Source organism: Chiloscyllium plagiosum, unplaced genomic scaffold (genome assembly GCF_037043375.1).
Source record: "Chiloscyllium plagiosum isolate Xiang-an unplaced genomic scaffold, Cpla_swu_hap1 HiC_scaffold_7, whole genome shotgun sequence".
NCBI classification, from domain to species: Eukaryota; Metazoa; Chordata; class Chondrichthyes; order Orectolobiformes; family Hemiscylliidae; genus Chiloscyllium; species Chiloscyllium plagiosum.
The window spans coordinates 79,426,969-79,548,881 of NW_028270145.1; the positions used below are offsets into that span (position 1 = coordinate 79,426,969).

The 121,913-nt window shown below is 39.9% G+C and overlaps 2 protein-coding genes across 7 annotated transcripts; one reads left to right on the forward strand and one right to left on the reverse strand.

The window, feature by feature from the left end:
- Positions 1-636: 636 nt before the first annotated feature.
- ccnt2a (cyclin T2a) lies at positions 637-41,856 on the forward strand. Of its 5 annotated transcripts, XM_087989201.1 has the most exons (11): positions 665-1,558; positions 5,663-5,744; positions 15,172-15,300; positions 15,615-15,675; positions 23,172-23,234; positions 25,294-25,339; positions 26,677-26,840; positions 27,978-28,048; positions 28,136-29,291; positions 33,654-33,716; positions 35,839-41,856. In XM_087989201.1, exons 1-10 carry the CDS (start codon positions 1,404-1,406, stop codon positions 33,680-33,682), a joined length of 1,956 nt encoding a protein of 651 aa, XP_087845327.1. In that variant the 5' UTR covers positions 665-1,403; the 3' UTR covers positions 33,683-33,716; positions 35,839-41,856. The 5 variants fall into 5 exon arrangements, 4 of the variants coding, with proteins under 4 accessions (XP_087845327.1, XP_043549987.1, XP_043549985.1 ...); XM_043694052.2 differs by lacking the exons at positions 33,654-33,716; positions 35,839-41,856 and adding an exon at positions 29,414-30,877 and having other exon boundaries at positions 669-1,558; XM_043694050.2 differs by lacking the exons at positions 33,654-33,716; positions 35,839-41,856 and having other exon boundaries at positions 669-1,558; positions 28,136-30,877.
- On the reverse strand, positions 39,110-111,219 carry map3k19 (mitogen-activated protein kinase kinase kinase 19). Of its 2 annotated transcripts, none has more exons than XM_043694039.2 (13): positions 111,004-111,219; positions 105,930-106,116; positions 85,590-85,750; positions 84,621-84,709; positions 82,530-82,594; positions 72,908-73,037; positions 68,771-68,855; positions 60,001-60,269; positions 57,915-57,967; positions 54,280-57,000; positions 53,980-54,132; positions 42,751-43,448; positions 39,110-39,246 (listed from the first exon to the last, which is right to left on the reverse strand). In XM_043694039.2, the coding sequence occupies exons 2-13, from the start codon at positions 106,110-106,112 to the stop codon at positions 39,153-39,155; spliced, it is 4,701 nt and encodes a 1,566-aa protein (XP_043549974.2). In that variant the 5' UTR covers positions 106,113-106,116; positions 111,004-111,219; the 3' UTR covers positions 39,110-39,152. The 2 variants fall into 2 exon arrangements, with proteins under 2 accessions (XP_043549974.2, XP_087845324.1); XM_087989198.1 differs by having other exon boundaries at positions 110,996-111,219.
- Between the last annotated feature and the right edge of the window lie 10,694 nt (positions 111,220-121,913).

The window sequence follows — 121,913 nt, forward strand, 5'->3', positions numbered from 1 at the left end:
CTGTTCATTTATCCATCCAGATGCCTTTTAAATGTTGTATTTGTACCAGCCTTCCTCTGGAGCTCATTTCAAACAAGCACCAACTGCGTGAAAAGGTTGCCCCTTACGTCTCTAATATAGCTTTCCCCTCTCACCCTAAACCTATGCTCTCAAGTCCTGGACTCACCCACCCCAGGAAATGTCCTTGTCTAATTATCGTCTCCATGCCCCTCATGATTTTATAAACCTCCAGAAGGTCACCCCTCAGCCTCTGACGCTCCAGGGAAAACAGCCCCAGCCTAATCAGCCTCTTCCTATAGTTCAAACTCTCCAACCCTGGCAACATCTGTGTAAATCTTTTCTGAACCCTTTCATGTTTTACAACATCCTTCCTATAGGAGAGAGACCAAATTTCACACAATATTTCAAAAGTGGCTTAACCTGCGCAGCTGCAACATCTCTCAACTCGTATACTCAATGCGCTGATCAATAAAGAAAAGCATACCAAACGCCTTCTTCACTATCCTATCTACCAGAAACTCTACTTTCAAGGAACTGTGAACCTGCACTCCAAGGTGCCTTTGTTCAGAAACACTCCCCAGTACCTTACTATTAGGTGTATAAGTTCTGCCCTGATTTACCTTTCCAAAATGCAGCCCCTTATCTAAATTAAACCTCATCTGCCACTCCTCGACCCATTGGCCCACCTGATCAAGATCCCGAGGTAACCATCTTCGTTGCCCACTATACCAATGCCTTATGAATTTATTTTAGTCACTTTTTTTTTAAATTCTCCAATCCTATACATTTTTCAATATTTAATCGAAACTTTGTCCCACTCTTCACCTTGATAGGAACGTGCTGGCTCTGCACTTTCACTATCTCCTTTTTGAGATACTCCCCTCTGTTCTGATGTAGATTTCCGACAGGCCATTGCGCCCCGTCCACTTTCATCAAGAAGGTAATCGATAATCGATCTGCACATTTTCTCTGTCTGTCTCCAGAAATACTACCGAACCTCCTGTGTTTTTCCAGCTTTTCCTGTTATTTTAGATTCTGGGAATGTGCAGTTTTGGAACCGTTAATTGTCTCTCTCTGCCTTTTTCAGACCAAAATGATCACCTCACATTTTGAAGTAATTTGTATCCACTTTGAATTATCATACAGATCGTGTGTTTGTTGTTGCTTGAAGACAACGAGACGAAGAGAATAACATTACTGGTGCCCTAAAGCTCGATTTTACTGCAGGTTCCCCTAGACACCTTCCGGACTACAGATCCCAACATGCATTGCAGCCCAGTCTTCCGGCGAGGTAAGAATCGGGTTGGTGCCCTCATTTCCGGTAATTGTCTGCGCGCATGTTTGTGGGCCACAGTGCGCATGCGAGCTGCGCGACGCTGGGAGTTGGTCGCGGTGTCGGGTAAATGGCAGCTTCAGCCGCATCGTCGAAATGGTATTTCACTCGGGAGCAGCTGGAGAACACGCCATCCCGGCGGTGCGGGATCGACACCGACAAGGAGCTCTCGTACCGGCAACAGGCCGCCAATTTAGTCCAGGACATGGGCCAGCGGCTCAATGTGTATCCTTGCCGTCGGGGAGATGAAACGATCTCTAGAAATGTCGGCGATAAGGGTTAGGGAGCGGGAGGCCTAGCTACCGGGCCTGACATGGCGGCGCCTGAGCGGTCCCCTGTTCCGCAGGGAAGGTGGGGTGGAGGAACGGGTTGTGGGGGCGGGGAAGGTGACCGAATGGAAGCAGAATTGTCGGTGTTTAAAGTGTCGGCGGTGCTGAGTTGGTGGCCGACAGCGGGTTCGGGGCCCGGACTCCGGCCGATGCCGGAGCGCTTCATTTTCGCAGGCGCCGTTTTGGCGGCACCTCGTTTCCTTGCGGTTTCCCGCTGAGGTTGCCGATGTTTCTGGGTCACTTACGAGACCAGGGCGATCTTATCCCCAACTTAGGGGTGATCCGTTTCTCGCCCATCTTCACCTCACTAGATGGAAAAGGGTGTAGAGCGGCCCGGATCCTGGATGGAACTGGAGTTGCAACAGGGCACAAAAGACAACATGGCTGCCGGCAGCAGACCGGCAATCGTGCTAATGGCGCCACGCTTTGAAGTCATACAATCTAACAGATAAGAACAAACCTAAGCGTCAGCGTTTAGTCTTATGTTTGTAGGCTCGTGATTATGCAAAATATAAATTCGTGATTCATTCGTGAGGATTATCATATATCTGGGCGAGGGAGGGAAGTAATTGATTTTTTTCCCCCGGACATTTAGTTGTGTCAATGTTGTCAATTAGTTCAGATATCATTGGTCATAGTTTATCCTTCTCTGGACTACAGTTGCTGACTTTTCTAATTTTGTATTTTGGAGCGTAAATATTAAAAAGGCCTTTGTGCTTGTGACTTTTATTTCTAAATGAATTAGGAAAGTATTTAAGGGTAATAGGAAAATGTATTTCTAATCATGCCATGCCATCTTACTCTTGTGACAATATGGATGCGCGTTTCCTTTTTTAAAGGTGTGCAGCCAGAAATTTGTTGAGATGATTTCGCGTTAAAGTGACGTGCCCTGTACCAAGGAAATACGATGCATTTAATCTTTTGTTTCTGTTAGTGAAGGAATTCACGCTGCCATTACCTATATAGTTTATGACAAATGTGGTTCTTATATGTTAATATGTCAATTTTATAATATATAATTAAGCAATCAGTGGGCAAGTAGAAGTGACTGGCTAATTCTGTGTCTTTGTTCAAAGTACACACTTTATAGGAAATCTCCTAAGTATAAATATATAATTATGCTCATTACTAATAGTGATGAAGTTATGAGCAGTGTGAACAGGTTAGCAGGCACTGGAATCACAACATAGTTCCAAGTAAATGTTTGAATAAGAGAAGATTTTGTTCAGATGTCCCTTTCAGAACTGTGATTTGAATATCTTTTGGGCCAGCTTGCGCATTTGCCAAAATTGGTCACTTGAATCGATTTCTGTTCCTACCTTTTTTAATTGCGTCTTATGGGAACAATTGAAGATATACACATTCTGAGGGTCTCCTGCATCATACATTCTTGGTACATGTCTACATTTTTAAAAACTTGATGTATTTCAATGCTATTATGACTAAGATAAATGAACAGTGACATACAGTTCTGGCTACTTTTTGTTTGCTTTCTCTTGCTCCTTGGAAAAATCAGTTAATTCCAAAGACCAAGGTTCTTTTATACTAAAGTCTTAAATAATATGCATGCTTTAATGGATATTGTCAACTAGCTGGGCAACTGTAGGGAATCTAATCAAAGATTTTTTTTTTGAAAAGATTGCATGTTCCATGTCCTACTTGGTTTCCACAGGAGTTTAATTTAATGCTACTGAACTAACCTGAATTGACTGGGACTTTTTTCCCTAGAAATGTCAGAGGCTGAAGGGTGACCTTATAGAGGTTTACAAACTCAAGAGGGGCATGGATAGAATGAAGAGCCAAGGTGTCTTCCTAAGATAGCGAGGTCCAAAACCAGATGGCATAGATTTAAGGTGAGAGGGTAAACATCTTAAAGAAAAAGGCCGGAGGTTTAAAAGTTTTCTGGATTGGTCAATGAATAGCAAAGGTTGAGAGGGACATGGGCCAAATAGTGGCAAATGAGGCTTTGTCAGATTGGGATGTCTGGTTGGTGCAGAAGAGTTGGGTGTTTGTTCTGTGCTGCTGTTGTGCTTGAAGAATTCTGGTCGAGAGTGTGATGTTAGAAAAGCACAGCAGGTCGGGCAACATCCAAGGAGCAGTAGAATTGATGTTTCTGGCAAGAGTCCTTCATCAGTTATGGGGCTTGTGAGGTGGCGGGGGAGGAGAGATAGTTGAGTCCGATAAGTAGATGGAGGTGGGGGTAATAGTGATAGGTCGGAGAGGAGGGTGGAGCACATAAGAAGGGAGATGGGCAGGTCATGAGTGGTGCCGAGTTGGAAGGTTGGAACTGGGATAAGGTGGGGAGTGGGGAAATGAGGAAACTAGTGAAGTCCATATTGATGTCATGTGGTTGGAAGGTCCCAAGACAGAAGATGAGGCGTTGGGTGGTTAGGGTGTGGCAATGGAGGAGGCCCAGGACCTGCATGTCCTTAGCGCAGTGGGAGGGGGAGTTGAAAGGTTCGGCCACGAGACGTAGGGGTTGTTTGGTGCAGAGATGTTCTCTGAAGCGCTCTGGAAGTAGGTGTCCTGTCTCCCCAGTGTAGAGAAGATGCATTGAGAGCAACGGATACAGTAAATGACGTGTGGAAGTGCAGGTAAAACTCTGGATGTGGAAGGCTCCTTTGATGCCTTGGAGGTGTGGGTGCAGAATTTGCAATTCCTGTAGTGGTGGTGCCGGGAGGGGAGGGTGGGATGATTTTGGGGGGGAGGGGCGGGGAGAGAGAGAAAGAGCTGTGGAGAAATGGTCTTTATGGAACACAGATAAGGGTGGGGAGGGAAATATGTGGTGGTGGGGTCCCTTTGTAGATGGCAGAAATGGCGGAGGTCAATGCAATATATTCCGTTTTGTAGGTGCCAATTTCTGCTACAAACAGCCCCAACCAGAGATATACTTCCCTCCCTAACCCTTTTCTGTAAAGACCATTCCCTCTGCGACTGCATTGTTAGGTCCACACTTCACCCATTTCCCCGCACTCCCCTCCTGACAGCCTCCCCGGCCCCTCCCAAAAATCACCCCCATACAAAGCTTCAAAGGAGTCTTCCACATCAATCTGTTTTACCTGCACTTCCACATATGTCATTTACTGTATCTGTTGCTCCCAATTGTGGTGGTCTCTACATTGGGGGGAGAGCACGCCTACTTGCAGAGCGTTTGAGAGAACATCTACGGGGCACCTGCACCAACCAACCAACCCCACTGCCCTGTGGCTGAACACTTCAAGTCCTCCTCCATACTACATCATAACCACCCGAGGCCAGGAGGAAGAACACCTCATTTTCCGCTTTGGGACCCTCCAACCCCCCCCACTTCAATAGTTACCCTTGCCCACCCCCACCTTATTTCCAGTTCCAACTTTACACCGTCCTCATTGACCTGTCCATCTTCCTTCCCACCTATCTGCTCCACCCTCCTCTCCGACCTATCACCATTTTCCCACTTCCATCTACCTGTCGCACACTTGGCTACTTTTCCCCTAGCCTCACCACCCCACCTTCCCCCACCCCAATTTATCGCTACCTTCTCGGCTCTCAAGTCTTATTTCTGATTAAGGGCTCTTCCCAAAGCATCGATTCTCCTCCTCGGGTGCTGCCTGATCTGTGCATTTCCAGCACCGCGCACTCAACTCATCTCCAGCATCTGCGGTCCTCACTTTCTCCTAGAATCATCCTGGCGCAGGGGATACCTTGGTTGATGTATTGCATCAATTACCTGAATAAAAGTTTTCAGTGTTAGTGTAGAATGGAAATTAAGGCCTCTTAGTTAAGTTTGTTTTCAAATATTTCTGCACCTATTGTAAACACTATATTCTCTCATAAGCAACAGTATAAATTCAAGTTTGTGTTCCTTTCCATTGCTTTATATCTCAGGTGAATTTTTAAAACTGTTCTAAACCTTTTGTTTTCCACTGAATTCTATTTTATCAATGTCTCATTTTGGTCACAGCTTAAGCAATGTTTCCTTGATGTCTTTAGGGTGCACTTTCCTTGACAGATGTTTTAGCTCTCAATTGACCATCAACACTGCAATTGTTTATATGCACAGATTTTATATGCAACATTCTTTCACAAGGTTTCATAGAAATGTAAGTGTTTTTGTTTTTTACTGAGCAGAATTTAGTAGCACTGTTGGTTAATTGATTTTTGCACCTCATATTGAAAGATCCTGTGAAGATGTGGGGAATATTTGATTCATTGCTGTTTTAATTGTTAGTGAAAGTTTGTAACTTGTCACTTTACTGTATTTACGCCAGATAATATTTTAATGTGGTTCTAGTATGATTCTGTAGAGTTTTAATGCAATGGTTTTGTCATAAATTAATTTGTAAGCCAAAAGCTGAGCTTTTCTCTCTGACCCAATTTTAATGTTTAATGTGAGTTGGGTTTGGTGAAAGCCAGTGGTTTTATCTACAGATATTCTGAAGATGCATATGTATGTACTGGATCCTCATCGTTGCTTAACAAGACTGTCCTCCCAAAATATCTGCTTAATATTCACTATTACTGGCTCAGCTTGAGCTTGTGACCCTAACACAGATCATGACCCACAGTCTGGGAACTACTGACATCAATTGCTTGCTCTATAAAAAAATCGTAATGAACACCTGTGCGAGTACGAAGTATGCCTTGGCAGTGTTGGAAGTGAGGTAAAACATTTTCCATGTTTTTGCAAATAATGAAAGAATATTCTAAGATCAACGGAATTAGAAATCACTTCCTTACGAAATTAGGATCAGTATGCAAGTGCACATTTAAAATTATCAATTTGTACCTACTGCACAATGCATCTACAAGCAAGTTCCTTTTGCACATTGATGCTATGAAATATCCACTTATGTATTTTTTATTCTTTTTATATAGTTTCTGGTCACGTTTGTGCTGGCGTCTAGTTGATAATCGTAATGCTATAAGTTTGTGCATTCTGGGTGCTGCTAGGTATACAATCTGTGTTTAACCCAATTTTGTATATATGAGTTACTTGTATTTATGTTGCAATCTGGCCTCTGGCTGAAAACCAGAGGCCAGATTGAACACTGAGCAACCAGGAGAAAATTGGAATAGGCAGGCAAGATTTAAAATCATTAGGGTAATGCAACGCTGCAAATTTGTATTTCACAAAAATGTCATTTTTAAATTTTGTTTACAGGAAGTTAATGTCTGGGCCTTTTTTTCAGTCTGTATATGAGGGAAGTTATCTTTGAAGCACAGAGACATTTCAACATGACAGTGTTACACATGTGCAATTATATTGTTGCCAGTCTTGAAGTTCAACAGAAGTTGAATCTTTGATCATATGACCATCCCAACCCATTAGCCATAAGGGATCCTGCCTGAATCAGTGCTATTTGTATCTCTTCAATTACCTTGTTTTATGCACAGAGAAAAGTTAATCTTGTTTCTATCTGCGTCATAAGTCTTCAAAAGTTTAAGTGCACTTTTGTGCTCAATACATCCAGCTGATCCATCTTTGGATGTTCAGGATTGATTGGTCAAATTTGACCAGTTTGATGTCTGTAATCAAGACGTATAATCTTTGTGGATCCAACCTAGGATTATTCTAATATTTGTCTGCATCCTTGAGTGCAGGCTGTTGTAAACTTGGCAACAAGATATGGCAAGTATCAGATTTGCTGGAAGGAAATCCATTGGATCAATATGATTTTCCTTCTTTCTTTATGAAGAGGTGACACTGAATTCCAGTTCACTGAAGAAGTTTGCCATCAGCAAGAAAGAATGTGTTCAATGCAGCCCGCAGTTTTAACTTTGTCTCATTCTTAAGACTTAGTTGGTGGGAATTAGACTATACCCACTACCTGCAATTCCTGCCACCAACTTACTCAGCCTGTGAGCTGTACTGTTTCTGTGGTGCTGTCTGGCATAAAAGCAACGGTTAATATATTAGCATTGACATCAGCTGATAAGACATTGCCATAAATTGCATAGCAATTGTTTGGCTTGGCTTTATGTTAGCAATACAAATGGATCATGTCAAAATGTCCTTTTTAATGTGGCAAAACTTGAGGTACCTCATCCTTATGTACTGATTCCTTATCACAGTCTGGTTACCTGTAATGCATTTATTTGATCCAATTCCAGAGTAGTCTGTCAAAGGAGAGAATCTCTCATGGCTTTTGTGAATTGATCTTACTGCATTACACGTGTTCCGCCTACTGTACTTTTTTGAGAGAAGTTGAGGAATGCACAGGCCTGACCAACAGTCCAGAATTCCACTACCCAGTGAGCAATTCTTTTATTCATCTGTCCTGGATTTCTATGCTTCGGTCTATCTTCTAATTAAGTGGTATATAAATCATCCTTGCAAGGAAACTTGTCACTTTCTTGGTGAGAGTTGAAAGTGCTGCACAATTTGTAGTAGAACTTGAATTGTTCGAGGAACATCTTAAATGAGATTGATATCTTAAACTTCAGCACCTCTCAAGGTTTGAAGCGATACATTTCTCAACAGTCTTATGAAAGTCTGGTCCTGGAGTTAAGCAAATATTTTTCGTTGATGAGAAACAGTGTTGGAGCTCTTTTATATATTGGTGCTGATTCATTCTGTGATATAGATGTTGCAAAGGTAGATTCCTGAAGTAGGTTCATTTTGAAGAAAGGTTAAATATTTGTTGCAGTATATTACTTAAAAAGTGAGCTTTTGCGAGGTGAAAGAGCACAAATCTATGCCCAACCACATTCTTCTTGTCTCGCAGTTAGATTTGCCCTCCAATCTTCTTTAGCATTATTGTCCTGTGAACAACGTATTAGCAATAGTCTGGATAGGTGATACCACCTAATGAGATATGCAAACAAGCAGGATGTCACTTATTCCTGACTTTTGTCTCGATACTGTGCAGATTTGGCATTTGTGTCACAACTTCAGTCCTTTCTGCTCAACAGCTTGCAGGCGTGCAGAATATCGCTGTGGATTCTCTGAAGATGGACAGTTCGGCTGCAGCGACAGAAAACCAGGAGACAGCTCAGCTTTTTGACAGGTGGGGTTTTCCAGCAAGGGATGTTATTGACTGCATTTTGGATTAGAAGCTTGCTGTTGTTTTACAGGTGTGGATGCTCTAGGGTTAGAATTTGATGGCACACCACGTTTGCTCCTAACCATGCACCCTAAGATCAATTGTCTTTGGAAAAGGCAGTCTTAAAATCCCACACTGGTCAATAGATCCATGGATGTGGGTGATCGCTTGATCAGCAAAGTGATCAATTTTGCAGTTTTCTTCGTGTTTCATACTTGATGGTTTTGGTCTTGAGAAGACAAGCTGTTCTGTCAGTGGTGGTTACCACTTGACCTTTGAACATTTCTTCAAATGTGCAGTGCCAAATCAAAATGGTTCATGCATTAAAGGTTTCAAAGCATTATTATAAGGTTTGGATTCTAGCTGTTGTTAAAATTTTTCAAATCTAGTACCGATATTAGGAAATTTCCTTTTGCAAACACTTGGCGAACAATATGCACATGAATTTCCATTCTCTCTTTGCTCAATAGTGTTTAAAATAAATTTGAGGTTTACTTTTTCACCTTGGTCTGCAATCGATAAGTGACTTAGTTCAGTATGCAACCCTTGGTGTTAATGTTTGGGGTGTAGAATGGCTTTCTTACTAAGCTATCCCTGCTCACTGCCAAATTCTGATTCAGAGAATTTGCATTTAGTAGTGTGCTGTCACTTCCTTAGGATATCTCAATGCTTCACTGTTGATATCCAATCAAATGTGACCGCTAATGGGTGCAAAGTCCTACCATCAGCAAATCAGTTCAGCGAATATCTTAATTTTTCTTTGTCGTGCTTCAATGAGCACTTTGGACAAGACCATTCTGCTTTGTAATAGCAGGATCTTTGCATTAGTTGGTATTCATGAATTAAACTACACCTAGAGGAGGTTGATGAGGCCTTGGTGTAACATCACGTCTGCAGGCTTGGGCAAAGCTTTCATATATTCATCTCGTGTTGGAATTTCTACTTTTTTGACTTCCACATTTTTTTCAATCTGAAAATAATTTAGGTACCTCATATATCACTTAATCATTTGAAATGTAATGTAAAGAAAGCTAATATGAACAGAGGTTGTTACCTCAATGTTTTTCTTCCTCTGTGAATAAAATGTTATATGCTATTTTGTAAGAATTGTATAGCTCTACATTATGAATGCAAAAAAGCAGAATTCGAAAGCTAGATTACTGCTTTTGCAGTGTGAAAGTGATTTTGAGATTGCAGTGTCATTTATACTTTGGGGCTATATCAGTTTATTGCAAGTTGTAATTGATGATTTAGCGATAGATTTTGAAGCCATTAGGCACATTTCTTCAGAGAAAAGTAGAACCTGACCATATTTGAATATGCAAGCATTGGCTGTAATGTTCCATGAGGATATATATACTGCTTGTGTAATTTAGCAACCAGCTTAAGAAAGGGCAAATCCGGATTTCAGTATTCTAATTTTTAGCTATCATGGTGTTTGTTAGTAGCAAAAGGAGGTTAATGCTAAAAGGCTTGCCACTAACAGAGGGCTAGCTATCCCAAAGTGTTGGCGCAATAACAGTAAAAGGGTGGTAAAGGGAGAAGTCGGGCCTTTATTGATCAGGGGGAGGATTTGAGTGGTGGCAGGGTTATGGCTGAGGTGTAAAGTGAATATTTTGCATTTACAAAGCAAGGAGATGCTATTCAGGTCGTTGTAAGAGAAATGGAATCTCGGTAAGTAGAATGTTTAAAATTGATGACGTGATATTGGATAGGCTGCAGGAAATCAAACAGGACCAGGTGTGCTGAAATCAGAGGAAGTGAGTGAAAATTACAGAGACACCAACAATTTTTTCAAACTTCCTAAGACTCTTGACAGTGTCAGAAGACTGGGAAGTTATAAACCTAACCCTCTTGTTCAAAAAGTGGTTGCAAACAGAGATGTTCTTAATCAACTGGTTCAGACATGTTATGAAAACCTCTTGACTAGGTGAGACTTGGACACTACCACTACCAGTGTGACATAAGAGCCCTTGATTGTATGGATAAGCCCAGCAATTGCAGACCAGTCAGTTTAACTTCAGAGAAGTGAAACTGTTTGGACAGTTATTCAGGATAGAATTAAGAGCCACGTGGCAGAATGTGGGCAAATGAGGAAAAGCGAGCATGAGTTTCTAAAGGGAAATCTTGTTGAATTTGGTGGGTTTATCTTTGAAAGGTGACAGTTAGATGGTAGTGTTTTTGTTGTGTATGTGGGTTTCAAAAATGCATTTAGTGCAATGCCGCAAATCTTGGAAAGTTTAGCATGTAGAATAGCTGGGACAGTAGCAACATGAGTGCAGAAATGGCTGGCAAAGGTTGGTTCATAGGTATTCCTCTGGCTAGGGGAACATTTTCAATGGGATTTCCCAGCAACCATGTTTGTTCCTTATAATATAACAATCTATATTTTGGTGCATAAGGAATAATTTCCAAATCTTCTTTTTAAAAGAAAAATTGGTTGCACTGTAAATTGAAGACTGTAAAACTAAGTTTGCAGATGACTCCAAAATTGGAGGTGTAGTGGACAGCGAAGAGGGTTACCTCATTGCAACAGGATCTGGACCAAATGGGCTGAGAAGTGGCTGATGGAATTTAATTCAGATAAATGTGAGGTGCTGCATTTTGGGGTTGCAAATCTTCGCAGGACTTAGACACTTAATGGTAAGGTCCTAGGGAGTGTTGCTGAACAAAGAGACCTTGGAGTGCAGGTTCATAGCTCCTTGAAAGTGGAGTCGCAGGTAGATAGGATAATGAAGAAGGTGTTTGGTATGCTTTCCTTTATTGTCAGATTATTGAGTACAGGAGTTGGAAGGTCATGTTGCAGCTGTACAGGACATTGGTTAGGCCACTGTTGGAATATTGCATACAATTCTGGTCTCCTTCCTCTTGGAAAGATGTTGTGAAACTTGAAAAGATTTACAAGGATGTTGCCAGGATTGGAGGATCTGAGCTACAGGGAGAGGCTGAACAGGCTGGGCTGTTTTCCCTGGAGCGTCGGAGGCTGAGGGGTGACCTTATAGAGGTTTACAAAATTGAGAGGCATGGATAGATTAGATTACCTACAGTGTGGAAACAGGCCCTTCGGCCCAACAAGTCCACACCAACCCGCCGAAGTGCAACCCACCCATACCCCTACACTTACCCCTTCACCTAACACTACGGGCAATCTAGCATGGCCAATTCACCTGATTGCACATCTTTGGACTGTGGGAGGAAACCGGAGCACCCGGAGGAAACCCACGCAGACACGGGAAGAATGTGCAAACTCCACACAGTCAGTCGCCTGAGGCGAGATTTGAACCCAGGTCTCTGGTGCTGTGAGGCAGCAGTGCTAACCACTGTGCCACCGTGCTACCCAAAGGATAAATAACAAAGTCTTTCCCCTGGGGTCAGGGAGTCCAGAACTAGAGGGCATAGGTTTTCTGTGAGAGAGGAAAGATATAAAAGAGACCTGTGGGGCAACCTTTTCACGCAGAGGGTGGTATGCATATGGAATAAGCTGCCAGAGGATGTGGTGGAGGCTGGTACAATTGCAACATTTAAGAGGCATTTGAATGGGTATATGAATTGGAAGGGTTTGGAGGAGGGATATGGGCCGGGTGCTGGCATGTGGGACCAGATTGGGTTGGGATACCTGGTCGGCATGGACAGGTTGGACCAAAGGGTCTGTTTCCATGCTGTACATCTGACTCTATAGAACTACTCTTTTGCATTGAAATTTTTCTGACACATTTGGCCACTCCAACAGCTTATCAATGCAGGGAAGTTGGAGATGTTCAATTTGGGTTGAATGGGCACGTAGAGACAGTATAAATGGGCACTATCCTAAAACTTGTACCGGAGCAGAGTTTTTAGGTGTTTGCATAAATTAATAAAGGCTGCAGAACAGGTAGAGCGATCAGTCAATAAAGTATCCCAGACTTTTTATTAAAACAGACTTGGAGTGCTGTATCAACAAACCTTTGTTGAACCTGTATTAATCCTTAGTTAAATTTCAGCTTGAGGGTTGTGAACAATTCTGAGCACCAAACTTCATGAAAGCTGTGTACACGCTGGAGAGAATGCAGAAGAGATTTACTGGAATGCCTCCAGGGATGTTGATAAACTTCAGTTATGAGGATAGATTGTTTTACTTGGAGCGGGGAACGTTAAGATGGCGTTTGGTCAAGGTTTTCACAATCGCGAGGGGGGAATGGAGGACTGAGTTGATAGAGAGAAACTTCACTCAGTTACTGATTTGAGAACTGGGGTAATTTACAAAAGAAACAAATGTGATGAGAGTAAACTTTGCATACTAAGTAATTAGTGTTTAGAATGTGCTGCCTATGTTGAAGAGAGGTTCAGTTGATGTTAAGATAGTCTTAGCCTTAGATGCTCCCCTCCTGAACAAAATTTATTGTGAAAAGGCACAGAAATGACACTTAGTCAATGCCTGTTCAGCGAGGCAGTGCAGGGGCAGTGGGCTGAACAAGTCTGTTGATTGCACAAACCTGTAATCCAGACCAGGGGCTTTAATCTAAAAAGCAAAGAACTGTGGATAATGAGAATATGAAATAAAAGCAAATTGCTGGAGAGATTCAGCAACTCTGTCAGCATCCATGGAGAGAAAGCAGAGTCGGTATTTCAGATCCAGTGATCCTTCTGTGCAATGTTTGTTTTTTGGCTCTTATGATTTTAGGCGATTGGATCAACGTTTTATAGGGGAGAGAGTTCAGATAAATCTGCTTATAAAGTAATGAAGGGTGTAGTTTTCTGTTTCCAGGATAGAATAACTTATGAAGCTCATTTGAGGTCTCTTCCATTGGCACCTTTTGAAAGATCAGTTTACTTTTACAGCTTTGCTGAAAGCAAGCTAGGTCTTCAGCCCCTAGTCTACTTGATTGATTTTTTTTAATCTGTCGAAGTGGAGTGAATGAAAATATTAATTTGAAAATAAAGTATTCCTTCTCCTGTGCTGAAGTTCAACCTCCTTTAAAACCTCTGTTTATTTGTTGCTTTGTCTGAACTGAGATGAGAGGAAAAAGTAACTGCCTTTGGAATGATTTTAGAGCTAAGTGTACAGGTAAGTGCTCTGTCTGTTATGCATGTACAAATATTGATCTTGTCTTCAGAAACCATTTGGGTTGGAGTGAGATTTATTTATTTACATGCATACAGCATGTTTCATTAACTATATTTTATGTCATATAGTAAGGGGTGACTTCTGGGTCCACATTAGTATCAGTGCAAAGGCTGCATCAGTCTTGAGTTTTAAGTAATATTATCTACAAATGTGCAGAAATTGAATCTTTCCATCTTTGCCTGTTTAATAGTGTTAAAAATTTATACTAAAAGACAATGTGGCTTTTTTTTTTAAAACACTACATTGCTACATATTGGAAGATGAGCTTTAAAACGACATTAAGTGAAAACAAGTTGAGACAATGTTTTTGATTTAAGACTAGTGACATTTCAAACATTTTTGATCAAAGTGCACAATGGTTTAAGTAACTAAAACTATCAGAGTGAGCCATTCAGCCCCTTGAGCCTGGAATGCCATTCACTGTGATCATGTTGATCTGTGGCCGAACTCCATATAACTGACTTTCGCTTAGTATCGTTGCTTAAACAAAAGAATTGTCCAATTTTAACAATTACCCACTGATTCAGCATCCACTGCTGTTTGTGGAAGAGATTCCAAAGTTCTACCACCCTTCAAGCTTAGAAGTGTTTCCTCTCTCCTGAATGGTCTAGCCCTAATTGTCAGACTATGCCCCCTATTTCTAGATTCCCCAGCTAGTGAAATAGTTTATCCCCAGTCCCTTTCTCTTAGTATCCTGTAGACTTTGATCAGATCACCCTTAACCTTCTAAAGTTTGGAGAAACCAGGTCTGATTTATATAATCTCTCTCCTCAAACTGAAGTGTAAGTGTCATTGTTATAAGCCTACTCTCACACCTTCCAAGGCCAATATATCCCTCCTAACATGTAGTGCCCAGATTTCCCCTCATGCTCCCAGAAGGTCTAACCAAGGTTTTGTATAACTGCAGCATAATTTATGTCCTAAAACTCTTGTCCTCTGGATATAAAGGCCAGCATTCCATTAATTGCCTTGGCAATTTTTGCACCTGTTTGTGACGTTTTGAAGATCTATGCATCTGAACCCCCAGGTCTCTTTGGACACTCACTGATTTAACGTCATATCATCTAGAAAGTAGCCTGATCTATTCTGTTTTGGTCCAAAATGGATAACTTCTCACTTGCATACATTGAACTTTATCTGCCATAGTTTTGCCCATTCATTTAGTTTATCAATATCCCTTTGTGATTTTGAGCTATTATCTATACTGTCCATAACATCTGTCATCAGCAAATTTGGATATATAACTTTCTATGCAATTATCCAAATCATTAAGTAATATGAATAATTGAAGTCCTAATACAGACATTAATTGAAGCAAAATTTTGTCTTTTTGCTCGGTAGTAATTTTTTAAAGCATTCACATTTGTAAATTCTTAACAGGTTATTTCCCCTGCTGCTTTGTTCTTGGCTGCAAAGGTAGAGGAACAGCCACGTAAACTTGAGCATGTCATAAAGGTGGTGCATGCCTGCTTGAATCCTCAAGAACAGCCACTAGATGTTAAGAGTGATGTAAGTTACAAATGATATGACAGTGATATTTAAGGTATGAATGCAAAGTTTAAATTTGTATTTTTAAATTATAAAAATACCTTTCATCTGCAAAGTTTTGTCTTAATCAATATAATTGCCTTTGCATCGAGTGCAGCTACAGGTTCTAAATCTGCTAAATTACAAATGTGGTCGAGCATTGTAACTTCGCAAAATATGTATTTCTTTACTAACTACTTGTAGAAAAGCGCTGCTCTTAAGTGATGAAGGAATGAGCTTGTCTGCTTTTGACTCTTCTGTCCATTGATCTCTAATCTATGTTCTTTAAACTGCAGGCGTACCTTCAACAGGCCCAAGATCTGGTCATACTTGAAAGTATTATTCTGCAAACCTTGGGTAAGTTGGAATAAATGTTTGGATTACAATGACTTGCTCTGCTTTAAAGGGCAAAGCATTTAACTTCACAGGTGCGAGAACCATATTGACGAGTCTTGTTAATGCTTTACATCATGCACCAACATTTTGATCTGTTTATATTTTAGCAATTTTTTAAAACTAGAGAACAATAATGTTAAGTTAGGCTTCATTCAATAATGATTTCTACGCTGCAAATTTTTTTGCCCTTAACGTTTTGATAACGGTTGAGCTCTGTGGCTTTTGGCCAGCCTTCCTCACCCTGGAGTGGTCAGTTGCTTTCTTGAAACAGCGTTTGAGGTAGTGGTGTTGCCATTATGGTGTTAGAATTCAAGAAATTGGGCAGGGAGGATGAAAGAATTATTGTATGTGAGAGCTGATGCCGTAATCCTAAAGCTATCAAACTTATCATAAACGGCCAAGGGGCTTAGTGCTATCGAATTATTTGATTTATAATGTACATATTACGCTATCAGCACAGCAGTAATTTTTTTGTGATATTGTTGGATTCAATTTTAACAAATTGCCTTAATTGCGTTTTTGGCTAACGTTTTAGGCCAGAATGGTTATGAAGCCCCAGAAATTTCTTAAGTGTGTACAAGACAATTTTCTGTTTCAGTATGTGGATGTACCTACTAGAGAAGGTACAAAACTTGACCTACTCTTGGGAGATAAGGCAGGACAGGTGACTGGGGTGTCAGTGGGGGAGCACTTTGGGGCCAGTGACCATAATTCTATTCGTTTTTAAATAGTGATGGAAAAGGATAAACCAGATCTAAAAGTTGAAGTTCTAAATTGTAGAAAGGCCAATTTTGATAGTATTAAGCAAGAACTTTCAAAAGCTGATTGGAGGCAGATGTTCGCAGGTAAAGGGACGACTGGAAAATGGGAAGCCTTCAGAAATGCGATAACGAGAATCCAGAGAAAGTATATTCCTGTCAGGATGAAAGGGAAGGCTGGTAGGTATAGGGAATGCTGGATGACTAAAGAAATTGAGGGTTTGGTTAAGAAAAAGAAGGAAGCATATGTCAAGTACAGACAGGATAGATCGAGTGAATCCTTAGAAAGAAAGTAGGAGTATACTTAAGGAGGAAATCAGGAAGGCAAAATGAGGACATGAGATAGCTTTGGCAAATAGAATTAAGGAGAATCCAAAGAGGTTTTACAAATATATTAAGGACAAAAGGGTAACTAGGGAGAGAATAGGGCCCCTCAAAGATCAGCAAGGCCATCTTTGTATGGAGCCACAGTAAATGGGGGAGATATTAAATGAAAATTTTGCATCAGTATTTACTGTGGAATAGGATATGGAAGATATAGACTGTAGGGAAATAGATGGTGACATCTTGCAAAATGTCCAGATTACAGAGGAGGAAGTGCTAGATGTCTTGATAAGGTGGATAAATCCCCAAGACCTGATCAGGTGTACCTGAGAAATCTGTGGGAAGCTAGAGAAGTGATTGCTGGGCCTCTTGCTGAGATATTTGTATCATCGATAGTCGCAGGTGAGGTGCCGGAAGACTGGAGGTTGGCAAATGTGGTACCACTGTTTAAGAAGGGTTGTTTAAGAAGACAAGCCAGGGAACTATAGACCGGTGAGCCTGACCTCGGTGGTGGGCAATTTGTTGGAGGGAATCCTGAGGGACAGGATGTACATGTATTTAGAAAGGCAAGGGCTGATTAGTGATAGTCAACGTGGCTTTGTGCGTAGGAAATCATGTCTCTCAAACTTGATTGAGTTTTATTTTGAAGAAGTAACAAAAGATTAATGAGGTCAGAGCAGTAGATGTGATATATATGGACTTCAGTAAGGCTTTCGACAAGGTTCCCCATGGGAGACTGGTTAGCAAGGTTAGATCTGATGGAATACAGGGAGAACCAGCCATTTGGATACAGAACTGGCTCAAAGGTCGAAGACAGAGGGTGGTGATGGCGGAAATGACGAAGGAACCGCCATCTCCAAACAGACCCCACCACCAAGGATATATTTCCCTCCCCTCCCCATCAGTGGTCCGGAAAGACCACTCCCTCCGTGACTCCCTCGTCAGATCCACACCCCCCCACCAACCCTACCTCCATTCCCGACACCTTCCCCTGCAACCGCAAGAAATGCAAAACTTGCACCCTCACTTCCCTCCAAGGCCCCAAGGGATCCTTCCATATCTGTCACAAATACATCTGCACCTCCACACACATCATTTACTGCATCCGCTGCACCCGATGTGGCCTCCTATACATTGGGGAGTCAGGCCGCCTACTTGCAGAACGTTTCAGAGAACACCTCTGGGACACCCGCACCAACCAACCCAACCACCCCGTGGATGAACACTTTAACTCCCCCTCCCACTCTGCCAAGGACATGCAGGCCCTTGGCCACCTACTTTGCCAGACCGTGGCAACACGACGCCTGGAGGAAGAGCGCTTCCTCTTCCGCTTAGGAACCCTCCAATCACAAGAGATGAATGCAGATTTCTCCAGCTTTCTCATTTCCCTCCTCTCTTTCCCCCCCCGCCACCCGCCATCTTTTCTCAGTTCCAACCCTCAGACTCGGCACCGCCTTCTTGACCTGCAATCTTCTTCCTGACCTCCGGCCTATCACCCTCACCTTAACCTCCTTCCACCTATCGCATTCCCTCCTCCCTACCTTTTTATCTTGGCCTGCTTGACACACCCTCCTCATTCCTGAAGAAGGGCTTATGCCTGAAAAATCGATTCTTCTGCTCCTTTGATGCTGCCTGACCTGCTGCGCTTTTCCAGCAACACATTTTTCAGCTCTGATCTCCAGCATCTGCAGTCCTCACTTTCTCCTGGGTATATGAATAGGAAGGGTTTGGAGGGATATGGGCCGGGCGCTGGCAGGTGGTAGTAGATTGGGTTGGGATATCTGGTCGGCATGGACGGGTTGGACCAAAGTGTCTGTTTCCATGCTGTACATCTCTATGACTCTAAATGATTATTTGCAGGGATACTGTTATGGCACACAAACTTCAGCTACTTCTACCTTGGGACAGGAGGAGTGAATGACAGGGATAAATGTGAAGTTAATTGTTCTCTTATTAGTGATTTATGTGATATTACATAACAGTGGATGACACAATTTACTGTTCTGCATTTATGAAGACTTAAAATTCAGATGCTAGTAATTTTGTTGCAAGTTAGAAATTATCATAAATCAGCATTATGAAAAGGGAAAATAGCCTGACTTTAAGACCTTCAATGACTTTTGCCTATTTTTCCTTCCAATGTTCGTATATGGTGATTACGTCTATTAGTCCTGAAGTGTGGAATAAATTCAAACCACCAGAGGATGGTTAAAAAATATAATGAGAGAAAAAAAAAGTGTAAACTAACAAAATCTAAAAACTGACAATAGGAATGTCTTTAGACACCTTTTAAAAAGGAAGGGAGATGTCAAAATAAACCAATGTCACTTAGAAAATTAATCTGGGGAGACCGTTTTGGAGAACAAGCACATGGCATTAAGTACTCTAGTAGTAGTATTAGACAAACTAATGGGCCGAAAAGCAGATAAGTACCCTGATGGCTTGCATTGTAGGATCCCAAAAGAGGTACATGCAATGATTATAATTTTCCAAAACATTTTTCTTTCTGGAAAAGTACCAAAGATTAGAAAGCTGCTAATAATACATCCCTATTCAAAAAGGGAGGCCAAAAGTGGGTAACTACACGCTGGTTAGCCTAACATGAATTGTTGGAAAAGTATTGAAATCAATTAAGAAAATGGTATCGATATTTTTGGAAAATCGTAATTTGACCAAACAGAGTCAGCATGGCTTCATGAAAGGGGGATAGTGTCTGATTAATCTGAGATTTTTTTGAAGATGCCTGTGTTATATTTGTACTTCCAGAAAGTGTTTGATAAGGTATATTTATCAAATCATATTTATAAATGGGAAAGCCTGCTATCATGTTTACTTCATAAAATTACTCATTTGTGTGATAGAACATTATTTTTTGGTTTGATGGCAGCATCTTGTTGGTAGTAAACACCATTCGGGTTGCTACAGAAAGCTGGGAGTGTGAAACATCTAGCTGCACCTATTGCTTAAATCGTTGGGATAATTTGAGGTATACTGAGCACTTTTTCCAGGACTAAATCTGACAGTTGTGGAGTTTTTGTTGGATTTGTGTGATAGTGAATATCTGATTTGAGTAGACGTTATCTTGCAAGATGACTTTGTGCCCTGTTTCAGCAACAAACATGCACGGTGCACTGATGGCTCAGACCCTATTTACAGAGCAAATATAATAGACATGGGCCTATAAAAACCTCAACATGAATTATGCTGACAAAAGTATGTTTGCAATAGACAGTAGTATTCCCTCAAATTTTCCTGCCAGTTGCTGATGCCCTTGCAACAGCAGCACTGTCTGGAACTAGAAGTCAGTGCTGCAATAGACGTGCTGCAATCTGTTGCCAAATGTACAGTATCATAGTGGCTGGACACGCATAGCATAGAGGAAACTGGAAGCCAGCAGACACCTTTCCTATTCATGTACCTATCCAAATGAAATTTAAATATTGTAACTGTACCTACATCTGCCACTTCTAGTTCATTCCACATACGAAATGCCCTCTGTGGAAGAAGTTGCCCCTCAGGTCCCTTTTTTAAATCTTTCTCCTCTCTCCTTAAGCATCCGTTCCTGAGTTCATAGGTTCAGTCAATATTGGCACATGCAGTGGTTGCAAGTCTGCATATTAATATAGTGCTGCTGATGTCCATGCCTCCTCTTAAGTGGTGATCAAGCTATCAATGTCACATGGGCATGGCATTGCTTTTGCTATGCATGTCCTGTACGGTCCTCACAAATGCAAAGGAGCTCTTCGCTGAGTGGAAATGCTGCTCAAAACTAGCAATTCCCCTAACCACTTAACCAGTTCTAGAATAATTCCTGATAAGGGGATATCATTCATGTCTCTTGGGCAATGTGGACACAATAAGCCATGACAATGAGGCCTATCATCTGGTAGTCTGCTCCTCAATCTCCAAGCACTTTTTTAACTTGCTTTCAATTAGAAATGCCAGCTCATGCTGAGCAGGAATTAGACAGCTGTTCAAGGATTGTCAGCTAGGCTTTTGACCTTGTTTATTTCAGAGCCACATAGCAGTTATCACCCCTCTCCCAGTGTTGATCTTACTCATTATTGGTGTTCTTGTAAGTTGTGCTGATGAGTGCAAGACCAAAAGCTTTGATAATATTTTCAGTAATGACTGTACTACCAAATGATAAGTACTTAATAATACAGATTTTCTACTGTAATTGCTATTCATAATGTTGTTTTGTGGATCATTCAGTTTTAAATCTTGCAAGCACTACCCTACTTTCAGGGGAGTGATTCTGCAATCATAAATTCTGAATTCAAAGCCATAAAGATCCTTTGGAGTGACTGGTGCCTGCATTGTTTTTATTTTATTTTACAACTTTAAATTTCACAGGACTGAAAGTAATGTACTGGACTTGCAAATGAGGTTCATCATTTATTTTTCTCTGCGAGATAGTGAGAACTACAGATGCTAGAAATCAGACCACACGTTTTGACTTTTATTTTTCTCTGCACTTAAAAATTGACTCTTTTTTGATGGGGGAACCTGTGCTGACATTGGTCACCAGCCAGTAATGTTCCAGGTCACTGAGTCAGAGCTTCAAGGTGTGTGGTTTTTTTTTTTGCTTGGGCCATGGTTTGTCTTGTTCTTCTCAAACGTTGGTTTCTAATATTGATAGCTACATAGTGATCAGGACCAGAACTTTGAATTTTTGTTCCCTTATCTAAACAAGATCATGTAAAGTTGAATTATATAGCGAGTAAATAAGTCTTAACCCAGTTCCTCTAAAGCATTTTTGAATCAGCTAGAATTGGAAGATACAATGCCTGTACTTGCATAACCATAAAAGTCTTGTTCTGTGCAAAATTTACAATGCCTCTAATGCTGATAGGAAAGCATACTATATGTAAAACTGCATCTTGTGCAAATCAGTATCTGTTTCTCTCAGAACTTCCACATAACTTTATTTTAAGGCTGTCTGCGTTTCCAGCACCGTACCCTTGAGTTGCACAATCTTAAATTACTTCCTGGTAGAGCGAGGCAGATCTTTATAGTTTTGGTTGATTTCTTGATCTAAGGTTCAGATGCTCAGAAGAGTAACTGCAGTATCTGATGTTTTGCTAGTGCCGGTCTGAGGGCCTTCTGTGTGTTATCTGGCTCGGAGGTGGTTGTAGTACACTTGGCCTTTAAACAGACCCCTTATCGCAAATCCTTGGAGTTGGGCTTCCCCGACAGTTGTCAGCAAAGGGCAAAGACTGCTTGCCACTTTGAATATTTTACTGCATCAATATTGTCTCCATTTTAGTACATGACTGTCCTGTTACACACCCCGTAGCAAATGTGTTGTGATCTCTAGATCTTTTTCTCTCCACATAACTTAAGTTTCAGCCTTTCGAAGAACCTTTTTTTCTGAGCATGTTATGTATTCAACTACTGTTTGTTTTATTAGTCATAGAATCATACAACATGGAAACAGACCCTTCTTCCCAACTTATCCATGACACCAGGTTTCCTAAACTGAACAAACCCCATTTGCCTACATTTAGCCTCTACCCACTTAACCTTTTTTCTATCCATGTATCTGCCCAAATCTCTCTTTAAATGTTATAATTGTATTCACCTCTACTCCTTCCTGGTAGCTCGTTTCATAATATGTGTCACCCTCTGTGGAAAATATTGCCCAATAGGTCCCACTTAATTCTTTCTCCTCTTACATTAAACCTATGCCCTGAGGAAAGGACTTGGGGCTTTTCACCTTATTTGTGTCCCTCATGATTTTATAAATGTCTGAAGTCACTCCTCATTGTTCATGCAGACTGCAAAAAGTTTTCAGTCTTCAGTGTACTATGGTGCGTACTATGATGTAATTTTTTTCAATAATTGGATGTAGGCATTCCTGAAGAAGGGGTTATGCCCGAAACGTCGATTCTCCTGCTCCTCGGATGCTGCCTGGCCTGCTGTTTTTCCAGCATCACGTTTTTCAACTCTGGTCTCCAGCATCTGCAGTCCTCACTTTCCCCTGTCGGCATCACTTGCAAAACTAGCGTTTTATTGTCCTTCAGTATGTCAAAGTGGGTTGCCATGAACTGCTGAAATGAAGCAGGCACAGATTGTGGGGCTGTCATGATTTGAGGTTGGGTTGACTTTCGGGGTTTAATATTCAGTAACTTTGAGAATGAACTGGTATGTTATTGCAAGCCCCAGACAGTCCTGTTTGTGCACAGTTGTTGATCTGCAAAAGCATGTGTATGCAGTACATTATTTATCAAGTTGGATCATATTCCCACAATTTGTACTGATTTATTCAGTTTTGAAGAAGATGCAATCAGCATTTTCCTAAAAGTATATAAATTCCTATTTTATTCTTTTTGGAAATGAATTGAGCTTAAATGAACTGATTTAATTTTGCAGGTTTTGAGATTACTATAGAACACCCTCATACTGATGTGGTGAAATGCACCCAGTTAGTGAGAGGTAAGTCTCATTTAATGGTAAATATACATTGGGTACAACTGATGTTTTGAGTAATTATTTAAATTGGGAAGAGTTTAAACTAACTTGGCTGGGGTTTGGAAACCAAGATATATATTAAAGTTGATTAGCTGGGCTTACAAAATGCTTAAGGATACAGCTGACTAATTTTTTTAAGTAGTAAGATAATAGTTGAAGTTAGAATAAGGGGAAAAGAAAGTCCAAACTATTCTCAACGTGCACGTATGTAGGAAATAAAGCTGAGGAGTTAGATGTAGAATGCAGTATGGATTTACGATGTAAGTGATTAACTGGCTTAAGGATAAGATTCTGCATTAAATATTCTTAGGTGCAAATTGTTCAGGACAGATACAAAGTTGAAGAGGGTTAGCAGTGTTGCCTAAAGAGAGCACTAGAGCTGAAAGAGAATGTTTCGGAGAGTTCAAGGATGGAGACCATTTGATTAGAGCTGTGGATCAAAAAGGAAAGAATTGCTCGATAAAGTCTACAGATCGCTAACTAGTGGAAAGAATGTGGAGGAAAAAGTTCTGTAATGAATTTCCAAAACCTAAAGAATTTTAGGGAGCGTGGCTTCCAGCTATATGCCCACTCAGTCTTGCCTGGACTCTGGTGTCAGAAGACTGGAGAGTTGCCCCATTTATGGCTTTGTTCAAAGCAGGTTGTAAAGTTAATCCTGGCAATTGCAGACAAGTTAGTTTTACTTCACAGAGAAATTTTCAGAAAGTTATTCAGGATAGAATCATTAGTCACATAGAAAAAGGTGAGTTGATTAGGAAAAGTCAGCATGGATTTCTAAAAGGGACGTAATGTTTGATTAACTTATTGAAGACTAAGATTTTGAAGAGCTTTGAAAGGGTTGATGAGGGTAATGCTTATGATGTGGAACACAAGGGTTTCCAGTAATAATTGGATACAGTGCCTCCCAACAGACATGAGAAAAACTAAGTCGTGGTATCAGTGGCAATATGAATATAAAATTGGTTGAGTGGTAGAAATCTGGGAGTAATGATCAGTGGATATTTTTCTGGCTGGAGGAATGTTTGTAGTGGAATTCCCAGGGGTTTGTTTTGGGACTGTTGTTTTCCTTGGCATATAATAATCTGGATCTTGGCATGCAAGGGACAATTTCCAAATTTGCAGATTACACTAAACGTGTATATGCCAAGAGGATAGTGTGGAATTCCAAAAGGACATTGAACCCCCCAACCTGCCACCTATCTCTCAGTCTATTAAGATCTCGCTGCAGAGAAGTGAGGTGGTGTGCTTTTATCAGAAGACCACAGAGCCAAAATAAGGAAATAGGTGTATTTGTGCACAGATAATTGAAGATGGCAGGCCATGTGGAGCAGTTAATAGTTTTTAGCATTTTCAGCCTTATTAATAGGGACATTGAGCAAGGAGGTGATGTTGAACTTTTACAAGACATTTGACAGACCTCATCTGGAGTATTACTTACAGTTGTGGGCACCATGTTACAGGATAGATGTGAATGTGTTGAGAAGTCATTTATTAGGATGGCTCCACATGAGAATCTTTAGCTATGAGGATAGATTGAAGAAGTAGGGATTGTTCTCCCTCGAGAGATGGCTGCGAAAATATCTGACAGATTGTCAAAATCATGAACAGGGTTAGACAGTAGATAGGGTGAAGCTGTTTCTGCTTGTATAAGAATCCCAGAGTAAGAGGGCATAAGGTGGTGTGTGTAAACAAAGCAAGGTACTGAGAGAAAACCTTTTCGCACAGTGAGTTAGGGTATCAAATTGGGTACTGTGGAGGCATTCAAAGGAGCTTGGTTTTTTTTTTGAATGGTAATGGTGTGCAGGTATATGAGGGAAAAGCAAGAGATTGGCAACAGGTGAAGAAGCCAGACTAAATAATATGACATAACTGGCATGATGAGCCAAATCGCTGCCATCTATATCATAATTGGTTTTAACATTGTGACGTACACAGAACAATGGTTATTTTGAGCTTAAGTACATGCTGATGTCCACAGTCTTTAGTTTTTCTTTCAGCTAATTCTGTTTTATTTTTGTTACAGCAAGCAAGGATTTGGCACAGACATCCTATTTCATGGCTACCAACAGGTTGTTATCCTGACCCTCTTTGTTGCACTGTTTCAGGCACACTATTGCTTCCCTTACTGCAGGGCCCCCTAACAAGTGTCTCAAACCCTTGTTGCAACAGAGAAATGTCCTTTCATCTACTGTGATGGTATCTCTCTGTTTGCAGTGCGGTGTACTGTACAAGGGTATTTTGGGCACTAAGGGGTTAAATGCACAATGAGAAGTGTAGTGGTGCTCTCTGGTTACATTAATTCGATTCTGAGTGCATAACTCTAAAAATTGGTAGCCTGAATAGCAACTAAAGATTACAAAGAGATATACTTAACCTAGAATTCACAAGCATCATGGTAAGTATGAAAGCATTTAACATTTTTACACTTCTCGTTGAATTGCAAAATTTGTTTTCCAAAATTAATTGATTTCTAACAATATTTTGATATTTTCAGATTAAAACATTGCAGCACATTTTAAGAACTGCAAGTTGTTGGGTTGTACTTCCAGTTACAATGGAAATTCAATGGCCCCCTAAAATAACTGGAGATACCAAATGTGGGTAATAAAAATGCTGATGTAGGAGGTTCTGTCATTGCCAAAACATTCAAGTATCCTTTTAGTCCATAAGTGCTCAATACATTTTATCTAATTTGGTATTTGTAGCAGGTTACTACTAGCTTATTTGAAATGGTTTTTGATAACAAGCATCAATGTTAATGTGTAGCTACTTAGATGGTTAACAATTTGTGCAAACCGATGTTGCATAAAATATGGTTTGAAATGGGGAAGAATATAGAAATTAGAACAGGCCATATATTGTTTGTAGGTCCATATTTTGTGCATACCCACATTTAAATGTATAAACAACCAGTGTACGTTGGCCTAATAGAACTTGAATGTCAGTCGGATTACTGCCTGAAATTTCAAAATTATTTGTCTGAGAACTTTCCTTACCAGATAGCTTTTTCAAACTTCAGTGGGAGTGAATTGTTAAGTTTTTGGACCAATGTAAATTATCCCCACTGTTAAATGTTGCAAGACTTATAAAGAATGGCCAATTAGTAAACATTTTGCAAAAGGTCTGCGTTTGAGACTACCTAGTAAGGAGCAAGAAAATAATTTTTCATTAAGCCAATGTACAGTGGTGCATATACTACTTCCATTGGGCATTTATGACAATTCATCTGTGCTTTATCTGGAGTGAACCCATTTTCAGCTTTATGCTGGAAGTGTGACCCACCTTCTGCAGATATTGATAACTGTCTTTTCACTCCACAATTAAAAAGCTTCCTTTTTTTTTGTCTCTTGTATTCTTCCCTCCCCCCACTCCATGATTCACCGATCATCAATATTCTCCACTGCAGTTTGCATCTGACAACATTTTGCTTGCAGTACAAACCTACCGTGATAGCGTGTGTGTGTATACATCTGGCTTGCAAGTGGTCCAACTGGGAAATACCTGTATCCACAGATGGAAAACATTGGTGGGAATATGTGGATCCATCTGTTACTCTGGAATTACTTGATGGTTAGTTGTAAGTTTGTAGATAACTAGTGTTGTGATTTTTGTTTTGTAACACTGTACTAATATGGTATATAAATTTAATATTTATAGAGCTGTACAGCAAAATAATCTTATGAGCTCAGTGTGCTGAGTAATCAGCCCTCAATAATGCACAGTATGCACGTGTCCCCTTTCACCCTGAACAGTGGTCGGACTAGTCTGTATCCTGTAATTTATCGAAGTGGTTTAGGGAAAAGACCCAAAGTGACAGATTCTGTGCTCTGCCTAGAAGCTTATCTCCTGAAGTTTTGTTTCATTTTAGAGAACATAGAGTATATTGTGTGCCAAACCATTCTGAGGATCTACATTTATTTAAATTATGCATTGTACTGCCTTTTTTTTTTGTTTAGATTAGATTACTTAGTGTGGAAACAGGCCCTTCGGTCCAACAAGTCCACACCGACCTGCCGAAGCGCAACCCACCCAGACCCATTCCCCTATATTTACCCCTTCACCTAACACTACGGGCAATTTAGCATGGCCAATTCGCCTAACCTGCACATTTTTAGACTGTGGGAGGAAACCGGAGCACCCTGAGGAAACCCACGCAGACACGGGGAGAATGTGCAAATTCCACACAGTCGCCTGAGGCGGGAATTGAACCCGGGTCTCTAGCGCTGTGAGGCAGCAGTGCTAACCACTGAGTCACCATGCCGCCCATACCACCACTTAAACTCAGGATGATATTCAAAAAGCATCCTCATCAATTTTTTCCCAAAATTGTATTGTTTTGTGAATATGTGCAATCTTAATTGAATGTCTCTTGCTAGATATTCTGCCATGATTTGATAGTTAATCAATTTCAAGTAGATGAATTTGACATGCTCTTCAAAATTAGTTTTCCAAAACGTAGCATGATGTAATGTCATAATTCCCCTTTTAAAACATGCATTTTCAATAAAAGACAGGAGTATATCTAATTCATCTTCCTGTTGCATAAGATCAAATTATTTTGCTGGAAGCTCTTAGAATTACAAACATAACTCAAAACTTCCAGTGCTTCTGACTGTTGCAAAAAAAAAGATTTTTGTCTGTGAATATACAAATTATTGTCAGTACCATGCTTTTATGGTCTAACCTTGTTTTGGGTTTTATTTGCAGAGTTAACACATGAATTTCTGCAAATACTGGAGAAAACGCCAAGCAGATTGAAGAGGATACGAAACTGGCGGGTAAAGCTTCTAGTTTACAATGTTGAATTAATTTTTTTTCATTTTAACTTTTTTAAAGTATTAACTTCATTTTTGTTTTCTTTAAAGGCTAATCAGGCTGCAAAGAAACCAAAAATAGATGGTCAGATAGCTGATAATGTTCTTCCTGGTTCATCTGGGCCCCATGAATCTACATGTTCTGTTGGTGGTGATCCTGCTTCAAGTGCAAATTTTCCTAAATCAAATTCCACAACAGCTCTACCTGCATCATTGAACTCTGGTGGTATTTCAGTGCCAGCACATGTCCCTGAGATGATGGCTACCACTTCATTCAGTTCTACCTCCCAACAAGAGTGGCCTCAGCATCCGCACCAGAACATGGAGCAAGTTCATTCTCATAAACAAGATCTGTCAGTACCTGTCAACAAAAATGATATGATCTCCATTCAGCAGTCAACATCTGGACAGTTAGCTCAAAGCCATCATCGATCTGAAAAAGTTTCAGGGCACTCATCTAGTAAACATGAACATCTTAAATCTGGTAATGGTAAACATCATGGATTCCCCCTTCCAACTGTACCAGCTCCTCAAAAATTAGCTTTGGACAGATACAGGGAAAAATTTGCTGCAGAACTTGCAGTACAGAAACGCAAATTAGAAACACTGGAGTCTGATGTGAAAGAACAATATGCTTCTGCTGCTCAAGCCCTGGTTGAACAACAGAAAAAACGTGCACCGGTGCAGCAGCAAATTCAGCATAATAGTAATGCTGTGACTTCACCAATTAAGATGAAAATCCCTATTTCATCAGAAAAATCAGAAAGACATGCAGCTGATAAAAAGGAGAAGGGTTTGCTTAAATTGAGGATACCTATCCCACCAACAGAAAAGGCTTCTAAGGATGAGCTAAAAATGAAAATTAAAGTTCCCTCATCTGAAAGACACAGCTCCTCAGATGAGGGCAGTGGTAAGAGCAAGCACACAAGTCCACGTGCAAACAAGGATCATAAGGAAAAACGGAAGGACCATTCTTCTCATCATCACCACCATAGCAGCCACAAGCATTCGCATAGCAGCAGCAGCAGCAGTAGTGGGAGTAGTAGACACGGTATTGATGCATCGAAAGGAGGAGCTTTGCGGAGTCCTGTGGGTCTGAGCGGTGATGGCAGCTCCACTGGCTCCAGCTCTTCACGCAAGAGGGCGCACACCAGTGATACCTCTCACAACCACCATCCCAAAATGAGCAAAACCTCCAAGACTGCAGGTACTTCATCTAGCTCTTCTTCCTCTTCCTCTTCTTCTTCCTCCTCTGTGAAGCAGTATATATACCCTTACAACTTAATTCTTAACCTTCCCTCCTCCCCTCCTCCCACTGTCACATACCAGGTGGGCTATGGACAACTCAGCACCCTCATGAAACTGGATAGGAAACCTACAGAGGCCAACGGTCACAACGCCAATCCAGAATACAATGCAAACAGTCAGCACATGGACTACAAAGATACTTACGATATGCTGGAGTCACTCTTAAGTGCTCAAGGAGTGAACATGTAGCCGTAATTCGCAGCCTGTGTTTAAAGTTGGAATTCTTCTCCCTCTTAATTCAGCTGTGACAAAAGTCATTGCTGCCACTGCTTCCATTAGATCTGAGCACTGCTTCCCCATTCTCCACTTTGAAAAGGAGATTAGCGTAAGCATAATCAGAGGTGAATGTTGAAAGGGTTGTGCTCTACATAGTATTATTACAAAACTGTAACTTCTAGCATGAAATGTGCATATTTAATTTTGCCGATATTTCAGCAATTGAAAATTAAAGACGGCAGACTGCTGCTTGTGAAGGTTTAATGCCTAATACATTGTGCACACTGATAATGTGGCAGTTTGTTGGTTTTGCAATCTGTCAAAGCCCATGTTCATATTGCCACATCTTTCAAAGGAGTGCAATTTTTTTCAAATTTAATTTTTGTCCTTCTATTGTATGGTGATTTTTGCATGTTTCTAGGACAAAAGGGATGTAAAATGGACATTAGAGACAACTGTATTAGTTTACCAGAAAGTGGAGAAAAATGTACATACATTTTTGTATGTTTAGATGTACTATGAATACTCAGGTTTGGAGCTGCTTGTAAGTATAAAAAGTTTAAAAAAAAAAGAGAGGTTTACATATGACTGAATTTGCTATAAAGTGCATTTAACAATTTTCATGGCTTGTTGAAGTAATTTACCCAGGCAATGTGCTGTTTCTTGATTACATTGGGTTATTAATGTAACATTTAAAAAATTGTCAAGGCTCATGTAGGAGAGAAGTTGAGTCATAAGTATGATGGCTGTATTTTTTTAGGTTAGCTCTTTAAGTATTACTTTAAATACATCTTAATCTACAGGGATCAAAGTGTCAATCAGCCTCTTAACTTTCCAGCTTCTGTATGCTTGGATTATAAAGTAAAAGGAACAATTTACTGTTAATGATGTGATTTTTTTTTTCAGGCATATATATATATATAGGTTTGCAGTCAACTACACAAGTAAGGATATCTTAAAAAGGTATTATCTGACCTTTTATGACTTATGGAAACACCAAAGTAGTACTGTTGAAAATGATAGAACGCAGCTTAATTATTGTACCAACTATTTTGTATGTGGAGGATAATGCAAGAAAAACTTACAAGATGATTGAGTGTTGTTTCAGAACTGAACTGTTTTGGGTCTTAAGTAATCGAGACTGGAGCATTGTTCATGCCATTATAGTAATGTAAAAACAAATTGCTGTCAGTGGTCAGATATTACCTTCTTAACATTGAAAATTTCTTAGTTGAATTCATCAATAAATGTGATAGTTATTCACGTTGCTTTGTGTTGTCTTTCTTTGTTCTGTTGTGAATAATGCTACATTATTCAAATAATAAAACTATAAGCTTTGAAGTGTTTGATCCTAATGCAATGCTGAATGAAATATTACTTTAACATTGCTGTTTAGCTATACATTTTCTAATTTCATACTACCAAAACTTCTATTACCTCTAAGCAAAGACAGTTCTTTGAATTCTCTCTAAACCAAAAGTTCAGGGAGGTATCTAGTACTATTGTTCTTGTAGTTGGAATTAAACAAGTTGTTTGGCTTGTGCATGCCTTCTGTTTTTGCAAGGGGTAATTACAAGCTTACCATGGAAATTTTGTAGGATTCTATGGTACATTGCTTCACAGTGTGAATGGATCCTGTGCCACAGTGTAATTATCCTTGTCTGAAGTAAATATTTAGGATTGTAATTTAGAGCATCCAGCTTTTCTGTCACTTCAAATTTTGATTACTTTGTACTGATCTTTGTTAATTGACCTGTAAATAGATTTTGATCCTGGAAACCCATCTTCCCCCTTCAGCTTCAATGTATAGTTTTGATAATGTAATGTCAGCTGTTAACTGAATATTTTACAGATTTGTTAGTGATCTTAACTGTTACTTCTAAACACTTCATGTTTATAGAATCACACCTGTACCTTTTCAATATCATGATCAAAGTGAGGAAACCTGACTTGAGTGTCTGTTCTCATCATAGTTTGCTGAGAGTCTGGCTCCCCTGCCCATGGGAAAATGTGTGATACTCAAGTGAACTAAATAAGCCAACAGTATTTATGATGAATGTAATGTGTGAGATGGTAGAGAAATATCTGCGGCATCAGTGAATCGACGTTACAAGGATCTCGCGGTTTGTCTGCAGGCATGCCATAATGAAATGCAACCCTTCAGTGTTTTTTCTAGTTGCAAGCACGTCAACATGGTGCAACATCTAACAATTGCTTCCTCGTTGATTACTTTAACAGCAAGTGCCTATTGTGAACCAACCACCTTGTATACGGTGGAATTCTTTGTATTAGTAATGAGCTGAAAACTGAAAGAACTGCGAATGCTGTAAATCCAAAACGAAAACAGTTGCTGGAAAAACTCAGCAAGTCTAGCAGCATCTGTGAAGAGAAATCAAAGTTAATGTTCCTCAAAGATCACTGGACCAGAAATGTTGACTTTGATTTATCTTCACAGACCTGCTGAGCATTTACAGCAACTTATGTTTTCGTAAAAGTTTCAACTGTTGTGGCAGAAAGAAGAACAAGTTGAACCACAGCCCTCAGACTTGGCATTAGAACTTGCTGAAGACCAGGGCAATGTAGCAGTATCAGCATAAGCATTAATATTTATAAGGTGTCCACAAAAGTTATTGTCCAGCTCAAGAAAGCTCACTTAAATTTCTTAACTGTAAGATGCACCCTACATCTAGAGAATTTTAGAGCAAAATGTGTACTTTTAAAATAAGTCACGATTTTTATCCAGACTTCTCAAACCATATTTGAACATGTTTATTACTTTCAATTTGTTTTTTCCTTTCTCTCCTGTCAACCCTAGAGTTTATTCCTTAGTATGTTTTGAGCTTTTTGTATTTTTGAATAGTTATGGGCTTCAATCCAGATAACGTGCACGAAAGCTACCTTCACACCAGTATACTGTATCAAAATAAATTTAAGGTGTTTAATTTTCTTACTGACATTGTTCCTAATATTGGCGTTGAGTAGAGCTTCCCAATGTTCAAACTTGTCTTTGCAAATTCTTAATTGATTTGGAAGCAACTCACTTTCAACATTGGTACATTAATATTCATTTATCTTTCACATTAAAACATACTGCCTAATCAAGAGTGCTTGTGTTTATACCTACAACAGTTAATCATTCACTTGTGCGATTATGTATTTACTGTGTCCCTTTGTAGGCATGTTAATTTATTTGAGATTCAGTTAGGTAAGACATTTGCTTATGGTACCCTATATTTAGTTACTTGCTGTAGGTTCCATTCACATTTGGTTTAATTTCCCTTTTCATTTACTCCCTAACTCCATTTTCTGTTCTGCATTTGATTTTTGTTTACCGACGTTTGCTCCTGCAATCAATGCAAACAGTTATTGGTTCATAGTGCCATTATAGGTTTGTGCTGGTGAAAGGCTTCATAGTTTCCTCCAAAGACAATCTAAAGTGACAGAGGATTTGTAGTTACTTCGCCAGTTGAGATTATCTATGAATTTGCAGATTTATATTCTCAAGTAGTCTGAAACACTAATAGTGGCTGCTTGTATCCCAGTAAATACAAAGTTGTATTTCGCTGTTGATATATTTTCATGTATTAGTTCAGTGTTACTGCTTTGCAATTCCTATTGAGTGCCTAAAATTAGCTAACTGTCAATTCTAGAACGCTGGTGATTTTCATGCTATTTGTGTGCTTTTGCATTGGGTACCTCAAAGGCATTCCATGTATACATAAAATAAACTGCATCTCAACAGCAAAGAATGACTTGTCTCTTACTGACCTGGAATGCTTGTTATTTACAGATTATTTTATCCTGAATTTCAGAACATGTACTGAAATCTACTCAATTTTTAAAAAAAAATCTATAATCAAGAAACTGGTCAAAACAATTGAAAGTAATAATTTAATCTTCAGTTTCTTGATTGCAGTCAAGTTTTTTTTTAAAACTGTCTTAATGAGTTGCATTCTCAGGTGAGATGTTTCTGGTCCATCATTAGGCTTAGCTAGATATGTTTTAATTATGGTTCAACAATTGACCAATTTTCATCTCGATGCAGCTGGTAACCTGATACAGTATGCAGTCTGATTCCACCTTCGCTTAAAAGATAAACTATGAATAGGTGAGTCTTAGTTATTTTCTTACTAATTTGCTGCATGGATGACAATATGTCAAAGCACTTCAGAGTATTTGTTACAAGGTTTTTGTAACCTTAATTTTGACATGTCAATCTGTCCCAGTATTAATCATCATTGAGCCACAAAGTATGGGGGTGATGTTGGATCAGGGTATATAATTTTTTGCACAGGAATAGTAGGTGAATTTTAGGTTTTTTTAGATCCATTAAATTGATATTTTTACTGCTTTTGTTTTAAGCATTTAGAATTCTAAGTCCAAACTTAACACACTTGAGGTTTCCAAGTGTAAAACCAGTAGTGCCTTTTCCTGGAAATATGCCTCCCATTTGCCAATGATGGTTTGACCCTATAGAGAGAAACTGGGATTTATTAGATATTGCATAGATGTTTGTGATCTTCAAAATGTCTGCAAATTATTTAAGGACGTAGAAAAAAGTACAGCAGTCCAGTTTTAATCCATAATGCTGATAAATAGTTCTTGCTGCACTTAAACCTTCAGAACCATTCAACATGCCTTATATCTACTCCTAAATTGACACAGAAATGCTGATGGAAGCTAACAACAAATTAAGTGGATTTTGTCATCTAAAATCTCTCAACGTTAAAAGACTTAGTGACAAACTTAGATCAAATGTAAGTCAAATCATAAATTTCAGTGAGCTGGTATTCATTCAACATGCAAATCAGAAAATTGTCAAAAATCAACCATGCTTGCAACCTTGCAGTTTCCTTGTTTTCCATCCTTCTATTAAAGATACTTGGTATATACCTGGGTCATATTTAACAAGGAACAGTATCATATGCCTACATTATTTATAGGACACATCAGTGCCAGTTCTGGATGCCACAAAGTGTGTACATGTGTAAAGCAATCGCATGAATATTGTAGAATGCTTTTCACCGTGCCATTTCTTGCACTTGAAAAATCTGATTTTACTGAAGCAGTTCTCAAACCTTTTTTATTTGAACCTCCTTGAGTACCGAAATAATGAAATTCTGTGTTGTTGGCTCTGCCTGGTGATTGCAGTTCATTGCGTTTTGAGCTCCTCAAATCAAAAACTCTAATCCTCAACTAAATTTATCTTGCTATGAGATATTGCACAGAAAACAAACGTTGGTGTTATTCAAATTTTAAAAACTTTCAACCTTGTTCCATGCTGCTTTCGATGGTTAACCTTGAACTATAGTGTAAAGATGATTCATGGCAGAGGCAACTGCCAAGCTTGACTAGTAGTGTGTGCAGACAGCAAAAAGCTTGACCAGAGTGCACTTTGTTGTAAAACCAAAAGGGATCTGTGACCCTCGTTCATAGAATTTACCCCATTTTGGTTCCGGCGCTTAAGTTAACTGGATAATGACTATTTTCATGAGTGGGCCATACTATTAGGAAGAAACACTTAGCATACTGAAGTTGAAACTCCTGAAAAGTTCCTCCAGGATTGGAGGATTTGAGCAATAGACAGGGAGAGGCTGAACAGTCTGGAGCTGTTTTCCCTGCAGCGTCGGAGGCTGAGGGGTGACCTTTTATAGAGGTTTATAAAATCATGAGGGACATGGATAGGATAAAGTCTCTTCCCTGTGGTGGGGGAGTCCAGAACTAGAGGTAATATATTTATGGTGAGAGGGTAAAGATATAAAAGAGACCTTGGGGGCAACCTTTTCAAGCGGAGGGTGGAATGAGTTGCCAGAGGTGGAGGTTGGTACAATTGCAACATTTAAAAGGCATTTGGATGGGTATATGAATTGGAAGGGTTTGGGCCAGGTACTGGCAGGTGGGGACTACTTTGGTTTGGGATATCTGGTTGGCATGGGATAGTTGGACTGGAGGGTCTGTTTCCGTGCTGTACACCTTTATGACTCAAAATGAAAGCTGTGTAGATGGCAACTGGAAAGTTTAACTCTACCTCTTAGGATAGAGATAGAAATAACTTTTTTTTTCTCTTTTATTTCATCCTTTCACTCTTGAGTTGTCTGTAATTTAAACTGAGTAATGCATTTGGTGTATTTGAATTCTGTCATACTTGCCAATGACCTGGACCATTGTAATGAAATGCAACCAAGAATAAAACAATGATTTTGTTTTCTCTTTTCTGGTAACATTCACAGTTTGTGAAGGATTTAAATCAAAGATGTGAAAAGACAAAAAAAAGGATGAAGTGCCTTCTCGGAAACTTTACTTGGATGTTCAGAAAACAATATTGCTGCCTTTATCAATTTTGTTCATTTAGCACAATATTAGTAGGTTTTACTAGTGCTTTTAAATAATGTAATTGGTCTTTTGTGAAATGCCCAGACCTTTCAGTGTAATCGGAAAAGTCATTAGATGTGAAGTGAAACTTGTGTTAACCATCACCACCCCCACCAAAAAACTGTATTGGATAAATAGGTTTTCTTAGTGGTAGTTTATTTTGCTAATGTTCACCTTTGGTAAATTTAAAGGAGCTATTCAGCTTTACCTTTCAGATGGAAGCTGTGGCTGTAGAAATATGGTTTCTGTTTCAACAGTCTTACTAATTAAATAGGGGGATGTTTGAGGAATTGTAAAGTCTCTAGGATACTGGTCACATTTGGTGACTTTTTTTTTTGTAGCATATTTTAATTTGGGAAACTTCATGAATTTACTCATGTCCTATAATTAAGCTAATCTCCAACCATACTGATTTAAAATTTTTAAGGTTCAGGTACTTCTGCTATAACATGACAATTATGTTCCTTTGCCATCTTATGCTATAGGAAATCATGGTACGGAAAACTGCTGTACAAAATTGGGTTTAGAAGACAGAAAATTGCAATACCTGTTCAGTAGCATGTTTACATTATCCAGTGTCCAAAATTCATCAATCACATTATAGTTTATTTGTATTGGCAAAACGTGCATTATACCAGAATGACCTGCAGTCTTTGTATTCAGACATTTGAAGCCATACGAATTAAAAATACGAGGGGATGAACATGTATCCTAAAGTCTCAAAATATACTTTGAGTTGACCTGCAGATGTTAAATCATTAGATGCATTCATTCCTCAACTACGTCAACATTTTAATCTCCAGCTCTGAATTTTGAAGTTTTGACATCTATCTAGAACTTTCATAACATCGTAGTCATACGGCATGGAAACAGACAGACCCTTTGGTGCAGACCAATCAGGCATCCCAATCTAATCTAGTCCCATTTACCAGCATTTGTCCCACATCCCTCCTAAAGCCACCTTGTTCATATATCCATCCAGATTAGATTAGATTACTTAGTGTGGTAACAGGCCCTTCGGCCCAACAAGTTACACCGACCCGCCGAAGCGCAACCCACCCAGACCCATTCCCCTACATTTATCCCTTCACCTAACCCTACAGGCAATTTAGCATGGCCAATTCACCTAACCTGCACATTTTTAGATGACTTAAAATAAGCATCAAATATAAAGTCAGTAACCTTAACTAGTTATGGCCATATACTGGTATTTGTGGTTATTAAATGTTTCAAATTACACAATAGTTGTCAAGTCATCTCCATGACACTAACTCTAAATAGTTTTGTAGAGTGCAGAGTGTTCCAAAATTACAATAACTTATTTGCACCCACAAGTTCCACAAACTGCAATGTGGCGATGACTGGTTGTTGTTTGGGTGTAGAGGAATTTGTGCGTGGAACCTTTTAATGAGCAGAGGCAACTTCAGTTTAGCATTCATCCAGAATGTCTACATTCTCAGTACTGCGCTGCAATCTCTCTTGAATTTGTGCTCAAACTCTTTTGCTGGAACCTAGCCTTGCATTCTGACTTGAACAAGATTGTTACCCCTGAATTATAGCTGACACCACGAATTAATATCTATTAAAAGCTCTCTATTTTCCACAACATTTACTCAAACATCATTTTTTGAACTGACTTTTGGCTATGATCATAACAACAATTGTAATAACTTTAGAGTGTGTGTTGTGGATAATGGCATTCCTGATTGAACTGGTTGCAAATTAGCATGATGTGTCTTTAGTGGTAGCAAGCACATGCTGATTTATACTGACATTAACTTGCCAGAAATATGCCCATTCATTGGTCAAGCACCTGAAGGTAGTCCAGAACTTCTACCAACTTCCTTGGGACAGGATCTAATACCTTGGGGTGAACTGAGGAAAGGGAATGGTTTGAAGAAGGCACAAAGGGATTATGCAGATTGGGATCTAATCATTAGTGTTCTCAAGGCTTGGTGGTGAACTTGTAGGTGATGTTCTCAAACCTCTGACTTCACCTAGATGATAGAATTTCTAGGTTTGGAAAGTTCTGTTGAAGGAACTTGAGTTGCTGCAGTGGATCTTTGTTAATGTACATAGCTGCTGTTTTGATGATGGAGGGAAAGAATGTTTATCTATAAAATGTTGAGTGTAGATAATTTTGCCAATGGCAATGTCCTACCGTGATACTTATATGGTGTGTATGTTACTTGCAACCAACCACCCTGCACCTGATCTTGATGTCAGTCATTCATTTCACCTTACTTGAGTTCAGCTGTTGTCCATGTTTGAGCCACGGCTGCAGATATTTTCTAAACCGCCTATACAGAAATGTTAGTCCTAACTGCTCCCAGAAATGTATACTTGAAGCTAGGCCTCTTGGCTGAGAGACAATCACTGCACAGGAAGAGCCCTCATTGATTAGCTGTCCTGAGATGCAGCCATTTTGACAACCTTGTCTCCTTGGACCATAACTGTATTGAGGTCAACCCAAAGAGCAATTGTAAGCAGATTACTAAATGCTTAGTGGACCTTCAAGTTGCTAATGGCTAAGAACAGACCAATTGGGTAATGATCGGATTATAGAATCCGGTGAATTTCTGCCACAGGTGGGCATTTGGTCACTGAAAAAGAGTGGTGCAGGTACATGAAGAGAAAGTGGAGAATATCACTTGTCTCTTTGAAGGGCTGTCAGTCCTATTTGCAGTCAAAACATATCTGGGCAATTTTCTACTTGTGTGCATTCAATAAATCTGCAGTGGTTGTAATCTGTAGTTATGAAGTGATAGATCTTTACCTCAAAAGTAATGGCTACTCCAGTTTCCTATTTTAAATCTCAACTTTTTATTGCAGTTAGGCTGATGCAAGCAGTAACATTTTTTAAAAAATAAAATTGCCCAGGGAAGCTGTTTTTATTATTTTGCATGGGTGCTTAAACTTTCAAAGGGAACATTGTGAAAAATCCCCTAGTTATCCAATTGCAAAATAAATGAAATTCATACTATGCATTTCAAAAGTTAGTATAATCCTTCATTTGAGAAAAAAATGTATAAAATACTACTTTATAGCACAAACATTTTAGAATGTGTAATATGTTCCACAAATGCCTTATTTTATGCAAATTATTTACTTATGAAACGCCTTTATGCTGTCCAAAGGATCTCTTGAAAGTATTGTTGCTTGAAATTTTCTGCTATAATTTTGTCTTCCTGAAATGTTTGATTTGTTTCTTTGTGATGAATGGATGTTGCAGAAGATGTTTTGCTGAAGGTCGTTCATGCTGATCACTGGATTTAAGAAGATTGTCAATTAAAATTATTGATACATTACTTTGGGACATGTTTATAATTCCAATAAAATGTTTCAGACGTTTGTTAATACAATTGGCATCAATTTATTCTGGAAAATGTCTAAAGTATGTGTCCCATTAAACATGAAAGGATGCAATGCCGGATCTATTTGGAATGAGCTGAGTTATATAGATCGTGTAAGTGGGGGAGCATTTAAGAGACAATATTTGTGTTATTAGGTTTAAGATGATAATGCTGGACAATAGACAATCCAGAATAATAATAATTAATTGCTTGTTAACTTCACTGACCTAAAGCAGAAGTGTCAGGTAATCTAGGACAAAAGATTAGTGGTGAAAACTGGCTGAACCATCTTCAAGTGGAGCATCTTCAAAAGTTGGTTTGGATACTTTCCTCTTAAGGGAAATGACAAATAAATTGGAGCTTCTTAGTTGAAAGGAAGGAGATAAACAACTTTTCTTCTTTAGATAAATGTCTAAGATAAGTGAGAACCAGTACTGAAATTTCAGGAGTAGCAAAAACAAAGGGATTGTGGGAATTAAAAACTGCTGGCCAACGCAGGCACATCCATGATAAAAGGGTGGAAATAGAATAATTAAAGCCAAAATTATTTACATGCTACAAACCGAGCATGAGCTGAATACTTAGCATCTGTCATTACCAATGAGTTAGATGCTAGCTAGGCTATAGTGACAGATGGAAGTTCTGATACTAGAAGGGTATGAAATTAATGAGCAAGTGTCAATTATCAATATTTAAAGTTGACAAGGTACCTAAACCATATGAGATAATCCAAGATTAATGAAGGCACTGAGAGTGAAAATTCTAGCATGAGCCACAAACTTTCAGTCTTCCCTAGACTCTGGGACAGTGCCAAAGACCTGGAGAATTGCAGCAATTCTATCGGTGTTCGAAATATGCTGAAGATTAAGCTCATCAATTACAGACCAGTCTGTTTAACTTGGTAGGGCAACTTCTCGAATCAGTTATTCAGGATAGATTTAGTAATCCTCTGGATTGATTAGGAACAACCCACAGGGATTTCTAAAGGGAAAATTATATTTAATTAATTTGCTGGAGTTTATAAAGTGGTATGGGCAAGGAGAGTTTGCTTTTGATGTGTACATGAACTTTCAAAGGGCATTTAATATACTGCCACACGTGCTTGAGAAAAGTTATAGCTTGTGGACTAAAGGCAGTAACAACATGGATATAAACTTCATTGAGTGATTAGCAAGATTGTGGTGAATAGATATTTTTCGGAACTGAGGGAAGTTTCATAGCAGTGTTTCCCTACACTATGGTTTTGGGACCTTTTTTTGTTTTTCCTGATGTACACGTTAATGACCTATACTTTAGTGTGCAGATGATACCCTCCATACAGCTTATAATGCTAAGTTTTAATATACATATCAAAAAGTACATTGTCAATTTCTATTAGTATTCCAAATAGCTTGTGGCATCTGCGTCTTAAGCCTTCAAATGTTTATTGACAAGGACATCTAGATTCCTTTCATATATGCGCTTTTCAAATTTGATACTTCAATTCCTCCCACCAAAATGGATAACATCTCATTTTGCCACATTTTCCATCTGCCATGTTTTTGCCCATTCACTAAGTCTGATCTGAAGCCACTTTACAAATTCCTCAACATCTTATCTGTAAATTTGGAAATATTGCAGATGGCCCCGTCACAAAATTGTTGTTATATATTGTGAACAACTGGGGCCCCATTTACTGCTTCCAGTACCCTACTAGTCACAGCCCACTTATATGAATGACCCACTTTCTCCCACTGTTTTGTCATCCAATCCTCAATTTGTCAGTATATTACCCCTTATGTGCTTAGGATTTCCAGAAAGCTTTTGATCAAGTCCCCCACAGGAAGCTCCTTCGAAAAACTTAAGTATGTTATGTACATCAGCTCTCACTTATCAATTTTGTTAATTAAATCTTCCAAATAAAACTCCCCATGTTCATCAAATGTTGTTTCCCTTTGCAAATCCACATTGACAGTGTCAATTTGTAACATCTTTATGATAGATTCTAGAATTTTCCGCACTATTGGTATAAGACTTAACAGGTCTGGAGTTTCCAGTTCTTTATCCCTTGAATAGTGATGTTTGTTACTTTCCAATCCACAGGAGTCACTCCAGTGTCCATAGAAGTTTGAAAAATCACCATTGCATCAACTATATAGTTTGTAGTTAGTTGATGTAATCCACAATGGTTCTTTTGAGCTTTATGATTGGGAAAAAAAAGGTCAGCAGAGCTAGCTTCAAAAACTGGGAAGGCAGTTGGTTCTACCACCAAGCTGAATAAAGAGATTGGTGAAGGGAAGCTGAAGGCTGGCTGGACTGCCTCCCTATAGAATCTTACCTTGGGAATAATTGGAATATCAAGGAAAAAGAAAGTAAATTCTGCAGGACTGTAACAAGGCTTTTGGATTGGTCCTAGCAAAAATAAATATTAAACTTTGAAAATTTTGAAAGGAAACTTTCAGGAAGAAAAAATTAGAATGAATAGCTTAATTCATTTTAAGTTATGTTAAGCTAGTGGTGCTTGCTTTGTTTTGGTAGAAAATAAAGTTTCTTAAAAAATCTGGTGGCAGAGTTCAGATTTTTTTCTTTAAACGTTGACCATCTCTAATAAAACTGTGACAGCAGATGGTGCTTAAGCATATTAGAAACCATTACAGTAAGTCCTCGATGTCATACCGTCCACGTTTGCATGCTGAAATATCAGCTAGTTATTGATGCAACTAAACCTAAAGACAAGCAGGGCAATTTAGACACAACTTGATTTTTATTTTTAATTATGTACATATGGGCATTGCAAACTGCAGTCAAATTTTTGTTCCTTAAAACTGAACAATGGTAGTAGCTCTTCAAGCCATTGAAAGTTGATTTGTTCAGATGCGTCAGGTTGAAACAATGCAGTTTCACCAATGCTGCTGTTTTACAGCTTTTTAGCTCCTCAAAGGTAACTCTCTATGCTTCAACCAATTCCACCTGCCTGCTTTACAAAATTTGAATTTTCTATTCTATTTCACTGATTTAAAAAATCAAAACAATATAAAAATAAACATGATTTTTGAAATGATGTATAACTGTCTTCCTGTGGTGGAACAGGCACCAACCCCTTTCAGTAGAATAAAAATCTCTTCACCCAGTGGGTGTGAAGAATGTGGAGCTTTCTACTGCATGGAATGGTTGAAGCAAATAGTCTTGATACATTTAAAGCGGCAACTAGGGAAGCATATAAGGATAAAGGGGTGCATTTAGATTAACAAAGAGGAGCAGATTTTGGAGCTTAAATACTGACATGGAGCTTTTGTGTTATATAATATAAAATTGAACAAACCCTATAATGAATACACAACCCACACTGCCATGCTATTGCCTAGATGTTGAATTGATAGATTACTTCCTATTTTGTGACATCGTACAAAATTTATTGGTATTTAGAAATATACTTGCCTTGTGAGACAAATCTGTACAAAGTCTCTTGCATTGTCAGAAAACTCCTCAGGCAGGTTGGGCATCAGACCTCTATGTGCTCCAATATAAAACATGGCTGCCATTTTGTCCATATGAGCCAAAGGTGGTTTCCCTGATGCCATTTCAAACACTGTACAGCCTATACTCCAAATGTCAGATTTCCTGCCATGTCCAGTCTCATTGATCACTTCAGGTGCCATCCAATAAGGAGTTCCATGCATTGATAGTAACATTTCACTGTGCGTATCATTCATGTTCACACAAGTCATGCGTTTGGCACATCCAAAATCAATAAGTTTAATCACACCATTAGGCATAAGCATGACATTGTTTCCTTTTATGTCTCTGTGAATCACCCTGTTATCATGTAAATAGTCCACTCCTTTTAAAATTTGTTTAGTATATGTACAAAAAACAGGTTCTGGTAATGGCCCAAATCGACTGATGACACCAGCAATGGAACCACCAGGAACAAACTCCATGAAAATGCTAACAACATTTGCTTCGAGGTTTGTACCGAGAAAACTCACAATGTTCACGTGTTTCAGGTTTTTCAGTAATTCTATTTCTTCTTCTAATTTCTGATACTCTTTTTCTGCTGCAATTTGACTTGTTGCATCCAAAGAAACCTGTTTAACAGCAATTAATTTCCCTTGACTGGTTAGACCACAGTACACCTAAAAAGTTGAAAAAGGAAATGACATATATAGCACTTAGTTTGTAAGTAAAAGGACATAATTGAAATAAACTTGCCTGTATAGAAAACAGCTTTATGTTGTAACTTTTAAAAAAAAAGAATGACCATAGATAATTAAAACCACATTTCACCACTGGATATCTCAAATAAGCTGAACAATCGAGGTGATGAAACAAAGATCTAAATCAAAAACAGAAATGGCTTCCAAAACTCAGCAAGTTCAGCAGCATCTCTGGAGAGAAAGCAGAGTAATATTTTGGTGACTCTTCTACAGACTCTAAACATAACCTCTGCTTTCTCCCTGAAATGCTGCAAGACCTGTTAAGTTTTGCCAGCAATTTCTGTTTTTGTAAACAATAAAGGTGTTTCAGTGGTCATACTACGTTTTGTCCCTAATTATTTCAGAATTGCAAAAGAAGTGAGCCTATGTAATTACAAGTCATGGAACTGAACCCAGTGGTGGGAAGATTATTGAAATAAAGAGAAAGCATAAGTAATTTGGGGAGGCAGAGATTAATTTAAAAAGTGAAGATGTATTTGATATTTGCCAAAGTAGTTTGAATTTTTTGGGGAGATAACAAGGAAGGACAATGAGGTTGGCTATGAAGATTTTTAGTGAGGCTTTTGAGAAAATCCAAGAAGCAGGTTTATCAGAAGACTAGGTAAAAACAATGACTGCAGATGCTGGAAACGAGTTTAGATTAGAGTGGTGCTGGAAAAGCACAGTAGTTCTGGCAGCAACCGAGGAAAGTAAATTCAACCTTTCCAGCAAAAGCCCTTCATTTCCTGATCAAGGGCTTTTGCCGAAACGTCGATTTTACTGCTCCTCAGATGCTGCCTGAACTGCTGTGCTTATCAGAAGACTAACAGCTCATGAGATTCCAAGGATACTAAATTAAGTGAAAGGAAGCAAGTTGCTAGGGTCAACATGTGGAGTTCTAAAGGGCCCAGTACTGTGTCCCTGTCCTGTTTTTTATACACATATAGATTAAACCTGCATGGGTGGTATGTAAGTAGGAAGTTTACAGATGGTTTACAGATGAAAAGTGGTTATGTGGTCAACGGAACAAAAACTAGACTGCAGGAAGATGTCATTGGACTGTCCATTTGAACAGAAAGGTAACAATGGAACTTAATCTAGAGAATTGACAGGTATGCAGTTAGGGAAGATGAGGAACACAATGGGATGCACAGTGATTGGAAAGATTGTGCAATATGTATAAGATCAGAAGAACATTGGAATTTATGTCTTCAGATCCCTGAAGTTAGCAGGACAGAGCATAAGCATGAGGTGCAGAGGTGGGCTATTTGGTTCCTCATTCCTGGTCTGTAGCTTGATAGCAGTACCAATTGTATTTGACTCCCTTATTAATCGAGAAATCTATCTAACTCCATCTAAAGAAACATAGAAAAGACTCAGCCTCCACTGGATCAATCTTGGCAACTTCCTCATAAAACCTCTCTCTGGTATAAAGAATTTCAGCTATTTGGAAGGATTAGTTAGGCTATTCTTTTTGGAATAAAGAAGGCTTGGGAAATATTTAATTGCAGTATATATAGTTATGAAATAGAAGTTATAGATATTGCAGACAAGGAGGAGCTATTTCTGTTAAGGTAATCAAAATCCAGGGAACTTTAATTGAAATTGATTTTGTCAATGGATTAAAGGAGCTTTTTTGCTTTTGTTTAGGATGTGGTGAATATCTGAAACTCTGCCTGAAAGGATTGTATAAATCGAAGACACATTCTTGTTAAATAAAGCTACTTGTTGGATGTGTACTTGATGTGTCGCTAGAGAACCGGCATGGTGTCTCAGTGGTTAGCACTGCTGCCTCACAGCACCAGGGTCCCAGGTTCGATTCCAGCCTTGGGCAACTGTCTGTGTGGAGTTTGCACATTCAACCCGTGCCTGCATGGGTTTCCTCCCACAGTCCGAAGATGTGCAAGTCAGGAGAATTGGCCATGTTAAATTGCCCAGAGTGTTGGTGCATTAGTCAGAGGGAAATGGGTCTGCGTGGGTTACTCTTCGGAGGGTTGGTCAGAGAGATGTACAGCATGGAAACAGACCCTTCAGTCCAACCCGTCCATGCCGACCAGATATCCCAACCCAATCTAGTTCCACCTGCCAGCACCTGGCCCATACCCCTCCAAACCCTTCCTATTCATATACCCATCCAAATGCCTCTTAAATGTCACAATTGTACCAGCCTCCACCACTTCCTCTGGCAGCTCATTCCATACATGTACCACCCTCTGTGTGGAAAAGTTGCCCCTTAGGTCTCTTTTATATCCTTCCCCTCTTACCCTAAACCTATGCTGTCTAGTTCTGGACTCCCTGAGTCCAGGAAAAAGACTTTGTCTATTTACCCTATCCATGCCCCTCATAATTTTGTAAACCTCTATAAGGTCACCCCTCAGCCTCCGACACTCCAGGGAAAACAGCCCCAGCCTCTCCCTAAAGCTCAAATCCTCTAATCCTGGCAACATCCTTGTAAATCTTTTCTGAACCCTTTCAAGTTTCACAACATCTTTCCAAGAGGAAAGAGACCAGAATTGCATGCAATATTCCAACAGTGGCCTAACCAATGTCCTGTACAGCCTCAACATGACCTTCCAACTCCTGTACTCAATACTCTGACCAATAAAAGAAAGCATACCAAACACCTTCTTCACTATCCTATCTACCTGCAACTCCACTTTCAGGAGCTATGAACCTGCACTCCAAGGTCTCTTTGTTCAGCAACACTGCCTCAGACATTACCATTAAGTGTATAAGTCCTGCTAAGATTTGCTTTTCCAAAATGCAGCACCTCGCATTTATCTGAATTAAACTCCATCTGCCACTTCTCAGCTCATCGGCCCATCTGGTCAAGATCCTGTTGTAATCTGAGGTAACCCTCTTCACTGTCCAATACACCTTCAATTTTGGTGTCATCTGCAATCTTACTAACTGTACCTCTTGTACTCGCATCTAAATCATTTATGTAAATGACAAAAAGTAGAGGACACAGCACCTATCCTATTGGCACTCCACTGGTCACTGGCCTCCAGTCTGAAAAACAACCCTCCACCACCACCCTCTGTCTTCTACCTTTGAGCCAATTCTGTATCCAAATGGCTAGTTCTCCCTGTATTCTGTGAGATCTAACCTTGCTAATCAGTCTTCCATGGGGAAACTTGTCGAACACCTTACTGAAGTCCATATAGATCACATCTACCACTCTGCCCTCATCAATCCTCTTTGTTACTTCTTCAACAAACTCAATTAAGTTTGTGAGACATAATTTCCCATGCACAAAGCCATGTTGACTACCCCTAATCAGTCCTTGCCTTTCCAAATACATGTACATCCTGTCCCTCAGGATTCCCTCCAACAACTTTGTGGGCGGCACGGTGGCACAGTGGTTAGCACTGCTGCCTCACAGTGCCAGAGACCCGGGTTCAATTCCCACCTCAGGTGACTGACTGTGTGGAGTTTGCACGTTCTCCCCGTGTCTGCGTGGGTTTCCTCCGGGTGCTCCGGTTTCCTCCCACAGTCCAAAAGATGTGCAGGTCAGGTGAATTGGCCATGCTAAATTGCCCGTAGTGTTAGGTAAGGGGTAATTGTAGGGGTATGGGTGGGTTGCGCTTCGGCAGGGTGGTGTGGACTTGTTGGGCCGAAGGGCCTGTTTCCACACTGTATGTAATCTAATCTAAAACTTGTCCACCGCCGACGTCAGGCTCACTGGTCTATAGTTCCCTGGTTTGTCCTTACCACCCTTCTTAAACAGTGGCACCACGTTAGCCAACCTCCAGTCATCTGGCACCTCACATGTGACTATCGATGATACAAATATCTCAGCAAGAGGCCCAGCAATCACCTCTCTAGCTTCCCACAGAGTTCCAGGGTACACCTGATCAGGTCCTGGGGATTTATCCATCTCTACACGTTTCAAGACATCCAGCACTTCCTCCTCTGTATATATGGACATTTTGCAAGGTGTCACCATCTATTTCCCTACAGTCTATATCTTCCATATCCTTTTCCACAGTAAATACTGATGCAAAATACTCGTTTAGTATCTCCCATTTTCTGTGGCTCCACACAAAGGCCGCTTTGCTGATCTTTGAGGAGCCCTATTCTCTCCCTAGTTACCCTTTTGTCCTTAATGTATTTGTAAAAACCGTTTGGATTCACCTTAATTCTATTTGCCAAAGCTATCTCATGTTCCCTTTTTGCCGTCCTGATTTCCCTCTTAAGTATACTCCTACTTCCTTTATACTCTTCCATGGATTCACTCGATTTATCCTGTCTATACCTTACAAATGCTTCCTTCTTTTTCTTAACCAAACCATCAATTTCTTTAGTCGTCCAGCATTCCCTATACCTACCAGCCTTCCCTTTCACCCTGACAGGAATATACTTTCTCTGGATTCTCGTTATCTCATTTCTGAAGGCTTCCCATTTTCCAGCCGTCCCTTTACCTGCGAACATCTGCCCCCAATCAGCTTTCGAAGGTTCTTGCCTAATACCATCAAAATTGGCCTTTCTCCAAGTTAGAACTTCAACTTTTATATTTGGTCTAATCTGTTCCATCACTATTTTAAGTCTAATAGAATTATGGTCGCTGGCCCTAAAGTGCTCCCCCACTGATACCTCAGTCACCTGTCCTGCCTTATTTCCCAAGAGTAGGTCAAGTTTTGCACCTTCTCTAGTAGGTACATCCACATACTGAATCAGAAAATGTTCTTGTACATGTGGACTTGTTGGGCCAAAGGGCCTATTTCCACATTGTAGGGAATCTAATCTAATCAGAACCACACAATGGAGGTAGGATGAGATTGGAATTTTCATTTGTGTGTGGGGCCAACATGTACACGTGGCCTGAATGGTAACCTCCTGTGCTTTAAATATTTGTGTAAAATATTCCAACACCTAGTGAACAAATACAGCAGGACCATTCAATTAGTTCACAGGTCACCCATAATATAAAGGCTCACGCCTGCCTGTGTCAATGTTCCTCAATACATAGACCAAAGAACAGTACAACACAGTACAGGCCCTTTGGCAGTTAATGTTGTGCCAACTTTTTAATCCTACTCTAAGATCAGACTAACTGTTCATTTTACTCTTGAGCGTCGCTTAAATGTCCCTAATGTATCTGACTCTACTACCATTGCTGACAGTGCATTCCATGCACACACCACTCTTAGCGAGTTTTGAGAACCATGCACTCACCACTCTTAGCGAGTTTTGAGAAGATTTGTAGCTCAGGTTAAGGTTCTGGAAAAAATTCACTGAAGAGGAGGAAAATAATAACAAACTGCCATTCCTAGATGTCACAGTAGAACAAACAGCTAGTGGGGAACTTCAAACCAGTGTCTAGAGGAAAACAACACATATGGACCAAATATTGAATTACAGAAGAAATAATTTCAATATCCACAAACGAAACTGCATCAGAACATTATTTCAAAGAGCCAACACACACTGCAGCACTGAGGAACTATGCAGAGTGGAGGAAAATCACCTATCCTGTGTATTCAAAAAGAATGGGTACCCAATGAACACAATCCGCCGAATTCTCAGCAACAAACCCAAACAAGCAGACAAAACATGTGCAGAAACTCTACATCCCCTACATCAAAGACATCTCAGAAATGACTGCCAGACTACTCAGACCCATTGGCATCATGATAGCCCACAAACCTAGCAACACACTAAAACAGCAGCTAATGAACTTGAAAGACCTTATACAGACAAGCAAAACTAATGTCATTTACAAAATACCATGCAAGAACTGTAACAAACACTACATTGGACAAACAGACAGAAAACTAGCCACAAAACGACATGACCCTCTCTTACTAGTATCCTTACATACAGATAAGAAAGGACACCACTTTGACTGGGACAACACATCAATCCTAGGACAAGCCAAATAGGGACGTGCACGAGAATTCCTAGAAGCGTGACATTCCAACTGGAACGCTATCAACAAACACATCGAGTTAGACCCCATCTACCACCCCGAGAAAAAGAACATGAAATGACATCACCAACCCAAAGAAACCCAAACATATAAATAGAAAGCAGGAATCATCAGCAGTGCTTCACCCAGAGGCCCACTGAAGATGTTACCTAGTAGGGTGATGAAACGTTTGGAAATAAACCTTCCAACTCAGCAAGCAAACCTACATTTACCCACCACTCTCTGTGTAAAGAAACTACCTCTGACATCTCCCCTAAACCTTCCTCCAATCACCTTCAAAATTATGCCCCATGGTGATAGAACCTCATCAAACGCCTTAGCCTGGAGCTGGATGACCAGTGGTGTTCTGCAGAGATCGATTCTGGAAACTCTACTCTTTGTGATTTTTATAAATAACTTGAAGTGGAAGAGTGGGAAAATGTCTCTCTGACTATGCACTCTATCTATGCCTCTCATCATCTTATGCACCTCTATGAAGTCACCGCTCATCCTTCTTCGTTGCAATGAGAAAAGCCCTAGCTCTCTCAACCTTTCTTCATAAGACATGCCCTTCAGTCCAGGCAGCATCCTGATAAATCTCTTCTGTACCCTTTCTAAAGCTCCCACATCTTTCCTATAATGAGGCAACCAGAACTGAACATAATATTCTAAGTGTGGTCTGACCGGGGCACTCTAGAGCTGCAGCATAACCTCACAACTCTTAAACTCAATACCCCTGCTAATGAAAGCCAAAACATCATGCGCCTTCTTAACAACCTTATCAACTTGGGTGGCAACTTTGAGGGATCTACGGACATGGACCCCAAGATCCCTCTGTTCCTCCACACTGCCAAGAACCCGGCCTTTAACCCTGTATTCTGCATTCCAATTCAGCCTTCCAAAGTGAATTACTTCACAATTTTTCAGTTTGAACTCTGTGTGCCACTTAACAACCCAGTTCTGCATCCTATCAATATCCCGTTGCAACCTACAACAGTTCTCCACACAATCCACACCACCATCAACCTTTGTGTCATTGGCAAACTTACTAACCCACCCTTTCACTTCAAGTTATTTATAAAAATCACAAAGAGTAGAGATTCCAGAATCGATCTCTGCAGAACACCAGTGGTCACCCAGCTCCAAGCTAAGTACTTTCCATCTACCACCACCCTCTGTCTTCTATGGGCCAGCCAGTTCTATATCTAGACAGCCAGATTTCCCTGTATCCTATGCGTCCTTACTTTCTGAATGAAACTATCATGGGGAACCTCATCAAATGCCTTGCTAAAGTTTCTGTACACCACACTACTGCTCTACCTTCATCAATGTATTTTATCACATCCTCAAAGAATTCAAAAGGTTTGAGGCATGGTCTACCCCTCACAAAGCCATGCTGACTATTTCTAAAGATTTGTATTTTTCCAAGTAATCATAAATCCTGTCTCTCAGGATCCTCTCTAATACGTTGCCCACCACAGACTGTTCTGTAATTTCCAGGATTATCCCTACTTCCTTTCTTAAGCAAAGGAATAACATTTGCCACTCTCCAATCATCTGGCACTATTCTAGTGGACAGTGAGGATGCAAAGATCATCGCCAAAGGTGCAGCAATCTCTTCTCTCACTTCCTGTAGTAACCTGGGGTATATCCCATCTGGCTCAAGGGATTTATCTATCCTTGTTTTTCAAAATTTTCAGCACATCCTCCTTCTTAACATCAAACTGTTTGAGCATATCAATCTGTTTGTTTTTTGCTGTCCGCAGAAATATCAATGTCCCTCTCATTAGTGAATACTGAAGTAAAGTATTCATTAAGGCTCTCCACTACCACCTCCAACTTCAAGCACAAGTTCTCTCCACTATCCATGATTGGCCCTACACTCACTCTGGCCATCATCTTGTCGCTCACAGGTGTAGAATGCCTTAGGGTTTTCCTTAATTGTACCCACTAAAGCTTTTTCATGCCCTCTTCCAGCTCTCCTAAGTCCATTCTTCAGTTCCTTCCTGGCTGCCTTGTAACCCTCTAGAGCCCTGAGTCTGATTCTTGCCTCCTCAACCTTAAGTAAGCTTCCTTCTTCCTCTTGGCTAGATGTTCCACATCCCTTGTCACCAAAGGTTCTTTAAACCTACCATCCCTTCCTCGCCTCTGTGGGACAAACCTGTCCAGCACTCTCAGCAAGTGCTTCCTAAACAACCTCCACATTTCTATTGTGCATTTCCCTGAGAATAACTATTCCCAAATTAAGTGCCCAATTTAATTCCCCCTCCCCCAATTAAATATTTTCCCATACCATCTGGTCCTATCCTTTTCCAAGAGTATAGTAAAGGTCGGCGTTGTGATCACTATCACTATCACTAAAATGCTCTCCCATTGAGAGACCTGACCTGGTTTGTTGCCAAGCATCAAATTCAATATGGCCTCCCCTCTAGTCGGCCTTTCTACATTGAGTCAAGAACCTTCCTGGACACACCTGACAAAAACAGGTCCAAACAAACTATTTGAAGTAAGAAGGTTCCAAACAATATTAGGTTAAAGTCACCCATGACAACAATCCTGTTACTTCTGCACCTTTCCAAAATCTGCCTCCCAATCTGCTCCTCCATGTCTCTATTGTTATTGGGGGGGTCTGTAGAAAGTGACTGCTCCTTTCCTGTTTCTGACTTCCACCCATACTGACTCTGTACACAAACCCTCCTCAACGACCTCCCTTTCTACGGCTGTGATACTACCCTTGATTAGCAATGGCACTCCTCCACCTCTTTTACCTCCCTCCCTATTCCTTTTGAAACCCTGGAACATCCAAAAACCATTTCTGCCTCTGTGATATCTTAGTCTCCGTAATGGCCACAACAACATAGTTCCATGTACTGATCCACGCTTAAAGTTTGTCATGCTTATTCCTGATACTTCTTGCATTAAAATAGACACAATTCAATGCATCACACTGATTGTACCTTTTCCCTCTTAATAGGCTGACTGCAGGCTGTACCTGACTGTTCATTACCTACTCCATCATCTGATTTATAGCTCTGGTTCCCAACCCTGCCAGTCTGGTTTGAACCCTTCCGAAGAGCTCTAGTAAACCCCCTGCCAAGGATATTGGTGCCCTTTCAGTTCAAGTGCAACCTGTCCTTCTTGTACACGTCCTACCTTCCCCAGAAGGTATCCTAATGATCCACATATCTGAAGCCCTCACTCCTACACCAGCTCTGCAGCCACATATTCATCTGAACTTGCTGCCTATTCCTTACCTCACTAGCCCGTAACACCGGTAGCAATCCTGAGATTACTACTCTGCTCATCCTGCCTTTTAGCTTCCAACCTAACTCCCTATATTCTCTTTTCAGGTATCCTCCCTTTCCCTACCTATGTCATTGGTACCGATGTGTACCACGACTTCTGGCTGCTCCCCCTCCCCCTTAAGAATCCTGTAGACTCGATCAGAGACATCCCCAACCTTGGCACCTGGAAGGCAACATACCATGGGAGACTCGTTTGCGACCGTAGAATCTCCTGTCTGTTCCTCGCACGATTGAATCTCCTGTCACTATTGCTCTACTATTCTTCCCTCTTCCCTTCTGAGCCACAGAGCCAGGCTCTGTGCCATCCTCCTTCTTCGAGTTCCCTGCCTGACAAATGGTCCTTGATCACCAAACCATTGCAAAGTGTTGCTTTTCTTTAAAACAAAAGGCAGGGCAAGGAAGAAGGGTCCGAGTTGACATCAAGCTGTGACCAAGATTGAATCATGAGTTGCTGATGTTAATTTGTGCACACCTGCTGATGACTACAAGTACCCCCTTCCCCATGCCATAATACCTGGTTAACAGAAATCTATCTATCCCAGTTTTAAATTAACTGAGTTATCAATATTGCTGTTTGCAAACGTGTGTGCCAAACTGCTACCAACCTTTGAATAAATAACTGTTTCTAATTTCAGTTTAAATATCTGGCTTTAACTCTTAGTTTGCTCCCAATTCCTAAACATCCCAACTAATGAACATAGATTTCCGTCCCCCTCCCCAAAAGCTATTTTATCTGTTTCATCTACTATCTTAAACTTCAGTCAAATCACTATGTAACCTGCTATACTCTAATGAACATTTGCTCGATCTTTCCTTGTCATTTAAAATCTTGGATTCCACATGTTATTCTAGTTAATTTGTATTGTGTTTCTCCCATAGTCAGTGTAGCTTTCCTAAGGTGTGGTGCCCAGGACTGTTCACAGCATTCCAGGCCTGGTGTAACAAGGTCTTGATTATTTTCTATACCTGTTCATGGTAATGTAATGAGCTCAGTACATAAACTACAAGATTTTCTGAAAGTCCACCATTTGTAGCTTTTTACCATTTAGAAATTTGGTATGTTTCCTTTTTAGGTATCAAGTGGATAATATCAAATTATCTTGCACTGTAATCTATTTGTATCAATTTTGCCCATTTAATCCTTTAATATTTTTCAAGTAGACAATTTTTGTAACAGCAGAAAAGTATTAAAATTTATTCTTATTGAGTGTTAATATTTCATCTTTAAAATCAACAGCAATTTACAGTTACTCACTGTGCCATAGGCTCCTTTGCCAAGCACATTTCCTTTGGTCCATATAATGGCATCGTTACAACTAGAGCTACATTCAGACTCTATGGAATGGCCAAGTGAACTGTTTGATCTGCTGGAAGTCTTAGATAGTTTTGTAACTGTATATTCTGCACTCTGTTGGGAACAAAATAATCAAGCTTAAAAACTTTCCTAAAAACTGATTTTTCCTTTTAAGTTTCCATTGCAATTTATTGTGTTGTTACTTTTTTTACTGACATGAGAGATTTTTCGTAAAGATCAATGGAATTTTTTTTTAATTACCTGAAGGCTATTCTCATTTACTCTTCCATTTCCATTTTGAAACAAGCCATTCTTACTATCATCTTCCTTTTGTAGAAACTGTTTGGTCACTTCTATTGTGTCAGTACAAGTAATTTTTTCTTCTAACAACAATGCTGATGCCAGACAACTAAGCAAATCATCTGTAAGACTGTCTTGACTATCATGCTTAAAGCAATGTGGAGGGCAGACCTCTTCTGCAGTCCAGGTGTTGATCGTTGGTTGAACTGAGAGACCAGTATAATTGAAATCTGGGTTTGAAGCAGCTTTTACTTTAGAAGAGATGGTGTTATCTTGGTCTTCAGTACATAAGGCAATAGATTCTGTTTCATCCTCTCTAACATTCCAGATAACCTGATTAGACATGGCAGTTATAGACTCTTGTGCATCTGTAATCCCTTGGCATTCTACAGTTACACTTCCTCTATCCAAGTCAACACCATCTTTAAGTGTGATGTTCAGTTGCTGTTGTAACTCATATAAATTAGCAGCAAGACTATCTGCATCCTTACTCTTTGGGAGCATTGAAGATTTATACTGATGAGTTACATCATGTCCTAGATTATCCCCATTAACTGAAGTACATGATGATTCCTTCCATAAATCTTCTGAAATGTCAGATTTCATTGAAGTTTGCTGAAGTGAGATTTCTGTAATGGTTGACAAATACTGGTTATCTAGCTCCACTTCATAATTTGATAATGAATGAAGGGAGTTTGCACCATCTGATGGATTACCATTATTCTCTTGGTTATTTAATTCAAAGGATAATGCCTCTTTCCTGTAGGTTTTTTTGTGGCAATTGTGGCCAGAAATTATCACATTTTCTTGTCCTTCATCACCGAATAAAGGAGTGTTTTTCTCTCCTGCATTCTCATCAACACTCTTTTTTTTAACATTTGTGGGACTTTTCTTATGTTTAGAATTCAGATTATGTTTTGAAATTTTTGCAGTAATTCTTGAAGTTGTTTGATTTGATTTGGAATTCTTACATATTAATCGCCTTTTAGGTGGCATAGACTGAAAAACTTGATGACTACTTTCACGAGTTGTGGAGTTTCGCACGGTGCAGTATACAGGAGTGCCAAACATTTCATAAATGCCTGGACCTTTCTCAGTTGGATTTATTTCCTGAAACATATCACTATACTTTAATGCTGAGAAATTATCAGTGACATGTGATCTTGAAACCTGCAGAACTGGTGATTTACTCAGACTGTTTGAAATTCTGTTGATATTTGGAAGATTTTGTTCATTAGGAACTGATCCATTTCTCAAGAGGCACTTAATTCCATCTTGTTCTTTTGTTTTCACTTTTGATGCAACTTGGTGTAGATCAGGATTCTCCAGTGTAGGGAGACTTGGCCTTTTTTTATATTTTAGTAACTGAGCAGTTGAGGGCATAAGTATACTCTTCCTCAGCCAACTTTGTGTTGGAATGGAGAGGCACTGTAATGACTTGGCACTACATTTGTTGATACGTTCTGGAGTGGGGATAGTCCTTTGATTGACACAGTTAATCTTGCTTATTTTCTTATTCTTTTCTGTTTCTTTTAACGTTAAAATGTTGAGACTTTGATTGGCTTTGTAAGACATGCTCTTACTAGTGTTTTTCATTTTAAGAGGGTTCATTTTCAAAAAGTGCTGTGCTTTGGTTGGTGATTGTTTTGCCACTGTGACACGTATGGCAGAAGTACATTTTAAGTCAATTTTCATATCTTTCTGTGCTGTGTTTTCTTTTCTAAAAGTGGCATATTTTGTCCTGACAGTCTGTTTTGGAATAGTTACATTTTGCCCAAAATTCTTTGCTAAATTCTTTTGAGCAGTGCTTTTGTGGCTTATGTTTTCTTTTGCATTATTGTCTAGAAACAGATTATTGCTTAGTTCAATATCTTTGCATGGAAGGACCTTATTAGCTGATATTCTTGAATTTTGTGCATCCTGGAAATTTGTATTTTCCTCTGGGTCCATGGCTATAGAGTTAAAAAGATCTGCATTCATGCTCTCTTTAGTAAGGGTCTCCCTTGTCTCAAAATTCAGCTGGCCAGAATGAATTGCATCCAATAGTACAATATCATCTTTGCAATAACTAGCATCAAATACTTCTCCATCTAAGATTGTCTCTGCAGTTTCAGCTTCGTTGTAGTTGCATTTTTTATCTGATCCAGCTGAAGCACAGTATGTATTTTTTGCAGGTGTTAAATTAGTAACATCATTTGCAAACAGATGTTTAGATGTTTCTTCGTCTAGAAGTTCATGTTTGATTTTTTTGTCAGAAGCTACACACTCCGAGTCATTACTGAGGGGCATAGGAAGAGGTAAACTCAATTTATTATTTTCAATGTCATATCCTGTTTCTGATGTCAGTGTGTCTTGTGGTTCAAAGCTCTGAGTGTATTCAGGACATTCATCAATATTGACTGACTCTTGGTTGCTAGGTACATTGGCACTAGAGAAATCGTTTGAAGTTTCTTGGCTGCAAGACAATGCTTGGGATTGTTTACTAAATCCATTTCTCCTTGTGACTGATTCATGTGGTAATAACAAATGACATAGATGTTGTTTTGATGGCAAGGTTATAACAGTAGCATTAGAGATATCACTCTCATTTAATTCATCAGTGACTCTTCTTCCCTGTGTTGGGAAACGTTGCACAGGCACTGAAGACTTTGCATTGTTGGTGCCCAGTTGTGGTAAAGACAGCTGTGGTTTGCAAAAATATAAAGATTAGATTTCATCTGGAGTTACACAGATTATTTTATCCTGTTTTTAGAGTTAGACTCTACCCCGTTATGTTTAAAGTGACACCACATTCAAAGCTTTGGTCAATTCTTTATAATGGAAACAGCATTGATAATAAAACTACATTTAAAGAGTTTCTAATATAGTTATGCATAGGGACGTACTTTTGTCATGAAATACTTCAATGAAAGTAATAAATCTTAGTCAGGAATTGTAATAAAAGCCAGGGAAATAGTTATTTTTAAAACATGTAATAACCAATATCATGTCAATTTTCCTTGCAGATGCTGCCTGTAAGATATCCTTGGAGCCAATGTATCCAAGGCTAAAAGGACATGATTTCTCTTTTGAGGATTTGTGTTGCCAATTGAAAATTACGTTTGGACTTTGGCAGGCTGAATACATGGAGATGAAAATAATACTGAAAATATACTGGTCTGGCTGCATTTGTGAAAAGAATAAAAGGGTGACAATCCTGAGTTGAATATGACTTCTTTGAGACTTCCATGGTATTTTGCTTTTTGTCTAAGTTTTTGGAGATTCTGCCGTGCATTTAGGTGATGACAGAGAGTTTGTGGTTGAACCAAGAAGGTGTCCCAGTTTGTAGTTCAACAGCCTTGTATGAATCTTGGAGAATTGCTGTGAATAGAGAGGGGAATAAATTACTGCTGAGAACAAGGTCAGCAATTATCCTGGGGTCCCAGGTAGCAGTGAGTTGTCAAGAGTTAAAAGCTCTTGCTGCCAAAAATAAATGGAATAACAGCATGTAAAGGAATGGAAAACTTGAAAATTAAGGTATTGATGAGTCCCCTCATGACAATAAAGCTAAGGCCTTATGTGTGATTGACATTTAAGATAATAAATTTGGAACAAACCTTGAAATTGTTGCTGCTATTCTTTGAATCAGGTGCCACTTTGTTTTTTGACGCTAAAAATGAAATCATATAGGGTCAGAACGTTTATCTCAATTTCTGTGCTTCAAATAAATCTGCAATTTAGCAACGTTTTGGAAGGAAATTATAATATTGATAAGGCAGTTCAAATGATTTACAATAAGAACTAGATAATCTGTCTGAATATAATTTTCGAATTTTGTATCAATATAATTTCTTCAGGTTTAGTTGTTTTCATTCCAATCAAATGAGAAAACATCTTAAAGAAAAGCTGATTAAATGTCCATATCATGAATACATGATTCGTTTAACTTATTATTTTAACAAATTATTTTATTTTGCTAATAGATTGTCATTTCATAAGTGTTTGATTGTATCACAGCTGGGAATGTTGCAGTTTGCATGCACACAAATGTTATGGTCCAACCTGAACAGACACACCCTAAGAACTTTACAGTATTGCTATCAATCCACAATATTTTGAAATTAACATGTAGGCTGATCTTATTAAGATCTCCAATGAGAATATTCAGGTTGATCCTATTCATTGTATTTATGGATAACATTTCCTTGCAATGCCATGGGATGGTGCTCTAACAGAATTTCAAATGCTGCTTTGATCTAGAATTTGTTAAAACTCCACCTCACTTTGACCATTCTTGCTCTTCAGCCACACTGTCCTGTTGATTGACTCATTTCACTCTTGTACTTCTTCAAACTAAACCTGACCTTAATTTTTCCTGCCTTCAATTTTAATCCCCAATGGTTTCCGATACCATATTGGCTGTACAAGCCCGGAAAATAATTTTGGAAGAAAATGATTTGCTGAAGAGAGAGATGGCAGAGAAAGACGGCCTTGCTAGATAATTACTCTTCACATTAGAGAGCCTCTCATGAGTTTTGAGAAGCCCTTCAGAGAAATTCTTCACAGGAACTCATAATCCTAGTTAAAACCAGTAAGATTTTTGAACCACATGAAGGGAACTACCTGAAGATCTTTTCCTCCGCTCTTGAGCTCTTTCATTAAAATTAAAATTCTGTTAAATAACAGGATCTGATCAAATCTACATTGAAAGTGGAATCCAATGTTTCCCTAAATCTGCCTGTTCCTGATCACAATTTCACTCATCTCCTAATCTACTTGAATATAATTAGTGATTTGCAGGGAACAGCAATAAGTATATGACAGTCTGAGGGTTGTAATGCCTTTTCAATTTTGGCACAGTAAATTGTGAAGGAGAGTCTAATTTAATTTCAGACAGGTCGTGTATGTACATAGCTGTTAGGTGCAGCCTTTTTTCTGACACCCACTTCCTTTCAGGGATTGCTCTGTTTTTCTGGTTCACCCTAGAGTGGAAACTCTCAAAGGGAAAATCCCCTAAAAAAACAAGGGTAGTTGGAAATGGATATACTGATCTTCCTGTTTGAAGTATGCAATACAAATCAAACCTCTGTATCATTTTTGTATCTTTTTTCCTGAGGGATTAGGGTGGGGGCTTTCTTGCGTGCAAAACACACCAATAATTTTAATCTTGCACTATTGAATCAAGAAGTTGTTCTAACTAAGTGCTCTGTGACCAATCTGGAAACTCCATTTTGTTGCATAGAACCTTTCTCAGTACGAATCTGCTCCGCTCCTTAAACAGCTACATTCACTTTCAGAAATTCTGACAAAGTGGAAGTGAGCTGCCAAAAGCAACCTGCTGAGTGAACTGGTGAGTAAGGTTTACATTGCAAAGCTGAAATTGTAGTTAAAACAGCTTTGTTCAGAAAGTTGACAGATATTTCACTGATCAATATTCCTGCTCTGGAATTGCTAGAATCAGACTTCCCTTAAAAAAGTTAAACTTTAATTGTAGAAATGGTTAGATGACCACAATTATATTTTTGTGCTTGTTCTCAAGACAATCTGTTCTAGACTTATACCACTGTTGAAACATTTCTGAAACACTTGATGGTTTGGTAATCACTTCCAAGTAGCCATTATTCATGCATATTTTCTTGACATCTCTGCAAAATTGTGTTGTACTAAGAAAAAGAGTGAGCAAAAGAATGGAAGTCTGCTTACTTTGTTGATTGTGAGTCTGTGAATCTCGTAAGTAATCCAGGTGTGCTTCAGTATAATTGATATTTGGTTCAGATTCCGAGCCATGCATTCCAGTGATATCTTCAGTAGTCGGCACATTTTTACCCCACTTGTTCCTTCGGGTTGGCACATTTAATGAAGGTGGCTCCTTTAGCTTTATTGAAGCCAGCAGTGTTTCATCTGGGAGAGATGAATGACGTAGCTTTTCTCTCTTGAGACCTTTCCAAGTATTTTCCAATGTGATCTCTGGACTATAGATGATATTACACATATCATTATCTTTTCTGAACCTATTTAGTCATATCCCTGTCACATTTAAAAGCTTTTTCTCCCATGATTACATAGGCTATGCAAGGAAATCAATGACCAGATTGACAGTAGATGAATTCATCTGTGCACTAGTAATTAGTTCTTGTTTCTACTGCATGGATTTAGTTTTTGTACATCATTTTAAACTTGAAAAACTTCAATAAACACTGAAATTTTTATAAAAGATATCTTTAAATATGTGAATTTGCATTTCCGCTCTAATAATCGTACATTCGTGTTTAATATTTAGGTCATCTAGTTCCTGGGGATATTTTGGGGTGGCACGGTGGTTCGGTAGTTAGCACTGCTACCTCACAGCGCCAGACACCTGGGTTTGATTCCAGCCTCGGGCAACCATGTGTGTGTGAAGTCTGTACGTTCTCCCCATGTCTCTGTGGGTTTCCTCTGGGGGCTCTGGTTTCTTCCCACAATCTAAAGATGTGCAGGTTAGATGAACTAGCCATACTAAATTGTCCATAGTGTTCAGATATGTGTAGGCTAGGTGCATTAGTCAAGGGAAATGTAGAGTAATGGGTCTGGGTGGGATACTCTTTGGAGGGTCGGTGTGGATTTGTTGGGCCAAATGGCCTGTTTCTTTACTGTAGGGATTCTATTTCTAAAACAAAATGTGTAATAATTGTATGCACCAGCATTATGCATTGTGTTGATGTTTCTGCAATCTCAAAAATCTTTCAATAGCTCTGCTTACTAATGGCAAGAAATGAAGTTCAATTCTATGCACCAAGCAATAGCAGAGTGAAAAGGGAAAATGTGAGATTCCAGTAAAATGACAATTAACTTGATTGTCGCATAAACCTAACTGATAAACCATTATAATGGGAATAAATTTGTATTTTTGTTTTCAGGAAAAACAAAATCCAGAAAAGTGTTTTATTATTTCATTCATTCATGGGACGTGGGCATCGGTAACTAGGCCAGCATTTATTCCCCATCCCAAGGTGTCCTTGAGAAAATAGTGGTGAGTTGCCTTTTTGCAGTCCACATGCTGTGAGTTAACCCACAATGCTGTGAGGGAGGGAATTCCAGGATTTTGACAAAGTGACAGTGAAGGAACGGTGATATATTTCCAAGTTAGGATGGTGAATGACTTGCAGCTGGTGGTGTTCCCATATATATGCTGCCTTTGCCCTTCTGGGTGCGTTTGGAAGGTACTGTCTAAGGATCTTTGAATTTCTGTAGTGAATCTTGTAGATAGTGCACTCTGCTGCTACTGGGCAATGGCCTAAATAATGGATTTTGAGGATGTGGTTCCAATCAAAAAGGTTTCCTTGTCCTGGATGATGTCAAACTTCTTGAGCGTCACTGAAGCTGCACCCATCCAGACAAGTGAGGAGTTTCTCCTGACTTGTATCTTGGAGCTGATGGAGCTGATGAGGAGTCAGGAAGTGAGTTACTCACCACAGTATTCCTAGCCTCTGACCTGATCGTCTAGCCACTGTGTTTATGTTCATAATGGCAAAAACATAACAATACACAATAAATTTGTGAAGTTTATGGTTATAAATGAGAGCTAAGTCACTTCATCTCTTTTCATGGAATTACTGAATCACAGAATTGTTATGACGCAGCAGGAGGCTGTTCAGCCCATGTCTGCAATAGCTTTTTGAGCATTTTAGCTTAGTCCCAAACTTCTGACTTTTCCCTGTAATCCTGCAAATTGTTCCTATTTAACTAATCATTCAATGCCATCTTGATACCTCAATTGGATCTCCCTCCACTACGTTTCCAGGCAGTGCATTCCATACCCTAAACACTTGTGTTTTCCCACCTTGCATTTGATTCTTTCACCTTTTAAGACTTTGCCCTTGTATTCTCAATCTATTTACAAGCAGGAACAGCATTTCCCTGTATACGCTGTCCAAACCCTTCATGATTTTGAAAACTACTATCAAATCTCATCCCCATGGAATATAGTGCCAAATTCTCCAATTTTTCCTCATAACTGAAGTGCCTTATCCTTGGAACATTCTCATAAAATTCTTATGTTCATATCCAGAGCTGTACACAGTACTCCAGCTGAGGGCTAATAAATGTCTTATATAGTTCATCATAACCTCGTCACTCTTGTATTAAATGTCACACTGTGTGTTTATTAACATTTCTCTCCACCTGTTTTACCATCTTTCATGACTTGTGTATTTGTATATCTAGGTTGCTGTGCTCCTGCACTCTACTTAGAATAGTGACACTTATTTTAGACTGCCTGTTTGTTCTTTAGGAAGTGCGACACCTCATGTTTCTCCACATAGACATGATGGTGGTGTGGGAAGATTCAATGTCTTTTGAAGTTCTATACTGTCCCCTTCACATAGAGTCATAGAGTCATAGAGATGTACAGCATGGAAATAGACCCTACGGTCCTATCCGTCCATGCCGACCAGATATCCCAACACAATCTAGTCCCACCTGCCAGTACCCGGCCCATATCCCTCCAAACCCTTCCTATTCAAAAACCCATCCAAATGCCCCTTAAATGTTGCAATTGTACCAGCCTCCACCATTTCCGCTGGCAGCTCATTCCATACCTGTACCAACCTCTGTGTGAAACATTTGCCCCGTAGGTCTCTTTGGTATCTTTCCCCTCTCACCCTAAGCCTATGCCCTCTAGTTCTGCACTCCCCGACCCCAGGGAAAAGACTTTGCCTATTTACCCTATCCATGCCCCTCATAATTTTGTAAACCTCTATGGTTAGATTCTCTCTTTTTGAAGATGGTCACTGCCTGATAATCTTGTGGTGCAAATGGTACTTGTCACTTGTCAGTCCAAAACTTGACTATTGTCCAAGTCTTGCTACATTTGGGTATTGACAGTTTCAGTATTTAAGGAGTGATGAATGATGAATGATGCTGAACATTGTACTATTATCTGACTTCTGACTTTCTGATAGATGAAGTGCTGAAGATGATTGGGACTAGGACACTATTCTGAGGAACTCTTGCAGTGATGTCCTGGAGTTGAGATGACAAACCTGTAATCATCAACATCTTCTTTTGTGCTGCAACTAGGGGAGAATGTGCCCCCAGATTTCTATTGTTTCTAGTTAGACTATAATGAGATCAAGATGGATCATCCACTGACATGTCTGGCTGAAAATTGTTGTAAATGCATCAGTCTTATCCTTTGAACAGACATACTGGGCTCCCCCAATACTGATGACAGAGACATTCATGGACCCACCTCCCTCAGTAAGGTGTTTACTTGATGTAACAGGACTGTGGTCTGATTCACTTGTTGTGGAATTGCTTAGCCATTTTCTATCACTTGCTGCTTATGCTGTTTGGTACATAAGTAGTCCTGTTCTCAGTTTCATCAGGTTGACACTTCACTTTTAGGTACACCTGGTGATGCTGCTGGTACACTCTCCTGCATTCTTCAATGAACCACAGTTGATTCTCCTGACTTGATGGTAATAGTAGGCTGGGGAATATGCTGAGCCATGAGATTGCAGATTGTGTGGTTCAAGTGAAGCCCATCTGACCAGAACAGCTCACTTCTATCCTATACTGGTGCCTGTGCCCTGTGAACTGAAACCCATTCATCATGCAGCAATCTTTAGGCCAGACATTTAACTCCTTCACTTTATTTGCCCTGAACCAGTTTGCCTGTAGCTCAGATAGTAATCCTGAGATTAATACTTTGGATATTTTGCCTTTTTGTTCAGCTTTATATCATTCTAAATCTTTCAGCAAAACATCCTTTCCAGTCCTCGCAATGTTGTTAGTAACAATATGGCTGGCAACAAGTAGATCCCTCCTTGCCACTTTAAGTTTCTCTCAATTGCTGGCAGCTGGCAGGCTGCATAGTCTTTGGGATTCATGCTCAGAGCTGCAGAGAACAATGTCTATCTCCTAATTATACTGTCTCTGCCACTACTCCATTCCTATTTCTTTCCTCCACTTGAATTGCTCCCAATACCACAATGTTCAGCCTCCCTGCCCTCCCACTTTCATCCACAGATCTCACAAGAACTATTGGACAATTTCAGGGATAGTAGCTCTTCAGGTATACATATCCCTCCTGCCCTTGAGGAGGTAGATTAAAGATCAGGAATGATAGACCGGCTAGCTTAACTTCTTTAGGGGGAAAATGCTTGAGTCTATTATCAAGGAAGAAATAGTAAGACATCGAGATAGAAATTGTCCCGTTGGGCGGACACGGCATGGATTCATGAAAGGCAAGTCATGCTTAACTAATTTACTGGAATTCTGTGAAGATATTGAGTACAATGGACAACGGGGACCCAGTAGATGTGGTGTATCCAGATTTCCAGAAGGCATTTGACAAAGTGGCGCAGAAAAGGTTGCTGCATTAGATTAAGATGCAAGGCATTACGGGCAACGTATTGGCAATGGATGGAGGATTAGTTAATTAACAGGAAGCAAAGTGTAGGGATAAATGAGTGCATTTCTGGTTGGCAACTGATGATTAGTGGTGTGCCTCAGGGATCAGCGCTGGGACTGCATTTATTCACAATTTACATAGATGATTTGGAGTTGGGGGCCACATGTCGTGTGTCAATGTTTGCGGATAACACTAAGATGAGTGGTAAAGCAAAGTGTGCAGAGGGCTGTGAAATTTTGCAAAAGGACATAGTTTAAGTGAGTGGGGAAAGGTCTGGCAGAAGGAGTAGAGTCATAGAGTCATAGAGATGTACAGCATGGAAACAGACCATTCGGTCCAACCTGTCCATGCCGACCAGATATCCCAACCCAATCTAGTCCCACCTGCCAGCACCCAGCCCATTTCCCTCCAAACCCTTCCTATTCATATACCCATCCAAATGCCTTTTAAATGTTGCAATTGTACCAGCCTCCACCACTTCCTCTGGCAACTCATTCCATACACGCACCACCCTCTGTGTGAAAAGGTTGCCCCTTAGGTCTCTTAGATTTCTGCACGGTGGCTCAGTGGTTAGCACTGCTGCCTCACAGCACCAGGGACCCAGGTTCGATTCCAGCCTTGGGCGACTGTCTGTGTGGAGTTTGCACGTTCTCCCAGTGTCTGTGTGGGTTTCCTCCGGGTGCTCCGGTTTCCTCACACAATCCAAAGATGTGCAGGTCAGGTGAATTGGCCATTCTAAATTGCCCATAGTGTTATGTGCGTTAGTCAGAGACAAAATGGGTCTGTGTGGGTTACTCTTCGGAGGGTCGGTGTGGACTTGTTGGGCCGAGGAGCCTGTTTCCACACTGTAGGGAATCTAATCTATATCTTTCCCCTCTCACCTAAACCTAAGTCCTCTAGTTCTAGACTTCTTGATCCCAGGGAAAAGACTTTGTTATTTATCCTATCCATGCCCCTCATAATTTTGTAAACCTCTATAGGGTCATCCCTCAGCCTCCAACGCTCCAGGGAAAACAGTCCCAGCCTGTTCAGCCTCTCCCTATAGCTCAAATCCTCCAACCCTGGCAACATCCTTGTAAATCTTTTCTGAACCCTTTCAAGTTTCACAACATCTTTCCGATAGAAAGGAGATCAGAATTGCACGCAATATTCCAACAGTGGCCTGACCAATATCCTGTACAGCTGCAACATAACCTCCCAACTCCTGTACTCAATACTCTGACCAATAAAAGAATATTAATAAACATGAAGTCATCCATTTTGGTAGGAATACCAGTAAAAAGAATTATTACTTGAATGGTAAAAAATTGCAGCATGCTGCTCTGCAGAGAGACCTGGGTGACCTTGTGCATGAATCACAGAAGGTTGGTCTGCAGGTACAATATGCAATTAAGAAGGCAAATGAAATGTTTAAAAGCAGGGAGGTTATGTTGCAGCTGTACAGGGTGCTGGTGAGGCCACACCTGGAGTACTGTGTGCAGTTTTGGTCTCCTTACTTGAAAAAGGATGTACTGGCACTAGAGGGGGGTACAGAGGAGGTTCATTACATTGATCCTAGAGTTGAGGGGGTTGCCTAATGAGGATAGACTGAGTAGACTGAGGTTATATTCATTGGAATTTAGAAGAATGAGGACCTTCTAGAAACATACAACTATGAAGGGAATAGATAAGATAGAAATAGAGAGGATGTTTCCACTAGCGAGTGAAACTAGGACAAGATGGCATAGCCTCAAAATTAGAGGGAGCAAATTTAGGACTGAATTGAGAAGGAACTTCTTCACCCAGACAGTTGTGAATCTATGGAGTTCCATGCCCAGTGAAGTAGTTGAGGCTTCCTCAGTAAATGTTTTTAAAGCTAAGATAGATCATTTTTTGAATAGTAAAGGAGTTAAGGGCTATGATGAGGGGGCAGGTAGGTGGAGTTGAGGCCACAAAAAGATTAGCCATGATCTTATTGAATGGCAGAGCAGGCCTGCAGGTCCAGGTGGCCTACTCCTGCTCCTAGTTCCTATGTTGTTATTTTCTTATCACAGATCAAGTTTGAATTACCTATTCTAAGGGTGCCTCCTAGGGAAAAGCTTCCAGGTGACTTACCCCTCTCTGATGTGGCACAATGTCTCCTATTTTGAACAATAGCTCCACCATTTCTGCAGTGATTGCTTTAACGTCATTGGATGTGGGCCATCAGATCCTGGTGACTTATCTGGCTTTAGTTTGTCAACTACTTAATACCTAGTGATGGAAACTGATACAAGATCTATTGTCCGAATAGTAACTTGTTTATCTCATATCTTTTGGATTTTTACAGTGTTCTCCACCATGAATACTGATGCAAAACATTGATTTAAATTATTTGCCATTTTTCCTGTTCTTCATTATCAGTTCCTCAATCACATTGTCCGAGCATCACATACTCACTTTACTTTTTCTTTTAATAAACTTGTGAAAGTTCTTTGATTGTTTTTTATATTTCTTGCCAATTTTCTTTTTTCATCAATTTTCCATCTGTTTATTTGGCTTTTGGTCATCCACTGCTGGTTACAAAAAATACCCATTCCTCTGGTTTATCATTAATATTTGTCATTTTGTATGCATTTGTTTTTGATTGTATACTGTCCTTGACATTTTTGTTATGCACATGTTCAGCAGTGTTGATGAGTATTCATGCCACAGTAATGAATGCAGACGAGCTTCTAACAGCAAACTCCTTCAATTTATTTCACATTGATTTTGAGATAAAATAAGCAAATTTTATACTGATAAAATATGGCATTTGTCTGCTATTTTAACTAATGCATTTGCACATTCACCCTCAAATACTTGGAATTTTAGCAAACAAAATTGTGATAAGCTAACTCAATAACTGTATTCTTAAAGCTTGTAGCTCAGAGAATTGGAACTACAATGTTGTAGATCCCATCTCTGTTCCTTGGTCCCTTTTGAGTATGGCTCCCTCACTAAATTAGTCCATTATTGTTTTGCTGACTACCTGTTATACAAATTATACAAATTAGAGTTGATTATTTTACTTGTTGACTTGGTAATTTTTTTATCCATTCACAGGTTGTTAGATGTCGCTGGCTGGGCCAGCATTTATTGCCATTCCTAATTGCCCAGATGGCTGTTAACATTCAACCACATTGCTGAGAGTCTGGAACCGCAAGTAGTCCAAACAGGTAAGGATGGTAGATTTTCTTCCTTGAAGGGCATTAGTGAACTAGATGGATTTTTCTGACAACTGACATCAATTTCATAGCCACCTTTAGATTCTTAATTCCAGATTTTTAATTGAATCCATAGTTCACCATCTGCCATGACAGGATTAAAACCAGAGTCCCCAGATCATTACTGAGGTCTCTGGATTAATAATCTGGCAATAATATCATTAGGCCATTACCTGTAGCAGAACAGATCTTTCACCCTTTAAAGTAACATTCAATTTTCATTCCAAAGTTATCAATAGACCAGTAGTTAAATAATGTATTGGTTCCTGATATCTGACTTACAAAATCCCTTCTTATTCAAGAAACAGAAAACCTTTTTTGTTTCCTAACTACATTTGCACCAACTGATGCAAATGTAGTTGGTGCCTGCATATAGGTTTGCCATTTTTTGGATTGCAGATAGATTGAGTGGTCAGGCCACCCGTACTGGCAAGGAATGTGATTCCCTACAGTCTGGCTTATTATAAAGCTTCCTTACTTATTGGATAAAAATTATGGCTATGAACACTTCATGTTTATCTATTTGTGCTTCAGTTCCTATTTCTTTGGAACTGTGTAACAATGTCAGCAAAGGTAGATTTGATTTGCAATAAGAGGAAATATACGTTAGCATGAAACTAATTTTCAAATTTGTCAATTTTAAATCTAAGTATTAACTACTGAAACTACCAAGCATTATTGAAGTTTAGATAACTTACTGCTAAACATCATTATAAATCTTTTAGTTCAATTGCAACTATTTCCATTATGCTTTGATCAGTTCAGATGGATGATATTTTTATTTGAAGTTGCAAGTTACACTTTAAAGGTTCAAGTATTAAATTCTACAGCAGAACATTGATAAAATTACACTTACCTATTTGTTTCTAAATCATTGTAAAGACAAATCATCTCTTGTAATGCATTTTTTGCAGTATTGAAAGCAAGAAGAATTGGTGGACCTAGTCAAGATATTTTTAAAGATTAATGAACAGAATAAATTCATTTAAATTAGAACATAATTTCCATAACATGTCATGAAATGTAATTCTTAAGTGAATTCCATTATTGCCCCATTGTGAGTATTAAGGTTTGAATAACTAATGGACTTGATTTCCTCACAGTATCAAACCTATGGCACGAACATAGATTATATTTTAATATGCCTTTTGATAATCTACGGCCTCTTGCATTCGAATTTGCCTCAATGTTTTGGTAGCCTATACATCCGAAAGTTGTAGGTTCACGTCCTAAGCAAGCACCAAAGTTTTTTGGCCAACACTCCACTATAGCTCTAAGAAGTGCTCTCACAAGTGTTATCTTTTGGATGAGAAGTTAAACTGAAGTTCTGTCTGTCCTAAAAGAGAATGCAAAGTAATGAGAACACTAGATATCTGAATTAAAAACAAAAAATGCTGGAGAAACTCAGCAATCTGCAAGTGTTTGTGGAGAGAGAAAAGGAGTTAGTGTTTCCAGTACAAATTCACATCTTTGGAACTTCAGAACCACAGCAACGAGCACCCGAGCTACAAATCTTCTCACAAACTTTGAACTGAAAAGGTCTGAAAAAATGATGGGTTTTAATGCTGTAGAAAAAGGAGGAGAGGAAGATCAAGAGGAATAGATGTAAAAGGTGCTCAGAGCAAAAGACAGAGAATGCTGATGGTAAAATAGAAGAAATGTAGATGAAGATTTGATATTAATGATCAAGGTTAATGTAGAGGACAGCTGTACTGAGAGTAAACCTATGCAAACAAGACACAAGGAGGGTGAGGGACAGTAATCAAAATGGAGGACAGAGTTCATGGATTGAAGTTGTTGAACTCAATGTTGTAGGATACCTAAGCAGAAAATGAGGTGGTGTTCCTCCAGGTTGCTTTTGGGTTTCACTGGAACTCTGCAGCAGCCCAAGGACAGAAATGTTAGTGTGACAGCAAGATGGTGCACTGAAATGGCAAATAAGCAGATGGTCAGGGTACTTCTTAGAGTCAGAGCATTTTTTTACAGCACAGAAAAAGGCTCTTCAGCCATTGTATCCATGCTGTTCAGTCAACATCTATCTATTCTAAGCCCATTTCCAAGAACTTGACCTGTAGCTTTTGTATGCTCATCTAAATAGTTCTCAAATGTCTTAATGGCTCCTGCTTCTACCACCCTTTCAGGCAATAAGTCCCCCTGCTCCTTACCTGAAAATTGCCCCCAGTCTTGACCTTTCTATTGAGGCAAAAGGTTTCTTCCCTCTACACTGTCTGTGCCCCTCAGAACATTATATCAATCAGGTCCCCCTTCAATGTTCACTGTTCTCAGGAAAACAACCCCATTTTCTCTAGTCTCTGTTCAGAGCTGAATCACCGCAGTTCAGGCAACATCCTGTTGAATATTTTTCTATGATCCCTCTTTTGCAATCACAGTGTGGATGACCACTGAGTGGAATACCTCTGCTCTATCTACAAGATGTGTGGCTACCAGAACTACACATTGTACTCCAACTGTGGTCTAATTAATATCATAGACAGCTCCATAATAATTCCATTCCTGAAGAAGGGCTTATGCCCGAAACGTCGATTCTCCTGTTCCCTGGATGCTGCCTGACCTGCTGCGCTTTTCCAGCAACACATTTCCAGCTCCATAATAACCCATAGTTCTTGTACTTAATGCCTTGACTAATAAAAGCTTGTATCCAATATGCTGCCTTAACACCTTTTCTACCTGTTGTCTTGCCTTCAAAGACATAGGGACATGCACACCAAAGTCCCTCTGATTCTTTGTACTTCTTACAGTCCTATCATTTACCATGTACTCCCTTGGCTTGTTAGTCCTCCCAAAATGTATCAGCTTATCCTTTTCAAGATTACATTCCACTTGCCACTATTCAGCCCATCTGACCAGCCCATCTTTAACATTGTACAATCTAAAGCTTTCTTCCTCACTATTTATCCACATCATCAATTTTCATGTCATTGCAAACTTACTCATCATAACTCCTACACTGATATCTAGTTTCCTGTAGGTAGAGGTGTTCCACTGAGCAGACATCATGTCTCTGATTGGTCTTGTTAATGTAAGGAGACCGTACTGTGAGCGACGAATTAAATAGAGAATATTGCAAGAATTATAAGTAAATCACTGGTTCGCATGGAAAATGTGTTTGGGACCTTGGACAATGAAGAAAGAGGAAGTGAATAGATAATTGTTAGACCTTCCATGATTGCATGGGAAGGTGTCATTGAAGCTGAAGAGGTGTTAAGAGTGATGGAGGGGTGGACCAGGGTATCATGAAGGGAAAGGTCACTGTGGAATGTTGACAGGGAAGGGGAGGGGGAAGATGTGTTTGGTGGTAGAATCCTGCAGGAGATGGTGGAAGATGAAATTGAAGAGACAAGTGGGTTGGAATGTGAGGACAAAGCGGAATGTTGTTTGTTCTGGGAGAGAGGGGAAGGAGTGGGCAGAATCCGAGAACCATGTCAATCAGAGTGGAGGGGAATCTTCATTTGAGGAAAAGGAACACATGTTAGGCGCTACAGAAGTTGTCATCATCAAAACAGATGCAACAGTGACAGAAAAACTGGGAGAAAACAATTAAATCCTTACAAGAAGAGTGTGAGGAAATATAGTCAAGATAGCTGTGGGCGATGGTGAATTGCAATTGATTTTAGTAGATGGTCTGTTTCCCAGAAATGGAAATAAAGAAGTCAAGGACCAGATAAAGTTGAGAGAAGGACAGAAATTTGCAGTAAAATTAGTTAATATTTCTAATTCCAGATGAAAGTAGGAAGCATCACTGACTGTTGGGATCTCCTTTGAGGGAAGAAGTAGAGAGCTTTAAGATAAAAGAGCACTTAAAATTTTAATTGAAAAATAATTTTCTCATACAAGAATACTTCTCTTGGCTAGTGAAGGAGCAATATTTATGCTCAAGAAAAAATGCTCTGGCCCAGAATACTTCACCTTCTCAGTAATAAAAAGCAGTATGACAATATAGAAAATGGAGATCTAACAGAAGGAAGAGGAAAATTTTTTAAAATGTATTCTATAAGAACTGAAACGTTCCATATTTTCTGTCATTCTTATTATTCATTCCACATCTCCAGTGATTGGCAGGACCCTCACAGCAAAGGAAAGTATCTTTTCTGTCATACATGTGACAATATCTTTCTTCGAGGGCAGAGTGCTCTGTTTGTTCTGCATTTCATCGCATTGCTTCTATTAAGGTATATCCATACAAAGCCATGGAAATGTTGTTTGATACATGTTTACAGATAGCATGCTTTCTTGACACTGTTTAAAGAGAGAACTATCTTGGTGAAAGAGATATTGACAAACATTTGTTTAAAATGCACAAATTGCATTCTGGCACATCACTTCACCACTTGCATTTGATTTTGTATTAAAAGGTGCATCAACATTTTTTATTACCAAAATTTATCAGAACAGTCCTAACAAAAGAGCCTTTAAATGATTCAAATATAACATGACAATGACAGCCTTAAATAAATTGTGGTTAAACATCTTAAACTATAGCAAGATGTACCTGTATTGGTCAGTAGCACCTGAATGAGGTTTACATATTGAGATTGAACGAATATTCCCCTTATTCTCCACCACAGTATTTATCTGCAGTACTGAGCACTGTTTGCAGCTTTTGCAAAGCTTGCATATTTAGCTACCTTTGTCTTTATTGTGCAGTCAGGCTCTCTGCAGCATAAGTAGCATGTAACTCGTCTGTATAATTTGTAGATATATCAGATCACATAGAATTGCTTGTATGTTCAACGTGAACATGCCCAGATGTTACTTTGCATCGCTAAAAAGAGAACAATAATGACCTATTCTAAAGAAGGAAATATGAGTGTACTATTCATTCATACATAACTATTAAAGTTACAGTAGCCTTAGACAAAGAACCTATTATAAGTGTGTGAAAGAAATAATTGAATGAAGGCTTTTTATAAAGAAACTATACCCTCCATCTTCTGTCAAAATAATTAAAATCCACAGTTTAATGTAATAATACCTTGTGTTGGTCTTTGAAATTCTGTATTTGTTCCATCAGATCGTTTGACCAAAATGTTGTCGTTTTCAGAAGCTAAACCCTCATTTCTTCTCATGAAACAATTTGTGTTTTCTGAATTCACAGTTGACATCTGGAGGCCAGAAAAATCATATGAACATTGCAAATTTTCCAGTGCAACTGGTACTGAGAGGGCTAAATTCTATAACTCCTGAAAATTAATGAAAAGTTTGATGTGTGATTAAGCTGTGTCTATTGATTTCAATGCAGGCATTTTTCCAACAGCTAATGCAAAGGTGATATAAATAAAGCTATAATGATGCATCAAACTGCACAAGTGCAAAGTCCAATTTAAGTTAATGCCTGCTGGGAAAGACAATCAACTAACCCCTGCTTGTCTATATCTCTACATTACAGTACTTATAATAATAATAGATAAACTCAAAACACTAAATTCTGAAAATATCGTTCTATAAAGTAGGATCAAGTTAGTGGAATAAGACAACATAAATTTTAATTGTAATCCTGTAAACACGTGTGTAAAAACATCAGCTCGAAGTGCTTTGTTGTGCAGAAATGAATACATTTGAATTCTGATCATTGAAAGAATGTTGTTTTAACAATGTCACAAAGGTGTGAAGAGTTTTAACCAATATAGTCAAAACTACCTTATTTCTGCTACTGTGATTGCTGGTATCTCTCTATTTGGGCAATCAGTAGGCACATTATCAGTTTACTTTACAAAAATGTTAATTTCGGTTTTAAAAAAAAGCAATCTGATTCAAGAGCTTTCAGAAGCACAAATTGTTTATCGTGCTCTTAAACATGAATAAATGCTGGGGGTATTTACTTTGTTATTTTGTTCCAAAAGGTTTGTTTATATTATGTCATCACATTAATGCATATGACAATTATATGCAGAGAGTCTGGAATAAATACTTTTAGTTCAAATTGCTTCCTATTGTCTACTTCAAAATACAAATGGGCCTAGATTTGTAAGTATCAGAGAGGGCAAAAGAGAGGAGATGGTGAATGGGGAAAAGGAAGTTAAAAATCACACAACACCAGGTTATAGTCCAACAGGTTTAATTGGAAACACACTAGCTTTCGGAGCGGCGCTCCTTCATCAGGTGATATCAGGTTGTGTGATTTTTAACTTTGTACACCCCAGTCCAACACCGGCATCTCCAAATCATGACTACTATCGACACCACTAACCGCCGGGGGAAAGGAAGTAAGGTAAAGCTTCAGTGTTGACAGTGAACAAAGAAATAATCACCTTCCAATGGGCAAAAAGAGATAAGGGCAGGATTAAATTGTATGTATATAAACGCACTGAATGTAAAAACAAAATTGGGGAACTGGAAACTGAAATTTGCTCTGGTAGACTGACAGAAATTTGGCTTAAGCTAGAACAGTTAATACTCTAGGTTATAAGGCTTTTAGTGGAAAAAGGGTAGGTTAAAGGAGAGGAGGTGTAGCAGTCTTGGTCAAAGATAGTGTCATGGTCCTTGAATGAGAGATCATTCCTGAGTTAGACGCTATATGGTTACAGGTGAGAAACAGAAAGGGAGCAGTGACCTTGTTGGGTATTTATTAAAGATCTCCAAATAGTGGGGAGGATGTAGAAGTCAGCATTTGTAAGCAGATTATAGAAATCTGCAAGGCAGGTAGGGTTATGACAGTTGGTGCTTTAAATTATCCTAGGGTAGGCTGGGAAAAAGGAAGAGTGTGGGGCACGGAAGGGGAGAAATTCCTGCAATGTGTGCAGGAGAATTTTTTGGAACAGAACATTCCCTGCGACCAAATCCAGCACACCCCTTCCCTGGTAGGGATGGAAATGGGGGAAGCCAAATGGAGAACGTCAAAGTGGGAGAGTATTTGGGAAATATTGACTGTAAAATAATAAGGTTCAATATTAAGTTGATAAAGATAAAAATCAATGTGCTGAACTTTTATCCTACTGTAAGATCAAACTAACCTACATACCCTTTGTATTATCTTCCATATGCCTATCCAAAAGTCGCTTAATTGTCCCTAATGTATCTGTCTCTATTACCACTGCTGGCAGTGCATTCCACGCACCCACCACTCTCTGTGTAAAGAATATACCTCTGACATCTCCCCTAAACCTTCTTCCAATCACCTTAAAATCATGCCCCCTTCGTGATAGACATTTTCGCCATAGAAAAAATCTCTGGCTATCCAATTTATCTGTGCCTGTCATCATCTTGTACACCTCTATCAAGTCACCTCTCATCCTTCGCTCCAATGAAAAAAGCCCTAGCTCTCTCAATCTTTCTTCATAAGACATGCCTTCAAGTCCAGGCAGCATCTTGGTAAATCTCTTCTGCAACCTCTAAAGCTTCCACATTTTTCCTATACTGAAGTGACAAGAACTGACACACTATTCTTTGAAGCTGCAGCACAAACTTGTGGGTCTTAAATTCAATCCCCCTGCTAATGAAAACCAACACACCATACAGCTCCTTGGCAACCCTTTTTGGGTAGCGACTTTGAGGAATCTATGGACATGGACCTCAAGATCCCTCTGTTCCTCCACATTGTCAAGAATCCTGCCTTTAATCCTGCTTGCTGCATTCAAATTTGACCTTCCAAAATGAATCACTTCACACTTTTCCAGGTTGAACTCCATCTGCCACTTATCAGCCCAGTTCTGCATCCTGTCAATGTCCTAAAACAGCCCTCCACACTATCCACAACTCAACCAAACTTTGCATCATCCGCAAACTTACTAATCCACCCTTCCATGTCCTCATACAAGTCATTCATAGAAATCTCAAAGAGCAGAGGTTCCAGAACCGATCCCTGTGGAATACCACTGGTCACCAAGCTTTAGGCTGAATATTTGCCATCTACCACCACCCTCTGTCTTCTACAGACCAGCCAATTCTGTATTCAGACAGCCAGATTTCCCATATCTCCTTACTCTCTGAATGAGCCCACCATGGGGAACCTTATCATTGCTAAAATCCATGGACACCACATCCACTGCACTAACTTCATCAATGTGTTTTATCACATCCTCAAAGAATTCAGTAAGGTTTGTGAGGCAAAGCCATGCTGACTATCTCTAATCAAACTATGGCTTCCAAGTAATCATAAATCCTGTGTCTCAGAATCCTCTCCAATAATTTACCAGTACACACATAAAACTGACTGGCCTGTAATTCCCAGGATTATCCTTATTTCCTTTTGTGAACAAGGGAATAACATTTGTCACTCTCCAATCATCTGGCACAAATCTAGTGGACAGTAAGGATGCAAAGATCATTGCCAAATGCACAGCAATGTTTTCCCTCACTTCCTTTGAAACCTAGAGTATATCTCGTCTGGCCAGGTGAGTTATCTATCCTTACATTTTTCAATATGTTCAGCACATCCTCCTTCCTAACATCAACATGTTCTAGAATATCAGTCTGTTTCATGCTGTCCACAGAAATGTCAAGGTCCCTCTCAGTAGTGATTACTGAATGAAAATATTCATTCAGGACCTTCTCTACCACCTCTGACTCCAGGCACAAGTTCCCCCCACTACCCCAGATCAGCCCTATCCTCACTCTGGCCCTCCTCTTATTCTTCCCATAAGTGTAGAATGCCTTAGGGTTTTCCTTAGTCTGACCTGGTAAAGCTTTTTTATGCCCCCGTTTAGCTCTTCTAAGTCCATTGGTCGGTTCCTTCCTGGCTGCCTTGTAATCCTCTACAGGCCTGTCTGATCCTTGCCTCCTCAACCTTAAGTAAGCTTCCTTCTTCCTCTTGACTAGACATTTCATGTCCTTTGTCACCCAAGATACTTTCAACCTGCCATCCCTCCTTTGCCTCAGTCGGACAAACTTGTCCAGCACTATCAGCAAGTGATTCCTAAACAACCTCCACATTTCTGTCATGCACTTCTCTGAGAACATCTGTCCTCAATTTAGGCACCACAGTGCTTGCCTTAATAGCTTTGTAATTCCCCCTCCTCCAATTAAATACTTTCTCATACCATCTGCTCCTATCACTGTCCATTAATATAGCAAAGGTCAGTTAGTCTGATTTTAGAGTAGAAAAAAGCCGGCACAACATCGAGGGCCGAAGGGCCTGTACTGTACTGCTGTATGTTCATTGTATTCTAACGTGCTGCCTTTATCAAATTCATCTGTTGCTTTATATTTCCCACTGTTCTAATATGTGTAAAAATACAAGAGACAGTTAGTATTAACTACATGCTATAGCACTTGTAATATTGATTTCTGTTATAATATTAGTCCTAAAAGCTAATTACTCTAAGATAACTTTAGCTGTTGTTCGCTCAGATGTTTGGAAGTCAATGGCCTCTATTTCACACCTTGTGTCTATTTATTTACTGGGACAATTATCCTTTCATTAATGTGGCTGAGATCAGTCACTTGCCTGTTTTGTAGGCATGCTCTTATCAAATTTGTTCATCCTATTTATCACTTCTCTGCCATTTTGTGTTTTAGTGCTGGGACAGGCTGCACCGTCTTGTTTGTCAACCATTTTGTGTAAGCAGACATGGCCCATTTTGGTATAAACAGGTACGGGTCACCCCTACAGAAGGTGTCATCAACAGTGATATCAAATAGGCAGAAATGGGTACTGCAGATGCTGGAGATGAGAGTCAAGATTAGAGTGGTGCTGGAAAAGCACAGCAGATCAGGCAACATCCTGGAATGGTCAGGAATGATGAAGAGCTTTTGCCTGATTTTCCTGCTCCTTGCATGCTGCCTGACCTGCTGTCACAGCAGGTCAGGCAGCATGCAAGGAGCAGGAAAATCAGGCAAAAGCTCTTCATCATTCCTGACCATTCCAGGATGTTGCCTGATCTGCTGTGCTTTTCCAGCACCACTCTAATCTTGAGTGATATCAAATAGTACTAACTCAGTAATAACATGCATACTGACTTTAGTTTGAGTTCTGCTTGGTTCATTCAGCTCCTGATTTCATTATGGCCTTGATCTAAATATGATTAAAGAAGACAAATTTAAGAGGGTGATTGTCCTTCACATCAAGGCAACTTTTGACTGAATGTGGCATCAAGGACCCCAGCAAAACAGGAATCAGTGGAAATCAGGGGAGGGGAAGGCTTTCCACTGGTTGAAGTCAGACCTAGCTCAGAGGAAAATGATATGGTTGGTCAAGCTCAATCAGGAAGATCAAACACTGACTGGGTGTAGAAATTTTGGAATCAGTCTGCAAGTATGTTTGCAAGCTTGCAGTTTTAATTTTGCATCTTGCTTTCATAGTGGTATTTCCTTCCTCAGACTGCTGCACTATTCCAGTGAAGCTCAACGCAAACTTGAGGAACATCAGAAATAGGATCAGCAGTATGCAATTCCAATCTTCAAGCATGCCCCCACATTCAATCAGTTCATGACTGATAAGGTGAATTGTAAATACCTTTTCCCTAGGGTAGGAGTGTTCAAACCTAGAGGGCATAGATTTAGGGTGAGAGGGGAAAGATTTAAAAGGGACAGGAGGGGCAAATTTTTCACATTGAGGGTAATGCGTATATGGAATGAATTGCCAGAGCCAGGTACAGCTGCAAAATTTAAAAGACATTTGGACAGATACATGAATAGGAAAGGTTTAGAGGAATATGGTTCAAACATAGACAAATGAGACTAGTTTAGTTTGGGAAACCTAGTTGGCATGGATTAATTAGACCAAAGGGTCTGTTTCCATGCTGTATGACTCTGACATATATAATTCTTTGGGGTAAAGCATTCAGTACCTTTTGGATGAAGAACTTCTGTCACATCTCAATTTTAAATGAGTATCACCTTATTCTGTAACTATGTCTCCTCGTTTAAGATTCCCCTACCATTTGAGAAATATCATTCTCAACAGTCTGAAGAAGTCGTACCAGACTCAGAAAGTTAAGTCTGTTTCTGTTTTCAAGATGCTGCAAAACTTGCTGAGTTTCTCCAGCATTCTCTGAATCTGTTTCAGATTTATAGCATCTGCTGTATTTTGTTTTTAAATCTGAACCTTTACTCTGTCAAGCCCCTCAAAATCTTTCATGTTTTAATAGATCGTACCTCATTCTTCTAAACACTAATATATAAAGGCCTAACCTGTTTAGCTATTCTCAGTAAATCAAACTCTTCATCCTAGTAATCAGCCTAGTGAACCTCTTTTGAACTGCCTCCAATACCAGTATATTCTTCCTTAAATACAGGGACCAAACACAGCATTCCAGGTACAGCCTCACCAATACCCAGCATAGTTGTAATGAGACTTCCCTGAGGGCCAGGTGGATCTCATTGACTATGAGATTCTTGATTGGAGTTGTTAACCTGGGCCAATTCAGGAGCCCTGGCTGACAAATATAAGCAGGACTTGCATTGCCCTTTGAGAAGGGCATTGCTTGTCACTGGCCACTCGGATGTTTCATTTCTTCCTCGTGGTGGTATAAAAATAAAGATTTAAGCACCTGTTGTTTTTCATAGTGTCCTACGCCTGCATACACACGACATGGGTGCTTGGGAAAAATAAGCACTACCGCAGTTAGGCAGTAGTGTGGGGTAGAACAAAAAAATAAGCAGGACTTTTGCCCAGGTGTCCTTAGAGAAGGAAAATGCAGTGTCCACCAACACTTTCGATGCTTTTAGGGAGAGCTGAGCATCGCCGGGAAGGGGGTGGGGTGGGTGGAGTGTTTTATTTCCCCCTCCAATTCCATTGATTTGATCCCTACCCTCTCCTTCACATAGGCATTGCCCCTTCTTGGCTGTGCCTGAGACTAATTCCCTGGCCACATTAGCCTCTGTCAAGTTATTTCAGGCCTCATTACTTGCAGCATCTGCATGCTAACATTTTATTTTTCATGCACAAGAACACCCCATCCCTCTTTGTTGAACTATATTTTGGAGTGTCTTTCTATTTCTGCCTTTTAATTATTCCACCACAGCGTATGGCATGTTCCTAAATTAAATTCCATTTACTATGTTTTGTCCACTCTCAGCCTATTGGAAATTCCTAATGTCCCACCTACTTTTGTATTAACAGTAAATTTGGATACATTACACTCATCCACTTCCATCAAGATCCCTCAAGAAATCCAATGAGTTCTGGAATATTTTGCTCAACACCTTTACTATTTCTGCAGCCACTTAGATTAGATTAGATAGGTAGACAGATTCCTTACAGTGTGGAAACAGGCCATTTGGCCCAACAAGTCCACACTGACCCTCCGAAGAGTAATCCACCCAGTCCCATTTCCCTCTGACTATTGCACCTAACACTATGGGCAATTTAGCATGGCCAATTCACCTGATCTGCACATCTTTGGATTGTGGGAGAAAACCGGAGCACCTGGAGGAAACCCACGCAGACACAGGGAGAATGTGCAAACTACACACAGTCACCCAAGATTGGAATCAAACTTGGGACCCTGGTGCTGTGACTTCCTTTAAATCCTTTGGAGAGAGTCCATGAGACTGCTATGGCTTGCTGGCCTTTAGTCAGTTTGTAAAATACTTTGTCCGTTGTGATGGAAACTGCTATAAAATCTTTCCTAACATTAATACTTTGGTCATCTTTGGAATGTTCAAAGCATCCTCCTCTGTGAAGACTGATGCAAAGTATTGGTTTAAATTATCTGCCATTTCCCTGTTCTCTGTTATTAACTCCTCATTTGGACATCCAAGAGTCCCACACTTACTATCACTATTCTTTTACACATATATATATAAATATATAAGCTTTTTCTGTTATTTTTATATTTATTACCAATTTACTTTCATAATTAATCTACTCCCTTTTTATTAGCTTTTTAGTCATCACTGCTGTTTCCTAAAAATTCTCCAACCTCTGACCAAACACTGGTTTCACTGCTTTGTATACCTTAGTTTTTGACTGAATATTCTACTTAACTGCTTTTGTTAACCACAGGTGGTTTCTCCTTCTCATTGAGTCTTTCTTCTTGATTGAATAAATCATTGCTGAGTGTTTTGAAAGATTTGTTTGTGTGTCTGTCACTTCTCATCTATTAACTTTCCCCTTAATCTATTTTCCCAGCTCACTTTAAACAACTCTTTCTTCATAAATCTGCCCTTATTTAAGTTGAGAACACTAAGTTGCTCTTCTTCAAACTGAATTTGAAGTTTTACCATATTGTGATCACTATCCTTAACTACAGGATTGCTTATTAATCCTAAATCATTGCACATTACTAGATCTAAATTAGCCTGTTCCCAGTCAGGTTGTGCAATGTACTGTGTAAGAAATAATCCCTGATGCACATTTCCAATTTTTCTTCCATGTTACCCTTATCCATCTGATTTTTCCAGGTTATAAGCAAATTAAATCACTTGTGACAATTGTAGTATCTTTCTTGCATGTCTCCGTTATTTCCCAATTTGTACTTTGTCCTACAGTTACCAATCCTTCATGGAGCCTGTAAACAATTCCCATCTATGATTTCTTTCCCTTGCTATCTCTTATCTCCACTCAAACTGATTCCGCATCATGATCTATTGCAACTGCATCACCTCTCACCATTTCCCTGCACTCCTTTATTAATAAAGCAACACCACCTCCTTTTCCATTTTACCTATTCTTCCAGAACACTGAATACTCGTGAATATTCTTAGTCTTGTTCGTCATGCAGCCATTCTCCGTAATAGCTACCAAATCATAATTATTTATTTCTATTTGTGATGTCAACTCATCAAGTTTGTCACAAGTACGATGTGCATTCAAATATAGAACTTGAAGCTTTGACTTTTTACCATTGATACTCTCTCTAGTTCAAATTATGCTGCACTCTTCTTCATATATTTTCGACCCCTTCCTGTCAGACTTTGATTATCATTCCCTGCTTCACTGCTTTGCACCTTTGCTCTCTCATTTCTTTTTTCATTTTTTAAACTTTGCTTCTTTTGTACTCTCCCCCTGCCCCCACTAATTAGTTTAAAGCTCTATCTACAACCCTAGTTAAACAATTCACCAGGACTGCTGCTCCCAGCAATGTACAAATGAAGCCCAATCCAACAGTACAACTTTCTCTTGCCCTAATACAGCTGCCAGTGCCCCATGAATCCAAAACCATTTCTCCCACACTGATCTTTGATCCACACGTTTACCTCAGCAATTTTATTTACCCAAACCAATTTGCACGTGTCAGGTCATTTTCCAGAGATTATTACCTTCATTATTTTGCTTTTAAGTCCCGAGTTGCTTGTAATCCCTCAACATGACCTCTTTCCTAGTTCTATCTATGAAGTTGGTACGTGCATGGATGATGATAACTGGATCCTTCCTTCCTATTTTTCTTTTCTCTCCCACTTGAATGAAATTTGCTCATTTTTTTCCCCAGCAGTCTGTGCTCTCATCTCTACCAGACACAAGAATCTTGTACCTAATGGACAAGGGCACTATATGTTGTACCTTCCCGTTGTAATGATTCAGCAACTAATTCAAATACTTTCGCATATCCCTGTTTTCCTCGAGCCAAAAGTATCAAAATATTTATTTCTAGGATAATTATAAATTCCAGCTAATCAACATCACTGAAGATTAAAAGAAATCCTTTACGTTAAATTTAATGTTTTTTTTGCTCAGATTTGATTTCTTTTCAATAAGAAATGAAACACATTGTTACCTGTGAACTGCCGGTGCTCAGATCGACCTTTAGACAATTCTGTTCTCCGTATGCCAGGAAGCTACCTAAAAATGGTTATGCTACATTATGAGAGAGTCCTCAGCATGCAAACCACAGACTTTCTTTAACCAATATGGACAGCACTTCCTTTAAATTATTTTGTTTCCATTTAAGAGCAGAGCCTAATTTAATTTTTGTTAATATCTGCAAAATTTGTTCCTGCTCTTAAGACTTCTTCTTATATTCAGCCATTCACCTATTCAAATATAATATTTTCTTTCTTGCCATTTAAAGGTTCATTGAATATTCTAAATGGAATTTTATAGGGGCCTGAGCACACGGGCTATTGTGAGATATACGGGCAGAATTGCATGTGAAGCCCAGTGAAGCCTGTTTTGATATTGGGAGCAACTCACTACATTTTTAAAGCAAATTCCAGGCATTGAGATGTGATTATCACTAGTTAATATGCCCAAGAAGGGGGATTATTGCTTGTTCATAACCTCCTTACGTCTATCTCGTGATTATGTAACTTCATATCATACCACTTGCCACAAGCAATCTAAACTCTGAGAATTCTTGACATGGGAGTCAGGGCATGTACCTAGCAACTTTGGGTTCACTGCTTACTGCAAAGAGTTTTCGTTGTTGATGTTGATGGAATGCAGCCTATAATTTTTTTTGTGTTTGCTTTTACTGATTGCAACAAAAACGTATGTTTGAAATAGTCTGATTACTTGCCTGTATGTGGATTATCCCTGCTGGACATTGACAAGATTTAGATTGATATTGGGAACTGAGATCAGAGTGACAGTGACCTTTTGGGTCTATAATTGGGCACTGAGAACAGAGTGACAGTGACTTAGAGAGGTTGTTTAGATCGGATATAGCTAAGGACAGGTAAACTCAAGGGCATGGCAATTAACCAGCAATAAAGGTGAGAGACTATTTGTACGAGGCAGTGTCAGCCATGCCAGCTATGTGACACTGACAGCATGACTTTGTGGCAGCTGTGCCATTTCATTGCCAACAAAGGATTACCAATGCTTGTCTGGTTGCACAGCAGCCTTTTTAAAAAGACATGGGTGCCAGGTATGCCAGCCTCTTGGGTGGATGGTTGGTGAGAGACAAGTTCTTATAGTGACAACAGGTGGTAGGATGTGGCTAGAATCAGGTCAAAGGGGTGCAGTAGCTAATGAGGCGGGTTTAGTAAATTACGAGAAAACTTGCATGAAAATTCACTAAACTGACACTTAGCCAAAAGCAGAAATGTTCAGCCCAATATATTGTAAAACCATTATCTGGTGAATACATAAAGCCATACACAATTGTGCAATTATCTTTCAGCTATGATAATCAGTGTGATGTTGAATTTAATATGATATTTTGCTTTATTTGGATCAATTTGACTCTCAAGGTTCTTAATCAGGTTTCAGAACTGGATATAACATCCATAAACAGAAAATAAACGATTCTTGCTCCTGTAGATAATTAGCTACAAAAAAAGGCTAAATATAGTATCCAAAGTTTCTTAGCTAGCTATTAGGATATGACAGATCTTTTACAGATTAAAAGAAATAAAAATAATGTAATATATTTTATCTTACATGATTTATTATTTTTAATAGTGTTTCAGATATTTCTAATTTAACTCATTTGTCTTTGTTAATAAATAAATATTTTGCTGGTTCAAGCATTTAACTTCTAATGGTCTCAAATTTATTGATACATTAATTGATTATCATTATCTAAGTTATTTCACATTACATTCCAATAAGGTATATTATAAACAAGAAATTTTGACTTACTAATTCCTTGAAAATCATTGTTAAAACAGATAGAAGGAAGTTTACCTTGGAGCGATAAACAGAGATTGCTGGAAAAGCTCAGCAGGTCTGGCAGCATTGACAGAGAGAAATCAGAGTTAATGTTTCAGGTCGACTGATGCCTTGAGTTCTGAGGAAGGTTCACTTGTCCCGAAGTGTTCACTCTGATTTCTCTCCATTGATACTGCCAGACCTGCTGAGCTTTTCAGCAATTTCTGGTTTTGTTTCTGATTTACAGTATCCACAGTTTCCTTTTGGTTTTTACCTTGTAGTGAGAGTTGATTTGGTAGTACATCTGTCAGATGTTTTCCTGCTGTTTTTTTCACTTGGGCTGCATACTGACTAACCGACCTTCTGATTGAATCATAAAAAAAATTAATTCAATTGTTCTTTAAAAATATTACTGTTTATTTAACTTTGCCTTTGATGAACTGGCATGAACTGGCAATTTAATATCAATCGCTACTCAAGATGTTAAATGTGATTTTGCCCTTCTGGAGGTGGCAAGAGAGATAACGCAAAAGAGAATGGTGTGAGGATTTGGAGAGAAACTCATTCCCTTCTCACCATCTCACTAATTATGTTGAGGGTGAGAAGATGCACGCGTGACCTCCTGGCCTGCCAGCAATTTAGGCTGTTCAATGGTCAATTAATGGCCACATACTCAAACCACAACCTTCCAGACCAACGTCCTCCCTGGCAGGTGATAAAGTTGGAGAATTTCTCAACTGTGAAGCCCACCATAATGTCCCCAGGGGATTCAGAGGCAAGAAAGGGGGTGCAAGAAGGTGGTCTCTGAAAGCCACCCCACTGTCCAAGCCACTGACCTCCCTGACTGCTTTCTCTCTGAAACCTCAAATCCACAAGAAAAGTTGAAAACAAACCTACCTTCTCACCACTGGAGCCCTGAGGAGTACAGCTCTATCTACACACTTACGGACTTAGGACACTAACATCCAAGATTAACCAAGAAACTCACCTATTCTCTGTCTGTCTGCATTTCGTTACATGATATGGCAAGTTTTCTTAGCAGTCACTACCTAACACACTCACTCCCTACACTTCAACAAAAAATGGAAAACTTCCACTCAATATAATTTGGACCCAGTTAGTTTACATTTACACCTGCTTTACAGTTTATAAGAAAGAAAAACTGGCCTGAATCCAGTACCAAAATAGATAAATCGACAGTTTGAAGACAGTATATATTCCATTGTACTAAATTTAAACTTACTCGTTATGTTCAAGAAATTCTTGAACAACCTCTGTTGGTCTGTATTCTGCAGGTTTAAGATCTCTCAGTTTTTCCAACATGTCCACATCTTGTACAGTTAATACAAGGGGAGTGTGGCCATCATGTTTGTTGTAATTTATATCCAATAATCTTTCTTCAAACTGGAAGAAAATAATAAAATATTACAACATATTGAATAACTTGTTTGTGCAAGGATTTTAACTGGTAGAATTAGAAATGTGCTTTCCAAGCCATCGCTTTAAGGAAAAAAACAATGCCACAATAATTTGCTCACGAGTGAACTGCATCACTGTTTGAGGTCAACAACCTACCCCACACTATCACTTCAAATATTTCTAAGTTTGTACTTCTGCAAAAGAGTAGTGGAAAAGTTTTCCTTTCACCATTTGTTAATATTCTGTTGGAATTGTGAGAATCAGAAGATCAATATGATTTGGGACTGTGGGTGGAATCTTCTGGGGGTGGCAAGGGTCTCTCCCAGCTGTTGCAAAATTGGTGAGGTACCTGCTCTGCATCTTTTAATGAAAGACTGGATCTTCTACTGATCAGGGTAGTCTGAAACCACAGACAGGCCTTCATCTGGAATTAGGTTCCCATAGGCAGAAATCTCTTGTAGTAAGAAATGCTGAATAATCATTGGCTAGCAACTCCTGCACTTAGCAATGCCACAGAACAGGTCACGACTTCTGCCTGGGCAGGAAAATCCATGGATGAACTTCCTACCGCATCATTAATAGAGTCCCTTCACTGACAATGGCATTAACCCAAGGATACAGGACAAAAGTAGATGATTTGTGAAAGGGAGGGGTTTCCAAGGTTGGAGGTTATTGGAACAGGGTATCAGGGGGTCGAAGGCAATGGCAGAAGGTGGTGCACAGTGGGCATCTCCCTGTCATCAATACTGCCCCATATCCATGCACATAACCATTCTTTGAGCATGTTTGATCAAAACTCTCCCTTTTCCCCCCTGTCATCATATAGCCTGCATCCTTTTTATCTCTGGGAGGGTCTCTTGTCAGCAAGTCCATTACAGTTGGGTCAATGCTAGTTGTCACTTAAGGACCTGCATTAACAATGGGCTGGGAAGTTCACCCATGGATCGTCCTGTCCAGAACTTAATACTGGTGGAGATAGGAGATGGCAATCAGTTGCACCATTACCCTACCAGATTAAATGCCCTTCCAACCTCTGAGTTTACCTCCACTGTGACCAGAAAATTCTATCCTCTGTCTTTAACTTAAGGTAAAATGGAAGGGGTCATATGACCTGCTTTGCAATCTGCAAGACAATACACTTGTGTATTTGATTGTATGAGATTACAATAACCTCAAACTGTTTTATTAGAAAGAAGGCTGCAAGGTTTTTATATACGCTAACATTGGACAGACTGTGAAGTGTGATTTTGATTGTGCTAAAAGCAAAAGGGGAATGTCCTGTTTACTGGTTTAAATAATAAGTTGCCAACATAAAGATTGGATTGTTAATAGTGTTGTTAGTCTTGAAATGGGTAGAGGTGGATAATCTCCAGGACCTGATCAGGTGTACCCGAGAACTCTGTGGGAAGCTAGTGAAGTGACTGCTGGGCCTCTTGCTGAGATATTTGTATTATCGATAGTCACAGGTGAGGTGCCGGAAGACTGGAGGTTGGCAAACATGGTGCACTGTTTAAGAAAGGTGGTAAGGACAAGCCAGGGAACTATAGACCTGTGAGCCCGACCTCGGTGGTGGGCAAGTTATTGGAGGGAATCCTGAGGGACAGGATGTACATGTATTTGGAAAGGCAAGGACTGATTAGGGATAGTCAACATGGCTTTGTGCGTGGGAAATCATGTCTCACTAACTTGAGTGAGTTTTTTGAAGAAGTAACAAAGAGGATTCATGAGGGCAGAGCGGTAGATATAATTATATGGATTTCAGTAAGGCGTTCAACAAGGTTTCCCATGGGAACTGATTAGCAAGGTTAGATCTCACAGAATATAGGGAGAACTAGCCATTTGGATACAGAACTGGCTCAAAGGTATAAGACAGAGGGTGGTGGTGGAGGGTTGTTTTTCAAACTGGAGGCCTGTGACCAGTGGAGTGCCACAAGGATCGGTGCTGGGCCCTCTAATTTTTGTCATTTACATAAATGATTTGGATGCGAGCATAAGAGGTACAGTTAGTAAGTTTGCAGATGACATCAAAATTGGAGGTGTAGTGGACAGCGAAGAGGGTTATCTCAGATTAACACAAGATCTTGACCAGATGGGCCAATGGGCTGAGGAGTGGCAGATGGAGATTAATTCAGGTGCTGCATTTTGGGAAAGCATATCTTAGCAGGATTTATACACTTCATGGTAAGGACCTAGGGAGTGTTGCTGAACAAAGAGACCTTGGAATGCAGGTTCATAGTTTCTTGAAAGTGGAGTCACAGGTAGATAGGATAGTGAAGAAGACGTTTGATATGCTTTCCTTTATTGGTCAGAGTATTGAGTACAGGAGTTGGGAGGTCATGTTGCGGCTGTACAGGACATTGGTTAGGCCGCTGTTGAAATATTGCATGCAATTCTGGTCTCCTTCCTATCAGAAAGATGTTGTAAAACTTGAAAGGGTTCAGAAAAGATCTACAAGGATGTTGCCAGGGTTGGAGGATCTGAGCTACAGGGAGAGGCTGAACAGGCTGGGGCTGTTTTCCCTGGAGCGTCGGAGGCTGAGGGGTGACATTATAGAAGTTTACAAAATTATGAGGGGCATGGATAGGGTAAATAGGCAAAGTCTTTTCCCTGGGGTTGGGGAGTAGAGGGCATAGGTTTAGGGTGAGAGGGGAAAGATATAAAAGAGACCTAAGGGGCAACTTTTTCACACAGAGGGTGGAACAGGTATGAATGAGCTGCTAGAGGAAGTGGTGGAGGCTGGTACAATTGCAACATTTAAGAGGCATTTGGATGGGTATATGAATAGGAAGGGTTTGGATGGATATGGGCTGGGTGCTGGCAGGTGGGACTAGATTGGGTTGGGATATCTGGTCGGCATGGACGGGTTGGACCAAAGGGTCTGTTTCCGTGCTGTACATCTCTATAACTCTATGACTCTAAGTCTTATAACTTGAAATCTTGTTTTGTCATCTGTACAACAATTAATTGGCAATTCAATTTCTTTTTAAACATTATTCATGTAAGAAATTAGGCCTTGGATAAATTATGCTTTGTAGAATAAGTATAGAAATGCTTATTCAGGATTGATATGCATAATATAAGCCCACTTCAGCAAAGACTCTTGATTCAGGCTTTCATGTTCACATTGCTAAGAATGGAAAATGGGACTTTACATACTTATTCGTCCATGCAAGTGTTTAGCAAATGCCACGAGATAACCCTTAGTTTGACATAAACTAAAACAGAGTGATTATCCCAAAGATAGCCACCGCACATGTGCAGTGGCCTATAATGTCAGCTGGTCATGACAAGACAGGCCATAGTAAGCACCTGTGCATTCCATAGTCCATGTGCATGCACTGCTGATGGGGGAGCTGAGGAACCAAGGTGTAAGTCAGGGTCCAAGTAAGAGGGAGGCAAAGCCAGCGTCAGGTGTAGGGTAGGGGGAGGCCTGCATCACGAGGGGGTGTTGCGGTGGATGCCTGCGCTGGGAATGTTGTGGTGAGGTGGTAAGTGAGGCATACACAAGGAGCTTGGCTCCCTTTTGCCTGAGAATGACAGAACAATTGGGGTAAGATTGGGAAACTGCAGTGGGAATGAGGAGCTGTTAGAAAGGAGAAGGAAAAGACACCTCCAAACAAGAGAGATCAAATTAAAAGAAACTCTTGCTATTTTCTCATGCAGAGTACTTATTTTACATCCTAGAGTGCTGTCCTTAGACAGACAACTGCTTCCAGTCACTGCCAGCAGTGGTAGTAGAGTCAGATGCATTAAGGACATTTAAGCGACTCTTAGATAGGCACATGAAAGATAGTACAATGAAGGACATGTAGAGTAGGATAAAAGGCTGGCACAACATACTGTTCTATGTTCTATGTAAATAGCGTGGTGTTGTAAATAAACTTCAAGGTGTTTGTCTCACGAAGAACCTAACTCTGCATGTTATCAGAAAGAAAACCACCACCCACTGCTTCTTCTGCCAATCATCTTGCATTGATTTTCTGCTGCTTCCCGGTTTTCCAACCATAGGGAATGCTATTCACAACCTACTGTGCACTCGTGTTTTTTTAACATCTCCATCAAGTCTCCTCTTCTGCAAAAGGGTGAAGCCCAGCTTCTGCACAGAGGTCTTTCATCCCTGGCACCCCTCCTCATGAGTTTTTTCTGCAGCCTCTCTAATGCTCTTATATCCTCCCGTACCTATGGTGCCCAGATCTGGGCACAGTCCTGCAGTTATAACAGAGCTAGTGCTCTCTCTCTGCACAGATTTACTATCTTGGTTTGTGGCTTTGATTTCCAGACGAGAAGTCATTTAGCTGGGCAGGTTTGGCTTGTGTAATCAGTTATGTGTAGGTGGAATTTTGGGCAGATCTGCATGACCCGCTGGTGTAAAATGAAAACTTGTTTGAAGAAAACTGGTTTCCGTGGTACAGGTGCCATGTGGAATGTAATTCATTATCTAGGGCCTATCGTATCCATAGGTCCACTTTCGGATCTGCTAGAATTCGGTTGACAAGACATGGTTTTTATTTGACAATTCTGGTGAATTTGGCATTTAATCCTGGCAATATTTTGACAGCGTACTGTGATAATCGTTTGTTTTCTGATAAGTTCATGCGGCTTAATGTCTTGTAATTGAACTGCTTGGTGGTGGTGTGTAAATGGTCTTACGACTGTGTTAAATTCCCAGAAGGCTGTGTCTGCCTCCTTTCTCCGGTGGACCTGGAAGATCCCACAGCATTCAAAAAAGAGCAGTATTTTTGCCTCGTCAGCTTGACATTTTAGTACATACCCCTCAGAACATCAGTGAAACACAGTATCTGCTCATTTGGAGTCTTGCTATGCATAATTAGTTACCCTCCACCCCATTTCCTCACATTACAACAATGGCCACCCTGTGAAAGTATTGTGAAAGTATGACAGTGGTGACATTGCACTTTGCTGAGGTTGTGAAAGGGGCTATATAAATGTAAATTTGCGGTTTGGAGAGGTTAGGCTGTTTTGGCTGACAACCAGGACTTATATACTTAATGGTAAGGTCCTAGGGAGTGTTGCTGAACAAAGGGACCTTGGAGTGCAGGTTCATAGCTCCTTGAAAGTTGAGTCACAGGTAGATAGGATAGTGAAGAAGGTGTTTGGTATATTTTCCTTTATTGGTCAGAGTATTGAGTACAGGAGTTTGGAGGGCATGTTGCGGCTGTTCAGGACATCGGTTAGGCCACTTTTGAAATACTGCATCCAATTACGGTCTCTTTGTTTTTTAAGGATGTTGAGAAACTTCAAAGGGTTTGTACAAGATTTACAAAAATGTTGCCAGGTTGGAGGATTTGAGCTATAGGTAGAGGCTAAATAGGCTGGGGCTGTTTTCTCTGGAACATCAGAGGCTGAAGGGTGACCTTATAGAGGAGGGGCATGGATAGAATGAATAGACAAAGTGTTTTCCCTGATGTGGGGGAGTCTGGAACGAGAGGGCATAGGTTTAGGGTAAGAGAGGAAAGATTTAAAAGGGACTTAAGGGGCAACCTTTTCACACATAGGCTGGTGCGAGTCTGGAATGAGCTGCCAGAAGGAGTGGTGGAGGCTGCTACAATTATAACATTTAAAGGGCATCTGGATGGGTATATGAATATGAAGGGTTAGAGGGATATGGGCCAGGTGCTGGCAGGTGGAACTGAATGAGGTTGGGAAACTGTCAGCATGGACGAGTTGGACTGAAGGGTTTGTTTCTATGCTGTACATCTCTATGACTCTATGACTCTAAAAATTGCCAGTTTCCTTTCTGTTCTTTGTGCCATTTGGAGGTGACATTAGTACGATAGATTGCCAAACTGAAAAGCTGACATTGAGGTGGAGGAGGAAGATGACCATGTTGGGATCTGTCCTGTATTCAGTGGTTAGAAAGTTTCAGAAAGATGATTAACATAGTACAAACTAACACTCCATAGAGAAAAAAATATATTAAAAAGTCCTTATTAGGAGACAGTTGTTCTCTCACTTCGAAATATAGAAACAAGGAGCAGGAGTATCTTCTTTCTCCTTCAAGCCAGCTCGGCCACTTAATATGATCAAATGCCTCTTCAGATGACAATGCCCATGCGGCTTTCATTTGCTGAAAGCTAGACCAGTAGACCCAAGGAAGATTTTTGCAAAGTTAAGATACAGAGCGGATACTGCCTTCACGAGCTATGAAGTTACAAATTACACAACACCAGGTTATAGTCCAGCAGGCGTATTTGGAAGCACTAGCTTTCGGAGCACTCCTCCTTCATCAGGTGATTGTGGAGTATAAGATTGTAAGACACAGAATTTATAGCAAAAGTTTACAGTGTGATGTAACTGAAATTATATATTGAAAAAGACCTGGATTGTTTGTTAAGTTTCTCATCTTTTAGAATGACCATGTTGCACTGCCTTCCAAAGGTACACAAAGCCAACACACCAGGACGTCCCATCGTATCAGACAATGGGACCCTATGTGAGAATCTCTCCGGCTATGTTGAAGGCATCTTGAAACCTATTGTACAGGGGATCCCCAGCTTCTGTCGCAACAGTACGGATTTCTTACAGAAACTCAGCACCAGTCGAACCGGGAACATTCCTCGTCATAATGGATGTTTCAGCACTCTACACCGGCATCCCCCACAATGACGGCATCACGGCAACAGCCTCAGTACTCAACACCAACAGCTGCCAATCTCCAAAAACAATCCTACAACTCATCCGCTTTATCCTCGATCACAACGTCTTCACCTTTGACAACCAGTTCTTCATCCAGACACACGGAACAGCCATGGGGATCAAATTTGTACCCCAATATGCCAACATCTTCATGCACAGGTTCGAACAAGACTTCTTCTCTATGCAGGACCTCCAACCAACATTATACCCCAGGTATATTGATGACATTTTCTTCCTCTGGACCCATGGCGAGGAGTCACTGATAAAACTACACAGTGATATCAACAAGTTTCATCCCACCATCAAACTCACCATGGACTACTCTCAACTATCTGTCTCATTCTTGGACACATGCATCTCCATCAAGGATGGACACTTCAGCAACACACTCTACCACAAACCCATAGACAACCTCACAATGCTACACTTCTCCAGCTTCCACCCGAAACATATGACAACAGCAATCCCCAATGGACAAACCCTACACGTACACCGCATCTGTTCAGATGAGGAGGAACATGACGGGAACTTGGAAGTACTCATAAGAATGGGGTATGATGCTCAACTCATCAACTGCCAGTTCCGACGTGCCACAGCAAGGAACAGTAATGACCTCCGCAGGAGACAGACACGTGCTGCAACCGACAGAGTACCCTTCGTTGCCCAGTACTTCCCAGGAACTGAAAAACTACACCATATTTTTTGTGACCTGCAGCACATTATCAATGAGGATGAGCACCTCGCCAAGACCTTCCCCACACCTCCACTGCTTGCCTTTAAACAACCGCCAAACCTCAAACAGATCATTGTTCGTAGCAAGCTGCCCGGCTTTCAGGACAACTCCATACAACCCTGTCATGGTAGGTGCTGCAAAACATGTCAGAGTGTGGGCATGGATACCACCATTACACCTAGGGACACCTCCCACCATGTACGTGGCAGGTACTCATGTGACTCAGCCAACGTTGTCTATCTTATACATTGCAGGTAAGGATGCCCTGAGGCATGGTACACTGGGGAAACCGAACAAGGCTATGGCAATGGATGAATGGGCACCGCACAACAATCAACAGACAGGGCTTGCTGAGATATTTGTATCATTGATAGTTACAGGTGAGGTGCCAGAAGACTGGAGATTGGTTAACGTGGTGCCACTGTTTAAGAAGGGTGGTAAGGACAAGCCAGGGAACCTGTGAGCCTGACCTCGGTGGTGGGCAAGTTGTTGGAGGGAATCCTGAGGGACAGGATGTATTTGGAAAGGCAAGGACTGATTAGGGATAGTCAACATGGCTTTGTGCGTGGGAAATCATGTCTCACAAACTTGATTGAGTTTTTTGAATAAGTAACAAAGAGGATTGATGAGGGCAGAGTGGTAGATGTGATCTATATGGACTTCAGTAAGGCGTTCGACAAGGTTCCCCTTGGGAGACTGATTAGCAAGGTTAGAGCTCACAGAATATAGGGGGAACTAGCCATTTGAATACAGAACTGACACAAAGGTAGAAGACAGAGGGTGGTGGTAGAGGGTTGTTTTTCAGACTGGAGGCCTGTGATCACTGGATCGGTGCTGGGTTCTCTACTTTTTGTCATTTATATAAATGATTTGGATGTGAGCATAAGAGATACAGTTAGTAAGTTTGCAGATGACACCAAAATTGGCGGTGTAGTGGACAACGGTGTAGTGTTATCTCAGATTACAACAGGATCTTGACCAGATGGGCCAATGGGCTGAGAAGTGGCAGATGGAGTTTAATTCAGATAAATGCTGCATTTTGGGGTTGCAAATCTTGGCAGGACTTATACACTTAATGGTAAGGTCCTAGGGAGTGTTGCTGAACAAAGACACCTTGGAGTGCAGGTTCATAGCTCCTTGAGGTAGATAGGATAGTGAAGAAGGCATTTGGTATGCTCTCTTTTATTGGTCAGAGTATTGAATACAGGGCTCGGGAGGTCATCTTGTGGCTGTGCAGGACATTGGTTAGGCCACTGTTGAAATATTGCGTGCAATTCTGGTCTCTTTCCTATCGGAAAGATGTTGTTAAACTTGAAAGGATTCAGAGAAGATTTACAAGGATGTTGCCAGAGTTGGAGGATTTGAGCTATAGGGAGAGGCTGAACAGGCTGGGGCAGTTTTCCCTGGAGCGTCGGAGGCTGAGGGGTGACCTTATAGAGGTTTACAAAATTATGAGGGGCATAGATAGGGTAAATAGGCAAAGTCTTTCCCCTGGGGTCGGGGTGTCCAGAACTAGAGAGCATAGGTTTAGGGTGAGAGGGGAAAGATATAAAAGAGACCTAAGGGGCAACTTTTTCACACAGAGGATGGTACGGGTATGGAATGAGCTGCCAGAGGAAGTGGTGGAGGCTGATATAATTGCAATATTTAAGAAGCATTTGGATGGGTATATGAATAGGAAGGGTTTGGAGGGATATGGGCCGGGTGCTGGCAGGTGGGACTAGATTGGGTTGGGATATCTGGTTGGCATGGACAGGTTGGACCAAAGGGTCTGTTTCCATACTGTACATCTCTATGACTCTATGAGTGTTCCCTTCCAGTTGGGGAACACTTCAGTGATCCAGGACATTCGACCTCTGACCTTCAGGTGACCATCCTCCGAGGCGGACTTTGGGACAGGCAGCAGCCAAAAGTGGCCGAGCAGAGGCTGATAGCTAAGTTCCGTACCCATAGGGAGGGCCTCAACTGGGACCTTGGGTTCATGTCAAACTACAGGTGACCACCATTGCACTATACACACACACATAGACACTCATATACACACACACGAAAACATATACGTTTGTGGGGTGAGTTTGTACTTGCAGAGTTACATTATACTTTGCTCAAAAACTGCATGAATTCGTGAAAGACTCTTATCTCACTTCTAAGATTAGAATCAGTCTAAACATTATGGCACAGACAGAGAACACAGGGGGCTAACACCTTCAACATATTGTCTAGCTAACATCAATTGTTACAGTTAACCTGAGAATGCAAATTTTAAAAAAGGTTTTGTGATTTACACATAAAAGAAGTGAAACTATCGTGGTATTCAAACAATTGAAAGACTCAACAAACAATCAAGATATTTTTCATCTATAATTTCAGTTACATCACACTGTAAACTTTTGCTATAAATTCTGTGTCTTGCAATTGTGTCCTCCACAACCACCTGATGAAGGAGCGGTGCTCCGAAAGCTAGTGCTTCTAATTAAACCTGTTGGACTATAACCTGGTGTTGGGTGATTTTTAACTTTGTACACTCCAATACTGGCATCTCGAAGTCATGTTGATTTCAGTTCTTTCATATGTAAATCGCAAAACCTTTTTTAAAAGTTACATTCTCAAGTGCACTATAACAATTGGTGTCATGTCAGCCCAAATAAGGTATTGAAGGTGTTAACTCCCTGTGAGACAGCCCCACAGGGAGTTAAAACCTTCAATACCTTATTTGGGCCGACATGACACCAATTGTTAAAGTGCACTTGAGAATGTAATTTCTAAAAAACGTTTTGCGATTTACAAATGAAAGAACTGAAACCAACATGGTCATTCTAAAAGATGAGAGATTTAACAAACAATCCAGGTCTTTTTCAATATATAATTTCAGTTACATCACACTGTAAACTTTTGCTATAAATTCTGTGTCTTACAATCTTATACTCCACAATCACCTGCTGAAGGAGCAGTGCTCCGAAAGCTAGTGCTTCCAAATAAACCTATTGAACTATAACCTAGTGTTGTGTGATTTTTAACTTTGTATACCCCAGTCCAACACCAGTGTCTCCAAATCTTCACGAGCTATTGAGATAAATATACTCTGCCAAACCATCCTTCTGTCTTTTGGTATCTGTGAAATACCCTCCACTGCCACAGATACGTAGTTTCATTTGTGTTTAACAATGTATCATCTATAAACTGCTGTTCTTAAAAATAAACTATCATAAGATTACTTTCAATTGTATATTTTTAGTTATCTGTGGGCCTCAAGTTCCATATCTTACAATCACCGGTCTACTGAAATTGTTGCAACAGACAGTAATCTTTAAAGCAATGCCAGACTTTGACAAACAATCAATTCATGCTTTTTATCAACATTATTTATCTCATTTGGTTAATTCTATTAAAGAATCGTCACAGTGACAGAAAAGAGGAACTCAATGATTGTATTCTGCAGGTGGACAACTTGTAAGAAGGAAACAATGATAGGAAATATTAACTTACATATAAAAAGAAACTTTAAGAAAAAATTTGTTAACCTAAAGGTTCATCTTCAGTGTCTTAAACTGGCAAGTCCAGATATAGTTGCTAGCTCATAGGTTGGCCTTATTGATCCACACAGTAGATATCAGCTCCACAGAAGGACATTCATTACCGTGAGGTTTAGGAAGGTGAGATAAGCAATTGAATTGGGCAACTCCTTTCGGCAAGGCTGAAGAAATTCATGGAACATTAATTAGTAAGACACAGGTATTAATAAATTGACTGTCTATGTTATTATGTCAGTGTAATTCTAAACTCATCTTATTAGTACTTATCAATCTCTGACACTGGTCTTGTCCATACATTCATAATCTATAAAATAGCTAATGCTGAGCTAAAGCGACAGAACTAATCTGCCATTGTGACCCTTATAACTAACTTTGTAAGTAACCCTAAAGGAAGTTTAGTGGCACAGTGGATAGCATCCCTGCCCCTTAGTCCAAAAGCTCAACCGAGGTCTTGATGGTCAACAAAGGCATGTTCATAATGCAGCCAGTGAGTTTTGATCTGCAAATCTTTCCAATATGAGCCAATGGCAGGTAGGAATGGGAGTGATTCATATCAGCCATATGAAGGAAAGAAATTGGATTCTATTATCACGATCCATAGCTCAGGCTATATTATACACGTAAAGGTATATGTTTCCAGAGCAACTCAGGATCCTTGTGGGGGTTGGCTGCCTCAGTTCCTCCCACCCAGTAAAAACAACTACCTGGACTGCACCTCCTCCACACAGTAAAAACAGTGCCTCTTCAGTACCTACACAGGCACGGTGTTACATTGATGACTGCATTGGTGCAACGTCCTGCACCCAAGCTGAACTGGAGCAGTTCATCGACTTCACCCATAACTTCCTCGCCCTCAAACTCGATTGGTCCATCTCAGACACCTCCCTTTCTTGACCTCTCCATTTCCATCTCCAGCAACAGTCTCCAGACAGACATTTACTACAAACCCACAGACTCTCACAACTACCTGGACTACACTTCCTCCCTCCCAGTATTCTGCAAGAATTCCATCCCATTCTACCAATTCCTCTACCTCCGCCGTATCTGCTCGGACAAGGAGACATTCCACTCCCAAACATCCCAGATATCCACCTATTTCAAACAACGTGCTTTCTTCCTCTCAGTCATCCAGACAACCCTCCACCGCATCACTTCCATTCCCCATTCCACTGCTCTAAACCCCAACCCTCACCAAATGCAATAAAGACAGTCCCCACTGTCCTCACCTACCACCCCACCAGTCTCCGTATCCAACGGAGACGGCACGGTGGCACAGTGGTTAGCACTGCTGCCTCACAGCGCCAGAGACCCGGGTTCAATTCCCGCCTCAGGCGACTGACTGTGTGGAGTTTGCACGTTCTCCCCGTGTCTGCGTGGGTTTCCTCCGGGTGCTCCGGTTTCCTCCCACCATCCGAAAAGATGTGCAGGGTCAGGTGAATTGGCCATACTAAATTGCCCGTAGTCTTAGGTAAGGGGTAAATGTAGGGGTATGGGTGGGTTTCGCTTCGGCGGGTCGGTGTGGACTTGTTGGGCCGAAGGGCCTGTTTCCACACTGTAATCTAATCTAATCTAATCTAATCCTCAAACACTTCTGCCATCTCCAACTCGACCGCATCACCAAGAACATCATCCCCTTCTCACCCCTCTCTGCCTTCTGCAAGAATTGTTCTCTCCGCCAATCCTTGGTTTGCACCACTCTCCCCACCAACACCCCTGAATCCCCAGGTACCTTCCTCTGCAACTGGAAAAGATGCAAAACTTGCTGGCACACCATCTCCCTCATCTCCATCCAGGGCCCCAAACAGTCCTTCCAGGTTAGACAGAGCCTCTCTTCCAACCTAGTTTACTGCCTCAGGTGCTTCTTTACATCAGGGAGACCAAATATAAACTTAGGGAACAGTTCGCCAAGCATCTCAGCCGGGCCCACACCACAAATTAGAGGAACAACACCTCATCTTCCACTGGGCAGACAGGAGGACTCAACATTGAGTTCTCCATTTTCAAATAATCTCCCTTCACATCCCATACCTCCCTTCCCTGGCCCTCCCCTCCACTTCACCCAGCTACCTACCAGATTCATTCCTCCCTTTGACCAACCAGGTCGTATCCTCTGCCTGTCTTCACCTGTCCCCACTTCACCACCCTGTCGCTACAACCCCCCTTTATGTGCAGCTCCCACTACACCCACACCCTAGTTCTGAATAAGGGTTAGGCCCAAAACATCAACTTTTCCACCTCCTGATGCTGCCTGGCTTGCTGTATTCTTCCAGCCTCCTGCTTGTCTACCTCAGTTGACTGGACAGCCAGTTTGTTTCTGATTGCTGTCAATCAGATTCGATCCCCATTCCAGGTGGAGTGGATCCTGGAATTATCTCTGTGTTCAATTAGAGATAGAGGTAATGATGTTGTGGATTAAGCATGATTTACCTCAATAAGAGGTTAGCATATCTACTAAACATCTGCACACTCAATGAATATGTTTAGATGTCATTAAATTTGATTCCGAAGTTAATAAACAATTGTTGGTGCATGGCTTGTCTGACTGGCTCTCTAATAGCTAAGGAAACCCAACTGGAAAGGAACATCCTTTATTATTCAACACCAAAACACAGCAACTGCTCATGATATACATAGGCTAATCCCAGTTTAGGACAGACAGATCCACAGACTCATCCCTGGGTTTGCTTTATTACTCTAATCAACTTGTTCAGAGACAGTATTACACACCTCTGGTGCAAGTGGAACTTGAACCTGGGCCTCATAATCAAGACATAGGGAATCTACCACTATGCCATAAGACAGCCCCCGAGTCTACTGCACTTTGTTTTCCCAAGAGGTCTCCAGTCCAAGTACTATTCTTTTTATTTCCTTCAGTGGGTGGCACGGTGGCTCAGTGGTTAGCACTGCTGTCTCACAGGGCCAGGGACCCGGGTTTGATTCCAGCCTCGGGCGACTGTCTGTGTGGAGTTTGCACACTCTCCCCATATCTGCACAGGTTTCCTCCAGGTGCTCCAGTTTCCTCCCACAATCCAAAGATGTGCAAGTCAGGTGAATTGGCCGTGCTAAATTGCCCATAGTGTTAGGTGCATTAGTCAGGGATAAACATAGGGGAGGGGCATGAGTCTGGATGAGTTACTCTTTGGAGGGTCAGTGTGGACTTGTTGGGTCGAAGGGCCTGTTTCCATACTGTGGGGAATCTAATCTAATCATACTAACACGCCTGAGTCTGCTTAGCTTACGCGATCGGCTGTTTTCAGATTAATATGGCCGCAGGCAATAATGAAGATCTATTTATTTTGGGTTTTTTTTTAAATGTAACCTCTTAAGTTTTTTTTTATTTCACCTATGTTTCTGATCAACCTGTTCAAAGATGTTATTACACACCTCTGGAGCAGGTGGGACTTGAACCCTGGCCTCCCAGTCCAGGAATAGGGACTCTACTCAATAGGTCAAATTTTCCAGTGATGAGTTTCAGCTGGGCAGGGCATAGCCTGTTACTAAGGAAACTCATACTCAGCCAGCTCCAAAGGGAGATTAATTATTGATTCCCCATGAACCTTGAAGGGGATATCACAGTTTCTTTGAAGATTGATAAGAAAGGATTATTTCATTGAATCTATAGAATGTGGACTACAAATGAAAGGTTATCAAAGAAATTTGAGCAATAATTATGTTTTATGAAACTTGTCAAAATTTTTGTAACTTTATTCAGTATACGAAGACTCAATCCTAATCAGATTAAGGCAAACATTTGCATCATTTCCTCATAACTGGATAACATTTGCATTATCAAGCAACTTTAAATGGATTCTTGTCACAATCTTCAAAATTTGTTCCTAGCATATTTTTAAAATGTATTATTGGTTAAAAGTTTTTTATTTCTTTTATTTCTAAAAGTAGTAGTCAGGAATTCTGTGGTCTAACTTCAAAGAATTTAAGTACTCATCCAGTTGTCAAAGATTACATAGGTAGGATTAGTGTGTATAGTCAGTATGGATGTCATTAGACATTTGAAACCACAGCATATTATGTTGCCACATTCATTTAGTAGCTCACATGGAAGTTTGGATTCAAGATCTTCTTCAGAGACTTGAGAAAATAATCCAACTGACAATATTGTGCAAATATGAGAAAATGTTGCCTTCTTGGAGGTGCACATTTTTCAATGAGTTTTTAATTATGGTACTGTATATTCATATGGGTAGCTTTAAAAGATCCCATAGTACGAATCAAGAAAAAGAGCTGGATGATCTTCCACAGTCTTAGCTTAGTTTATCCTACTGCTAACACTATGATAAAACAGCCTTAACTGGTCATTTGTCTTAGCACTGTTTGTAGGACATTACGGTGTGAAGATTGGTTGTATTTTTGTCAACAAATTAACAATTTAATTTTGAAACTAATCTGTGAAGTGCTTGGTGACAGCTTGAAGATGAAAGGTACTTTATACGAATCCAAATGTTTCTCTAAGTGTGCATGTATCTTTCAAACTGTAGTGTAATATGTTAGTGGACTCATAATCCAGATCTCTGGGCTAATAATTCAGAAAAGTAAATTATCAGATGTGTTAGTGTGACAGGAGTAAAATGACCATTAAGTTGGTGGATTCACTAATATTCTTAAGGGAGGGACATCAGCAGTACTGACCCAATCTGACCAGTATGCAATGCCTGTGTTACCCAAATGTGACTGTCTTGTAACCATTCTCTGAATTTGTCTTGTGAGTTATATGGTTCAGGAAGAAATCTATTGAGAAAACAGCGGCACCACCTTCTTCTCAGGTGAGCTATGCCAATAAGTAAATTATAAAAATTGGCAAAATTCATTTGCTGAATTCACTTGGCTGTAACCACTTCAATTAAGAAGGAAACAAATACAAAGCTCAAGCGAAACCCAATTCATTCCTTTTTTTGGGCACTCAGCAAGTGGTGCTTGATTCATAGTGATTCCCCTCAAACCTTAACGACTGTGCCTGGCTTTTACTAATTGCATTAATTGCAACTGGATAGTAATGTCATTCTTTGCTCCCTTCACATACTTTCAGTTACATCATAGATTCTCCAGAATACTATTATTCATTATATCACAACACTTGGTGAAGATCCCTATTTAGGAAAACTTTAATAGACATCTGTTGGAAAAGCTGGTTCTGGTTACAGCAGACAGCTGGTTTCCCGAGACACCAGAATTAGTTACATGTATGACTGTCTCATTGTTGTAATTAAAAAAGAACATGATATCTATCCTTTCTCAAAAACCTAGCTTGCAATCTGTATAGCAGTGATAAAGCAAAGTGTAATGGGATGGGTCTTCCATCAGCCAGATGACACTAGCATTGATGTAACGATATTTTCTGGGTTCAGCTAAATTAAAGTAAAAAAATATAAAACCAGAAATTGGCAGTGCCTCCATTGGTAATTCCTCTATTTGCAGATAGGGAAATTTCACTGTTGTGGGACTTTGCTCCAGTAGCCTCTGAAGTCTAGCATTACTGTCAAAACTTTGGCATCAAAACTTGCAAATCAAAGTATCAAAGAAGATTGTTGCAACCTGTAGAACCTTCTGCTTTGTGGGTACTGATTTTGAAGTGCTGCCTCAGGAATTTAGGCTTAGGAACGAAACATTACCGGCAATAGAAGAGGGTCCAAGAAGGATGAAGATAACTTGAAGGACGTCTCCAGTGTCATACCCACCAATTTACATATGAAAGATGATTACACAATATCATAGACATATCAAGTTTCACACCTTTCAAGTCTACATTACTCATCTGGTCTGCCAGCTGCAATTTTCACCATCATTTTGTCATACCCACCAATTTACATATGAAAGATGATTACACAATATCATAGACATATCAAGTTTCACACCTTTCAAGTCTACATTACTCATCTGGTCTGCCAGCTGCAATTTTCACCATCATTTTGTTGAGATAGCTCTATCGTTTACAATGAATACTGATGAGGTACCTTTTATGTAATCAGTTCTCATCAGCAAATGTTGCTACACTCACATCCTTACTTGTACTCATTCTAAAAAGAGCCTCATCCTCATATAAAATCTCATTGCTTGCTGGAACCATATACACAGTCTGGTCTGCATGCTACAACTTCTGTTTTATTCCATGTCATAGGGACAATTAGTCAAAATTATGTTTGTGCATGACTATGAATATAGAAAATAAAAGCAGAAGTAAACTATTCAGTTGATTGATACTGCTTCAACATTCAATGAGATCTTAACCAATCTGATTGTATCCCAAATTCCATGTTCTGCCCAACAAGAATCTATTTATCTCTGTCATAAAAAGACCTTGATTCCAATGCACTTCCTTATTCTGGACTCGTCCATAAGTGTCACTATCTTTTCCATGCCCACCTTGTCAGGATCGCTCAGCATCTTACAAATGTCAATCAAATTGTACCTCTTTTTTCTAAAATCCGCTGAACACAAGACCAGTCTGTCCAATCTTTCCTCATGTGACATGTATCAACATAGTAAACTTCCTCTGAACCACCTTCAATGCATTCCCATTTTCTGCAAGTAAGGGGACAATAACTCTGGACAGTCTTTGATACGTGGTGTCAACAATTCTCTGCATAACTGAAGCAAAATATTGCTATTTTTATATTCAATACCTTTGTAATAGAGGATAGCATCCCATTAGACTTCTTGATTATGTTACTGTACTTGCATGCAGTTGTGACCTCGTGCACTAGAGCACCTAAATCCCTCTGCACCCTAGAATTCTGCAGGTGTACTCGATTTAGGTAATACTTATTTCTTAAACGAAAATAGAAATTGCTGAAGAAATTCAACAGGTCTGGCAACATCTGTGGCGAGAAAAACAGAGTTAATGTTTTGACTCTCGCGACCCGTGAGTTGAGTTTCTCCAGCAATTTCTGTTTTTTCTGAGATTTTCAGCATCCACAGATGTTTTTATTATTTACTGTTTTGTTTTACTTTTCCTGCCAAAGCAAATCACTCTCCATTTTTCCACATTGTACTCCATCTGCCAGATTTTTGCCCATTCACTTAGCCTATCTATATCTGTCTGCAAACTCCTTAAGGTTCCTTCACAACATATTTTTCTATATAATTAAAAGCAAAACATTACAGATACTGAAAATCTAAAATATAAACAGAAAATGTCAGAGAAACTCAGCAGGTCTGGCAGCATCTTTGGAGAGAGAAAAAGAGTCACATTTCAAGTCTAATATGGAACTGGAAGAACTGGAAGAGGAGCTAAGGATCTCAAAAGAGATTGAGGACCTTGTAGCTGAGTGTGAAACTTGTGCTATTCATAGTGTAACAACAGCTACAGATATCAATTTTAAGAATGAATGGGAACAGACCTACTTATCTCTGATGGATGCTTTTACCTTGTTGCCGCTGATTACTTTTCCCACTGGATACAAGTGAAAACTCCACTATCCATAGGGGTAGTTGTCAGATTCTTGAATGAAATGTTTGTTACATGTCATCTGTGATTAGGTAATGTCAGATAATGGATCACAGTTTGCTAATTACTTTCAGTTGATCTAAAGCCAGTTCAGGGTTTGAGCAAGTTCACCAGATAGCCACAGTCAAATGGGGAGGTTTACTGTGGGGTACAGGCATTAAAGCCCTTTGAAAAAAATTGCTGACCTTGTTACATGACCATTCTACTTCAATTTGTCTTATCACCATCAGAATCACTAATGGATAGAAAACTGAAGGCTCAACTTCCTACTGGACCAAATGTAGGAGATTGGCGAATTGGATACACAATTGGCTTGATGGTAGGAAGCGGAGGGTAATAGTGGAAGGATGCTTGTCGGATTGGAGACCTGTGACCATTGGAGCGCCTCAGGGGTCGGTGCTGGGTCCATTACTGTTTGTTATCGATATCAATGATTTGGATGAAAATGTTTGAGGCATGATTAGTAAGTTTGCACATGATGGTAAAATAGGCAGTATTGTGGACAGTATGGAAGGTTATTAGAAATTACAGCAGCGCCTTAATCAGCTGGGGATGGGGCTGAGAAATGGCAAATGGAGTTTAATATTGGTAAGTGTGAGGTTTTGCATTTTGGAAAGTCAAATCAAGGTAGAAGTTTCATGGTGAATAGTAGAGCTTTAAGGAGTGTAGTGCAACAGAGGGATCTTGGAGTTCAGGTGCACAGTTCTCTGAAAGTGGGTCACAGGTAGATACGGCAGTGAAGAAGGCTTTTGGCACACTGTCCTTCCTCAGTCAGGATACTGAGTATAGAAGTTGGGAAGTTATGTTGCAGTTGTACAGTTTGTTGGTGAGGCCACACTTGGAGTGTTCAGTTTTGGTCATCATTCTGTAGAAAGAATGTCATTAAACTGAAAAGTGTGCAGAAGAAATTTGCAAGGATGTTGCCAGATCTCAAGGGTCTGAGTTTCTGGGAGAGGTTGGATAAGCCAGGAGTGTTCTCTTTAAAGCATCGGAGACTGAGGGGAGATATTATCGAAGTGTATAAGATCATGGGAGGCATGGATAAGGTGAATGTACTCAGTCTTTTTCCCAGGGTTGGGAAATCAAGGATTAGTCATCTTCAGTTTAAGGTTAGAGGGGAATGAAAAAATGGGAGCCTGAGGGGCAACTTTTTTACACAGAGAATGGTACATATTTGGAATGAGCTGCTAGCATAAGTGGTTGAGGCAGGTACATTAACAACATTTAAAAGGCAATTGGACAAATACATGGATAGGAAGGGTTTAGAAGGATATGGACCAAGTGCAAGGAAATGGGTTAAGCGTGGATGGACATTTTAGTCGGCATGGATCAGTTTGGGCCAAAGGGCTTGTGTCCATACTGTACGACTCTGTGACTCTATGACTCTAGTTAAATCCATGGGAAATCATAGGTGTTTGGAATGGCAGTAGAGGAATTTACAGGAGCTATCAGGAAGGGAGATAAACCAAAGATACAGTCAGGTTGATGGGTTACCTCCAGGAAAGGTAGGAGAGGGAGGCAGGTCATGCAGGAGTCTCCTTTGGCTATCCCTATCTTAAACAAGGACAACAAATGACCACAAGTAGGTCTTAATGAGTACCACACACTAGCAATGGTAGCAAATCTCACAAGTTACCAGGAGTGGTCATCTGGGAAATTAACACAGAAAGAAACTTCAATCTATAAATTAGTAAGGTGGAGTCTTGTAAAGTTCTTAATAAAGGGAAGGGAACTTAGGTCATGCTAGTTAGTAAAAGTATGACATAATATGGGTCTTACTTGTGTATAACCTTTCTCAGCTGCATCAGTGAGATGCATGCAGCCCATGTCAGGGTGCTCTAAATTGAAGCTCTTTGTTTCTGTGTCATTAGTTCGATTTCGACTCTGTACTATAGTTTCCAGCTTGCCTTCCGATGCAGTAACCAAGAAGTCGAGCATTGGATTCATTTCATCCTTTTTCATCTTGCTGTATCAAAATGGTAAACAGATCAAATTTTAAAAATTGATTTGTCTTATCTTGTTACATAATTGCACAGAAATGCAAATTCATATGTGTAAGTTGTGTGCTTAGCAATCTAGTGGGAATTGTATTGAGCGACCAGCAGATATTTCTCACGTGCAATATGAGAGAAAGCATGAGGGGAGACAGAGACAGCATGGTGGCTCAGTGGTTAGCATTGCTGCCTCACAATGCCAGAGAGTCAGGTTTGATTCCAGCTGGGGATGACTGTCTCTGTCCTCAATCCTCCTTTGGCATAGTCCTGTGATAAACTATGTAGTGACTAGTGGTAGAAGATACAGCACTGTAGAGTTTGGAAATAAGAGGCACTCTCCTTAAATGATTTGGAGGTGCCGGTGTTGGACTGGGGTGGGCAAAGTTAAAAATCACGCAACACCAGGTTATAGTCCAACAGGTTTATTTGGAAGCACTAGCTTTCTGAGCGCTGCTCCTTCATCAGGTGGTTGTACAGGTCACAACTACCTGATGAAGGAGCAGCACTCCGAAATCTAGTACTTCCAAATAAACCTGTTGGACTATAACCTGGTGTTGAATGATTTTTAACACTGTTCTTAAAGAACAAGAAAGCTTATTTACATGATAACTATAAGTACAAATGTATTTGATTAAAAGTAATTACTGGAATCTTGGGAATTGATATTAATGTGTTGCCTCTAAAAGCTGAAGTAGAACGTCTCGCCTCCATCTTCCTGATCAGATCCCGGGATTTATCCACCTTTTATGCATTTTAAGACATCTGGCACCTCCTCCTCTGTAATATGGACGTTCATCAAGATATCACTGTTTATCTCTCCCGTCTCATGTGGTTCCACACATAGGTAGCCTTGCTGATCTTTAAGGGGCCCTATTCTCTCTCTAGACACTCCTTTGTCCCTAACATATTTATAAAATCCCTTGGGATTCTCCTTAACTCTATTTGCCAAAGCTATCTCATGTCCCCTTTTCGCTCTCCTGATTTCCCTCTTAAGTATATTCCAACTGCATTTATACTATTCCATGGCAGACCCACTTTTTTCACGGTTATTCTGATTTTGTCCTTTGGCCACATTCATGTTTTAGAATCAAAAGACTGATACTTTTAACTTGATGATTAATTAATCACTCGATCTCTGCTATCTATACCTGCCATATGTTTCCTTCTTATTCTTGACCAAACCTTCAGTTTCTCTAGTCATCCAGCATTGCATACCTATCAGCCTTGCCCTTCACCCTAACAGGAACATACTGTCTCTTGACTCTTATTGTCTCATTATTGATGGCTTCCTGTTTTCTAGCTGTCCCTTTACCTGCAAACATCCACCCACTCCCCACCCCCGCCACCACCATCAATGTTTGAAAATTCTTGCCTAATACTGTTGGTCTTCCTCCAATTTGGATTAGTTTTATCCTTTTCCATCACTATTTTTAAAACTAATGTAATCATGGTCACTGGCCCCAAAGTGCTCCCCCACTGACACCTCAGTCACCTGCCCTGCCTTACTTACCGAGAAGAGGTCAAGATTTGCACCTTTTCTAGTGGGTATCTCTACAGACTGAATCAGAAATTTTCTTGAATACACATGACAAATTCCTGTCCATCCGAGCCCTGAACAATATAGCAGTCCCAGTCTATGCTTGGAAAGTTAAATCCCCTTACATAACCACCTGATTATTCTTACAGTTAACAGATCTCCTTACAAATTCATTTCTCAATTTCCTGCTGACTATTGGGGGTTCTATAGCACAATCCCAATAAGGCGATCATCCCTTTCTTACTTCGCAGTTTTCTCCAAATAACTCCAGGAATACTGTCTGCAAGTACAGCTGTAATGTTATCCTTTATCAAAACTGTCACTACCCCTCCTCTCCTGGTCCTCTTACAATCCTTCCTTCAGCATCTATACCCTGATTTTTTGCTATTTGACAACAGTGAGTTAGGAACGGAAGGTTAGAGGACAGCAAAATCCAGGGAAATTATTAGAACCAATAATTAAGGACACACTGATGAATTTAGATTTAGATAAATTTGAGCTGTTCAGAAGGAGTCCCTATGATTTTGTAAAGGCAAGATCATGTGTTAATTATATATTACTCTTATTTAATTCTTTCATGTAATTTGCTGCTTGCACAGCTTGACCACTGCAGTTCATTGCTAGGAATTCTTATTAAACAGCAATATAAACAATTGCATATGGAAAGGGTTCATGTTTTCTGCACAGGATTCACCAGATCTCTCAGTGAAGCATTCTTCAAAGCTGGAGACAATGTCCCTGCTTTTCCATTGATGACAAAACATCATCCATGCCTATATTTATTCATTACTTAGATGAAATACAATGCAGGATCAATTGCAGGTGATGAAGGAGCGTCGCTCCGAAAGCTAGTGTGCTTCCAATTAAACCTGTTAGACTATAACCTGGTGTTGTGTGATTTTTAACTTTGTACAAAATCATGAGAGGTGTAAATAGGGTGGATAGCAAGAAACTTTTTCCCAGAGTGGAGGACTCAATTACTAGGGGTCATGAGTTCAAAGTGAACAGGGAAAAGTTTAGGGGAGATATAGTAGAAAGTTCTTCACACAAAAGGTGGTGGGTGCCTGGAATGCATTGCCAGTGGAGGTGGTAGGGGCGGAAACGATAGTGTCATTTAAGATGCATCGAGACAGGTACATGAATGGGCAGGGAGCAAAGGGATACAGATCCTTAGTAAATAAGTGGTAGTAAATTGGTGCAGGCTTGGAGGGCCAAAGGGCCTGTTCCTGCGCTGTAATGTTTTCTGTTCTTAACCACAATGCATCATTCTAAATGTAATAAAATAACTATTTTGTGAAGATCTTACTCAAAGACTATCCTACAAATTCACTGTAACTTTTGTACATTACCATGTGGATTTCCCCTTCTGATTTTCATTTACTTTTCAATATAAGTGGAGAAATTTGAGTATGTAGCTCAGATTGCATTTGTTTTCACACCCCAATGATTATAATCAGGGCTGTTATTCAATCGTCAGCATTTGAGTGTAGTGTTAGATTTTCTTTGAAGTTGCTAGTCAGGTTTTAATAGAATACTACATTAGCATTATTCTTGGGATTATGTACTTCAAAATCAGGAGCAAAGAGGGAGGGTGTTCTTCCTCCTTCCACCTGCATGTAAGAGCTTTCTGAATCAATTGGCATTCTACCTCTTCAATTTATGGATATTCACATGTAATGGAACAGATTTTAATTTTATAAATAGAGATTAAAACAACAATCATCAAAGGATAATTGACAACTGTATGCCACTATTAGATTATTATAAAATCATTTAGAGGGAAAAAAACTTGCCATCCAAACCTGGTGTGCCCAAAATGTTGCTGACTTTTGACTGTTCTTGGCTATTTAGGGATGAAAAAATAAATTCTAGCTGTGTTACCATTTTTTCAAGATTATGTGTACGTCTCGGTATGGTAGAGAAACAAAGGGATCTTTGTTGCAGGGTAGAATTGAAGGACAAGGAAGTAGTGCTAAATCTGTATTCAACCTTTATTAGTCCACATTTAGATTATTTTGTGCAGTTCTGACGGCTATATTATATAGGGGCACTGGAGCAGAGGAGAGAGAAGGTTTACAAAGATAATACCAGAAATATATTTGTATACATATCAAGAAATAATTGACAGACTTGGTCTCTTTTAAAGAAAAGACTAAGGGCTGAACGATTAAGAGATCTCAAACAGTACTAAAGGTTTTGATAAAGCATATAGAGAGGATGTTTCCACTTGTAGGGAACAGCATGGTGTGTCAGTTTATTCATGGAGTCTGAGTTGCTGCATCCCAGCATGTACCTTTACGTACATATTGCTGTCCAGAGCTACTGAGTATTGATGATAGAAGTTCCAATGTTCTTACTATCACATGGCTTGGCAGGAATATCTCCTGCTCTTCCTTTCTACTATATGTTGGAAGGATTTGCAGACTTACGGTCCACATGTTTGGCTGCATCATGATTGACAGTACTTCCACATCAAATCCTGGGTGGGCTTAAACCCCTAGATCTGCAGTCACAGACGCAAGGGTGTTTACACACAGCACCACAAGACCTCCTAGAGGAAAACTAGAAGCCATCAATGTAAGATAGTCACCAAGAAATTCGGAAGAAACATCTGAACTCGGACAATGGTGAGAATGTGGAACTCCCGTCTCAGGAATGGTTAAAGTGCATTTAAAGGGAAAAAGGCCAAACTCCTGAAAGAAGGTTGGGATGACGGATATAATTGGAGAAAGGTAGCAAGAAGCTGAAGCTAAATAGACTGAATGTCCTGTTTCTGTGCCGTATGTCCAATCTAATCTTGAAGCTAAGCAGACTCAGGCTGAGTTGGTACTTGTATGGGAGAATGTTTAGGAATACCAGGTGCAGAAGGCTTTAAATGTACTGTAAAGAGGTCGAGATCAGGGCCACGGCTGACTAAAAGTGTCAGCAGTTGAAACTTTATTGCTGGAACAGCACAGCAGGTCAGGCAGCATCCAGGGAACAGGAGATTCGACGTTTCGGGCACAGGCCCTTCTTCGGCCTGTGCCCGAAACGTCGAATCTCCTGTTCCCTGGATGCTGCCTGACCTGCTGTGCTGTTCCAGCAATAAAGTTTCAACTTTGATCTCCAGCATCTGCAGACCTCACTTTCTCCTAAAAGTGTCAGCACCCTCACTTGGTAGGAATTTGCATCGGTTACGATTTTGTTCCTGCCAGTTTTGATTTATAAGCTTTCTGAAGTTAATATCTAAAATAAAACAATTAATAACCACAACCGTTAAATCTTATAAATTAACCAATTATTCTTACTCAGAACTTTTTGCTGTATGTACTCACAGTTTTACCTTTGAAGATGCTAACATGTCAAATCAAAGTGGGACAAAGAACCCGTGCGGACTCCGATACACTCAAGAATACTGTCAGTATTTTCTGAGCGTTGGTCTCGGAATAATCCTGCCGAAAAGTGCAACGGTCGTCTTAATATCTAAAAGGGAAACTGCGGCGCTATTTCCCGAAGACACGGCGTTGTTCTTCTACACGTCTACAGTTTACAGCCTGGTTGCCCGTAGCAACGGTTGGACTTGTTGAAACTCAGGATAAGCTTTCATAGAGGAGGAACAAAACAAAAGCTTTCTAAAGCCAAGTACTGCCAAAAGGACCTTATAAAGAGATTTAATTCAAAAGTTTCAATTTTGGGCATTGTGTGAGAATTGACTAAGATATTTGCTGTCATTGGATTTTTTTTCCAAAGATTTGACAGCACCAGTTAATTTACACACTTTGCACAAGAGTGTGTCCTCACTTTCCAGCAAATGGCAAATAGATTGTTCCAACAGAATGTGCTGATACCTCTATAGGTTATATTTCATATTTAGGTGATGAGTACGTGAAATGAGGAAAATACTAGTCATTTTAAGAAATACTGTAGGGAAAAGCAATAAAGAGCAAAGTAAAAGTTCTTTAAGTCTCATGCAGAGAAGATGATTAGTAAATCGAGATGAATTGATTTGTCAATATGCTTTTTTTTGTACATATATAATAAATAAAGTTTATTTATTTTTATATGACTCCATTGCTCCAAAAAGACAGCAGTCGCTGTCAAATATTCTTGAGGCTGTTATCACTGTTTAGTATAGCAAATTTTATAAGCACTATTGTATTTTATCTCAGCTGAATTTAATCACCAGGTCATTATGAATATGGCTGCTGTGATCAACACTGGAAAATATGTATCAAGTACAGCAGTGTTTTGGCTCATTTTCTATCATTCTCACTCTAAAAATTTCAGTGTGCCTGTTAAATTATTTTCTCATGCATGAGTATTATACAACATGCCTAGAATATCTAAAGCATTTTTCTCTATTTGCATTTAGTTACAAGACTTTTGTTTGTCTTTCAAGAACTGATAGAACTAATATAAACAGGCAAAAATTAAATAACAAATACTTGCAATTCTACATAACCATATTAAGCCCAAAAAAGAATTTAGATTAGATTACAGTGTGGAAACAGGCCCTTTGGCCCAACAAGTCCACACCGACCCGCCGAAGCGAAACCCACCCATACCCCTACATTTACCCCTTACCTAACACTACGGGCAATTTAGTATGGCCAATTCACCTGACCCTGCACATCTTTGGATGGTAGGAGGAAACCGGAGCACCCGGAGGAAACCCACGCAGACACGGGGAGAACGTGCAAACTCCAAACAGTCAGTCGCCTGAGGCGGGAATTGAACCTGGGTCTCTGGCGCTGTGAGGCAGCAGTGCTAACCACTGTGCCACCGTGCCGCCCACAAATGTTACAATGCACATCACGGTAATGAAATACATTGGAACCATAGTCACTTATTATATGGGAAAGCACAGCAGTCGGTTTGGATACAATGATTAGCCTGGTTACAGGAATGTTAGTTGAAAATGTTGGGATCCTGAGCAGTCAAATATTACCTCATTTAATGTCTCATCTGAAACACAGTTCCTACAGCAATAGAGCATTCCCTCAGTACTGCATTGAAATGTCAATGCAGATAGTATGCTCATGTGAGACTTGAACCTACAGCCTCTGATTTCTTGGTTAAGAATGTAATAGCAGAAGTTTGACTATGCCAAATACTAAGGAAAACAATAAATGGTTCAATTTCTAGACTAAATCATATTTTCATAATTGTCTCCAGTTTAGTTTTAAAATTTTTACCAATTATGAGGTCTTGTGGTGCAATGAATAGTTTCACTGCCTCTGAATCACAGGTTTTAAGTTCTAGTCCCACCTCAAGTGTTTTATAATGCAGTCAAAAGAGTTGAATATCAACATTAAAACGCTCCAGACTACAACCTTGTACGTAAAATCATATGTTGCATAGCAACTCCGAGAGCCCGAATGAAATGCAACATACCACTGCCACCAAATATGAAGTTAAGTCAATTGTGCATACAAAGTTCTTATGAAGGTTAAGTTGCATTTATCAGCAATAGTTTGAGACTTTTTAAAAAAATAGTTTCAATAGTGCAAGGTAATTAAATGACCATAAATAATTGTTAAAGTTCTATGGATTTGAATAATTCATAGCTAGATTCATGCATGTAATTGAAGAGGTCACATAATATTTAGGGTGGATTAATGTCTGGATCATTTGGACACTTGTTGGGGTCCCTGAATAAGCTTAGTATAATATTAAATATGCTGTGTGTAACTAATGGGACACTTTCATTTAAGTGTTCTATATTGTAAGATAATTTGCTTTATTGAAACAAAATATAACCAGTGATGTAAGCATTTTCTTGTCCTTTTTGACTACATAATTTGTATTTTAATGGATAGTTTTTGGGAGAGTTGGTGGGGCAAAGTTGAGGGCTGTGTGATGGAGGAGGTCCTGAATAATTTGGTGCATGGGCCCAATAATCTGAAAATGTATTTGAAAACCTACAGAAAAAGAAATACTGTAAACATTCCCTTCTTCATCTCTCAGAATATATTGTTGAACATTTTTATCTAAGTAATACAAAACAAAATTACTAGTTTAAATTTGATAATTCATCTTATGAACTAATACAGTTCCTGTGACAATACTATATATATTGACACTGGAGCTAGTGGTGGAGTCAGAAAAATATTTGGAAACTTTCTTCACAAAATGCATTTATTCACAATATATTTGTAGCATCATTATAACATAGATGAAGGTGTAAGAATAGTGTAAATTTAGTACTAGTTCATCACGCATTACCTTAAAATTAAGTACATACATGAGCAAAAAGAACTGTCCACCCATGAGTGTTATAAAGATAATCGATAAGGATACAATTTTTTAAATATTTAGTGAAAGATTTTTAATGAATGCTTTCAATGAGGTGGGACATCACAACAGTGCCAATATTTCCCTGAGTATATAAATACACCTCCAATGACTGGCCTAGCCAAATTCCATGTCCTGACATCCTGTACTTCAATTATCCTTTAAATGGATCTCTCTATTTAAGATTTTTCAATTCATCTTAAGGACAAAAGTAGCTTTCTTTTCCTGAATCAAGTAGGATTAATGTTCATGACACAGTTGACTTGGAGGCACATAAAGCAGATAAAATTGCTGATCAGGAAAACAGACTTGGCCCTACAAACTAACTCTACTTGGAGATTCATTGGCCAGTGGCAGCACCATCTAATAAAGGTGCAGTGCACCACACACTAGTATAAACATTGGTCATGTGAGAAAGTCAACCTCATCACCTTTGGCCGATTAGATCTAGCATGGAGTCGATTATAGTTTTTCAGAGATACATTTTCATTGTGATTACTGTCACAGAGAAGAGGAGAGGTGAATTTAATAATGTCTACTCTTTTGTATGCAACAGAATGATTTTAGTAACTGCTTACTTTTCATTTCCGTTTGTGAAGTCCAATCTAAAAATAATCTATAGCAAGTACTTTGGAGTTGAAATAAAGTGGGTTTGCTAGTGTATTCAAAATTCAATAGTTCACAGCACACATTCACATATACATATTTCCAACTAAGGGAAAAAGAGAAAGAAGTTAAACTACACATTACAAATTTCTTACAATTAAAAATATTGGTAGTGGCTCACATGAATTAGAGTCAAGTAAGTCAAAGCTAGAGGTCCTTTCAGTTAACTGTGCATAGAATTCCCTTTCACAAGAGCTCAAATGCAGTTCGATATCAGGTGAAGGTGCAGCAGTTATAAACTGGGAATTGGGGCATTTTCCAGTAAAAAAACACGGAACTATTTTCAGAAATCAAGCTTTGAGAAAGATTGAAATCAGGGGGATGTTTTAGCAAAGTCTGGAGCTGCAAATGACTTGTTTTCTTTTGGTATGACAAGCACACAGCTAAGAGCTGAGGAAGGGTCACTCAACCTGAAGTATTAACTCTGATTTCTCTCCACAGATGCTGCCAGACCTGCTGGGCTTTTCCAACAATTTCTGTTTTTGTTTCTGATTTACAGCATCTGCAGTTCTTTCAGTTTTTTTGGAATATTTTGTACAGTTCTGGTCACCGTACTACCAGATGTTTTTGGAGCCTTTGGAGAGGGTACAGAAAAGGTTTACCAGGATGTTGCCTGGTTTGGAAGGTATCAGCTCTGAGGAGAAATTAGAAAAATTCAGTTTGTTTTCACTTGAACACTGGAGGCTGAGGGGAGACCTGATAGGGATTTACCAAGTTATGAGAGGTATGAATAGAATGGAGAGTTGGTGTCTTTATTCCCAAGAGTAGAAATGTTAATGACCGTGGGGATCAAAGGTTTAAGATAAAGGAGGGAGTAATTTAAAGGAGAAGTAGGTCTTTTTATAGAGTGTGGTAAGTGCCTGAAAAGTATAGAGGAGGTGGTGGAAGCAGATATAATAGCAATGTTTTAGAGGCATCTTGACAGATATGTGAATAGGCAGGCAATAAAGGGATACATACTGCATGGAGGCAAAAGGATTTTAGTTTAGAAAGGCATCATGTGTTAGCAGAGGATTGTGGGCTCAATGGTATGTTTCTATGCCGTAATGTCCTTTGTTCTTCAAAAAGGCATATTCATCCATGTTGAATAGAAAGGCTAACTAGGAGCATAGAAATAATAGGCCATTCAGCCCCTTAAGCCTGTTCCATCAGTCAATGAGTTCAGGCTAATCTGTGGTCTATATCCCTTAATATGTTTGCTTAACAAAAAAACTCTCAGATTTAAAACTAACAACTGATCCAGCTTCCATTGCTATGTGTGGAAGAGAGTTCCAAACATCTATCATCATTCTTCCTGTGTAGGAATGCTTCCAAATATTTCATCACTGAACGGTCTAGTCCCTATTTTTAGACTATGTCTCCAAGTTCCACAATCCCCAATCAGTATAAATAGTTTGTCTTTATCTACTCTGTCTTTTCCTATTAATACCTTGCAGACTTCAAACAGATGGTATCTTAACCTTCTAAATTCTGAAGAACACAGGCCCAATTTGTCAAATAAATAGACAAAGGTGTTTCCAAGAAATTGATCAAGGAAGTGTGGAGTTTGAGATGAGAGAGCTATCATACAGAAGTATTTTTAAATCTGGGACATGTTCAAACCACACCTTGTTGACAAGATTTCATTTACATTGTTTGACTAATAACTATTCCCTAATGTGTTTTCCATGTCAACACCTCTACCAATCAGTGTCTACTCAGCTACCAATTAGCACCATCTTGTCATGCAGTATATATTATTGTCCTCTTCAACATTTCGTATTTTTGTGATTCTGTCCTGATGAGTGCAAGATGAAAAGCTTCAACAGTGTTTATTTTCAGCCATACTCAGTATTACTCAGTATTTTCAATCATGATTTTTAAAAATTTTCTACAATTGTGATGAGAATATTTTGTGGCCCAAATCACATTGACCAAAAAATTTACTTTTATATGGTAACTTTTTATTTGTGAAGAACTGAATCTTTCTGGCAATCACAACTCCTACTTACATGTTTTTAATCAACATGCTTTTAATGAAAGCCTAGTTGTAAGAGAAGTGATTTGCCCTTCCTGAGTGCCAGTATGGCTGCAAATAAACTAAAGGTATAATCATAGATTTGTTTCAGGGTTCTCTGATAAGGACTTTGATGTTGAGCCTTGATCCTTATATTTCTCCCCCATGGGAAAAGGCATTATCTGTCAACACTGTAATAAAGTGCACCACCTTGTGGCTTATTTTTAAAGAAAATACCTAAATTCATACAGAGATGGTAGGCAACTGTGTGGGTTCGTGTTCAAATAAAGACCGAAATCCGTGTGTGGCAAAAATAGCTTCTTTTATTCAGCAATTGTAAGAGTACAAGTTCAAAGTGGCAATAGAATTTAGAAATACCATTCTTACAAGAATTGTAGGATTGTGTTTGTGAGTGTGTAATGCATTGGGGCCATCCCCATGGGTACCAGACACACACAGACACACTTGTACAGACCCATACACTGATGCAGACCCTCTCTCATACACAAGTTCTCCCATACGCTCACACATACACACCTACACTCACATCCATACACACCCTTTCACTGACTTATACCCCTTTACATGCACACTCACACACATACACATTTTTGGGGTGAATTTGTACTTGCAGAAACTGCATGAATCCATGTAAGATTCTGTAAATCCCTTTTGTAGAAATAGAATCAGTCTGAACATCGGGGTATAGACAACCTCACACAGGGACCCTCGTGCCTTTAATGCATTATCTGAGACAACATGGCACCTATTGTTAAAAGTTCACTTGAGAATGCAACTTTTAAAAAAAGTTCTGGGTTTTACATGTGAAAGAACTGAAACTAACATGGTCATTCTAAAAGATGAGAGACTTAACAAACAATCCAGGTTTTTTTCAATATAAAATTAAAAATCACACATCACCAGGTTATAGTCCAACAGGTTTAATTGGAAGCACACTAGCTTTCGGAGCATCACTCCTTCATCAGGTGGTAGTGGAGGGCTCAATCCTAATACACAGAATTTATAGCAAACATTTACAGTGTGATGTAACTGAAATTATACATTGAGAAAATTGATTGTCTGTTAAGCCTTTTATCTGTTAGAATACTGTGATAGTTTCACTTCTTTCATGTGTAAATCACAAAACCTTTATTTTAAAAAGCTGCATTCTCAGGTTAGCTGTTAACAATGGTGATAGCTAGGCAATATGTTGAAGGTGTTAGCCCCCTGTGTTCTCTGTCTATGCCATGATGTTTAGATTGATTCTAATCAAAAAAGTGAGATAACGGAATTTTACATGAATTCATGCAGCTTTTGAGCAAAGTACAATGTAACCCTGCAAGTACAAATTCACCCTACAAAATATATGTGTGCATGTGGGTCTTTGTCTGTCTGTGTGTGTGTCTGTCTGGGTTGGGGGTTATGAGTGTGAGAAAGTGTATGTGTGTGTGTAGTGAGTGCAGAATGTCTTAAGTCTGTGAGGGGGTGCTTGTGTGAGTGTGGGAGTGTGTGTGTCTGTAAGGGTGTGTGTGGGTGTCTGTGTGCGCATCTGTGTATATGTGTGTCCGTGTGTATGTGTGTATAGGAGTGCTTGTGTGTGTGTGAGAGTGTGTGTATGTAGGAGTATCTGTGTGTGTGTAAAGTGCAATGGTGGTCATCTGTAATGTGACATGAACCCAAGGTCCCGGTTGAGGCCCTCCCTATGGGTACCGAACTTAGCTATCAGTCTCTACTCGGCCACGTTTCGCTGCTGCCTGTCCCGAAGTCCACCTTGGAGGATGGTCACCCAAAGGTCCGAGGTCGAATGTCCTGGACTGCTGAAGTGTTCCCCAACTGGGAGGGAACACTCCTGTATGTTGATTGTTGTGCGGTGCCCATTCATCCGTTGTCATAGCCTTTGCTCGGTTTCCCCAATGTACCATGCTTCCGGTCATCCTTGCCTGCAACGTATAAGGTAGACAACGTTGGCTGAGTCACATGAGTACCTGCCATGTACAAGGTGGGAGGTATCCCCACATATAATGTTGGTATCTATATCCACACTCTGACGCATCTTACAGCGCCTACCATGACAGGGTTGTATGGAGTTGTCCTGAGAGCCGGGCAGCTTGCTATGAACAACGATCTATTTGAGGTTTGGCGGTTGTTTAAAGGCAAGTAGTGGAGGTGTGGGGAAGGTCTTGGTGAGGTGCTCATCCTCATTCATAATGCGTTGCAGGTCACGAAGAACATGGCGTAGTTTTTCAGCTCCTGGGAAATACTGAACAACGAAGGGTACCCTGTTGGTTGCAGCACATGTCTGTCTCTTGAGGAGGTCATTACGGTTCCTTGCTGTGGCACGTCGGAACTGGCGGTTGATGAGTTGGGCATCGTAACTCGTTCTTGTGAGGGCATCCCTGAGTACTTCCAGGTATCTGTCACGTTCCTCCTCATCTGAGCAGATGCGGTGTACACGTAGGCTTGTCCATTGGGGATGGCTGTTTTAATACGTTTTGGGTGGAAGCTGGAGAAGTGTAGCATTGTGAGGTTGTCTGTGGGTTTGTGGTAGAGTGTGGTGCTGAGGTGTCCATCCTTGATGGAGATGCATGTGTCCAAGAATGAGACAGATAGTTGAGAGTAGTCCATGGTGAGTTTGATAGTGGGTTTCAATATATAATTTCAGTTGCATCACACTGTAAACTTTTGCTATAAATTCTGTGTCTTATGATCTTATACTCCACAGCCACCTGATGAAGCAGCAGCTCTCTGAAAGCTAATGCTTCCAAATAAACCTATTGGACTTATAACCTGGTGTTGTGTCATTTTTACCTTCATACTAATGGGGAAATAGTTTGGTGTTCTGTACTCTATTCAGGTCTAGGAGTTGGTTGGTAAGGGTTGATTAATATTATAATGTTTCGTGGAGACTTGATAGGGATGGTATTGTTTACAATATTCACACCTATTTAGAGGTAGCTAGGCCTAACACTGCTTGTAGCAAAGGCTGATAAGAATTGAAGGTATGAAAAAGCAGTAATGGTTGAAAGGGTTGTTTTAATTTGATCTATCTTATGCTGGTAAAATATACTACAAAACCATGGGTTTATGAATGAATAAATGAAACTGTATTATAGTAAATAACAGGTTAATAAAGGATTGTGACTGAATAAACAGGAACCTGGAATAATAAGAACCTGAAAATCGAGTGAGTTAATAGATAACCTGTAACACAATATCTCACAACTGCGAAAATGTCGGTTCAGCCTGAAATTCAGTCTAAAACTTCTGAACAAGAATTCAATATTTGACAACTATTGGTAGCCAGATATTTTTGTTGACTAAGGATATCAAGGAATAGGGCAAAGAATTAGTAAATGGCAGATCATGTTCAAGACACTGAATGGCCAAATCCTTTTCCTCTGTTTCAATAAGATTTTCAGCTAAGATTTCAGTCTTTTACACACACACACTGGCATCTGATAGATTCATTTAGGTATTAAAAAGAATTAACTGAAATTGTATTTCACATGCTCTTGCACCAAATTGATGCATGAATGCATGTGCTACAGTTGAGGATGGAGATCTGATTCCCGACTGAACTGTGTTGTATGGAAGTGATATAAAAGGCATTTTGATGTTTCACACATTTATCATGCTATGATGCATTTTTTTACATTTTGTGTATTTCTGTTATTCTTTAACATATAGCCTTACCTTGATTCAATATGTCTTGTATTTGATCTTGTGTTAGTTGTGAGGTCTGCCAACATCCACATTTCAAAATTAGATGGCAGGAAGATGAAAGTTGAGAAGAGAAAAGGATTTCAAATGAAGGCATCTTTGCTGGGCACTACAGCAACAGTCTTTAACTAGAGTAGGGATACACCCAAACAAAGATATGTCAGGGTATGTCACAAGATGATGGCTAATCATCAGATGATTTACCACAATAACTTAACTAGTCAAAGTCCTATCATGTTGTGTGAATATTATCCCCTACCGTTTCAAAAGTTAGATCTCATGGAATACAGGGAGAACTAGCCATTTGGATACAGAACTGGCTCAAAGGTAGAAGACAGAGGGTGATGGTGGAGAGTTGCCTTTCAGACTGGAGGCCTATGACCACTGGTGTACCACAAGGATCGGTACTGGGTCCATTGCTTTTCGTCATTTATATAAATGATTTGAATGTGAACATGGGAGATATAGTTAGTAAGTTTGCAGATGACACCAAAATTGGAGTTGTAATGGACAGCGAAGATTACCTCGGAGTACAATGGGATCTTGATCAGATGGGCAAGTGGGCTGAGGAGTGGCAGATGGAATTTAATTTAGATAAATGTGAGGTGCTGATTTTGGAAAGGCAAATCAGGACTTATATACTTAATGGTAATGTCCTGGGGAGTGTAGCTGAACAAGGAGACTTTGGAGTGAGGGTTAATAATTTATTGAAAGTAGAGTCGCAGATACATATGATAGTGAGGAACGTGTTTGGTATGCTTTCTTTTATTGGTCAGAGCACTGAGTGTAGGATTTGGGAGGTAATGTTGCGGCTGTACAGGACATTAGTCAGGCCACTTTTGGAATATAGTGTGCAATTCTGGTCTCCCTCTTATGGAAGGATAATGTGAAACTTGCAAGAGTTCAGAAAAGAGTTACAAGGATGTTGCCAGGTTTGGAGGACTTGAGCTATAGGGAGAGGCTGAGAAGGCTTGGGCTGTTTTCCCTGGAGAGTTGGAGACTGAGAGGTGACCTTATAGAAGTTTATAAAATCATGAGGGCACAGATATGGTATAGAGACAAGATCTTTTCCCTGAGGTGGAAGAGTCCAGAACGAGAGGGCATAGGATTAGGGTGACAGGGAAAAAAGTTAAAATAGACTTAAGGGGCAATCTTTTCACACAGAGAGTGCTGTGTGTATGGAATGAGCTGCCGGAGGATGTGCTGAAGGCTGGAACAATTACAACATTTAAAGGGCATCTGGATGGGTATATGAATAGGAAAGGTTTAGAGGGATAGGGGCCAAGTGCTTGTAAATGGGACTAGATTTATTTAGGATATCTGGTCGGCATGGACAAGTTGGACTGAAGAGTCTGTTTCTGTGCTGTATATCTCTATGACTACTAAGTGAGTATTTTGTATCAGTGTTTACTGTGGAAAAGGACATGTAAGGTATATAATGTAGGGAAATAGATGGCGATATCTTGAAAAATGTCCATATTACAGAGGAAGAAGTGCTGGATGTCTTAAAACGCATAAAAGTGGATAAATCCCCAAGACCTGAACAGGTGTAACCTAGACCTCTGTGGGACGCTAGG

Bases quoted from the DNA above. Each gene is read 5' to 3' on its own strand.
- ccnt2a (XM_043694050.2), top strand. From the start codon at position 1,404: ATGGCAGCTTCAGCCGCATCGTCGAAATGGTATTTCACTCGGGAGCAG. The intron at 1,559-5,662 runs GTATCCTTGCCG...CAGATGTTTTAG, and splicing joins ATGGGCCAGCGGCTCAATGT to CTCTCAATTGACCATCAACA. The intron at 25,340-26,676 runs GTTGTTATCCTG...TCTCCACTGCAG, and splicing joins TATTTCATGGCTACCAACAG to TTTGCATCTGACAACATTTT.
- map3k19 (XM_087989198.1), bottom strand. From the start codon at position 111,021: ATGTTAGCATCTTCAAAGGTAAAACT. The intron at 60,270-68,770 runs GTAAGTGTAATT...TATCATCTATAG, and splicing joins AATGATTTAGAAACAAATAG to TCCAGAGATCACATTGGAAA. The intron at 39,247-42,750 runs GCAAGTATATTT...TCTTAAATCCAG, and splicing joins GTACAGATTTGTCTCACAAG to TGATCAGCATGAACGACCTT.